This window comes from Astatotilapia calliptera, chromosome 1, assembly GCF_900246225.1.
Source record: "Astatotilapia calliptera chromosome 1, fAstCal1.2, whole genome shotgun sequence".
NCBI classification, from domain to species: Eukaryota; Metazoa; Chordata; class Actinopteri; order Cichliformes; family Cichlidae; genus Astatotilapia; species Astatotilapia calliptera.
In genome coordinates this window covers 34,636,195-34,757,662 of record NC_039302.1, presented here as the reverse complement: position 1 = coordinate 34,757,662, position 121,468 = coordinate 34,636,195, and the positions used below count along the sequence as shown (strand labels likewise).

Below are 121,468 nucleotides of genomic sequence, written 5' to 3'. Positions count from 1 at the left end.
ATGCTATTGTATTTCTGCCAAGTATTATGTTTCCTCTAAGATATTGCAGTTCTGCTAAGTTATTCCATTTTAGCAAACTTCTTTTGCTTCTGCAAAGTTTTTACAATTTCTGCAACTTTTCAGCTTTTTCAGCTACTTTTTGCATACAGCTTCAGCTTTAAGCATCCACACTGCATTTTCGCAGGAAATGCAAATTTTTCTAGTTCTTTATTATTCCGGGTGTTTCCGTACACTTTTCGCCGTGGATCTACTTCCACAATTTTTGTGCTATTTTCACCGTTCAAACTCTAAACTGTTCTGCTCTTTCTGCTTATGCCGGCTATGACTTTTGGTGTTTATTACTATTATACTTTTTAAAATATTACACTTTTTTCCTTTAATTTGTCCCATTGAAATGAATGGGAAACTTCCACAATTCTGCTAAAACTTTCTTGTCTTTGAAACTTAACTACTGCCTCATACTTTCACCTAGAAACTCCATTCAAACTTTAAAATGTTCTCAAATGATTTGGCTATTCCTGTATGATTCAGCTTTTTCAGATCTTCTACCGTTTTAATCTTATCCCTCTTTGAGTTTTCAGTTGCAAAATTGTGATTTTTCAGAAAATACATGCGTTGCTATGGTTGCTATGCAATTAACTCAGAGGGGACAGTGAAACTGTTTGAATTTTCTCTTCATGTCCAAACAACTTCTTGCTACTCGCTCAATTTCCACTCAAGCCCCACAAATTATACATCAAAACGTAGGTATTTTTGCTGGCTTTCAGAAAATGTCACTATCATTGTTGTGGGACTCATAGATATTTTGCAAATCTCCTCAGAGTAACACAAAGTCAGAAAACTCTCCATATAAACTCAATGGAGAGTTTGTTCAAAATCACCGCTGGATTTCTGTAATGAGAGGCATTTTCAAATTGTCATATCTCCTTAACGAAGCGAAGTTAAGACATGAGGCTTGTCCCCGTATATGTTCAGACACTCCTGACGCTCACAATTCAAGAATTTCTTTCTCACCTATTACCGTTCTGAAATGAGTTGGACTTGTTTGAGGGTAGGAAATTTGTCCCTCGCTCAGATTTCATCAGATTTCAATCTCTGGAAATGAACCACTTTTTTCTCTCGTCATATCTTTTTGATGGATTTCCACAGAGCCCTGAAAATTTCCATGACTGTTCACCAAAGCCTGCTGTTTCTTACGGTGAAAGAATGATTTTGATGCTCCATATAGATTTAGAGTTACCAAAGGTTGTTTGAGCGCAAGTCAAGGCAGTTTTTGCTTCGCCTCTACTCAGTTACAGTGTATTACAAGTCATATATCTTTAAGAATTTATGTTTTATCTCTGAATTATGAAGACCTGAAGATTCCCCCATCTCTTCTGAATAAAACGATGCCTGAATGACCGTTCTAGCCTCTACGGTTAGGAAATTATGGCCATTTGTTCGAGGGGAATCCTGAATGTCAGAAATACACTGAAGAAAACTCACACCTCTCTCTGTGTCTGTGTGTGTAAGGGCTGACTACAGCAGGTGCAGCTAATTTAACTGACCTACATATACCAAGCCCAGACTCTCAACAGCTCCTGTTCCCTTTACTGTCTGTGTATGTGTGTCTGTGTATCAATATTTCTCCTATGTTTAGGTATTACTCCTCAATCATAGTATTTCTGCTAAAGCAAAGTACTTCTACTACATCTTAGTACTTCTGCTAAATCATAGTATTTCTGCCAATTCATAGTATTTTTGCAAAATCATGGTATTTGTGCAAAATCATGGTTTTGGGGCCAAATATTTCTGTTATTTTATAATATATGTGCTGAATATAATATGTGCCAAATCATAGTATTTATCCCAAATCATAGTATTTATCCCAAATTATAGTATTTATGCCAAATTACAGTATTTCTGCTAAAACGCAGAAATAGTACCTCTTAGCAGGAATTTCTACCAAAAGATAGTACTTCTGCTAAATCAGAGTATTTCTGCTAAACCAGAGTATTCCTGCCAAAACATAGTATTTGTACTGAAACATGGTACTTCTGCCCAATCATAGTATTTGTACTAAATCATAGTACTTGTGCCAAATCATAGTATTTATACCAAATCATAGTATTTATCCCAAATTATAGTATTTATGCCAAATTACAGTATTTCTGCTAAAAAGCAGAAATAGTCCTTTTTAGCAGGAATTTCTGCCAAAAGACAGTATTTATGTTAAAACATAGTATTTCTGCTAAATCAGAGTATTCCTGCCAAATCATAGTATTTGTACTGAAACATAGTACTTCTGCCCAATCATAGTATTTCTACTGAATGATAGTACTTGTGCCAAATCATAGTATTTGTTCCAAAGCATTGTATTTGTATGGAGTCATAGTATTCCTTCTAAATCATAGTATTTCAATTAAATCTCAGTAGTTTTGTTAAAATGCAGTATTATTGCCAAATCATAGTATTTGTACCCAATCATAGTATTTTTGCCAAATCGTGGTATTTGTGCCCAATTAATAATTCTGATATGTTATAGTATTACTACTAAGTCGTAGAATATCTGTTATGTTATAGTGTATCTGCGAAATATAGTATGTGTGCCAAATCATAGTATTTATACCAAATTACAGTATCTGTGCTAAAACATAGTATTTCTGCCATATTGTGGTATTTGTGCAAGAACATTGAACTGTTATGTTATAGTATTACTACTAAGTCATAGTATTTCTGCGTTGTTATAGTATTTGTGCTAAAACGTAGTATCTCTGCCAAGTCATAGAATTACTGCAATTTCATAGTTTTTTTAGGAAATCTGTTATGTTATAGTATTACTACTAAGTCATAGTATTTCTGCCAAATCATAGTATTTGTGCCAAAGCATCGTATTTGTATGGAGTCATAGTATTTCAATCAAATCTCAGTAGTTGTTGTTAAAACGCAGTATTATTGCCAAATCATAGTATTTGTACCCAATCTTAGTATTTCTGCTAAATCATACCATTTGTTCCAAATCATGGTATTTGTGCAAAAACATAGTATGTCTGCAAAACCATAGTATATCTCTTATGTTATAGTATTACTACTAAGGCATAGTATTTCTGCCAAATCATAGTATTTGTACTAAATCATAGTACTTGTGCCAAATCATAGTATTTGTTGCACATCATAGTATTGGAACCAAAACATAGTATTTCTCCCAAAGCATCGTATTTGTATGGAGTAATAGTATTTCTTCTAAATCATAGTATTTCAATCAAATCTCAGTAGTTGTGTTAAAATGCAGTATTATTGCCAAATCATAGTATTTGTACCCAATCATAGTATTTTTGCCAAATCGTGGTATTTGTGCCCAATTAATAATTCTGTTATGTTATAGTATTACTACTAAGTCGTAGAATATCTGTTATGTTATAGTGTATCTGCGGAATATAGTATGTGTGCCAAATCATAGTATTTATACCAAATCACAGTATTTGTGCTAAAACATAGTATTTCTGCCATATTGTGGTATTTGTGCAAGAACATTGAACTGTTATGTTATAGTATTACTACTCAGTCATAGTATTTCTGCCAAATCATAGTATTCGTGTGAATTTGTATACTGTAATATCACTGTAGTATGTAGTGGCTAAGTAGGGGGTGTTTACAGTGTAAATAGGTCATCTCTTGTGTTGGAGTGCCCTCTTGTGGCGCCTTTTGGGTAGTGCCTTAGTAAACGTGAACCCTGTAAGAAGTGGTATCAGACTGATTTGTAGTGGAGGAATTTGTTGCCAGTGTTCTTAATCATAGAAACCACACCATATCACCTCTCCACATCCTCCTACTGTATGCCATGCCTCCCTGTACCATCCATCTGACCGCCAATAAACTCCACCTGTGGTAATCTAATCCCTGGATGTCAGCCTCTCCTTCTGACCGAGGATAGTTACTATTGCAGCACCACCCAGCATTAAACTGACGTACAGCATTCTGTACAATAGTATTTGTGCTAAAAAGTAGTATTTCTGCCAAATCATAGTATTACTGCTATTTCATACTATTTAAGCGAAATTACAGTGTTTCTGCAAAAACATGTTTGAGGGGTGGAAATCTGTCCTCTCATTTTTCAAACTCCGAAAATTAAGCCATTTCTTCTCTCGTCATGTCTCCGCGACGGAGATACAAAGAGCTATGTAAATCGCAGTCAAAGTACACCAAAGTCCGCTGATTCACCCAGTGCAAGAATTATGCTTCTATCCCACCTAGTTTTTGAGTACAAATTTATACACTATCACAGACCGGTAATTCATATTGATAATTTATTACAATTCTGCAAAGTTTTATGATTTTAGCAGCTTTTCTAATATGGACCTCACATTCTTGTTAACAGTCTATGGTAGAAATACATACAAGTACACAGCCTGATGAAGCAGACAGAAGCAGTACCTCTGATTGGTTCAGCATTTTCACCTCTTATCAGCACAAATCTCAGCCTCTTCTGCTGTTTTCATTAGAATTGTAAGCTTTTCCACCTTTTTTCAGTTACGTGAGAACCAGTTTGGCTCAATGAGTAGCTGAAAAATGTCAGCCTCTTCTGCTGTTTTAGCAGGATTTCAGAGTTCAGCTTTTTCACTTGTTTTAAGCACAAATTTCAGTTTCTTTACCTCATTTCACAACAAAGTTCTTCCTCTTCACCTCTTTTCTGCTAATTTGAGCTTCTGCTCCACAGTGCACATTGTCCCTCTCATCATATCTTTGCTTGTGACCAGAACTCATTTGGCTCAGAGGGTAGGGCATCTGCCGTGAGACCCGGTGGCAGAGGTTTGAATCCTACCTGTGACAGTTGCTACACATGTTCCCTGCTTGCATGCGCTCTGCTTTCTTGTGTGTCACTGCTCTCCAGTGTGTCATTACACATACAGCCATCTTCAGCAAGTACTTCTGCTTCTACACCTCTTTTCAGCTCATCTTTTTGCTTCTTTGCCTCTTTTCAGCAGAAATTCTTCTGATTCACCTCTTTTCTGCCAAATGTTTAGCTTTTTCACCTCTTATCAGCACAATTCTAAGCAGCTTCTGCTAATTTCACCACAATTGTCACTCTCTCCACCTCTTCTTTGTGTGAATGAGTTTGGTGCAGTGAGGTGAATTGCCGCCTTTAGACCAGAAGGGCCAGGTTCGAATCCTGCTCAGGGCAATGTTTTTTGTTTTGTTATTTCAACTTTTTCAGCTTTTTTCAGCAGACATCTTCAGCGTTAAGGCATCCACACAGCATTTTCGTAGGAAATGCAAATTTTTCTAGTTGGTTTTGTTTTCTCGATTGGGGGGCTGAAAAAAATGTAATGCGTATCTGCGTAATACATTTTGATCAATAAACTTTCCCTATTTAAACATGCACTATGGTGTGGCCTTTCTTTGCTCATAACTCCTTGATGTTGGTAAATACAATAAGTGAGCAATATATATAATATACATATGAGAATGCACAGCACATTATGGAGTATGCCCCTGCTGTGAAGTCCTGCCTCCATCTACTTGTCGTTTAATCACTGGACAGCTGGACAGGTTCATACAAAATATTAGATGAGGCCAATTGTCCTATACATATTTTTGACCTAGGGGTGGGATTGATTGTGAACTGGAAAGGGAAAATGCTTAGGGAGCTGAGTACGGCTGCATCGTCACTGATTTGTAGAATCATTTTTGATTCGATACAGGATCCGATTCAATTTGATTGGAATCTGGAAAGTTTTGCCTCAGTCAGAAATATTACAATTCTGATCATTTAACAGTATATATCCATAATTTCGTATCTATTAAAAGAAAGCTGACACATGTGAGACTTAATTAGAGATGTAAACAGAGAGTTATGAAACCTGCAGCTGCAGAAGCCAGCGAAAAAAAAAAGAGGCAAACACAGCGCGGACCCGACGACGCACCAAAATCTGACTCTGACGCGTCGGGTCCGCGCTCTGTGTTCACGTTTGTATGCAGACTCCGTAAACCTGCTCCCAGTTACTGTTTTAGCTGCATGGTGTTTGACGACATGTTGTGAGGTTTAACCTGAGATGCTGGCGTTTCAGGCATAATAACGTTAATTTACAAATCGACACGGGATTTTAATGAATCAATATCACTTTATTCAATTTAGCATGGATTGTAATCAGAAAGGCGATAATCAAAACCCACCCCTAATCAAGAACTTGCAAAGTAAAAACATGCTCTATGTCAGGTAGCCCTTTTGTTATTTACATTTAAAAAGAGGATTAGTGTTACTGTGTGCTGGCTGAGTCTGTTTCTTTTCTTAGAAATAGTTTCTCCTGCCCTGGAGAAAATCCACTTGCATGGAACAGAAGAGGCTGTGGAGTGCAGGAACCACACTGCAAGCTGGTAGATATGCAGGTATTCCTGGGTCCTGCAGACTATCACCTAAAAACAATAAACAAAATGATTTTCTAAACTGTAGCAATGTAATGTACGTATAGTGTCAAATACATTGTTGTAGTCTTCATTAGCTTTAATTCACATGGAAGTGTTCCTAAAGTCATATGCTGTAATGATATTTACATTATGAAAACATGATTTTGGACATTTCAAGTTTTTCACTTCGGCAGATAAAATGAATTGAGCAAAATCAACTCAAAATATTCCCACACGCCAGAATGTCCTCTCTTCCTCGCTGGCTCCATATCTGTCAGTGGAATGATCACCTCTTCGCTCTCTGTCACCATCAACACACTCCACGAATCCCGTGGATGATTCACTTCCTTATATCCGTTTGAATCAGGTACCGAAGCAGTTACGTGCGTAATGAAGCTTCGGACGTCACTGGTCACGTGACTTTTGCCAAACGAAGCAAGCCTCGACACAGTGCTTCTGAACCAGTGTGTTGTTTTTTTCGACACACGCTCCGGAGCGTCAGCTTCAAGCGGGCCATCACTACAACTTGGTTTATTTATCGACAGCATTGTGTTGCAGGCAGTGAAGGCGCAAATGATAAATTTACGTTAGCTTTAGCTAATTTCTAGCATTAGTGTTAGCTACATCAGGCTGAAAAGAGCCTTGCAAAACCAGCAGTGCGCGTTTTGAGACGTGTTTTGGAGACGGGTGTATTAATGGAAACCGTCTAATTAGTATAGCTATATTTGAATGCTTTGTCTAAATGCGGCCTGGATTTTCCCGCCTTGTTTAACATCCGGCTGAAGCTTTAAGTTAGCTAGCCTCGCAGCTGTGTCATATTGACTATGTATTTTTGCAGCATATGTGGAGAATCGGTTCAGTCCGTGAAAGCTTATGTTTTGCATTGCAGACTGCATTGTAATGAACCCCGGTGTATTTTTAAATGTGTTGAAGTAAGTTGTAAGCAGGTGTTTTCTGGATATGCTGCTTTAAAGTCTCACTTCTACCGCCACCACACTGGTACTGCAACTGTTTCTCAGAATGCTACCTTAATGGGTTTGAATTGCACTGTCTCACTTTGTGAACGCCAATGTGAGGGAACTAAAGCTTTGATTGCTCACTTAAAGGAACACATAGAAGAGGGACGGCATGTAACTTGTCCAGTGAGAGGATGCCAAAGTGTGTTCTCTGTAAAATCTACATTTACCTCCCATATGTCTAGAAAACACAAACGTTTGGAAAATGTGATTTGTGGTTTAAACAAAGATACTCAGTCAGAGAGTCCATCTACAAGTGCCACCATACAGGAAGGTGCCAGTGTATCAGATATAGAAGACCCTGGAATGGATGGGTCTAATTTCAGTGACCTGTATCTCAGAAATGTATGTATGTTTTACATTAAACTACAGGGACAACATCTTCTGCCAGCATCTACCATTCAAACCATTGTTGAAGAAATACAAAATATACATGAATTGGGACAGATGTATACACTGAATAGACTAAGGTCACTTCTAAAAGGTATGTCAGTTTCAGATGAAGACATTATAAAAATCTGTGACACAGTAAAACAATCTGACTTGTTCTCAGCTTGTCACACAGGGCCCATGAGAACTGCTTATTCAAGAGTTCAGTGCTTTAAAGATGTGTTCAAGTATGTTGAACCCAGAAAAGTGTTTTTGGGCAGGGACGAGAACAGGATGGAGAGATTTGCCTATTATGTTCCTCTGCTGAATACTTTGAAGGGTATGCTGGAATCAAGTTTTTGGCAAGGTCTCATATCAGTGGATCCTAATAATGTTTCAAGACCAGGGCCCTATTTCAGGAAGCCGGTTTAGAAAACTCAGAGTGAAAAACGATACTCAGGGTTGAGTAACCCCGAACTGTCCAACTCGGAATATCCGGTTTCAGAATAGCTGATAACAAGTAGTTCAATCAACGCGGAGTTGCTTTAACCCTAAGTTAAGCGCGCGCACGAGGATACATAAAGCCCTGATTAGTGGAGCACAGATTAAGCGAGTCACCATGGAGACGGAGGGAAAGAAGGCGCGGTCAATGTATGTTACAGCGCTTGAGGCCGAAATTCTGATGGCAGCATATGCCGATAACATGCAAATTTTGCGGGAAAAAAGTAACACAGCCTCAGTTGCAAAAGAAAGGGAGCATGCATGGCAAAACATAGCCGACAGAGTCAATGCGTGAGTGTTAATCTAAACATTGATCTAGGGATTTCCACCCATTTAACATGTTATTTATTATATTTCATTTTTTATTTTATACATTTTATTTTGTGATGTGATGTGAGCGCAGGTGCAACCCAACAGGCCCCAAACGTTCCTGGCAGCAAGTAAAAATGAAATATAAAAATATAGTCCAAACAGGTAAGGTGTAATTGTATTATGAGCCATAGTGCTTGGTCTGTTTGTCCGATGTAAATCAATTGCAGTTAGAGGCTACATTAATTTTCTTTCTGTAAGCACTTATTGAAATTATCTGAGCACATTACAAGTAAATATTTGCTTACTCTGTATGCTCAAATGTGACCCGTTATGGTCACTAGAAAAAAAGCGGAGGCCCGAAAAACAGGTGGGGGTCCTCCACCACCACCACTCACAGAGCCTGGCCACTTGGCTTCCACATTTGTGATAATGTTGGCAGCATCACATATGATCTTCACAGTGCAGAGAACACAAATTAGCATCCATTACTGTAATGAAATAATTTGTTAGTTTGAAATGCTACAGGGAACTATGTACCTGTACATTAATGCTGTGGAAAGACTTCCTGTTCACATAGTCTCCTTCATTTACTGAAGGAGCAATGATTGGAATGTGAGTGCCATCTATACAGCCAATCACGCCTGGGAACCGTGAAAATAAATGTAAAATTTAAGTAGTAGTTCAAATATCACCACATCATGAATTGAGTTTTGTTCATCCTGATACCTGCAATTTTGTGGAATCCCTCTTTGATAAATCTTGTGGGTCTATGACCGGGGAACACCACAGACGAGTACAGGAGACGTTTCAGTGCAACTGTAACATTCCTGACTGCCCGACAGACGGTAGCCTTGGAAACGTGCTCAGCGTCATCAATATTATACAGAAAGCTCCCGTTTGCAAAAAACCGAAGTGCAATACAAATAATATGTACAGAACTGAGAGAATGTCCACGATGTGTCACATGAGCAATATTAGGCCTGAGGATGTTATTCAAATAAATTATAGATTGTGCTGAAAAACGGTAACGTTCACACAGAAAATCATCAGGAAATGATAAAATGTCCAAACGCGCTCTAATCACTCTCTCCCGGCGGAGAGCTCTGCGGAGAATTTGGGCTTCAACATCTACTGGCTCTTCAAGGAAGGGGCACGCCATGTCTGACACTTCCTACAGTCAGGTTTCTGACAAAGAGGTGGAGAACGTCAGGGTTAGTTGAAGTAAACCTGCTAGGGAGCAGGTTAGCTTCACGGAGTGTGTCGTCATAGTGACTCACTCAGGATTAATCTAAACTCGCTTTGTGAAACCGAAAACCCAGAGTTTTCGTTAACTCAGGGTATACTTAGTCAGACTTTGCACTAAACCGGCTTCCTGAAATAGGGCCCAGATGTTCTCAGCGACTGTTGTGATGGTAACGTGTTTGTGTCAAACAAATTTTTTCAGGAAAATCCACATTGCCTCAAGCTGGTTCTATACCAGGATGCATTTGAAGTAGTGAACCCACTTGGTTCTGCCAAAAAGAAGCACAAGGTTTTGGCTGTGTACTTCTCTCTACTCAACATCCACCCTCCCTACACTTACTGTGTAGGGAGAAGGATTTCAAAGAATTTGGCCATGAAAATGTTTTTTCAGAACTCCTGACTGATTTGAAGGTACTGAAACTCTGATTGTGGGTGACTCTGCCGTAAAGGATGTACAAAGGATGTGCGGTAAGAACACTAAAGTCCTCTGCTTTTCTAAGGATATGGTCAACAACCTGAAGGAGAGAATTCTTCAAATTGCAGATGAATATCCAACTGTGACAAACATTGTTCTGCATACAGGGTCAAACGATGTGTCCAAACAACAGTCGGAGGTTCTGAAGCGGGACTTTACTGGATTATTAAATACTGTAAACTCTCTGAATGCAGCTGTATTCATCAGTGGACCTGTACCGCCGGTCAGAGGAGGAGACGAGAGATTCAGCAGGTTGTTTACACTGAATAAATGGCTTATATCAGCATGTGCCGACCACTCAGTGCATTTTATCGACAACTTTAATATTTTTTGGGAACGCAGGCATCTGTTTAAAGCAAATGGATTTAATTTTAACAAGTCAGGGGTGAAACTGTTCACCTCCAACTTGTTTTATTCCATACGTCATCCATCTGTGCTTGGTGCCAAGGCTGAGATAAACGAGGAGTTATCTCATAAAGAGGAACAAACAGTACTCCAAGAACAGACAAAGCCCAGCAGAAACCTTGAGGAGGAGCTCCATTTGCCCCCACCCGGGAAGAGCCTCAGAAAGGAGAGACACCTAAGGCAAGAAGAGGGGTCCCTATTTGCCTCCAACTCTCTCAACAACACTAACGACCAGGACAAGGGACCAGTCCCCAAAACCCCTGAAGGGCCATCACCCTCCTCCCCCTCCCTTTCTCCCTCCTCCCCACACCTGAAATTCACTGAGGAGATGATGGAGCGGGTCAATGCTGGGCTCAGATCTACCCCCCGTCCCAATCCCTTTTTGTCCCCCATAAACCCCCCACCAGAGCGGCCAAAGGTTCGCCATCGAGCCCCACCCTCAACAGAGCAATCGAAGTCACATTGCCCAGCCTCGCCCCCCTTAGTTCCTCCTTACCACCTTCATGCTCTGTCTCCGCAGTCTGATGCGTGATGTGTGAAGGGTCCGGGCTGTGAGGATTATGGCAGTGATGACTTTTCCCAGGAGAAGCTGGGACCCTGTTTACTAGAAGGTTTTAAAATCTCTGTACTTTTAGGTGACAGAAGGAGACATGTGGCCTGGTCAAAACACAGAGAGCTGCGCTCTAAAAGATCTTTAAATATAGTAAACATACCTTGTGTGCCACAGACTGCTCCCAAACACGAGGGGACAAGTAATACCTCTAAAACACTTAAGTTGGCTTTATTAAACGTTAGATCTTTAGCTGGGAAAACATTTTTAATTAATGATTTAATCACTGAGCACAGCCTTGATTTTATGTTTTTAACTGAAACTTGGTTGGACCAAAGTAACAGTGGAGCTGTTCTCATCGAGACGACCCCTCCTAACTACAGTTTTATCAGTGAGGTCAGGGCGAGCAGGAGAGGAGGAGGGGTTGCTGTCTTATTTAATGAATCATTTCAGTGTAAGCAGCTATCTCCTGGAAGTTTTCAGTCTTTTGAATATGTGGCTTTACAGCTGAAGGCCCCATCCAAAGTTGTGTTTCTTAATGTTTACAGGCCTCCCAAATACTGCACAGACTTTTTTAATGACCTCAGTGAACTGTTGTCTGTGATCTGTGTTGATTTTGACTGTGTAATTATTGCTGGGGATTTTAACATCCATGTGGACAACCCTCAGGACAAAGGGACTAAAGACCTAAGTAACACTCTGGGCAACTTTGGGCTGACTCAGCATGTAACAGAGGCCACACATAATAGAGGACACACTCTTGACCTACTGATCTCCAAAGGCCTGAGCATTTCAAAGGTTACTGTGTCTGATGTGGGCCTGTCTGATCATTACTGTGTTTTCTTTGAAAGTAAAATCTCAGCCCACACAAATATATCAACAACAGTGATCACAAAACGGTGTATAACTGAACACAGTAGTGCAATTTTTAACCAGGTCTTCCCATTAACACTTGACCTGTCCAGAGGGTCAGTCAATGAGCTCGTCAATAGCTTCAATGCTAACATGTTAAAAGTAATGGACACTATTGCTCCCATTAAGGTGAAGGTTATCTCTGGAAGGAAAAAGTCTCCATGGAGAAACTCCACACTGGTGAAAAATGAAAAAAGAGAGTGTAGGAAAGCTGAGCGCAGATGGAGAAAAACAAACCTCCAGGTTCATTATGACATCTATAAAGAGAAACTTCACAATTATAATTTACAACTGAGGAGTGCAAGGAGGTCCTACTTCTCTGACATAATCACTAAAAACAGCCATAATGCTCGGGTCTTATTTTCTACAGTTGACAGGCTAACAAACCCTCCTGTGTCAGTGGCAGCTGAACTTCATTCGACCATGGCCTGCAATGACTTTGCCAAATTCTTCACAGAAAAAATCCGAAAAATTAGACAAGCAATTGGTACATCAACAGCAGATCCAGGATATGTACTGTGTCCACCAAAAAACTGTTTAAACACCATGAAACAGTTTCAACCTATTAACAGCAAAGACCTGGAGGACATCTTAGGTCAACTGAACTCCTCCTCATGCTGTTTAGATGTCCTGCCAACAAGTTTTTTCAAAAAGGTCTCAAAGACTTTAGAGTCAAACCTGTTACAGATCGTCAACTTTTCTTTATTATCAGGTGTGTTTCCAGAATCACTAAAAACTGCTGTAATCAAACCTATACTGAAAAAGGACAATCTTGACAAGACACAAATGAACAACTACAGGCCGATCTCAAATCTCCCGTTTTTAAGTAAGATCATTGAAAAAGCAGTTTCTCAACAGCTCAATTACTTCTTAAAACAGAATAATTGCTACGATGCCTTCCAGTCAGGTTTTAGACAGAACCACAGCACTGAAACCGCTCTGACCAAAGTGTTTAATGACATATGTCTGAATACAGACAGTGGAAAAATGTCAGTCTTAGTTTTACTGGATCTCAGTGCAGCATTTGATACAGTTGACCACAACATATTACTCAAACGACTGGAGAACTGGACAGGTCTTTCAGGAACTGTACTAAACTGGTTCAAAACATACTTAGAAAACAGGAAATACTTTGTATCAATAGGTAACTTCACATCTGCGCAGACAAGTATCACATGTGGAGTTCCCCAAGGTTCCATCTTGGGACCCCTTCTGTTTAACATTTACATGCTCCCACTGGCACAGATTATAAACAACAACAAAATAAACTATCACAGCTATGCAGATGACACACAAATATATATCACAATGTCACCAGGAGACCAAGGCCCTGTACAGGCTCTTGGTAAATGCATTGAGGAAATCAATGACTGGTTGTGCCACAATTTTCTCCAGCTAAACAAAAACAAAACTGAGGTAATAGTCTTTGGCGCCAAAGAAAAACGATTACAGGTCACCAGAGAACTTCAATCTATACATCTAAAAACCACAAACCAGGCGAGAAATTTGGGTGTAGTGATGGATGCAGACCTAAACTTAGAAAAACACATTAAGACAATAACAAAGTCAGCTTACTATCACCTCAAGAATATTTCAAGGATAAAAGATCTGATGTCTCAACAGGACCTGGAAAAACTAGTCCATGCATTCATCTTTAGTAGGCTTGATTACTGTAACAGCATCTTTACAGGTCTACCGAAAAAATCAGTCAGACAACTACAGCTCATTCAGAACTCTCCTGCTCGAGTCCTCACTAAGACCAAAAAAGTGGACCACATCAGTCCAGCTCTGAGGTCTTTACACTGGCTGCCTGTCCGTCAGAGGATAGACTTTAAAGTTCTGATGCTGGTCTATAAAGCTCTGAATGGTTTAGGACCAAAATACATCAATAACCTCCTGACCCAGTATGAACCTTCCAGATCCCTCAGGTCATCTGGATCCGGTCTTTTATCAGTTCCCAGAGTCAGAACCAGACACGGAGAAGCTGCATTCAGCTTTTATGCTCCTTATATCTGGAACAAACTCCCAGAAAGCCTCAGATCAGCTGAAACACTCAGTTTATTTAAATCCAGGTTGAAGACTCACCTGTTCTCAGCTGCATTTGAATAAAGCACCAAATCCACACTTTTAAGCTTAAATTTCAAAACTTACATTTAACTACTGATTTTATCTACTGTTCTGATTTTATCTACTGTTCTGATTTTATCTGTTTTGATTTTATATACTGTTTTGTTTGTTTGTTTGTTTGTTTGTTTGTTTGTTTGTTAATTAGTTAGTTAGTTTATTTGCTTGTTTTAATCAATTTTAAATCATGCTTTTTATTTGTTTTTGTTTCTAATGTCTCTGTAAAGCACTTTGAATCACCTTGTTGTTGAATTGTGCTATACAAATAAACTTGCCTTGCCTTGCCTTGCCTAGAGGAGAATGGGATAACAATGGCAGACAAAACTGTTGTGAAAGGAGCGCTCTACTGCATTGCTGGAGACAACCTGGGCTCTCATTGTATTGGGGGTTTTACAGAAAATTTCAGTTCATCAGTGTACTTATGCAGATATTGTCTGTTAACTCGAACTGAATTTCAGGGTGCTGATCCAGCAGTGTGTGGACCTCAGCGGACCCCAGAAACGTATAGATCTGCCACTGAACAACTGGAAAGAGAAGACGTGTCAGAAGTTCAGGGGATAAAGTTCAGGTCTGTATTTAATTCTTTACGTAGACATTGAGGGCTAGCAGGAGGGACTATGCGCTTACCTGCTGCTCTCTGGCAGGTAGCTCCATGCCCTTCTGGGTTTTAATTGCACCTTAGAACACACATGCATCAACACTACAATGAGCGGGTGGAGGGAGGTTTGGAGTCTTCTCTCACCCCCGTTCTCTGCGGCCTGCTGGAGCTGGGGGGCTAGGAGGAGTTGGCCGTCCGACTGCGGTCTGGGGTGTGGGGCCTCCCTGCTGCTGCGGAGTCGGGGCGGTCTGCCTCTCCCCACTGCAGGGAAAAGTGTAACACCACCTGGGTCCGGGTGCAGTTCCCCCCTCCAGGGGCAAGGGTACCTAGACCCGGTTGGTAGAGTACGCGTGGGGAGTGTGATCGTGTATACAGCGTAGGGCTGGGCGATATGACCCAAAATTCATATCTCGATATTTTTTAGCTGGATGGCGATATAAGATATATATCTCGATTTTTTTTTTTTAAGCCATAAGTTAAGAACAAAAAGAGAGTTCTTAGTCACACTGTGTCCCAGATGTCACACGGGCACTTTTATTTACATACAGCGTAGATATTACTCAAAAATAAATTATCAGCATATATTAAATAATCATGGTCCATAAATAAAAGAAAACAATGTTGTTTTTGTGCATAACAAAAAGCTCACAATTGTGCAGTCAAAATGTAAACTAATAGACGCTGAGCATAATAACAAAGAGACAGATTTCACAGCTGCACCACGTCTCTGAACAGGTGCCATTTGTGGTCCTTATACACACACAGTACGTATCACTCCGCGAGGCTCCTCCTCTGTAGCCGTAATTCTCCGACAATCCATCAAGCGGTGCAGCTCCGTAGCTTAGCAAAGTCATATTAAAACATTTTTTGACAGATTGCTGAGCGCTGTGTACCACATAAAATCGGTTCGCGGTCAGTAAGCACAACCAGAATTCATACATAAGGCGCACTGTCGATTTTTGAGAAAAGGAAAGGATTTTAGCCCGTGCAGCCCCTCTGGGCTGCATGTCGTTAGCGCGGTTAGCTCGCTAACACGTTGACGCCATCCAGCCCCACGCACGGTAACTCGCTAACGGAGATTTTCCGCTTTCATCTTGTCATTGCCTGCAGGTGAAGCTATGGGGGAGTTGTGTTCAGTGCAGGAGAGGCGAGGCCGAGTAACGTTGCGTAGAGACAAAAGTGGACGAAAGAGAGGCAAACCTGCGGCTCCACAAGTATAATTATAACGTAACATAGACTATATCGATATAAACGATATTGTCACATCTTATATCTCGTATGAAAATATATCGATATTTTTTAAAAACTCGATATATCGCCCAGCCCTAATACAGCGTCTCTTTATGTCTGTCTCCACGTCGGTTGAGTGTGGTGTAAGTGCATATGAGAGCATGAGGGTGGGAATGGATGTTTGTGTCTGTGTGTACCTGTATGTCTGTGTCTATATGTCAGGTTGGGTATCAGACGCCACCTCTCTGGGGACATCTCAGGCCTCCAAACCTTGGAGGGCCTATCTCCACCCACCACCACTTCCCCTGCCGGTGGCGGACTCCCTCAGGTGTCGGTGCGTTGGTGGTTCTTTGTGTCTGGGGGTGGGCGTCCGGGTACACACCGGCTCACTCCTTGGCGGCTGCTTATTGGGGCTCGCTCGGGGCATTTCGGAGGTGGGGTGCCCCCGGCCTCTCGGCCTGGGGCTCGGTCACTCAGGCACAGCTGGCTGCCGGCGGAGCTCACGGGCAGGTCACTGCAGCAACTTCAGGCAAGAGTTGAAAATGTCAAGCGACCTGACACACCAAAGGTAAAAAAACGCAAAGCAATATCAGATGACGACAACGACACAGATGAAATACCAGCTGAACAAAAAGCAAGGGTTCAAGACACATATGGCTGTATTAGCTGGGAGCCAAAGCATTTGCCACTCTCTGAGACTGTGGAGTCAGCTTGAAAAAAAAGAAGAAATGAAGAAGCTGTTTAAAAAGAATAACTACAGTACAGATGTTGTGAAAGAACTAGTCAAGTGCACCTATTACACGCAGCGTAAAGACATCAACAAAGGGGCAAGCATCCAGAAACTATGCCAGGAATGGCCCTTTCTCTTCAATGAAGTTGGTATGACCGCACATTTCCAAGAACTGACTGGTGTGAATCTGATGGAGACCTTCCTTGCCAATGTAGACAAAAAGGGTGCACGTCTGTTAAAGTTCCTCAAATATGTTGATGCACAAAAGCACAAGCAAGTCCTGAATGCTGTTCTCAAACTTCAGACTGAAAGAGGGCAGTCCAGTGGTTGCTTGCAAGAAGTCATTGAGATGATGCTTCTTTTACTGGCTCATTTTGACGAGAAGGGAGAGCTTCTGTTTCACTGCGTTGAGATGACAAGCCTTGCAGAAGATGTTCAGATGGAGAAAGTGCCACCAACACCCGTCATCATTGTTTGCGGTAAGCCGAAAGTGCAAAATTCAACTTTTTTTTTCTGTTGTAACTGCCACGTTCTTGTAGTCTTGACTTGTTTAGTTTCATGTTCTGTTGCTTCCACACTAATACACTGGATAACACAACCATATACTGTAAGTTCAACTAGTAACATAACTCATCCTATGATCCATGTAACAAGTATCTCTGTATTTGTATATATGACTGACATTAAAGCTCTTGTTATTTAAGTTTTTGATTTGTTGTTGTTGTTTTAATTCTCAGGTTCCTCCTGCTTCGCTGCTGAGACATTCATGTTGAGCATTGACAAGAAGATTGTCAACGACCGCATCACAACCTTCACCTCTGCTATCTGCCTAATGTTTGGCAGTTACTACTGCTTTAACATACACTACCCTGTGGAACTACGATCAACACTGGAGTTCCTTCAACGGTAAAATTTCTTTTATTATGGATTTATTTTTGTGCTTATCAAACTTGGCCATTTGATATCCCACCTCAGGTTGTTAATTTCCTCAATCTCTCTTGCCCTTTTTTCATGAAGGTGTTTCTTTTCCATAAATCCTGAGAGAGGCACCAAGGTTGAATCCAAGAAGAAAAAAGTGTTCTCAGTCAATCCCAGAGTCCTCACTCTCATCTCAGACATTGCTGACCATGAGTGGATCTAGTCCTACCCCTCTTGTTTGAGACGAAGTGATAAAGGTATACCATGTTACATACTCTACAGATGTTATGTTTTTGAAACGATTGTTACATTTCTGATTGTGAGTGGGAAGTTTTTAACAATGTGAAGTTTTACTAGACACAATTTGTAAAAGTACATGTTCTACTTTTGATTCACTGTTTTATATCTGAAAAATGTATCTGGTGAAAATGTGGTAAACCCGCGATTTTGTTTCTTGGATTTTAATTTCCCCAGTTTTAAAGATATTTGTATTACAATAGTGTAAAAGTATGCTGCATGTACATTGCTGGCATTTTGTAGTTATCCAAAAATTTGCAGTTGACGTTCTCAAAACAAGTGTAAAGTTTTCGTTTGTTACCTGATGCAGTTTTAAGATGTACATTTTCAGCTTTACTACTCAGTTCTGTGTGCAAAATATGTGGGTGTAAACTTGTTCCTGTAATTTCTTCAATTCAGACTTTCTTTCAATTATAGAAAAAAAATTTAATTCTCTATATTTGTATTTGGATAATTTGAAAAGTCAAGATTTTACGTGTACTGATATTTATGTAGTGAGAACAGCACCAACACACTTAATGGCGTCTGAATTGTCTGCAAAAGGTAATGTGAAGTATAATGTGTGCTCAACTTACAGCACTGGTTTTGCACAGTTTGAACAGAACTTGTAAGAATTCTGTGATTCCTCACTGTTACTGTCATGGAGATAACCAGTAACTATTTGTGATTTGTTGAGTAAAAATATAAATGTTTGATGTTCAAAGCATCAAAGATGTTAAATAAAATACTTTTTTCGAAATTTAAGGTGGACATTTTTGTGTTACATTTAGTAATTTGAATAAAATCATGGTTTGTGTATTAAACTTAAAGAGTAGAAGACTTAAAAGCACTCTAGTCTAAAAACGGTTACAGAATAAAATTGTATTTTTTCTATATTTAGATAGTTAATTTTACAGGGAAAGAATGTTGTGTTTTCTGGCACAAACTTTATTTTATATGTTATTTTCATGTTAATTCTAGGGAAAAACATTTGTTCTTCAAGTTAAAACATTTTCTTCTACGGTAAAATATTGACCCTAGCACTATTTTTAACCGTAAAATAAACAATAACAATACCTTCTTACCGTTAAAGAAGAAAATGTTCCACCCGTAATTTTACGGTAGATTTCTGGCAACCACAGCTGCCAGCGTTTTACCGTAAAATCTACAGTTTGTTTTTTTACAGTGCACCTCTGCCTCCACTTTTTGTTAATTGATTTGAATCTTGTTCAGGTGTGTTGTCAGGCAGGCTGGTTTTACTGCTTTTATGTGAGGACTGATTGATTCTGATATAGTGCTTTCCTACTCTCCCAGAGTACTCAAATTCCTCTATACAACTTGCCAAATTCACCCAGTCACACCCATTCTCAAAAGCACTTTCTCTAAACATAGAGACCACATTGACACACACATTCATACTCTGATGGATGCATTGGAGAGCAACTTGGGGTTAATATCTTGCCCAAGGATACTTGGCATGCAGACTGGAGGAGCCAGGGATCGAACCACCAACCTTCCAATTAGTAGGTAGTGTTACGTAGTGATGGGCAGATGAAGCTTCATGAAGCACTGAAGCTTTTCATCCAATTGGTTCACCCCAGCGCCAAGCTTCTTGAAGCTTCATTTGCTCTAGCAGGACACCTACTGGACGTAAAAATATTAGTTGGCAAGAATTTGAAGTGTGACCTTTTGCACACAGCCTGTAAATGTCAACAACAAAAGGAGTGTGTAAAACATGTATATTGTAGCGATGGCAGTCTACTTTGTATATTTATACTGGCAGTATGGAAAATGATTATTTGGAAATGCTTAAAATGGAAATGATCATTTACTGTGAGGTGAGGTGTGGTTGGGGTGTGGACAGTGGTTGTGCTTTTGTAACGTTGAGGTATGGACAGCTACACACTGCCTGTTCACATTTTATTCTGTAAAAACTAAATTTTCACTGCTTTTATGGCCTTTTTAGTGGGGAGAACATAGCTAGGATTTAATGATTTAACAAATCTTTTAAATCCTTTGTCCTCCACAATGCTAAATGGCTGGGAGTCCTCAATCACCATGCTAACCAGGTCTTCATCTATTTGAGATTGTTCTCCTGAGGAAAGACAATAAAGACAAAGCACAAATATAAATGTCATACACGTAACTTATTACAGTTGTATAATATTGTTATATCATTTAGTAACATTACTGCATGCTATATTATCATGGCATTTGATGGCTCACCTGGTCTTGCTCAACAATCGGTGTTCCCCTTATTCTCATGCAAAGCTCTGTAGTGCCTAAGCATGGATGAGGTGTTGTTGTTATATCCCAGCTCCCTGGCACATAGCAAACACTTCACCTTGTACAAAAGTAAAGACAGCTTAACATGAATTGTATTGCACCATCAGTATTATGAAAATACATCTTCTGTAGAAATTTACATACCTTTTTGGGAGATATAAGATCAAAATGTTCCCACACAGGGGAGGACATCCTCCTCTTCTTAGCTGGCTCCATTCTCTCCTGACTTTCTCTCCTCACTCTCATAAACCTCCAAACTCTCACTAACCGCAACTCTCCATCAAAAACCCACATTTTGAATGAAGTCTGAGGGGTTTATATCGCTGTCATATCTCGCGGCAAAGTTCGAACCACTTCATGAACATCATGATCACATCTTTACGCACCCTGTCACTTTTTTACACCATGACATATATTTGGAAACATATTTGTTCTTTTACATTTATATGTATATTTATAACTACAGTATATCTCTATATTTAACTATTTATTCTAATATTTATGAATGAATGAATATTTCTGTACCATGCACTACTGATAGGGTACACTGTTGCTGCTCCTGCTGCTGATAGTGCTGGAGTGCAGGGCTGTGTTGATCTGAAACTGTGGACATTGAAAAGTCCATGGAAGAGATGGCAGCTTATTAACCCCTTAAAGCCGGTCGGAGCGGGCACGCTCCGTTTTGCGTAACTATTTTTAAATCCCTCTAGAACCGGAACCACGTAAGCTAGCACAATATTTTTTTTGCATATGAAACCGGAGGAGTTGTACTTACATCTTATGCCATCAGCTTGTCCTAGGTCACGGTTTCCTTCCACATATAGCTTTGCGAATATTGCATAAAAAGCGCTTGCAGCAACAAAAACATAATATTCAAGAAACACGCTTTGCTGATCCGATCAGCTGTTCGTAACACTTCCCACATTGAAACACATCAGCGCCAACGATCGCATGTCCGCCATTACCTGCCCGAAACCGGAAGTGACGTCATTTTCGCAGAAATGTAGTTTTTTACTTGTAGGCCTTAAAAGTCCATACTGGTGTTTTTATAAGTGATGTTTGACTTTATGCTTTTCTGAATAGTTGCTGGGATGCTTAGAACTCAAATTGCACTGCTTAAAATAGTTTATTTTCATGCACATGCTGTTTTCTTTGCAAATTTGCATCATGCATCAAACAAAAACGATTTTCAATTCTTTTGTAGTTTATTGCACTTTTTTGCAATTTATGTCGTTACTATGGACTTAATGCATACATATTATTAAAATATGGGCTATAACAGTTGTATTGCTGTGTAGCAACTTGAAATGCTCCCAAAAATGGCACTACAGCATGTAAAGATATAAAGTAAGCTCTGGCGGCCTTGGTACTATAGTAGGTCTTAAAGGGTTAAAGTGTTATGAGATAACAATAAAATGCAAAGATTGATGTCAGCACTTGGAAACAGATTAGGCAACAGATTAAAAAAACTGTGAGACATAAACTAGGCTCTACCTGTGACTCACTCTTTGCATCTCTTTCTCCTTCTATCTATCATTCTCCACTTGCTATCCATCTAAGAACAAGGCACAATTTGCTATTGCGTCAATCTATTATTTAATTATCCACACTTAACAACTCTTACACCTAATCCAAAATTAAATAATGATGGAAAAATGACACAGAACCAAAACATTGTGATTAATAGTTAAATGAGATAGGCAGGCACAGGCAGGACTCCTTAAAAAAACACACAGAAAAAAATGCCTCAAGAAAAGGGCACTTGGCGCATCCCAGAGAAAAGTGCTCAAGCCCCTTCTATCTGTTGGTCATAGCAGTGACATACCACAATTTAGCCTCTAATGACAAATTTCTTTAAAATTCAGGATAAACTAGTTTATAAAAGGATAACTTAGTGCTTAATGTGTGAACAGAACAGTGTCTAGAACTCAGTGTAATATTTTTCAGTAGTTTAATGTTAGCCTGTATTTGCTGTACACCCAGTGGAAGATGTTAGAGTTTGTATTGTTGATTGTTATTTATGCTTAGAAATGTTTGACCCTTTGATCAGCAACACACACACACACACACACACACACACACACACACACACACACACACACACACACACACACACACACACAGGCAAGGTACTCTTTGTTTGTATGTAGACGTCGTATGTTAATGAACCTATGCATATTCATGTAACCTCAATAAAAGGACAGTGTATGGGAGGACGGACGAGAGCAACTGGGGTCAAGCGAAGGGACGGCGCTCTGTCCGGTCTCTCCCGTGCACGAGTAACATGAAGAACTTTACCTATTTGTGTCTTGCTTAGCAGCGTAATTATATTGTCTTCAACGTTCCAGCGGATGGGTTCAAGCTACAAACCTATCAGAAGAAGATATATATGTATTTTTAGGTTTATGTCAGCTTATGCTTCCTCTTTTTTATTCAAAATATAATTTACATGTCAACAACTTCCTATAAACCTCTTCAGGGTTACTCATTTGCCTTTTTGTCACATCAGGTGGGCTCCGAATTCTCATTTCGCATAAAATCATTTTAACAGGGACTGAGCAACATGCAAAGGTAGGCTGTTTGGCTGTATTTATGTTAGAGATTTACTTCGTCTCTCTGAATAAATGCTAATATTACAGCTATAATATTGTAGATTTTTGAAACTCTGAATAAAAAATTATTATTCTAATGTGTAAAGATTTAAATTTTGTGAATGCCTATCTCTGTGGTTTTTGGAGGGGTTTAAGCCATGTGTACTTTTTTAAACAAACTGTTCCTTGTGCGTAAATGTTGTGTTATTTATTTTATTACACATATATTGCTGTAAGATAATTAGAATAATATATTTTGAACATGTAAATATAACTCAAATAAGAAGAGAAAACTGTCTACGAAATGTTTATCCTCAAAAAAGAGTAGGATGAAGTATACACTTTTTCTGTTCCTGCCCCCTTATTTCAAATTCCATTATTTACAAGTCAGTATTCAGAATTTGACATAATATAGTCGATACATCAAAATGAGGACAAGTCTTCAATAGAATACAATGAGACAGCTCAATCCCTGAGAGGAAAATTTCTTATATTCTTGCAATTTATTGTTTTTAAATATTCGTGCAAATTTTTGTATTGATGATCATTAACTTCATCTGTACAGGTGTTCCACACACTAAGTCTGTGATATTTTACATTTGTCCTTACCACTGGCTTGCTGAACATAAAGATTCCTCTTGGGTTATTAGTATTTGGCCTTATTTGGAACAAGTTCTGAATATTGTGAGGCAAAGATTTTTTTTCTGCTTTGTACATTGATTGTGCAGTTCTGAGTTTAGCCAAATTCTTAAATTTAAGAATATTACATTTAATAAAAAGTGGATTTGATAGTTTTTTTTTAAGTGGTTTTATTTAAGTGTTACTTCACATCAGGCATCCCATTGCTAATATTATCATTATTAGTGGTGTAGCAGTTGTAGTATAAGGTGTAGAATTAGTATTAATATAATTGGCCTAACGGCCTTTGCCCTAGATGGGTTCAGTCTTGGACACCCCGCCTTTTCTAATCTTTGAAGCTAATATGGCCTCGTGTGTTTCCAATAAAATTAATTTGAACTCTGTTACAATATAGAAATTTGTTTTTGATTACCAATTAATAACAGTAACTTTGATAACTCGTGTCTGCTGTTAAACATGGTCATATAGCAATATGTATATAAAGCAGCAAATAATGTAAATATAAATACAAATATAAATACAATTTAATATGTAAATATTATAACACATCTCACACCTTTGAATGTGACCCATTTCCTCGCTTTTTGTGGAAACGGGAAGTATAGATCAGTGGCGTCAAACTCATTTGATGGGTCAGACCAGTAACACTCCCTTTTCTGTCAGTGTAAGGAAGTTACATACTTAATAATTTGAAATCTGTCAGCATGACTCTACCAGAAAAAGCTCTCGCAGCTCATTGCCCAGACTGTCCCGTTTTTTTGTTGTTGTTTTCTTCCTTTTTTTCACATTCAGGCCTGAGAGATTCAGTTACAATAGAATAGAATAGCATAGAAAACCTTTATTATCCTACTAATGAGAAATATGGGTGTTACACAGCTCTTATAGCAAGAGGAATATGAAATATAGAAGGAAGACACAAAGTGGTCCTATATACATAAACAACCATTCATGCCAGCAACAGCTGCTGGTAAGAATGACCTGCAGTAGCACTCCTTCCTACGCTGTAGGCAGTGTAGGGACTAACGCGTTATTAACGAACGCGTTACAGTAACTACATTATTATTGTGGTAACGAGCACGGTAACTAGTTATTATGCCAAAATCAGCAACGCGTTTACGCTACAATATTAAAATAAAAGTCTATTCAGCATGAAGAGTGGGTATATACGATTATTTGTCTGTTGTCACTGGGTGGTGCTGAGGTCATATTCTGGGGTCAGCTTGTGTAAAGGAAGAAATACATGAGAAGTTTAATTCTCAAAGCTGAAATAAAATCTAATCCTTCCCCTCCTGACCGGTGCTTCAGGTTCTGAAGTTCTGCTTTTACATTTTTTCAGTCAACAGTTCTGCTGATGCCTGACATGCAATATACAAAAAGACAAAGCTGTCTAGACTAACAGGTTATCCAGGATAATATTTCACCTTTGATATTCAAATCAAAATTATAAAGAAGGAGACTCCTTAAATCCAAATCATTGTAATAAAAAGTGGCAGGAAACATCTTTGGGGTGGCTGTAGCTCAGGAGGTAGAGCAGGTCAGCTGCTGGTTGGTTGGCGGTTCTATCCCTGGCTACCCCTGTTTGCATGCCAAATATCCTTGGGCAAGATACTAACCCCAACTTGCTCTCTGATGCATCCATTGGAGTATGAATGCGGATGAATGATAGTTAGAAAGCACTCACCATAAAACAGTGCTTGTGTGAATGGGTGTGTATGGGGTGAATGTGGCGTGTTGTATAGAGCACTTTGAGTACTCCGGGAGAGTAAAAAAGCGCTATACAAGAACCAGTCCAAACTAGTTCACGCATTTTTTACTTCCAGGCTGGACTACTGTTTTTCATTATTATCAGGATGTCCTAAAAACTTTCTGAAAAGCCTTCAGCTAATCCAAAATGCTGCAGTAAGAGTCCTGACAGGGACTAGAAAGAGAGAGCAGATTTCTCCTGTTTTGGCTTCCCTTCATTGGCTTCCTGTTAAATCCAGAATTGAATTCAAAATCCTGCTCCTCACATACAAGGTCTTAAATAATCAGGCCCCATCTTATCTTACTGACCTTGTAGTACCATATCACCCTATTAGAGCACTTCGCTCTCACACTGCAGGCTTACTTGTTGTTCCTTCCTGTTGAGCCTTCAGTTTTCAGGCCCCTCTTCTGTGGAACCAGCTTCCAGTTTGGATTCGGGAGACAGACACTATCTCTACTTTCAAGATTAGGCTTCAAACTTTCCTTTTTGCTAAAGCATATAGTTAGGGCTGGATCAGGTGACCCTGAATCCTCCCTTAGTCATGCTGCAATAGACGTAGGCTGCCGGGGATTCCCATGATGCATTGAGTTTTTCCTTTCCAGTCACCTTTCTCACTCACTATGTATTAACAGACCTCTCTGCATTGAATCATATCTGTTATTAACCTCTGTCTCTCTTTATCCTGTCTTCCTTCTCCGGTCCCAGCAGATGGCCCCGCCCCTCCCTGAGCCTGGTTCTGCCGGAGGTTTCTTCCTGTTAAAAGGGAGTTTTTCCTTCCCACTGTTGCCAAAGTGCTTGCTCATAGGGGGTCATATGATTGTTGGGTTTTTCTCTGTATCTATTATTATAGGACATACTGAACAATATAAAGCGCCTTGAGGCGACTTTTGTTGTGATTTGGCGCTGTATATATATATTTTTTTATTCCTATTTATTCTATTTATCCCCTTCGTATATTTTATTTATATTTGTCTCTGTATTTATATGTGTGTGTGTGTGTGTGTGTGTGTGTGTATATATATATATATATATATATATATATATATATATATATATATATATATATATATATATATAACATTCTGTAACTGTAACTTCTGTCGGTGCAGTGCTTTTGGAAACCGAATTTCCCAGAGGAACCCACCCGAGGGATTAATAAAGTTCTATCTTATCTTATCTCTTATCTCTATAAATAGAATTGAATTGAATTTACCATATCTGGGAAAACTTTATCAAGGGTTAATCTAACAAAGGTTAGTTTGTCAATTTTCTACTACTTTACCCATATTTTGATTTGACTAGTGTATATTTTGGTAATAATTTTTCATTTGAATTATTATGGACAGGCGAAATGTAACCCGCTCTTGAGTAAGTACACCTCACTCTAGGTTCAGTAGTCAAGTATGAGTGCATGTGATGATAACACACATGTTTTGAGTTAACTCTAAACAATCTTAATGCAACAACAGATAACAATTACAAGACAGAAATTACAACTGAGGCCTTCACTAAAAAGAAGAGGAACAAGAGAAAACTGTTCTTAATCTCTTGAAATGATGTTTAAAGGGTATTTGGTTAGTTGCAACTCCACCTTTCACTGGTCCTGCCCACCCACTTAAGATCAATGTAAATTAAGTTTGACACCACTGCTCTCTAGCGTTTATACTCGGGAGTTAAAGTGGGCTGGAAGGAGTTCAGGTGTCCGCAAGTTTTGGTTGTGGTACTTAAGAATCTAGCTGGAGATACAGAAGAAGATTCTGTTACACAGTGTGTTGCTAGATAAAGGTAAAGCTGCTGTATTTCATGGAGAGAGAAAAGAGTGCGAGTTTAATTCATTCAGAGATCCAGAAAGTTGTAGAAAGACAGGACAGGAGAGGGAAAAGACAGGTCAGATTTAAAGATAAGCACTGCTCAGTGACGCTTGATAAACTGCAGGTTGCTGTCAATTGTAAAGACAGTATAAACAGTATAGTGTCAGTGTATAGGGGATGGACATCAACCATGATAGCTTGTGAAACTGCTGACATCCTGCACAAAGAAAAGCTGCTGGCAGATTCTTTGTCCAGGAAAATGCTGTGTAATTATATGACAGATTTTTGGAAAGAGGTGAAAGCTCTCAATAACTGTAAACCATCTCTACCATCAACTGTTGAAGGTGTTTCGGGGGGGGGGGGCAGATAACATTGCAGCATTATGGAGACAGCATTACAGTGCGTTGTTTAACTGTATAAAAAGTGAACCATACGAGGACAATTTTGACATGAGTAATGACACAATAAGTGTAAGGACACATGAAGTATATGAAGCCATTCATAGGTTATCTGATAACAAAGCTTCTGATTTGGATCACATCACTGCAGAACATTTAAAACATGCTAGTTTAAGGCTAGCTCCTCTTCTAGCACTCTGTTTCACTGGGTTTATGATTCATGGCATATTACCAGACTTAATGCTGTGTATTTTACTGGTACCAGTTATGAAGGACAAAGCTGCAAAAGTGAGCTGTTTGGATAATTATAGGCCGATACTTGCCAGTATTTTATCTAAGGTGTTAGAAAGAATCTTGTTTGACAGAATTAGTGTGTTCATCTCTTCTCTGTTTAATCTGTTTGGCTTCAAACCAAAGCACGACACTGACATGTGCATATATGCACTCAAGGAAATAGTCAGTTTGTATAGGGCTAAAAATTCATCTGTCCTCATGTGTTTCATTGATGCCTCTAAGGCTTTTGATCGAGTGAACCACAGAAAACCTTTTGATAAACTGAAGAGATGGGGAGTTCCTCAATACATCGTGAGGATTCTCTCTTACTCGTATGCTCATCAGAACATGCAGGTTAAATGGGGAAGCAGTATTTCTGCCCCCTTTGGTGTCAGCAATGGTGTTAGACAGGGTGGGATTTTATCCCCAATTTATTTATTCTATATGTTGATGATTTGTCCATACAGCTGAGAGCCTGTAACACTGGGTGTATATTAGGTAAAACATTGATAAATCATCTTATGTATGCAGATGACCTGGTTGTTTTTAGTCCAAGCAGTGCTGGGTTACAGGATCTTCTCAATGTCTGTACTGAATATGGTGTGCAATATGACATAAAGTACAATGCTGTTAAAAGTGCTGTTTTGATATGTAGAACTATGTAGTACAGGAGGACATGCAGACGGTTGGTGTGAGAAAGGAGAATGCAGTGTGCCAAACCCTAAAGCAAGCAGTCAAATAATAATAATAATAATAATAATAATAATAATTGTTGGTGATGTTTCTCCATCAGTGCTGTTAAGTATTTTTCCAAAGAAAATTATCTGTGTCCTCGTAGACTTTAGACAGTTGTTAGAACCCACAGATTTCACAAAAATGTGTCTCTTAAATTCAAAAGTCTTATGTTTTAGTGCTTCTTAATAACACCTTAATCTCATCAGGCAGTATTTGCTTTGACGGAGGGTGAACTTCTTCCATAACCTAAGCCTATTATTGTTTGTAAAGCACAGATACTGTTTTAAATTAATTCTCTGCACTTCGCAGCATGAAGTGGTGGCTTCTCTTTTGGCTGGTGTTTTTCCTGTCACACCAACCTCCTGCATGTCGTAGTTCACCACCAGTCTGTAGAAACAGACCAGGTCCACCAGGTCAGTTTTCCTGCAGGGGCCAGTGCAACGGTAAGATGCTTTACTATTAATATTTAAGGCTCATGTTTCCATGTGAAACATTCTGTAGAACCTTTAATTAACTCAATGTTGTAAAAATGTGTATATGATTAATTAATTAATTTATTATTACAGGCAGATGCTGTAAGGAAGTTTTAGCCAACATTTTTAAAACCGGAAGCTGTGATGACGCTGTCAAGTAAACACTTTCCTTCTAAATAACTTTTTTTGAGTTTTCTATTTTGAAAAACTGTTAGATTAAATATGTATATAGGAGCAAAATCAAAAGGGTTGAGATGGTAATGTGTTTCAGATGGTTTATGGCAGGGGTGTCAAACTCAATCAGACAAGGGGCCAAAACCCAAAGCACACTTTAGTTCGCAGGCAAACAGGATTTACTGAAGAGATTAAAACTGAAAGTTTTTTCTAACATAAATATGAACAAAAACAGGACAGGATACAATATTCTTTCTTAGAAAATGACTGAAATAACTAAAAAATACATCCTGTCAAATGTATAAAAATTTAAAATATGAAGGTGCTCCAAAAATGAAAATAAAAACAGGTCACTATTGTCCCGTTATACTGCCACTGTATCAGCTCCATTTGAACCTGTAAAAATGCAGTTCCGTCGTCAGCAGCAAATGGGTTGTGATGCAGCTTGAAATTTATTTTCTTTTTCTGGTTTACTTTCCAAAGCACAGTGTGCACTCATAAGTGCAGCTTTACTTGAAACTCCTTCACTGCATCAGCACATCAGTGATCATGCAAGTCTGCAATTGGAAGATTTCCTCATTCTGCTCACAAACTCTTTTCTCTGACTTAGTTTCTGCACCTTTGTAAAATACACCATGTTGCCAAACTTTAAATCTATTTTCCAGGATTTGACCTGCTGGCCTTGACTTTGACACCTTTGGTCTGTGGTGTGTAATTAATGTAAGATTTTTAATCAGAATGTGGCATTCTGATTTTTTTTCTTATCCTTTTCAACAAGTGCCATTAAGGAGCTGCAAGAGATTCTAGAGGAAGAAGAAATAAGCGGGGCCAGTTCATCAATTATTTCTGACACTGTTGTTGCCCTACAGTATAAACCCAATCGTACCTTTAGAGGCCTCGACATTTATGCCAGCGATAATCAGGTGTTTAAAAAATTATTTCATAGTGTAATGTGACAGTGATATTTTAAGCTGTTCACAGTTTTTAGCAGCAAAACTGGCAATATCTGTTTTGTTTAAAGTTTTGGTCTTGAAAACTGCTGGGAATGGTTGAGATTGTTTATATCCTATTGATGTCCAAATGTGCATGTATTTTTAGTTACTTTTGTCCTTATTTTCCCTAAGCCACAAAACAGCTTGTTTGATATTGCTTTAGCTATGAAATATCTGAACATGTTCTTTATACTGTAGATTAAACTTTCCTGCTGCTTTGCATTTCGGAGTCTGTGAACCTTAATGACTTTCCTCAAGTTCCAGCAATTTGAGATCATTTGGACTAAAATGGCTGAAGAGTAGTTTTGGATTTCCATTAAATTTATAATGCATGTTTAGATATATGCTAAGTTGAGAATAATGTTACTCTTATTCACATCATCTTCCTGTTTTTGGCACGTTGATGCATATGCAGGTACAACCAGGCCAGTCTCCTCCCAGCAGCAGAGTGAGAGTTCAGCTGCCGAGTGAACTGCAAGCTGGACCAAACAACAAGATTGTGTTCTGCATGATTAAGTGGCCAGAAACATACCAGGTCAGAAATTAAACTCTGTTATACAAAATCTTGAATTTTATACAGACATAGATTTTACACTGTAAATTAAACTACAATCGTTTGTTGATTTAGCTTGTTTTAGCCAAGTATCATTACTAAAAAAAATCTTTTTACATAAGCAAACATTTGGTCCATATTTATTTTATCTTCCAGTCATTTAACATTATTTATTATTAAGAAACTTTTGTCTCACTATCTTGATAACAGACCTTCATCTGAGCACTCAAACCTGCCACCATTCAGCTCAAGTCACATTATTTAAAAACAAACAAACAAAAATATAAGCATATATACATAATTGACCCTTGACTTTAGAGAAGTAAAGCAGGAGACAAATAATAGATTTTTTACTTAGTGCAGACCTCTAGGAAACTAGAATAGCTAAAGTAACATCCACATAAAGGCCCCAAGGTCTCATAGTTTTTTGTAGTAAAACACTGCATTGTAATAAAATCAATTCTACACACATTACATGTCAATTGTTTAAAATTAGCTGCTTATACACCAAAAGTGCTTCAGCCTCAGCTTCATTTGGAAATATATGATAATTATCGGATAGAGTTGCTGGCAGAACAGTAAAGTGATTGCTTTTATGTTCATGTCAGGAAGACAGATGTGTAGATTTTATAAAGATTTATTTGGAACCTGCCGTGCCTCTGCACATCAAACTAGTGACAAAAATATAGCAATTTATTTTGAGTTAACTCGCACAGATATCTTCATGTGGAGAAACAGTTTTAAAACTGCAATGATTATTTACCCTGCTGTGTATTCAAAATACCTTTATGCCATATAATAGCATTTCTCCCAAGCTACAAATATTAATTCATATATGCAGTACATGAAAGCTCCAACACATGTAACAATGTACAAATAACTTTGTGTCCAGTACGTTATTGCCTCCATGATTTAATAAATGGATTGGATGTGTCTCATGAAGGAGCAATAAGTTTGGACTTAACATTGTTCTTTATGGTTTAATGTCTTCATATTTTAAACATAAAAGAATGTTTTGCCACAGGAACAATAAGTGAAATATTGTTAGTCATTTATTTATTTACATTAAATTAGTTTAATTTTATACATTAAAAGACAGCTATGGGAACTGCTCTAATCAGTAAGAGTTAATCAATTTGTTCAACTTTCAAACAGGAAGAGGATGAGTTATATATTTAAACGCAAATGTGCTGAAGGTCTTTAGCAATAATGCACAAAATATAAATGTGGTATATATTAAAGACACTTCTATGTATATTTTTATGTAGAAAAGTTGGTACACCAGGGAAAAATCACTACAACCTTTTAATAAAATGTAAATTACATTAAAATTATTTCATAATAGACAACAAATCTTAAATAAATATTTTCTCAAAAAACAAACTGAGGAATGTGTGTTTTATTGTAGACTGACGTTTATGACAGAAGACTGTTTGGCCTGAGTGTGCAGCGCAAGAGGATATCAGGACTACAGCAGCGTGTCAACATCACCATAAACCTAACCAAGGAAATAAATGTACTTAATGTTGTCATTTACTGCAGATGTGCCTTTTACAATATTATATTATTAAATATATTTTATCTTTTGTTTAGCAAAAGTTAATAAAAAAAAAGTTAGGCATATATAGTATTTAAACATGCAATATTTCTGTGTCACAGGACACCCAAAAACCCTCGTGTCAGTTCATTAACTTCTCACCAAACAGTGAGTAACCAAGCATCACATCTGCCAAGAATAATGTAAAACATTAATATTTTTTTAAATAACCTTCAGTCATTGTTGTTTGTGTTTTGTCTTAAGATCACAAAGCTGATCTGATCTGACTTGGATATAAAAACATCTTATGTATCACTGATCTCTATTTTTGATGTATCAGCTTTTAGTGAGGATGGATGCATTACTCTATGGACTCGTGGTCAGAATAATGTCACCTGTTCCTGTGACCATCTCACATACTTTGCTGTGCTTCTGGTAGGACGGACAATTTTTCATTCTAAAAAAGTGGAATTTCAGGACTTACATGTCTTTAGACTTGAGGGAAACTCGATCAACAAAATATAGACAAACACCTCAGTAATAAAATGGGAAATCTCTTTTAGCAGGTGTGTTGCTAACAATCCAACAAGTTCATGCTGAGTTGGACACAGTTTAGCTATCTGGTTCTGATGCTTTGGTAAAAAGTTGTTGTGTGTAATGGCCAACTTCAGCCTTAACTCACATAGTCAAACTTTCTATTGTAATTCCTTTAAGCAGTTGTCAAATTTTTGAAGAATAACTTCTTGAAGGACATTCAAAGCTCTTTTTGGATGTTGTCTGCCTCTTGCTCCACTCTCTGTCAGGATGATTGGATAATAACGCTTCAATAATGTTGTGGTTTTTTCTTCTCTTCTACTCTTTAACTGTAGTAATAGTATCTTTGGAATCATTTTAATGCTGAAACTGTCAACACATAGTATTGCATGGACAAACAAAATCTGACAGTACCTTTACTGTGTTCATAATTACATCAACTTTGATAAGATTTTCAACACCACTGTGTAAACATAACAGAGCCCCCGCTGTGTTCTACAGACAGCTGCAGACACTCACTGTTGTATCTCTCTCCTGACCTACTCCATATAAAAAAATGTGAACCAAAAAATGTCATTCCTCCATCAGGCATGTTACCAGTGATTTTCAGTACAGTTCTTATGTAATTTAATGTGCATCAGCCTTTTCTGAAGAATTAGAAGCTAAATATAAAGACATGAGGTGTGACTCAAGACTTTCATAGTACTTACTTTACAGTATGTTTAATATATGTTAAAACAAAAAAGATTCATTTATACTGTACAACGTACAACACTCATCTCTTGCCAAAATGTTTCCTCAACTATAGTGTGTTATTAAGAGTGTAGCTGCACTGGGTGTGCCCTGCCTACGTCGTGTGATTCCTGATACTATCACTAGATGCCCCAATGTGAACAAAAGTAATCTTTTTCTGTTACAAATGCTCCCTTTACACCATGACTACAATCTTCATTCTTTTGTTAGTGTCATCTGTTCTCACGCACAGTTCATTGGCTCATTGATTTGTCATTGATTATCTTATCTGTGACTTACTTTTCCTCATCTACATCTTTGTTTTACAACACCTAATTTACTGAAAACTTTCTGAAATAAAAACCGTGTTCAGGGTGTTGTGATTTTAATTTGATATAGCCAAAGACTTGAATGATGAAGAAAAGAAATACTAAAACTGGACAAACAAGACTGTATTTCCCCAATCACGTGTCTGTCTCCGGCTTATTTTATTGTATCGAACTGTACTCTTGCATACACCTCCTCTATTCCTGTTGCTTATTTTTTATTGACTTTACTGCTTCACTGTTTGCGTGTCTTATGTTTAATTTCTACTCACTGACTACTTCTCACAATCAAAATGCTGCAAAATAAAGTGAGTGTGTATTTTCTGCACAGCTGCCTGTTTCTGGCTCTGATACAAATGGCACTGGGTCCCTCTCACCTAAAGACCAGGAGATTTTAACATACATCACTCTGATTGGCTGCAGTCTCTCTCTTTTTGCCCTGGTCATCACTGTTTTGCTCTTCATCACAAATAGGTAATTAATTTAATGACATTCTTCATCCTTTCTGTCTCTGCTTTTGTTATTAGACTCCTCCTATCCCATTGACTATTCAGCATGTACTATCGCCTTCCAGTCCTGACTTTTTTAACACCACAGTCAATTAATAACCTTTTTGTCTTTTTTCTTTGTTTTAATCTTTGTTCCTTATCACATCATACATGTAGATTTGGTCTAATTGTATTCCAAACAGAATAATACTAAAAAAGATGTGACTTACCATGAATCACATCTGCATTTGCCAGAAAGGTCAGAGAAGATGTTTCTATGAAGGTCCACATCAACCTCGTGATTGCCCTGATCCTCCTCAACCTGCACTTCCTGCTAAGTTCCAGGGTGGCAGCAGTGTCCTCCACTGGGGTCTGTTTATACATGGCTCTTGCCCTTCACTACTCCCTGCTGACTACTTTCAGCTGGATGGCTTTGGAGGGATTTCATCTCTACCTTCTCTTAGTCAAAGTCTTCAACATCTACATCAAGAGATACCTGCTCAAACTCAGTGTGGTGGGATGGGGTGAGTGGAATAATTTAGGCATGAAGCTGTTTATCATCATCATCATCATCATCTAAATAACAGTTCTTGTTTTTCAGGTGTTCCTGCAGTCATTGTGTCAGTGGTGGTGATCATAGACAGAGGCTTTTACAGTCCTGTCTCTCTGGACGCATCTAAATCCAACAACACTGATATGTAAGGAAAATATCTCCAAGCATCTAAAATTGAATAAAGAAAATTTAAAATAACAATTCATATTTATTTATTAACTGTTGGTGTACGCATGTACAGTGTAGAGGGAAAAGTGTCATACAAAGGATAGGAATCAAACTCAATTTTACCAAACACTTATTTGCCTATATGGAGAAGTCTCTGGTATATTTCACCACATGCATCTAAATTATCCGTTATACCCACCCCCAAAAAAGTTAATTCTGTTCATCTGAATGTAATGTTTTCAGTAGGAGAAACGTTTCATCACTCATTCAAATGTGGGAAAGGCTGGGGAAACCTGCAGTCAGCTGAGACTGAAGAAGTCACTTGGATGAGTGACGAAAAGTTTCTTGCAATGAAAACACTACGTCCATATGAACAGAATCAAGCTTTTGGGGCGATTTCCCATCCTGGATGATTGGGCATGCATCAATACGCCTGCAATAAGATTTCTATTACAGAAAGTACTTCTTAACTGAAACATGGGTCATCTGAACTCCCTTTCTTTTAGATGCTATATAACCAATGACAAGGTCAAGATGGGGACTACACTGGGACCATTCATCTTGGTGTTCCTCTTTAACATGATCATGTTTGCGGTGACAATCAGACGAGTTTGGACTCTACGCAAAACCACAGAGGTACTGGGCAGTTTTGTGTTGCTATTGTCAACATGTCCTATGAAAGCTTACAAATAACAATAATGAATTAGTCTTATAAACAACTGGTAGTTTTATATAACAAGAAAAATAAAGGCTAACTCTAGTCATCACTATTGTTAATTTTTATTTTACATTAGTCGTTCCTTTTAAAGGATGAACTGTGGGATGGGTTGTCTGTTAGCTTTTAAGACCAAGTAAATTCTCAGAAAAAAATAAAGGAACACTTTTTATTCAGAGTGTAGCATTAAGCCAACTTGATGAAGTAAACTTCTGGGATACTGATCTGGTCAGTTAAGTAGCAGAGGGAGTGTTAATCAGCCTCAGCTGATTTGACGTTAATGAAATAAACAGCGAGAGGTATGGATGCCATTAGATATCAGGATATCCTTGATCCATTGTCAGACCCTAAATTGGATCAGTGGTTTCTTGGTTCCTCCTGGTGCATGACAATTCAAAGACTCATTTGGCAGCTCCTGAAGGAAGAAAGACCTGATATCATTAACTGCCCCCACACCTATCTGACCTAAATTCAATAGAACACCTCTGGGACATTATGTTTTGGTCCATCCGATGGTGCCAGGTTACAGCTTAACTGTCCAGAAGCTCAGTGATGCACTGGTCCAGATCTGTGAGGAGATCCTTAAAGACACCATCCAACATCTCATTTTTTTGCAATGAGATCTGTTGTGTTTTTAAAGTGTTCCTTTAAATCTTTTCAGCACTGTATTGTATTTTGTAGTCATTTATCTAAAAACAAACAAACAAAAAAAAAACATACTTTAGTATTGACTATTTAAACACATTTGTCTTACTGTGTGAGATTGTATATAATCTCCTGTGTCATTCTATATTTGGCAAATCAGTTTGGGCAGAGTAACCGTGACAGAGCCAAGAATGACATTTGTACCCTGCTGGGAGTCATGACTCTGCTCGGCATTACCTGGGGCCTGGTCTTCTTCTCTTTTGGATACCTGACCACTCCTGGCATCTACCTCTTCTGCATCCTGAACTCACTGCAAGGTCTGTATAACCATTTTTATGTTAAGGCAAGGCAAGTTTATTTATATAGCACAATTCAACAACAAGGTGATTCAAAGTGCTTTACAGAGACATTAAATATTCTTGAGGTGGTAGTAAGCTGACTTTGTTATTGTCTTAATGTGTTTTTCTAAGTTTAGGTCTGCATCCATCACTACACCTAAATTTCTTGCCTGGTTTGTGGTTTTTAGATGTATAGATTGAAGTTCTCTGGTGACCTGTAATTGTTTTTCTTTGGCACCAAAGATTATTACTTCAGTTTTATTTTTGTTTAGCTGGAGAAAATTGTGGCACAACCAGACATTAATTTCCTCAATGCATTTACCAAGAGCCTGTACAGGGCCTCGGTCTCCTGGTGACATTGTGATATATAGTTGTGTGTCATCTGCATAGCTATGATAGTTTATTTTGTTGTTCTTTATAATCTGTGCCAGTGGGAGCATGTACATGTTAAACAGAAGGGGTCCCAAGATGGAACCTTGGGGAACTCCACATGTGATACTTGTCTGCTCAGATATGAAGTTACCTATTGATACAAAGTATTTCCTGTTTTGCAAGTATATTTTGAACCAGTTTAGTACAGTCCTGAAAGACCTGCCTAGTTCTCCAGTCGTTTGAGTAATATGTTGTGGTCAACAGTATCAAATGCTGCACTGAGATCCAGCAAAACAAAGACTGACATTTTCCCACTGTCTGTATTCAGACATATGTCATTAAACACTTTGGTCAGAGCGGTTTCAGTGCTGTGGTTCTGTCTAAAACATGACTGGAAGGCATCATATCAGTTATTCTGTGTCAAGAAGTAATTGAGCTTTTGAGAAACTCCTTTTTCAATGATCTTACTTAAAAATGGGAGATTTGAGATCGGCCTGTAGTTGTTCATTCATGTCTTGTCAAGATTGTCCGTTTTCAGTTTACCTGACACCTGACATTAAAGAAAGGTGGACGAGCTGTAACAGGTCTGACTCCAAAGCCTTTGAGACCTTTTTGAAAGAAACGTGTTGGCAGGACATCTAAACAGCAAGAGGAGTTCAGTTGACCTAAGATGTCCTCCAGGTCTTTGCTGTTAATAGGGTGAAACTGTTTCATGGTGTTTAAACAGTTTTTCGGTGGGCACAGTACACATCCTGAATCTGCTGTTGATGAACCAATTGCTTGTCTAATCTTTTGGATTTTGTCTGTGAAGAATTTGGCAAGGTCATTGCAGGCCATGGTCGAATGAAATTCAGCTGCCACTCACACAGGAGGGTTTGTTGGCCTGTCAACTGTAGCAGATAAGACCCGCGCATTATGACTGTTTTTGGTAATGATGTCAGAGAAGTAAAATCAATTAAGATCAATTCTGTCATGATTTTAGAGCTATTGTATGTCACAAGTTTCTGTGTGGCCCCCGCATGGGAAATGAAGTAATGCAGGTGGCCAGGTCATTTACAATAATTAAAAAATATATTATTTCATAGTGATTCGAGGTTTTGGAAAGTCACAGAATATTTTCAAATTTTAAAAATAGACTAAAGAATTCATAGGCTTCTAAATGTCTACTGTATAATATTGTTTGCACTGCATTTCTGAGAGAAGCATATTACGTTTAAGGGAAAGCACTTTCTATTATACATGGAAAATAAATCCATTTAGCTCTCTCATGGTGAAAAACCCATGCTTCTGTTTATAGTTGCTAGTGTTGTATTCATCATGGTTATCTTGTGTCCCCTGTGTTTACTGTGTTAATTTCTGCCACCCTCTGTGTACTCATCCTTTTATTTCAGGAACCCTGTATTTAGTTTAGTCATGTTTCTGTATTTTCCATGGTTAGTTATCTCACTTCCTGTTTTATTTTAGAGTTTGTGTTCCTTGTTTGTAGTCATGAGTTTTACTTCCCTTGTGTTGTCTGATCATCCTGTTCAGCCATGTCTTGTTCTCCCCACCTCTCTTCGCTCCTCAAATCAACCTTCGGTATATATATTGTCACTGTCTACATGGATCCTTTTCAAAAAGCACCTGTTTCTGTTACTTGCTTCCCAGTGTTTTTGTTCTTCCTTTCTTTGCTCCTGCATCTCTCCTTGGCTTTATGTTCTAGTTAGTGTGTTTTTAAATCTGTAGACTTCAGTTTCCCTTTGTACTCATGTTAGTCAGCCTGTGGTGTTTTTGCATTGTACATGTACAATGACAATGAAGGTATATTCTATTCTATTCTATTCTATTCTATTCTATTCTACAACAACAACAACAACAATCTTTATTTATAGAGCACATTTAAAAGCCTTGGGCATACCAAAGTGCTTTACATAAAACAATAAAAAGGTTCAAACATTAATAACGAAAAAATAAAAATAACGAGTTATGTTCACAGATAAAAGCCACCAATAAGAATGACTACAGCACATAGGTAATAGCAAGATAAAAGCTGTACCACCATAATAAAAGACACCAATAGAAAGATAGGAGGGAATAAATACATGAGGTCAATAGGTCACAGCAACCAAGCAAACAAACCAAACCAAACCAAACAAACAAACAGACCAGCAATTAAAAGGTGGAGAAGGCAAGTCTAAAAAAATATGTTTTAAGCTGTGATTTAAAAGAATGAATAGAATCAGATGCCCGGATGCCAATCGGGAGATTGTTCCACAGCACAGGTGCGACAAAAGCAAACGATCGATCACCTCTAGTCTTAAGTCGAGATCTGGGCTGAGCCAGCAGTAACTGTGACGATGACCTTAAAGCCCTAGCAGGAGCATAAGGGTTTAAAAGATCTTTAAGATAGCTGGGTGCAGTGTTGTTAGTAATTTTAAAAGTAAACAACAAAATTTTAAATTGAATACAATATTTGACAGGCAACCAGTGCAAATCGGCAAGGACAGGGGTAATGTGGGCAAACTTGCTGGTTTTAGTTAGAATGCGAGCTGCAGCATTCTGAACTGTCTGTAGTCTATGTAAAAGGGAAGAGTGGAGACCACAATAGAGTGAATTACAATAGTCTAGCCTCGACGTTACAAAGGCGTGGATGAGCTTTTCTAGATCTTTATACGGGATATAGCGCCTAGCCTTAGAGATAAGACGAAGCTGGTAAAAACTAGATCTGACAACAGCAGACACTTGTTTGTCAAGTGAAAAAGAGCTGTCAAAAAAGACACCCAGATTCCTGACAGTATCAGAGAGAGAGCTACTAAGAAAACCAAAGGCATCCCGGAGTTTGGCACGAAGGGCATTACTACCAAAAATCATAATCTCAGTTTTCTTATCATTAAGGATAAGAGTATTTGCCAACAACCACTTCCTGACCTCAGACATGCAATCTCTGAGGTTATTCAGAGACAGAGCCAGATCGCCGTTTAGCTCAAAATAGCTGGATATCATCTGCATAATAGTGATAAGCAATATGGTATTTCTCAAAGATGGCACTTAAAGGAAGCATGTATAATGAGAAGAGGGTAGGGCCCAGCACAGATCCCTGGGGGACACCACAGCAAACAGGTACAGCCGAAGAAGAGGATGTAGCCAGATGTACCGTAGAGAGCCGATTGGAGAGATAGGATTTAAACCAGTCCAGGGCAGCGCCCTTAATGCCTACAGTGTGCTCTAGTCTCGCTAATAGGATATTATGATCAACCATGTCATTTATATTATTCTCATCAAGGTAGGTCTGCAGTTGGAGCAGAACCACCTTCTCAAGTATTTTAGCCAGAAAGGGAAGCTTAGAAATTGGTCTAAAATTGGCAAAATCACTAAGCTCAAGGTTACTTTTTTTTAGAACAGGTTGGATTATGGCATGCTTGAGAGCTGAAGGTACATAGCCAGAGAGCAAGGAGAAGTTCAATATGGACAATAAACAAGGTCCAATTACACTGAAACAATCCTTAACAATACGGGATGGGAGAGCATCATGTACACAGTTAGTATTGTTCAACTTATCAATTAGACGCTTCAGAGTGGAGAGAGAAACGGGTTCAAATTGATAAAAAGTGGCCGAACAATCAGGGGTAGACATACAATCAGTCACCAGAGGAAGAGTAGATCTAAGGGATAAAACTTTATCTAAAAAATAGTTTGAGAATTTTCCACAAAGACCCGGGGAAGACAGCAGTGGCATAGAGGGACGGGGGTTCACCACAGAGTTAAAGATTTTAAATAGAATACGTGGATTATCACCATTAGTTGAAATAATTTTAGAGAGAAACGCCGCTTTAGCCGTTCTGGCAGCAGTTTGGAACTTCGAGCGGCTAATACGCAAAATATCATAAGAAGACTGAAGTCTATCACTCCTCCATTTCCTGTCATCACGCCGACATATACGTCGTAGAGCGCGAACAGAATCATTTAACCAACATTGTGAGTAAGTACGAGGGCGTTTCATTTTGATAGGTGCAACAATGTTAAGAATCGAGGAACAGGTGTTTAAAAGAGTATTTGTAGAGTTCTCAAGTGTGAGTGGGGTAGAACAATCCAGCATACTAAGCGGGGAGTTAACAAAAGACGTAGTAAAATTGACCACAGTATCGGCATTAATAGTACGCGTAGGATAAAAAGGAGAGTTTAGGTATTGTCCAGTATCACCCAGGTCTACATCGAAGATGACCGGGGAATGATCAGAGAGACCAGTATTCCTAATTTCCTTAATGCAAATGGTATTTAGGCGGACGATAAACCACGACACACAAAGTGGTCCGAGAGCCAGTCAGTTCCAATAGCTGAACTTCAAAACTGGAATAGGTTGGAGAGGATAGCAGCCGTGCATCATGTTTATTTTTGAAAACCAAGGCTAAGCCACCACCTCTACCAGTTAGCCTAGGTGAGCTAAAGAAGGCACAGTCAGGAGGTAGAAGCTCAGAGAAGGAGATAAACTCACCCGGAGAAGTCCAGGTCTCCGTTAGGAATAGGACATCCAGTCCCGAGGTGAGAAAAAAGTCATTTAGGAGGAAGGCCTTATTTGAAAGAGACCTAACATTAAATAAGGCCAACCGAGTCCGGGGGGCCAGGACCTTAGAAGTAGCCCGTCGCAAGGAACACAGGTTCTTATGTTGAACACCGCGGCCAGACGGTGTTATCCAAGGTCGGGCAGAGTGGTAAGCCACTGGGCGAGCAGAGTAGGTTTGAGAGCCGACTGAGCAAATCCAACGGTGGGTTAGCAATCTAGCCGCAAAGCGGCTGCTGAGATAGTGGAAGAAACGGGATAGCTCACGGCTTGTAGAAGGGTAGTCCACAGCCATGGCTCTGAGATAAGCCTTAACGCGGACACGGACGCCACTCCTCCTACCCCGTTTCCTGAGGCGTTTCCTACGGAGCATGGAGAGAGGAGGATAGGTCACATAGGTAGGGAAGACAGGCATCAGGGGGATAGCGGCACCGGCGGTCCCAGGGCAGTCAGGTCGTTGAGAACAGGAAAACCGAAGATTCAGGAGCGTGTCTCTGTCATAAGTTAATAGTGTACAATCACCTAGAGAACATAAAACCAAAGATAAAACAACGAGAAGTACAACGCCAAGGCGGAGACGTGGTCGAAGACGGTCAGCCATGCACACCGGCGCCATCTTGCTTTTGATGTAATGACGTTTAATAGAATTCTATTCTATTCTATTAAACTATTCTATTAAATGAATGACTTACTTTAAGTTTCAATCAATCTGTCTCCAAGCGTCTGCGTTTTGGTCCTTCACAACTTACAATCTGCACATCCTGCAGATTCTGACACACAGATGAATTACTACTTTCATTTTCAAATGTGCGTACTCATTGCATCTCCTGTACACAGTCTAAACATTTACTTCTCTCCCTCTCTCATGCTTGTTCCATGCAGGTTTCTTCATCTTCCTGTGGTTTATGATGTCACTGAGAAAGGCTAAAACTGCAGTTACTAAGACAAGCAATGAAACACGAAGCACCAGCACCTAGCTTACACACAACTACCAATACCCCGAGAAGTTCCTTTGTGTGTGCTGTTGGAATGTTTAATGCTATATTAACTTGGAAACATTGTTGTATACATGAGTTCAAGAAGAAATTGTATCAGATAAGAGATCAGCTGACACTAAAAAAATGTATGTGAATGTATTAAGTGTGAAGATTTTAACAGTTCAAATTTAGTTTGAAGTTTTCTTTTTATTGCAATAGACAGAGTTTTTGTGGCAAGCAGTTTATCTTATTGTTAGAGGATAGATCACCTGTCTCTTTTTACACTCGCTTTCAGAGATCAGAGGCAAAACAACATAAAATTGATATTTTGTCGCATTTTCACCAGTCTGCACATTAGATCTTAGTTTTAAATGAAACTCACCTGGCATTAGTTTAGTATTTTAAGAGGCTGTTATGTTGATTTATTGCACACACAGTATTTTGCTTTATTGTAATTGAACTGGTCTGAAAATTATTTTATATTAAAGCACATTGTGAATCACTAAAGGCTGTGGTGTTAGTAATAACAGTAATAGCTGTCTTATTACCTTCACCCTATGGACATTTACGAGTTACGGGAATTCTAAAGTGAAAATCTCAGTTTTGTTCAGTATCATTATCATATGGTAACTCATAGTTTAAAAATAAAAAGTGTACTAATTTAATGTTTACAACAAAGAATGTCAGAAAAAAACAGCGGTACCCTGCATATAGGTAGAGAACCCTTTAAAAAGTGTATTTTGGGTAAACAGTGGTCATATCACCACGTGGAACCGGTGGCTGCTCAGAGACACTTACAACATGAAAGGTTTCTTATTTACCCACACTTTGATAGCGTACGGTTACTGTACGTTAGTGAAAGACTATCTCTCCACACCATCACATATTCCATATGTACGGGGTACGACTCCCCTTGGTCGTGGCACAAGGATATTTACTTAAGACACTCCGGCACGCCCGGCTACACCCCACAGCTCATGTATAAAACAGCTGTGCAGACTTGACACCGGTGATAGTTTGATCAGAGGGCGTGTTCGAGCAGCCTGACAGTGGAGAGATAGTTTCTCACTAAAAGAACCAAAGCTACACAGTAATCGTATGTTCTCTAGCATATCAAGACTATCTCTCCACACCGTTACATATGTACGGGGTAACTCTGTAAGACACCCCGCGATGAGACAGTACAACCGAACCGCCGAGAGTGAAGGGTGCAATAAACTATTGACAAAGTACCCATAAGCAGACCACCCCGGTCAGGGATTCGCCAGACGCGAAGGCCAAGCAGGGGGATTGGAGGCAGCAGTCTGCAGATGCTAGACTGGCCCGAACTGGTTGTGCAGGATGCAGGACCTCAAGTGATCAGCCGCTCAAGGTCAGCCCGGGAACCACGAGGCAGACCACCAGGGAGCGCAGCACACCGGGCTGCCAAGTACGATCCTGCAACATGCAGGCAATGCCAGACAAAGAGTTGGCGCTACAGGCTGAAGAACTCTTACTCACCACAGCGAGTGTAAGCCGCAAAGCGGGCAGCAGGCCAGGGGGGCACAGCCTATAGTAGCAGGTCAAGCTAGGGATGAGACCTGTCCATCCACAGAGCCGAAGCCGCCCAGTGCTGTTGACAGACAAGGAGGGGACCTGCTGAAGTGGAGGGCTGAGCAAGGCAATGACCCAAAGGTCCACCCCCAGCACTGTCACTACGTGCTGTCCGCAGACAGATGAGCCTCAAGAGTGAACTCGAACAAGATACTCAAGCTCAGTCACAAAGTCCCAGCTCCCTGAGTGGGCCTGTGCTGGACGGTAAGGCCGTGACACAAAGGCAATGCACCAAACAGGGAGCCAGCGTTGCAGGCTGGAGAGCTCTCACTCACTAGCTGAAGTGTCAGACACAGCGCGGTCTGACAAGCGTGTAAACCCGCAGAATCGGTTAGCATGCCAGAAAACAGGGGCGGTCGGCTAGGACAAGCCCTTGTGCACGCTCTCCAAAGGATCTCAAGCTGGAGCCTGGGGTGCCCAGGGTCCAAACCTTGAATCCCAGGAGCGCAGTGAGGAGGAAGGTAACTCACCGAGCCACTGAGTGGGGACCCTACTGGCTTCGCAACCCTGCAAGAAGCGATCAAATGCTTTCAGGAAACCAAGCACGGTCTCCCCCAGTTCCAAGCGTCAGCTTCTCTAGCCAGCACAGCATGCTCTGGGTATGTGGTACTTTGTTAATAGTCTTTTATTTATTGTCTTAATTTTCCTGTTTTTATTGTAAAGCACTTTGGTGTACCGCTGATCTTTTAAACATGCTATACAAATACAGTTGTAATGTATTGTAAAGTTGTATGCCCCTTTGGACACGTCTAACCCCAACAACACTGCAATGTAAGGAAAGCATTTGCAATCATGTAAAATGTAAAATAATAATTCACATGTATTTATTAACTGTTGGTATATGAATGAGAGGTTCTCTACATTTGCATTTTTCAACTGAAAAAGTATCATAAAAGGGACAAGTAGGAAACCCCATTTCACCAAGCATCTAATTTGCTAAAATTGAGACACTGAGCAGTTTCTGGTATATTTTACTACATGTACCTTAATCATCTGCAATAACATTTCTGTTACAGAATGAACTTTTTAATTTCACAGTGTGAGAGACTGAAACATGTATTATGTGCACTCCCTTTCTTTTAGATGCTATATAACCAATAACAATGGGGACTACAGTGGGACTGTTCAGCTTGGTGTTCCTCTTTAATATGATCATGTTTGGGGTGACAATCAGACGTGTTTGGATTCTACACAAAAGTACAGAGGTACTGAGCAGTTTTGTGTTGCTATTGTCAACATGTCCTATGAAAGCTAAAAAAAAACCCCAAAAAAACCCAATAAGAAATTATTCTTATTAACAGCTGGTAGTTTTATATAACAGGAAATATTAAGACTGTCTCTAGTCACCCTTACTGTTTATTATTATTTAATATTTATAGCTTCTTTTTAAAGAAACGACTGTATGATGGGTTGTCTGTTAGCTTTTCTGACTAAATAAAGGATTAAAGGAACCCTCCTTATCACAATGTAGCATCAAGCCAACTTGATTTAAATGAACCTCTGGGATATCGAGCTGGTCAGTTAACTACTAGAGAGAGTGGTTAACCACTTTCAGCTGCTTTCATGTTAATGAAATTAACAACAAATTGACTGCTATTAGTTATCAGGATGAAATCCTAGTCTCCATTGTCAGACCCTAAACTGGATCAGTGTGTCCTGAGTTCCTTGTGGTGCATGACAATGTCTGGCATCATGTAGGGAGAAAATGCAAGCAGTACCTGAAGGATGCAGAATTTGATACCACTGACTGGCCCATACTTGTCTGACCTAAAAATTAAAGGAACAACAATCTGATGCTCCCAGGAGCTCAGTAATGCCCTGGTCAAGATCTGGGAGGAGATCCCCCCCAGGAAAGTATCCATCATCTGATTAGTATTAGGCCCCAACATTGTCAGGCATACATGCAAGCAGATGGGGGCCTAAAAACTACTAAGAACCATTTAAAGTTAGTGCAATTAAATTTTTGCAAAATGGACTACCCTCTGACATAATTTTTTTGCTTTCATCTTTGGGTTCTCTGTGAATTCAGACTTCGATAGTTTAATCATTTTAATTTCTTTCAAACTATGTCTCATGATTTCATTAATAACACATTAACCATTCCATATCAGTATTGCTTTTTTTTGCCATTGACATCTGTTGTGTTATCAAAGTGTTCCTTTAATTCTTTTGAGCAGTGTATTATATTGTATTGTCATTTACTAAAAGCATATACTTAAATTCATAGACAAACACATTTCTCTAACTGTGCTAGTTTGTATCTAATCATATTTGTTATTTTACATTTGACAAATCAGTTTGGGCAGAGTAACCGTGATAGAGCCAAGAAAGACATTTGTACCCTGCTGGGAGTCATGACTCTGCTCGGTATTACCTGGGGCCTGGTCTTCTTCTCTTTTGGATACCTGAGCACTGCTGGTCTCTACCTCTTCTGCATCCTGAACTCACTGCAAGGTCTGTTGGCCTCTCTGGGTTTTTATTACTGGATTTTTAGTAACACTGTTTATCTGCATCTGAAACTCAGTTTTTAAAGCCTTACGATGTAACTACAGTCCAATGGCTCATGGTTTGCCAGACACAAAATATTTGAACTGGTCAAAAAGGAATCACTCCGAGGCTAACAAACATATGAATGGGTACATGAAGGTGAAAATCATACATTTTTCATAGCAAGTAATCCAAACCATCCAGCAGTGTATTAATGACTAACCTCGTGTTTGAGACGAATCATCTCAGGTGTTCTCCTGACTAATGTTTGGTCTTTTTTCAGCATCTTGTTCCTGCCATTCGATTGTATTTGTCTTTGCCCTCTCTTAGCGTTCTCTTAGTTAGCATTCATCCTCCTGCTTCACTGTGTTTATATTATCCTAACCATAGCTCTGTAGCTAGCCATCACGTAGCACACCATGATATACCAGCTAGCTCAACTTCATTAACCCTACAAATGTTGCTGCTGTTTAGTTTCTTTCCTTCATTTATGTCCAAAGTGACATCAGAGCTGTACGTTTTAATTTTTCAGAAATCTCTCAGTCAGAACAGTCTATATCATCTTTAAATGGAAACTAGAGAGCTAACTTTCTGCTAACTTCCAACTCCATTAAACTTTATAAATCCTGTTTTTTATACACATCTCAGAGTTAAATGACATTGTTAAAACAGCCACACTTATCATTTCATTAAAGATAAATAGACAGTTTTTAACTCTCAGTGATGCTGCAGTGTTTTTTGAGTTTGGAAACTCAAAAGGAGTTTGGACCCGGAAACAGATAATAAAGATTAGATAAGATAACCTTTATTAGTCCCACACGTGGGAAATTTGTTTTGTGACACCAGGAAGTGGACAGTGCAAAAGTTATATAGCAAAAATTAGATTACAATAAAAATAAAATACTGTACACAACTGTACAGAATAGAATAAAATAAAATACTATATGCAGTAGAATAATAGAATAAAATATACAATATGATAAAAATAGAATACAAATGCTGTATACATCCATCCATTCACTTCCACTTATCCTTTTCAGGGTCGCGGGGGGCGCTGGAGCCTATCCCAGCTGTCATAGGGCGAGAGGCAGGGTACACCCCGGACAGGTCGCCAGTCTGTCGCAGGGCCAACACATAGGGACAGACAACCATTCACATTCACTCGCACATTCACACCTAGTGACAATTTGGATTATCCAATTAACCTATCCCCACAAGCTGCATGTCTTTGGACGGTGGGAGGAAGCCGGAGTACCCGGAGAGAACCCACGCAAACACGGGGAGAACATGCAAACTCCATACAGAAAGACCCCGGCCTGATGGTGGCATTGAACTCAGGACCTTCTTGCTGTGCGGCAACAGTGCTAACCACCGTGCCACCGTGCTGTATACAACTGAGTAAAAATATAACTTTTTCAGAAAAAGAGTATTGCACTTAGTGTTATTGCACATGTGTGGATGTGTGTGTTTGATCAGTTGGAGTCTTTGTTGTGGAGTCTGACAGCAGTGAGGAGGAAAGACCTGTGAAATCTCTCTGTCCCACACCGTGGGTGCCGCAGCCACTGAAGGAGCTGCTCAGTGATGTCAGAGTCTCCTGCATGGGGTGGGAGATGTTGTCCATCAGGGATGACAGCTTCCACCATTCTCCTGTCACTCACCACCTCCACTGGGTCCAGAGGGCATCCTAGAACAGAGCTGGCCCTTCTGATCAGCCTCGAACTTAGGAGGGGGATAATATTGTTTCCAATGCATTTCTGTTTAAGGGAAAGAACTTTCTATTATACATGGTGCTTGAGTTTTTTATGAGAGAGAAAACAAATATGCTCAAATGATAAGTTTTCACAATTTATTATTAACCGGTTAGACCGGTTCAAATTAGTTTGACATGGCACCATGGAGTATGTCAAATGTTCCCCACTGTGTACCCTTCCTTCTATTTCAGGCATCTTGTATTTAGTTCATTCATATGTCTCTGTTTTCTCTAGTTAGTTATCTCACTTTCTGTGTTATTTTAGAGTTTGTGTTCCTTGTTTGTTGTCTTGATTCTTCTTCCCTCGTCAAAGTAGATGCTTCTGTTCCTCTCTTCTCAGTGTTTTTTTTGTTTGTTTGCTCCTCCCTAGTCTTGCGTCTCTCTTCAGCTTCATGCTTAGCTAGTGTGTGTTTTTAAATTCTAGATTTTTAGACTTCACTTTCCTTTTGTACTCACTCAAAAAATGACTCACTTTAGGTTTAACGCACTCTGTCTCCACATGCTTGTATTTTGGTCCTTCACAACCTACAATCTGCACATTCTGCAGATTCTGACACACAGATGAATTACTACTTTCATTTTCAAGTGTGCGTACTCATTGCATCTCCTGTATACAGTCTAAACTGTTTTTTCTCTTGCTCTTTCTTGTGCCATGCAGGTTTCTTCATCTTCCTGTGGTTTATGATGTCACTGAAAAAGGCTAAAACTGCAGTTACTAAGACAAGCAATGAAACACGAAGCACCAGCACCTAGCTTACACACAACTATGTGCTTCTGACATATTTTTTGTCCTTGTCTCAGTTCAATATCTCAATATAGGGTGGAGAGCCACCCTATCCCTAACATCACAACAACCCGCTACAAGTCCTCGTTCTCAAGCATCCATGAATCTTGTCTTCCTCTTTTCCTCTTACCTGGCAGCTTCATATTCAGCCTCTTTTTTCCAACATATCCACTACCTCTCCTCTGCACATGTCAAAACCATCTCAACCTTGCCTTTCTAACTTTGTCTCCAAACTGGTTAACCTGAGTTGTCCCTCTGATCTACTTCTTTGTTATACTCATGGTGAAGTCAGTCCACCCTGGTCACTCCCAAAATGGTAATGGTAAATGGCCTGTATTTGTATAGCGCTTTTCTAGTCCCTAAGGACCCCAAAGCGCTTTACACAACCTGTCATCCACCCATTCACACACACATTCACACACTGGTGATGGCAAGCTACATTGTAGCCACAGCCACCCTGGGGCGCACTGACAGAGGCGAGGCTGCCGAACACTGCCGAACACTGGCGCCACCGGGCCCTCTGACCACCACCAGTAGGCAACGGGTGAAGTGTCTTGCCCAAGGACACAACGACCGAGACTGTCCGAGCCGGGGCTCGAACCGGCAACCTTCCGATTACGAGGCGAACTCCCAACTCTTGAGCCACGATCGCCCCCAAAAAAATCTCCCTGTCTACTTCTGGCTACTGTCTTTTTTTCAGAGCTGCTGCATCCAAACCATACATCACAGCAGGTGTCACGACCATCTTGTAACCTTCCCTTTCACCCTTTTCACTCTTGCTGCTGTCCTTATTTCACAAATCACCTGTGACACTCTCCACCCACTTCAGCCTGCCTTCGCACTCCTCTTCAATTTTCTTGTGTGTTGTTTGTTGCTTTGGATGATTGACCAAGTTATTCAAACTCATCTAGTTTTGCTATGTCTGCTCCTTACAGCTTTACTGTAACTGTGTGGGCACATCCACTTGAGATACATGTGGGATAAGTCTGGGTTTGTGCGGCCCACACAGCTTCAGAGTTCATCTGGACCGACCCACTTTGGGCCTGCACAACCTTTTTTGATGGAACATATTATTAAATAGGAAAAGGTCACCTAACTGTGACCAGCTTGTTACTGCATCTGCTTTTAATGAGTCTTAAATGCAAAATATTTCAATGAAATTACCAGGAAACTATTTATTTTTCCTTGTCCCTAGTCATCCTATTTTTACTCTAAATAGATGAAATGACACAAACACACAGTCATTAAAGGCATGCAGAGTAGACACACTTCAGATGTGTCCACTAGCCTTTAGCACGAAGCTTTAATTTAGGGTAATGACAATGTCAAGTTTCATCACTATGACTTTGTTGTTCATGCTTTGCAATGCAAATCAAGGTTTTTATTCAAAATGCAAAACTTTAACATGAAGAGATTAGATACAGCTAGTTTCTCACAGACTTTAACTTTGAATTTCATTCTTGTAACAACGGGAGGAAAATTCCAATATACATAAATTGTTCAGCTTAATCTCTTTTTGAAATCAGAATTTGGATCAGTTTTATTACCAATTTTATACACAAATAAGGTATTTGTCACAATTTCATGGTACTTCATGGTACTTTCTGTTCAATTTGACCTGCTTTAAGGGAAGAAGTAGCTTGAAAAGAATGTGTTTTAGTGCTGAAAATGTGAACAGTGTTCAGTATTATATTTTAATAACGTCATCCTGTATTTGCTGCATGCTCAGTAGTGACAAGGAAGGGAAGACGTGTATTTTTAGCTTTCTAGCAAGTTGATACTTCCGCTTTCTTACTTAGAATGTCATTTACATTTGTTTCATCAACTTCCTTTACACCTCTTCCTATTCAGCTCTTTTCCCCCCCTGCTGTCACTTCTGCTGTGTTCTCGGTCCTGATGAACTGATTTCCACAGCAACATGCAAAGGTAGGCTACGCTTTGGTTCACTTTAAAGTACATTACACTTTTTGTGTTGATGCTAATAACAAGGATTAAAAAAATATACATTTTATTTCAATGTATTTATTAGGATTATTGGTAATATTACTAATAGTAGAAGTAGGAGGAGAAGAAGTTGTATAAGTTTTATTTCTTAATCTGTGTTTTTTTTTTTAAATAAGTTGGTCCAGTCTCTAAAACTGGACATCTTTATATAGAAAACATCTTGTGGAGTAGCACTTTGACTGACGAGTCTTCAGGGTGATGGTGTGAGAGCTTTGGTGGCTGTCTCAATATCTCTACATTGACTAAAGGTCTTACTTTGTCAAATAGACCACAATGATAATTTAGCTTTAAATATCTTTGTAGTATTTGAATTTCAAATTGTTTAACAGTATAACATTAAATCGATTAGTGTGCTACAGTACAATGAAAGATGCTATGACATGGAACCCATACCATCTCACATGTGTCCAGTTAGAGGAATTTGAACATCTGAACCTGTTACTCATTTACAATCAGTTTGCTGAATGGTTATAAACAGTGTTGATACTGATAACATGTAATAAGTTCTGGTCTGTTACATTACCACTGCATTCATTACTCATGCTGCATTCCAATCTGCAGTAATAGGTGGTTTGCCCCTGTCTTTTGAATATAAGATGTGGGAACATTCCTTGAATTATTACACCTACTTTTAGTGGAAATGCAAAAGTATTACTAATATTTAAGAATGAAAACAATAAAGAATTAAGAATAAACATGTAGTTAAGGGTATGGGATGGCCATACATCAAAGGAACATTGACTTTCAGTTTGAAACAGGAGCGAGGGCAGTTTCCAAAGGTTTGATGACCCCTCCATCCACCGAGACCTCCTCTTGTGGCTCAGTTATATGGTTATATGGCTCAGTACCAACTTAAATCCCTTTATCCAATCATACATTCTGTAAGACAGTAAAACATAACACTTTTTCATTCCCCGTACTGTACAATCAAATTACCGTTTTTAATCAATTAGAAACCTTAACTGCAGTGGGAATGATTTTCTGTCTACCTTCATCATAATGGCAACAAAATAAAAAAAGACAAATAACATAATGCTTGAATAGCTTTGTAAAATAATGCTAATCTAAATGAATCAACTAATTTAAATCTGAAAGGAACTTTGACAACATTTGACGGAAAAGCATAGATTTTATTTTTCATTCTAAATGTGAGTCTCTTCACAGGAAGAAGAGCTGGATATTCTGGTGGCTGATGTCTTTTGTGTCTTATGAAATGCTTTATGAGAATTGGGTGTCAGGACAGGGTTCCTGTGAGACTATGTGCAATATAACATCTAACATAGGTAAGTTGTTAACTGCTGTAATAAAATAATTACTTAAATCTGGGGACAGCAGACAATTCAGCTTCTAACCCAAGAAACAAGGGGTGTGAGTTATTTACTTTTCCTTTTGCCTTTTATGAGTTTATATAAACTCGGCTTGTTTTCTGTCAGTCTTTTAGCTACATGTGTTTATTTCTCTCCTACTCCTACTCCTCCTCTTCTATTCTACCACAGCCCTAAAATGTCAGACATAAAATGCTATGTCCCTTTAAATCACTTTACTACACTTTAGAAGAAAGGATTCAATCCTCATTTAAATGTTCTTTAAATTTCTTTAAGTTTAAATTTCTTTAAGTGTTTTAGTTTAATAAATAAACTAAAACACTTTCAAATCACATGAGCCAATATTTTATTCAGAACAGAACAGAAATAACACAATAGATGTTTAAAATGAGACATTTTTCAGTTTTAAGCACAAAATTAGCTCATTTTAAATTTGATGATTGCTACAGGACATGTTTACAATAGTGTAGCATCTGCTCTTCTTTTCAAAACATTTTGAAGACGTCTGGGCATCAAGGTTTTGAGTTTCTAGGGTTTTGGTGTGGGAATTTGTTTGATGTAGTTTTCATTTAATGATGCACCTCTATAGGTGAAAGATTTGGAAAGCAAGCATAGCAATTCAGCACCCAGACTCTTCTCCGATGAAGCAATGCTGTTGTAATAGTGGCAGTATGTGGTTTTGCAATTTCCTGCTGAAATACAAAAGGCCTTCCCTGAAACAGATGTACTCTGGAAGGGATCATATGTTGCTCTAAAACCTTTATGTATTTTAGTTTATAAATCTTTTTATGAGGATTTTGTTTATATACAGAAAAAAGAACATATTGCAGATGACAGTTCCAGTGTCACTGGTGATGCCCTCCACTCCCGCCACCCAACAAGTGGCTCCAAAGCTAACCCGAATAGAAGGTGGTCCAAAACCTTTCAACATTCACTGTTTCTTCCAAAACACGCAAGTTGCCCATACTGAATGCATTTATTCCAACACATATCATCAAAGATGCTGACTTTTGAATTGAAAGCTGATAACACGCTGGAATGTCTCCCACTCTTTAGGCTGGAGGATGAGACGTCTGTGATTACCAACTATGTCAAATCTGGACTCGTCTGGCCATAGAAAATGTTTCCATTTTGAAACAGTACATTTCACAGATATGACGCCGCCTCTCGATCATGTTCAAACATGGCTTCCTTTTTGCATGACAGAGCTTTAGTTAGTATCTGCAGATATCATATCAGATTGTGCTCATCGACAGTGGTTTCCTGGGCCCCTTAGTAATGTCAGTGACACAATCATGCCGATGAATGATGCAGTGTTGTCTGAGGGCCCGAAGACCATGGGCATTTAATAAAAATTTTCAGCCTTGTCCTTTATGCACAGAGACTGTAGCACCTTCAGTGTAAATGGTTACAGACGCATCTCCAGTTTCTCTGAATCTTTTGATGATGTCATGCATTGCAGATGATGATGTTGAGGAACATTTGAAGTATTCCACAATCTTTTAAGGTACTCTTTCACAGACTGAAGAGCCGCTGCCCATCTTTTCTTCTGAGAGACTCTGGCTCTCTGTAAGACATCCGTTTTATAGCTTATCGTGTTACTTGCTAGATGTTCTCCCAGCTGAAACGTTTTGATCTTTCTTGCTATTTCAGCCATTGTTTGTGACCTGTATCAAGCATCAAGTTTGAAATGTAAAATTTCTCAGTTCAGACATCTATTATTTATGTTTTGTTGTAAATAAAATATTAGCTTGTGTGATTTGAAAGTCTTTTGGTTCTCATCTTTGTCAAAATTTAACGAACATCCCTACTTTTCTGGAATTCATGTTTTATATACTATAACTGGTTTTGAACAGCCATTTTTCTTACATGGTGATATTGCATTTAAAAATGAACCTTTCAACTCTGCTTCTCACATCTCCATTCCCCTATAAATGTCTTCATAACGAAATATGAAATTGTATAATGTTTTAAGATTAAACTTTCATACATTCTGGGGACATGTGGGTGGTTTAATTGTACAAGGGTAAAATGTGTGTTCTTACATTTTCTCTACAGGTCGTAATCATACAGAGTGTTGTATGGATTATACAGACAAGGTTTTGAGAACTGGAAACCGCACTGACGCTATGACGTAAACATTTTAATTATTACACAAAATTTTCAGTATTTAAAACAAGATTTCAAATTTGTGTGTTTTTTTGTGTTTATTAATTATTTTGAAAAAAATTACATTAATTAAAGGATGTAAATCATTAATATTGTTAATATTTTCCTATCCTCCTCCCCAAGAGCCATTAGGACTCTAGAAAGTGTTCTAGAGAGAACAGAGGTGAATGTGAGCATGCAAGTGTGTGTCAAAACTTTTGTGGCGCTTCTGCACAAACCCAATGATACCTTTGGAGGCCTTAAAATTTATGCTGATGACACACAGGTAAAAAAAAAAGAACATCACATGATCCTATTGAACAATGGTTTGTAGTCAGACTCAAAGTGTAGCCAGAAATACCTACCAACTACTGAGCTGATATTTGGATCCAATTTTGAGGTTGGGTCAGATATTGGTTAGGACCTGCTTTTTTAAGGTCTGATACATTGTAATAAGTCTAATGTTCTGTTCAAGGTAATTATGGGGAACTTAATTACATCGAACAGGTAATTAACTCTTTGTAAAAAAGGAAATAATGGAAATAAACGTCAAACTAGGAAAGCTTTTATTAAATTTATGACAACGTCTTGGCATTACCTTGAGTGTTTTACTCCATTTCTATTTGTCAGCTCAAATCTGTGTGCAAGGAAGTGAAGAAAAATTCAGCCCACTTTTCTTTACACATTGTTTATTTCACTGAAGTCTGTGGGCATTAGTTTATGTGCAGATTAAGGTCTGGATAGTTATCAACATTATATTTTTATATTATAATTATTATATTTCTTATAAAATATTATATTTTACATTTTATTATACTTTTTGTGAAAAAGTTGGGAAAGTGAACTTTTAAATTCAGTTCACTTTCCAAACAGCAACACCATGACATCAATGTATTTTATTTACAATGTCAGTAGCAAGGGTTGCATTATGTTACTGCTATTCACATGCAGTTTTTTTCTTTCTGTTCTTGGCATGTTGATGCTGATACAGGTAACACCAGATGTGCCTCTTCTCAACAGTAAAGTCCTTGTCCAGCTGCCAAGAGAACTGGATGCTGGACCGAATAACAAGATTGTGTTCTGCATGTTTAAATGGCCTAAAATGAACGAGGTCATAAACTACATTTTCTTATATAACAATATGTAGGAAAAGGATTTGGTGAGCTATAGAACAATAGGATTTTTTTGCCAATTTTGTATTTACACATTAAATTTAAACTACCGCGAGGTTTTGCTTGTTTTAGTCTAATGAAATAACATTTGGATTTCAGGTTATATTTTTTTCTTATTTTTACCACTTGTTAGGAAATATGTATTTCTAGCTAATTTAGTAATTCTTTAGTGTTTTTGGTGATTTTAGTCTTTAGGTTTTGTTACTGTGCCTCCTTTGTCTCCCTTGTGTGTGTCTAGTCATCCTTGTTTCTATTTTTGTGTATTTCCTGGTTTATTTTGACAGTCCTGTGTCCCGGGTTAGAGTATTCTGTTTTGCTTCCTCCCCGTCTTGTTTGTCAGATTAGGTTCAACTGTTTCTCCCTTCTGTTATGTATTCCCTTTTTAGCCTCTGTATTTATTGTGTGTTGACCTTTTATTGATTAATAAAATGTAAATTAGTACACATATTTTTGAAGGAAGCTGGGTACACAAGGAAAGAAAAATCTCATTTTTAACTAAATGTAAATTATTTGAATATCAAACAGTGCATCTAGATCATTGAGTAGTGTGTTTTTCCCCCCCGAAACTAATATTAAAACTGTCTTTGCAAAATTGTTAAACCAGCTGACAAATTTGCATTTTATTGTAGAGCATTTTTGAAAGCCCACATGAAGTATATGATCAAAGACTGGTTGGTCTGAGTGTGCAGAACAAGGAGATATCAGGACTGCAGGAGCGCATCAACATCACGATGGAGTTTACCAAGAAAATCGACGTAACTATGCTTTTTTTGATCATTTATTTCATTTCTACCTCTTGTTACTTTATTGCATAATTAATTGATACATATAATATGCTGTACATTTTGTACAAACATGAAATATGTTTGTGTCATAGGAAACTCAAAAACCCTCGTGTCATTTCCTTAATTATTCAACATGCAGTAAGTAACAAGCATCACATCTGTCATGAACAGTAATGTACACTGCTCAAAAAATAAGTAAAGGAACACTTTTTAATCAGAGTACAGCATCAAGTCAGTTAAACCTATGGGCTATAGGTGTGGTCAGCTAAGTAGCAGAGGGGGTAGATAATTTGGCGTTAATAAAATTAATACCAGGTGTACTAGATGGATAATAATGAGACAAACTCCCAAAAAAGAATGGTTTTACAGTTGGTGGACACCGATATCTTTCCATCTTCATCTATTCTGTTTTTTCACTAGTTTTGCATTTGACTGGGATCATTCTCATTACTGTTAACATGAGGACATACATGAACCCTACAAAGGTTGCAGAGGCAGTCAAACTCCTTCAAGATGGCGCATCAAGACATGTCATTGCCAGAAAATCTGCTATGTCTCCCATCACACTTTGCAAGAGCATAGAAGAGATTCTAGGAGGCAGGAGGTTACTTTAAGAGAGCTGGACAAGACTGTTAAAGGTCCTTAATCCATAAGTACCACATGTGCCCTTTGTGTAAGGAAGAACAGGAAGAGCACAGATAGAGGCCTACAAAACGACTTCCAGCAGACCCGACATCCTCAAGTAGGCTCATTGATGCCTTTGTCCAAATCTGGGAGGAGATCGCCAGGGACACCATCCAGTCTCATTAGGAGCATGCCCCAGCTTTGTCAGGCAAGCACAGAAGCATGTGGGGGACATATGAACTACCAGTGATGGAAATAACGGCGTTACAAGTAACGGCGTTACAAGTAACGGCGTTACTAACGGCGTTACTTTTTTCAGTAACGAGTAATCAAACTAATTACTATTCCTATCGTTACAATGCTGTTACAGTTACTAACAAGAAAATGCGGTCCGTTACTATTTTTCAACAAACAGACGGTTGAAGCTGTGTTCAGCTTACCACATCTTGTATCAGTTGCATGGAAGTAGCTGACTACATAAGTAATCTGGACGCTACAGCTTTAAGCAGCTGCGCGCGCTCCCGCGGACGGTGATCACGATCACTGTCTAGCACAACACCTGGAGCTAAGGGGGCAAAACAATCGCATGAGTGCTGCTGTTTGACTGAGGAAGAGTAAAGTAGCTGTGGTAAGCCAATCACATGACCACTTAAAGACAAAGCAACAAGGTGATTCATACCAGTTTATAAATTGCGTTGATAGGCCACATAAAACCAGAGTCATGATAAACAATAGATACGCGGTGTTTTTCCTCAATAGTTTCGCAGCGAGACCTCTGAGCAACCCCCCCCCCCCCCCCCAAAAAAAACCAAAAAAAAAACCAGGATAAGTTTTAGGAGTGACAGTGAGAGAGAGAGTAAGACAGCAGAAAAAGAGGGAGAGAGAGTTTTGAGATGTGAGAGAATTGTGACGTTTAGCGTCTTTGGAGTGTGTAGTTAATATGTTGTCTTGTGTAGTTAGTGTGTAGTGATGTGGATAGTTTTGTGTTGTGTGTCAGAACAATGAGGCGACTGCTGTCTCCAAATAGAAAAAGGAGTGATACACCTGCTGCTGTCAGGCCTGCAGGTATCAGGCTGTGATGTTCTCCTTTATAGTGGACATAAATTGTGTTTTTGGAGTGGAACAAATAACTTGTGTGGCATCTTATTGAATGCAGAACAGCTGGTTGTTCTGTAATTGAAATGGTTATTTAAAAAAAATCAAGGTAAAAGGTAAATTGATGAATTTGTTGTTTGCAAAACTTTTGCATAGGATTTTAAAATTGATCATTTATATTTGCATTTAAAGTTCTGAAATATGATTCATTAAACATGTTTGTGGTTGTTAAAATATAACTTTTTCTACTCTGATTTTACATTTTTTGTCTGATTTTAGATCAATTGTGTTAATACAGTATGTCAAAATGAAAAGATAACTGTAAATTCAGACACGTGAGGTTGTGCTTAAAAGGATGATACCAAACAAGGCAAAGTAAATAGTTTTTAAAGGTGAAATGTGGAGGGAAAATCAAAAGTAGTTTGAGTAGTTAAAAATGTTAACTAACTAACAGTTACTAACTTTTTTGGAGAAGTAACTAGTAACTATAATTAATTACTTTTTCAAAGTAACTTCCCCAACACTGCGAACTACTGAGTACCATTTTGAATTGGTATTCAACCCACTGTAGGTTTATATTTCCCTTTCTATCAAAAAATGTGGGATCTGTTCATTCTTAACACATTACCCAGTTGATATCATTATAGATAACCAGCGTGATTCTTTTCCCCCTCAAAATCTGATGTGTTTTTAAAGTGTTCCTTTAATCTTTTTCTGAGCAGCAAGACGCCTATTTCTTTCATAAGTTGGACTCATTGGGGTTTGTGTTTTCACTCAGGGCCCCGACACTGAGTTGATGTTCAGAAATTTAATCTTTTGCATAATGGATCTGTTTGTTTTGTTTACCAGATTTTAGTGAGGATGGCTGCCTCACACACTGGACACGTGGTCAGACTAACATCACCTGTTCCTGTAACCACCTCACATACTTTGGCGTCCTCATAGTAAGATTGGACTCATTCATTATATAAAGAGGGATTCAGTGAACTGCAAAACAAAGTATAAATACAACATCTTGTAAAGAATTTGAGAGCTCTCTTGTCCTTCTGTCTGTCCATCTCTTCTCACCTATGTCACCAAACATTTATCTGAACTGCTTCAAACTTTGCAGCTGAATTTCTTGGGTCTCAAGTTAATGTGTTACTGAGTTGATGTTCATCAGATGAGTGGTTCTCATATAAGTCTGTTAAAAAAAAAGAAGAAGCCATTCTCCGTCAATTGGTTTTCCCCATGTATTTCTGGCACAGCATGCTTGGGAGGGGCACATTAACATATAGACATGTTTGTTTGGCTAGCTTCACAAGGACATGCCAGACCATTAATCAATCTACCTTAATTTTACCTCAAACCTTCAAACAGGCTTGTCAAGTGATGTGGGGCAAAAGACAGCAAGCTTAAAAAAAACCCCAGCAAAATTTAGTCATAGTGGTGACTGAAAGACGCACAGCTTCTCAGAAAGATAAGTGTTTTAGATTTCTTCTTTAGATCTTCGGTTTCCTCAGTTTCCTTTATCAGAATTGGTGATGAAGTATTAATAAACCCATAAACTTGCACAGCTACACACACATACAAACACCCACCCACACACACACCCACACACACAACAATTCAGGAAATCCGCATGTGATATAAATTTATAAATTAAAGTGACTAAAACATGGGTAACTGTGCGCTCATTGTATTAGTACAACTAATGAAAGAAAAAGCCAAAAGCATCTTTTATATGTTAGCAAATCTCTTTATCCGGTGTGTGAAAGTAAACAATGTAGTTTGCTCTCTGCATGCAAAGAAAAGAAACATTTTGCCATGTTACTGCACATGTATGTAATAAATGTGCAGTTTATATAACCTACACATTCATTGAATGTAAAAATTATGCATGAAAATACAGTAACAAATATGATTTGTTATAAATGTAGATACGTTAGTTGTGCATTTCCTTCTTTTCTTCTTTTCAGTTTGGTTTCATTTTTGATGGTGCCACCAGATGACACCAAACTGAAATGATTTCTTGTACAGAATGTGTTCTCCCTTCACCTGCTCTGCTCAACTTGTTTTCAATCAAATTACTATCCTGCCCTGGTCAGAGCATGGCAATGTTACATGCAACTGCTAAGGGCACAGTCTGGCTTGCGGCATAGCCCATCATTGCACCTTTATTCCTCTGACCGTACTTGAAAACACTGCAGCCAAAACTATCCACACTCACACAGAGAAAGTGTTTGCACTGTAATCACACACACAGGAAGTGTGCAGTGCTGTCTGTTATTGCATGCCGTTCCTGTATTGCTGCTATGTTGTATTGCTTTTCATGTTAATTGTTTGTGTGTGTTGCTCGTGCTTGCTTACCTATCGTTTGCCTCCGTTTGCCTCTGTTGTTATGATTGTATGTAGCATATTTATTTAATGCTTTATTTTATTTTTCAGATGTATTCAGCTGTTCTTTTAACTTTCTTTTTAGCCCTGCCCCCATTGTCTTCAAGGGACTTGTACCATTAGGAATAACAAGCATACTTATTAACTTAATGGGTTAAAGTTAAAGTTACAGTGTAAAAATAATAAGTAAGAAAGTATTTGCTTCTGGAATGTGACTAATTGTTATAATTAGGGTTGCACCGATACCCATACCGGTATCGGGTATCGGCCTCGATACCCCATTTTCTAAAGTACTCGTACTCGTTAAAAGTCCCCCGATATTGGGGACCGATACCACGGTCTGAGACCTGTCTATGTTTGAGCGGCATGTAAGGGGTTAATCACAGGCGCCGAGTAAATACCGAGTAAATACCTCTCAGCCCCATGTAGGAGTGTGGAAAGTGAAAGTCTTTGTAGCTCAGTGTCACACATTATAGATGAAAACAGAAACAGTCTGACTGAGATAATGCAGAAAAGCTACTTTTCTTAAAAAAAAAACTGCCACTCACTTATTCTCTCCATTAAGTGAGTTATCTTAGACATGATGTTAATACCTACCTCAGTTGCACTGACTGCCACAGTTCTATGTTGGTGGATGTTGTTAGTTTATTCAAATATTGTGCACTAAATAGCAAAGATGTTTATTAATGCCCCTTGTGTTGTCCAAAGCGGCAGAGTTTACAATAAACTGAAAACAATACTTGAGTTGCACTGTCACTGTTTAATTTTTTTTTCATAATTATTTATTCTGTAATATGCTGCATACAACATGCTTTTCATTTTAAATAAATGCTCTTAATTCCAAACCAGTCCCTTGTTTGTTTGTTTTTGTTTGTTTTGGTTTTTTTTGTTAAATTATAGGACTAAAGCTGTTACCTGTAAATTTAAATCATGTTTTTATTAAGTACTCTGTATCGGTATCGGCGAGTACTGAAATGCAAGTACTCGTACTCGTTTCCAAAAAGTGGTATCGGTGCATCCCTAGTTATAATACAAATAGTGAAAGATGATATAAACGTGTTTTCTCCACAGATACCTGATCCTTCCATCACAAAGAAAGACCAAGAGATTTTAACACACATTACTGTGATCGGCTGTAGTATTTCCCTTTTTGCTTTGGTCATAGCCATTTTGCTCTTTATTACAAACAGGTAATAAATTCATTTTTCATATTCTTCCCATCTTCATCAGTTCTTCCACTCGATTTTAGTACCTCCTGTAATCTCATTTGCTTCAGTTCCTGTCCTCTTTTTCTGAATCATCTCTTACAGCAAATGCTCTCTTTATTCTGTACTTATCACTTCATCTTTTCTTTCTTCTCTTTTTACGGCCTACTATTTCTCCAGTTGTGATACAGTATGTTTCTGTTTGACAGAAAACTCAGACAAGATGTCTCTATGAAGGTCCACATCAACCTTGTAATTGCTCTGATGCTCCTCAACCTGCACTTCCTGCCCAGTCAGGCAGCGGCAGCAGGGTCTTCCTCTGGACTTTGCTTATACATGGCTCTTTTACTTCATTATTCCCTGCTGGCCACTTTCAGCTGGATGGCCTTGGAAGGTTTCCACTTATATCTTCTCCTGGTCAAAGTCTTCAACATCTATGTCAAGAAATACCTGCTCAAACTCAGCGTGGTGGGATGGGGTGAGTGGAATAATTTTAATCAGGAACCTGTCATTATCAATCTGGAAATGGTATGGTGAATAATCTTTTTTTTTTTTTTTGGCTCCAGGCGTCCCTGCAGTGATTGTGTCAGTGGTGGTGATCATAGACAGAAAGTTTTATGGTCAGGTTGCTCTGGAAACATCTAACTCTACAATGTAAGATTTGCTAGCATGTAAATTCAGGAATAGTAGTTTACATTTACTTATTTACTTATTAATTGTTTTACACATGGGTTTTTGTATACATGCATGTTTATTTTTTTAAGGGAGAATCAGAAAGCTTCATTTCACCAAGCATCTAACTTGCTAAAATTGAAACATTATTTCCTTTGTAGCCCTGGGGATGCTTTTACTACATAGATCTGCATTAATGTGTCTTTTACAGAGCACATTGTTAATTTTTCAGTTTGTGAGGTTAAAACATGATCTGCTCTTTTTTTAATAGATGCTATATAACCAATTCCTACGTGAAAATATGGACTACAGTGGTACTGTTCAGCTTGGTGTTCCTTTTTAATGTAATCATGTTTGGGGTGACAATCAGACGTGTTTTGATTCTCCACCACACCAGAGAGGTAATTCTGTAGTCTTAAAAGAAATATTTAATCCATCAGTGTATCCATTTGAAACCCAAAACCAGCAATGAATGAAGTATTTTTTTTATGACAATTCAAGGTCTCAAACTTAAGATTGTGTGTAACCTGGTATGTCATTTTATATTTGGCAAATCAGTTTGGGCAGAATAACCTTGAGAAAGCAAAGAAAGACATTTGCTCCCTGGCTGGAGTCATGACTCTCCTCGGCATTACCTGGGGCCTGGTCTTTTTCTCATTTGGCCTCCTGACCACTCCTGTCCTCTACCTCTTCTGCATCTTGAACTCACTGCAAGGTCTGTAAACACACACAATCATAGTGGCAGAGTTGACAATGTGGATTGCGCCCACAGAAAAACTGTGATTAAAGTTTCTAGAAACTAGACATATTGCCATTTTCACAGTTTATTAATTCAACAAACAGGGTTCTCAGTCATATGTGCTAAATCTCGCTTTGTGGAAGTGCATGTTGGAGGATAGAGTTCTGGCCCAGACTGTGGAGATATGGGACTGCCACTGGTTGCAGAATCTCATCTCAATATCTCTGTTCCTTGACATGGATGAAACTGATGACAAGGCTTGCTTTTCTAGTAAGGGAGCTGCTGCCTCACAACATCACACTGATTCCACCAAACGCTGTCACCCATGGTGCAGCAATCAGCACATCATTCTCTGTGTTTGCTCCACACTTTCACTCCATGCCTTAGGCAGATTCAGGACACATTGCTGAACATAACATTCCTCTACATGATTACTGCCCAGTAGCACTCACCCCCCATCATCACTAAGTGCTTAGAGCGACTGGTCCTAGCACACTTCAAATCCTGTCTCCCCCCCACCCTGGACCCCCACCAATTCGCATACCGCCGGAACAGGAGCACAGAGGATGCAGTCTCCATCACAATGCACTCTGTCCTCTCACACGTGTACAACAACAACACCTACGCCAGAATGCTGTTTATAGACTTCAGTTCAGCATTCAATACAATCCACCCCTCACAACTCATCAGGAAACTGACAGACCTGGGCATCAGTTCCCTCATCTGCAAATGGTTACTGGACTCCCTGACCAACCGCCCCCAACATGTCCGGCTGGATAACCGCTGCTCATCTACCATCACAATGAACACCGGTGTACCACAAGGCTGTGTGATGAGCCCTTTCCTCTACTCCCTCTTCACCCACGACTGCAGACCTGCTGATGGTTCCAACACCATCATTAAGTTTGCAGATGACACCACGGTGATTGGCCTCATCAGTGACAACGATGAGGCCGCCTACAGGGAGGAGGTGGATCGTCTGGCTGAGTGGTGCGACAGAAACAACCTGCTGCTTAACACCGAGAAGACCAAGGAGCTCATCGTGGACTACAGGAGGAATGCTGACCCACATCCACCCATCCACATTAAGGGGACGGCTGTGGAGCGTGTGAGCAGCTTCAAGTTCCTGGGAGTCCACATCTCCGAGGATCTCACCTGGACGACCAACTGCTCCAAGCTGGTCAAGAAGGCTCACCAGCGCCTCTTCTTCTTGAGGACTCTGAGGAAGAACCACCTGTCCTCAGACATCCTGGTGAACTTCTATCGCTGCACCATCGAGAGCATCCTGACCAACTGTATAACAGTCTGGTACGGGAACTGCTCTGCCTCAGACCGGAAGGCGTTGCAGAGGGTCGTGAAAACTGCCCAGCGCATCGCCGGAGCACCACTTCCTGCCATAAAAGACATCTACAGGAAGCGGTGTCTGAAAAGGGCTGGGAAAATCATCAAAGACCCCAGTCACCCATCACATGGACTCTTCACCCTCCTGCCCTCTGGGAGGCGCCACAGGAGCCTCCGGACTAAGACCACCAGGTACCGGAACAGCTTCTTCCCCACAGCTGTCAGACTCCTGAACTCTGCCTCCTGACATCTGACCCACGTTAAACTCATGGACTGAACATACACACACCCACAATGGAGAACTGTACCCTCAAACACAATAATAACATGGACTGAACCACCACTCACAACCACTAGCACTTTATATAGCCTCTGTAGAAACTATCTACACCCTCACTTATCTTAACTGCACTACTGTATAGCTCTGTGTAAATAATCATTCTGTACATTCGATAATCTTTAATCCTACAACTGTTTACAACTTGCATAGTTCCCATTTCTGTATAGCTGTATATCCCAGATTCTGTAAAGTTATTTATTTCATATTCTGTATAGTTTTTCATATTTATATCCTGTTCATAGCCTGTACATAGCTTGTACTCACTACAGCCTGTACATACTTATAGTTATAGAATATTCACAACATACATCATACCGTGTACATTATAACATACCATAATAGACCCATTTCTGTAATATACTCACATATCTATATTATTGCTAATATATATTGTAATATATCTATATCACTAAAGCACTTCTGGATGGATGCAAACTGCATTTCGTTGCCCTGTACCTGTGCATGTGCAATGACAATAAAGTTGAATTCTATTCTATTCTATTCTATTCTATTCTATTCTATTCCAGTGCAGATGTTGCTGACACCAGCTTAAACAGGCTGGACTGTGAAGTTCAGTCATGTTAAGCCCTGTGAGTCTGGGATAGGCGGCTTTCAGCCTATTCAGGATTGTCTGAGGACAGAGTTGTCAGCCATATTGTCCTGCAAACTTTGCCTTGAAAGTCTGTCTGCAGTTCCCAAGTGCTGACAGAATGAGGACACAGTCTTTTTGTGGTGTCGTCTTCTTTGGACGCCCACTTTGTTGGTATTGACAAGTTTTTTTATGGGTGGACACACATACTCAACTCTGCTGCTTAATACACAAATGCATTTTCCTTATAGATACCATTTAAGGGGAAGTAATAGTATAAGACTTGTGAAGTTTAGGGCGCACATAGCTCAGTAGGTAGAGTGGCCGCCCCCATGATCGGAAGGGCGGGGGTTCGAATCCACTGAGGTATGCTTGCTCAGAGGTATGCATTTGACCCATACCTCTGGGCAAGGTATGGGTCAAATGGAGAGAGAGTGCTTTCCCCATGGGAATCAATAAAATCCACATTATTATTAAACGTTTGCCATGTAATAATAGACTGTAAATGTGATGTTACTTTCCATTATAGGGGAGACATGAACTCTCTCTTCTGCCTAATGAGGACCAATGAACTATTTAAGATTTTTGTTAAAAATCTGTTTATGTTGACTAAAAGATAGGTAAGATTTTGTGTTGGATATGGATACACAGTGACTTGACAGAGATTTGACACAGATGCATTATTAGAGCCAATTTCATGAACTCATCCTTTTCCCATCTAAACCTGAACATCTCTCTCTCTCTCTCTCTCTCTCTCTCTCTCTCTCTCCTTTGTGACTGCAGGTTTCTTCATCTTCCTTTGGTTTGTGATGTCACTGAGAAAGGCTAAAACCTTGGCTACTAAGATGAGCAGTGAAACACGCAGCACTAATAGCTAGTAGCAACACCTCCATAAGAATCTGTGTGTGTTGGTATAATTCATATTGTGATACAGTGTCAACATGATCATTTCTTTTTTAAATCATGATGTTTATTTATAGAACAGCACAGCAGAAAAGGCAGCTGAGCAAGTGTGAACATTAATGTTATGTTTGAAGTTTTATTGATGAAATACATGGAGTAAAACATTTGTGGTAAGGAATTAATCTCTCGTAAGAGCAACTTAGAGGATGGTTTCCCTATGCATTGTAAGCTTTTCCATATTTGAGCAGTTTTCTGCCTAAAGTCAGTCATTTACATACATGCATTTATAGAATGTTTTATAATTATCTCAGTTATAATTTCTTATTATTTTAATGTATATTAAACAGCAAATTTGTATCTGAACATATATTCTTGCATACCTTGAGTGCCAGTATTAAAAGCATAATCATGTTACTGCATGCTTGTTTAGCCCTTGACAGGAAAACAATTATGGTTTACCGAGTTTATGACTAAAACTGTAGATATCAATCCACGTTAAACCAATCAGATCTGAAAAGTTCCAACTTGACTCCTTAAGAATCAACTGATATTTATTAATTTGTAGAATACAATTCTAACGTAATGCAATATGGTCAGAAAGATTTTTACGTTCATCAACTGATAAAATTTAGAGTTAAAGCCATCTAATGCCAAAATCTTGTTTTATTGTCAGTGGCTGGGTCTGTGACCCAGCATTCTCAGTTTATGTTTTTAATTTCTTTTGTTATATTTTGAGATAATGTTGAGTTCTAGGGTTATTATTAGTTTGCCTTGAGTTTTAGTCTAGGTTATGTTTCACCTAGTTCTTCTTTGTTAGTCAGTCATGTATTTCTTGTCTGCGTGTTTCATATCGTCAAACCTGTGTTATCATGTCTACGTCTCTCCATGTTTGGTTTTTTATTTTGACAGTCTTGTGTTTCCATGTTCAATGTATATGCTTATTTTTACTTTTGTCCTGTGGTGTCATTATGTTCATTCCAGTCAGCTGCTTCCCCATATGTGTATTTCCACCTCCTCTGATCACCTCCTGTGTGTATTTAGTCTGTTTTTTAATTCAGTCTTTGTCATGTCGTCTGTGTTCCTTCCTCCCATGTGACGTCAGGTTAAAGATTTCATGATTCTGTTCATGTCACTTTTTTAATAGTTAGTTTTCTCAGTCTAGGTTTCAGTTTAGCTTTTCCCTCGCTTTGCCTTTTTTTGTATTTCATGTTTAATCAGCCATAATAAACGGCGCTCCTTTTGTCTAAACTCAGGTCCGTCTCCTTCCATGTCTGCACTTGAGTCCCCCTTCTCACTTCCTCTTCTCACTTTGTCCAAAAGACAAAACTCCTAAACACAAACTTAACAATGTAGTGTATGCTGTACAGCAGGGGTGCTCAATACGTCGATCGCGATCGACCAGTCGATCGCAAAGGTAGTATTGGTAGATCGCATGGCATTAAAAAAAAATAGATGCCAGCCTATCATCCATCCCGTCCCTTGATTGATACAGGGAAGCCAGTCAGATGACATCGGATTTTTTCTGACGCTTAGGTCGCTGCGCATGCGCAAACAGCGGCGCGAAGTGTAGTAAAACTGACAAACTAGCCAGCGAGTTAACTCCAATTTTTAGCTCTCGGTTTTTTCTCTTAAACCTAAGAAAAAGTTAAAAATGAGTGAGGGAGCTGGACCAAGTAAGAAGACAAAAACGTATCACTTTCATACGGAATGGGAGGAGGACTTTTTTTCACAATGTCATTTTCGAAGTGCGTTTGCCTCATCTGCCAGGCTGCCATCGCAATGCCAAAGAAGGGAAATGTGGAGCGCCATTTTCGAACTGTTCACGGAAAATACGACACTACATTCCCGCCGAAAAGCGAGCTAAGAAAGAAAAAGGTGAAGGAACTAAAATCCCAGTTGTCCGGACAGCAGTCATTTTTCACACAACAAACTTCAAAAGCAAAAGCCGCCACCGAAGCATCGTTCCGGGTGAGTCACATCATCGTTAAAAACAAGAAGTCTTTTCAAGATGGAGAGATGGTAAAAGAGGCATTCGTTGAAGCAGCTGACTCATTGTTCCGAGACTTTAAAAATAAGGCAGAAATAACATCTTCGATCAAAGCTCTCCAGCTGTCAAGAAGTACAGTTACACGGCGCTGTGAAGCCATGGCGGAGGATTTAACCCAGCAACTTTGGAAGGACATCGGAGATTGCCAGTGTTTCTCACTGCAGTTGGACGAATCTACGGACGTGAGTGACACAGCCCAGGTGTGCATTTTCATTCGTATGGTGTTTACTGATATCACTGCAAAAGAAGAGCTATTAACAGTCCTGCCCATGAAAGAACAGACGCGAGGAGAGGACATATTTCAGTCGTTCAAAAACTTTATCGAGAAAACCCAGCTCCCAGTGTACAAATTGGTGTCTATTACCACAGATGGAGCACCCGCAATGGTTGGCCGCGTGAATGGATTTATTGCCAAGTGCAGGCAGGACGATGCTTTCCCGGACTTCCTAAATTACCATTGCATAATCCACCAACAAGCGTTATGCGCTAAAATGCTCAACATGAAGGAGATCATGAATGTTGCAACGAAGATCGCCTGTTCTATTCGCGCCAGATCTCTTCAAAGACGGTTATTTCGTGCACATCTGGAGAAGGCTGACTGCGACCACTCTGAGTTGTTGCTACACACTGACGTGAGGTGGCTTAGTCGAGGGAAATTCCTGCAAAGATTTTGAGAGCTCTGTCCGGAGATTAAGGAGTTTTTCCGTGTAGCTGGACAAGCAGAATACATGCAACTTAATGACGGTCAGTGGCTGTTAGACTTGGCATTTTTAACCGATCTGACAAACATGTTGAATGACCTTAATCTACAGCTGCAAGGAAAAGACAAAACAGTGATCAACATGATCAGCTCAGTTAATGCTTTCAAACGAAAGATGCAACATCTCTCTTTAAAGCTGCAGCACCATGATTTGATTAACTTTCAAAACCTGGCGTCAGAGCTGGAGATGCAAGGGATGGCCTGTTTGCAACTTGACAGTGCACGCTACACAGAGCAGATTGACAATTGTCTGTCAGAGTTTGACAAACGCTTTCAAGACTTTTCTTTGCTCGAGCCAGTCGCTACCTTCATGTGCTATCCTTTTCGGGAACATGCTGATGTCGATTCACTCGCATCAAAAATTGCAAAACTATTTCACCTGAACTCTTCTGGAGTGGAAGATGAGATTTTGACACTACAAGCCGACATTGAGCTGAAGTCCAGAGATCATGGACAGTTCTGGAACTTACTCACAGAAGTAAAGTACCCCAACATGAGGAAATGTGCTGCCTCTTTGACTGCATTATTCAGCTCCACTTATTTATGTGAGTCTTCATTTTCCCACATGAACATCATTAAGTCCAAATACCGTTCCACCATGACTGATGAACATTTGGAAGTGTGTTTGAGGCTGGCCGTCAGCAGCTACTGTCCGGACTATGCATCCCTGGCTGATTCAATTCAGTGCAAGTCATCAGAGTAAACTCAGGTAATGACAAAAAATTTACATTGTTAATTGTGTTGTGAAATATTGGATATTGCGGTTATGCATGTATATACATTGTAGATATAAAGAATCCTCAATATATTTATAAATAAGTATATGTTTTGGATTTTTGTAGTGGGTAGATCATTTTGACTTGGTCATTTTATAAGTAGCTCACATGCGGAAAAAGTGTGAGCACCCCTGCTGTACAGTGTAGCGAGGAATGCCCAGGCCTCTACATTAGAGAGACCAAACAGCATAAATGTTTAACTATATACAAGTGTACACTCATACAATACACACATAAAACAATTTAAACCAAAACAACTGCAAGCACCCTATGGTTAAGACCTGATAAATGATAGTATAAGCTAAATGCTCAGCTTATATTATATCTGTGTGACAAATACCTTAACAGCGGCCTCCCATGGACGAACATGACAGAGCCTGCCTGAAACTAGGAGGAAAAACTGAAACGGGAGTGGCATTCAGGGAGGGAAACGTGGGTGTACGGGGCGCGGGAGCCAACCCTGATGCGCGGCCTGTGAAATGCTACCCAAGGGTACTCTGGGACACCCGGGGTCCGGAGCTGCCCCGACGGGGAGCACGAGGGTTAATACCTTACTCTTGCCTTAATCTATAAAAATGAGAACAAGGCTTCAATGTTCATGTTGTGCATTTTCCATTGTTATACCCCTCCGACTTGTCTTCCCCATGTGATGTTTGTGTAATGTATGTATGGTTGGAAGGGTAAGATGGCGCTGGCACGGCTGGCTGCCTTAACCCAATTTCCCTCGGGATGAATAAAGTATTATCAATTAATCAATCAATAGAACACAATGAGATAGTTCAATCACTGAGAGGAACATTTACTATATTCATGCAATTAATTGTTTTTAAAAAATTGTGTTAATTTTTGTATTGATGTATTTTTCTTAACTTCATCTGTAAAGGTGTTCCACTTAGGGCTGGGGATCAATTTTGATTCCTATAATCGATTTGATTCCGATTCACAAGGTCCCGATTAAATTCAATTCACTTTTGAATCAGACAGTCAGAAATATTATAATTCTAATCATTTATCAGTACATGTTCATATTTTTATATCTATGTATAAAAACAAAGCTGACACTTTGATTCAAAGTAACTGAGGATAAAACACAGAAAAACATGAAGGAGACCTCGCCTGGCTTTTTATAGATGCCAGTCAGGCTTGAAAAACACCATTTTCAAGCCTGACTGGCATCGTGTTCAGTAGCATGGATTGAATCCATCGCCATCTAAGTATATTTGGTAAGGACAACAATTTAAGGATGATAATATCAATCAATCAATCAGTCTTTATTTATAAAGCACTTTTCATACAAAAAATGTAGCACAAAGTGCTTTACATAGTTAAAAGCAGCCCACCCCACCCTCCAACTCACTCCCCACACTCTCATTAACATAAATGATAAATGATGTGAATACACACATATCCCCCCTCCCCCCCACACACACACAATAAATCAAATATATAGTACAAACAAGAAAAACTTAAATTGCATTGTTGTTCAGTGTAATTCTGTGACTTCAACCTTTAGCTAATGTATAATGTTTGACATTTTATATAAATGTGACTATAAAATATAGTCAATAATATTAAAAAGGTGCTGTTACTGAGTGAAACTTCCAAAGATTTCAGGTCTGGATTTAGCCCCAGTGCTATGCTGGACATAAGCAACTGTGTTAGTGTGACGCCCTGCATATTTAAAGGATTGGAATAAACTTCTGTTCTTACTGAATCTGTAACATTGCCTTGATCTGCCTACATCATTTTTTAAATAGTTTATGTTGTTAAATGAGTTTTGTGTCACTGTGCACAGAGAAAAACTCACCTGATGTAGTGGTAATGCGTTATTCACCACTAGATGGAGACAACCTGGCACAGGTATTTTCCCTACACAATAAATTTCACACTGAAAAGCATTGGTGGGAATTTTTGTTTACATAGTAAGCAAAAGAAAAAAATGTCTTGAGGTCTTTCCAGTGTTTTCAAAATGGTGTTTTTCAGATGCACGTCAAAATTTCATACAGACAAACGCACACACAAAACAACAAAATATGTCAAATTACATGCACGTCTCATTCATTTTTTGAGAATTTCACCACTTTTCGATTTCATGGAAAATAACTTGTGTTATTCATGACATGATATCATTTAAAATAACTTTGTCAGGCCAGTGAATAGCTGCCACATAAGTATAAATCTAAATCATGCAAGTGTAATATAGAAAAAAACACAAACAGTTTTGCTGTTTGTTCATAATAAATGGGTAGGGGTTAGTGAGTCTTGCGCAAAGAGCTCTTCCACTGATGTAGTAATGTCAAATTCTTCAAGCGTTACATCAATATCACTGTACATGCACAGAGCACCTGTAGATGTTTTTGTGCAAACACTCACAATTGTTTATGACGTGACTATTGCAGCATTAAGTATGCATTATAACTGTGCTGTCATGTGCAGCTATTAAAAAAAGTAGAAACTAATCAATATCCTTCACTCTAAATTGTTTTTTAAAACCCAATAAATGGGTTACAGTATCTACCCCGTTTTCGAGGAAGCCTCTCACTTACGGCCACATCAGCCTGTTCTCATCTGATCTCTGAAGCTAAGCAGCCCCCTGCAGGTCCTGCATAGTCGCGTCACCTTCACCTCGCTCCATGTTAGAAACTCCATGATATCGTGTTCCCTGCTCAGGGTAGCACACTGATGCGCATTTATTCAGTATTCCTCGGGACCGCAGTCGGCAGCCAATAAGAGTTAAAACTCGTTGCACAAGAGTGTCAGGTTGACACTGTGCCCGGTGCACACTACAAGGTTAACAAGTTCCTCTCTACTGAGCCCAGACGGACTAGCCACAGACATTTTCTACATTTACAGAATAAATAAGTTTGTGTATTTCCTAAATATTTCGTTCTTGTTGTTTTTTTGTTTTGTTTTGCACAAAAGCGAAATGCAATCAGGAGCGTTGTCATGAAGCTTTTCCTGAATCTGCCTCCACTGAGTGAGCAGCGGCGCCCTCTGCAGTTTGTGTGTGGAAGTGCAAAAGCTTGCAGCACCTGGTATTCCCAGGCGGTCTCCCATCCAAGTACTGACCAGGCCCGACCCAGCTTAGCTTCTGAGATCAGATGATCAGATGTTCAGGGTGGTATGGCCGTAAGCGAGGGAAGCCCGCTATAAAAGACCATTTATAGGGCGTGTTCAGGGTCAAAATGTCAGGTTTGCGGATACCGGACACACCAGCGCATACTGGGGATGGCATAGGCACCAATCGGTTTTCTATCGCCCATTTGCTGGGAGTAAGGGCGCCCTCCGTTTGCGAGGTGCGCAAGAAGAAAATAAATATACAATTTAGGACTCGGGGTAAAGGGATCAATAAAAATTTATATTTTATAGTTTGATGATTTAAAGTCTCACACACAACACGTCGAAAGGGGAGGGAGACCTGCTGCTTCCAAATAGATCACATTTCATTTATAATGTTGTAAATCCAAGCCCATTATGTATTCATGATTTGAGTCCTGGGTTGTGCAAAATCCCAGAAATAAACCCTAGACAAAGTGAATCTGTGAACTAAGGTGTAGGTCTATTAGGTTATGTTGTGGTGATTTTCGAGTTGGGGAATGGGTGTTCATACTGGAGTGCAAAATTAAAACCAAGATGGACAAGAAAAGTTCAAATCCATCAGGTGCTCAGTTTAGAAAAAAGAGAAAAGAAGAGGAGAAGCGAGCAAAAGATGCAGGTAAGCAGATGTGTCATTGGATAATGGCAGGTCATCCTGAAACAATCAGAGTCAGAACACTTTATTAATCCCAAAGGAAATAATGTGGGTTACAGTTGCTCCAAGAAGAAATGGTAAAAATAGTAACAGTAATAGACTAAACTACAAACAATACAGTATGTTACAGATTTTAATATTAATTAGTCATTGTCAATTATTGATGTGTCCTCTTCTCACTGTATGACAAATTATGATGGCTGTTTGGTAGCCGTTTTCATACTATGCATACTCTCTCTTCATATGTGTGTGTGTGTCTTTTCTCTACTTGCCTACTTGCCTACTGGTGTTGGCCAGAGGGGCCGATGGCGCGATATGGCAGCCTCGCTTCTGTCAGTCTGCCCCAGGGCAGCTGTGGCTACAACCGTAGCTTGCCTCCACCAGTGTGTGAATGTGAGAGTGACTGAATAGTGGCATTGTAAAGCGCTTTGGGTGCCTTGAAAAGCGCTATATAAATCCAATCCATTATTATAGGACCGCCACTGGATAAATGTATGGATCAGAGTCTCTGGGTGGCATCCAGGCAAGATGGGCTTAATTTTTTAGAGCCACGTCAACTGAAAGAAAGAGGACTTGACTACAGTATTCCTTAAAGCTTTACTGTGACTCTTTGGGCACATGCATTTGAGACTAATGTGGGATAAGTCTGGGTTTTCCCTGCCCATACAGCTTTAGAGTTCATCCCACCCACTTTGGGCCTGTGCAGCCATTTTTGATAAAACATATTTATTAAATAGGAAATGGTCACCTAACTGCGACCACCTTGTTGCTGCATTTGCTTTTAATCAGTCTCCAACAGCAAAATAATTTGATACAATTACCAGAAAACCATTTATTTTTCCTAGTCACAAGGACATGTCATCCTATTTTAACTCAAAATAGATGAAACAACACAAACACACACAGTCATTAAATGCAGATAAACCTCAGATAGTATCAGGTTCCATCGCCTTACAGCACCAACTTTTTTGTTCATAATTTGCAATGCAAATCAAGGGGTTTTTTTTATGCAAATGAAAAACTTTAACACCAAGCTGTAAGATTAGATATAGCTGTTTTCCCATTGGCTTTAACTTTTGACTTTTAACAACTGGAGGAAAATCACACTGTGCATAAACTGGAAATTTGTGTTCATTTTAATTTTGTTTCTCAAAATCAGAATCAGTTTTATTTTCAATTTTATACACACAAAACTTAATATAGTACTGTGTTCTGCTGTCCATAGTCATAATGCAATTTTCCTGATATTGATCAATGACTTGCTTTGAGGGGAAAAAAAGTAGCTTTAGTAGTTTTATTGCTGAACATGTGAACAGGGTAAAGCATGGCGATTCAACTACGAAGTTAGTTGGGCCAGATTTTCAAACCGAGGAATTTATCTGGGCCAGATATTTTTTTTTGAAGCCAGTAAGCAGCAGATCATGATCAATTTCAAACCCACACAACTGTATTGAAAAACAAGTAATTTTTTTATTCCTATTCCCCTGTAAATCTGGTGACCTCTCACAAATGCACACCAAAAGGTCCATTTTAAAAAAGGGGAGCTATAACTAAACTATTTTTTGCACATTTGAAATAATAATAATATTAACAAAAAAAACATTTTGATAATTCCCTTTCAAATTAAAATAAATATTTCGCTGACCACTCACTTTTCCTGCCATGGATGGAGCCCCATCCGTCACAAGTATACAGACACGCTTCATATCCAGACCATTTTCCTCAAAAAGAGCTGAAATCTTCTCAAATATTATTTCGCCAGCTGTGTGTCCCTCTAATGGTAGCAAGCCGAGCAATTTCCCATCCAAAAAACGGACATATACGCAAAACTGTGCATTATCAGTTCTGTCTGTGATCTCCTGCTATAGACATTACATCAGTTTTCTTCAAGTCATCTAACAGCATTTCAAACTCGTCTGACGCCAGAACTTCAACTCTACGAATATTTGAACTGTCTGACAGGGGTACGTTTTTAATAGCAGATGTCACACTTACTTTCATTTTTTCATCACTTTTCACCGCATCCACCACAGCCAGCATGCAGTATTTCACTGTTTCAGAATCTGTGAAAGGCCTTTTCTTCTTCGCCAAGAAGCAAACATGAAGGAAAGCTGCTGCAGCTCTCTCTTGGGCTGTACAGGACCCTCACCATGGTAGCACAACTCCGGTTGTAAGATTATTAAACTCGGTAAAATGAATAAGTATTTGTCAGTCCAGGCAGGGTTAAACCGACAGTTTTCATTGTCAATTTTGCGCTTTTGGACTGAGAAAGCATCATATATTACGATGATTGTTTAATATGTTTACATCACGGTGCATTGTGGGTTAAATATTGCTAGGCTACTAGGAGTGTTGCATTCACAGTCTACACTACGCTGTAGGAATTTTTAATTTTTTTTTAAAATTAATTATATTTTTGCGTTTTCTCTGTGTTTCTGCCAGGACCACAGGCAGGGCCACTCGCAGGTTGCTTCTGGGCCGCATTTGGCCCGCGGGCCGCCATTTGAATAGGCTTGGGGTAAAGTATAATATCTCAATGACGTCATCCTGTATTTGATGCATACGGAGTAGTAACAAGGAAGATTAGAAATGTATTTTTTGTCAGTGATACTTCCTCTTTTTTACTTGCTCAGAATAGCATTTACATTTGTTTCATCAACTTCCTTTGCAGCTCGTCAAATTCACCCCCCCCCCCACCCCCGCTGTCACTTCTGCTTTGCTCTGTGTCCTCTATTAACTTAGTTCCACAGCAACATGGAAAGGTAGGGTATGCTTTGGTTCACTTTAAAATACATTTTAATTTCTGTGTTGATGCTAATAACAAGGGTTGTTAGTGTTATTAGTGTCATTCGACTTCATACTTTTTTTGTGATTTGTGATTTTGTTTCAGTGTATTTCTTAGGATTACTGGTAGTAGAAATAGGAGGAGTAGAAGTTGAATTCGTTTTATTTTTATACCTGTGTTTTTTATAACTTGGTACAGTCTCTAAAACTCAAAATCTTTATGTAGAAAACATATTTTGCATTGTTCTGATGATGAGTCTTCAGGGTGATGATGATCTACCTTCAGCATAATAGCAACAAAATAAATTTTGTGCTAATCTAAAAAATTAAGACATTTTAATCAGAAAAGAGCTTTGACTGAAAAGCATTGCCTTTTTTCCATTCTAAATGAGAGTCTCTTCACAGGAAGAAGAGCTGGATATTCTGGTGGTTGATGCCTTTTATGTCTTATTACATGCTTTATCAGAATTGTCTGTCGGAACAGTATTTCTGTAGGACTGCATGCAATATATCAGCTACAATAAGTAAGTTGTTATATTAACTACTGTAACAAAAGAATGACTTTATTACTGGAACAGCCAGACAATTTAGATTCTAACCTAAGAAACAAGGCTTATTCACTTTTTCTTTTTGCCTTTTATGAGTTTGAATAAAGTAAACTCAGCTTGTTTTCTGTCAATTTTAGCTACATGTGTTTCTTTCTTTTATACTATATAAAAAGTCTGTACACACTATATTCTACCACAGCCCTAAAATGTCACGTCCCTTTAAATTACATTAAATTACGTTACTACACTTTAGAAGAACACATCCTATCCTCAGTGTACTGCCTGCAACTACTGTAGACACTACGTCATCCTTTAAATTTGAAAAACATTATTACTGAAAGACTCATGTGAAGTCACATGAGCAAATATTTTATTTACCACAGAACATAAATAACATAAAAGATGCTTAAACTGAGAAATTTTACAATTTTAAGCACAAAATTAGCTCATTTTAAAATTGATGTTTGCTACAGGTGCATGTTTACCATGGTCTTCTTTTCAAAGCAGTTTGAAGACCTCTGGGAATGGAGGTTCTGAGTTTTTGTAGTTTTGGTGTTTGAATTTGGTCTCCTTTTTGCCTGCTGAAGAGTTTGTAGTCATCTTTGACATTGTTTTCATTTAATGAGGCAGCAAATGTTCTGTATAGGTGAAAGATCTGGACTGCAGGAGAGGCAATTCAGTACCCGGAGTCTTCTCTGACAAAGCCGTGTTGTTGTAGCATTATGCAGTTTTGCAATGTCCTGCTTTTTATTAGGATTTTTTTCATATACAGAAAACGGAACATTGCAGATGACAGTTCAGATTAGAAGTCCATTGACAATGGTAATACAATTTCTGGTGATGCCCTTCACTCCCACCACCCAATGAAAACAGACAACCAGTGGCTCCACTGCTAACCTGAACAGGAGAGGGTCTAAATCTTTATATATACCTTTATATGTTTTCCAAAACATGCAAGTTGCCCAGACTTAACACATTTGTTCAACACCATAATAAGACCAGCAGTCTTAACTAAGTATAGGTCAAACTCCAACCTTCCTTTCATATCAGAAATTCTTGAAAGAGTAGTTGTCAAACAGCTAACAGATCATCTGCAGAGGAATAGGTTATTTGAAGAGTTTCAGTCAGTTTTCAGAGCTCATCGCAACACAGAAACAGCTTTAGTGAAGGTTACAAGTGATCATGTTGTGGCCTCTGACAGTGGACTCATCTCTGTGGTTATCCTGCCAGACCTCAGTGTGGTGTTCGATACTTTTTTTTCCCCTGCCTGTCCTGTTTGGTTCTTTTGCCATCAGAATTATTGTCTAAAGGTAAAGAAAGCTTTTTATTTTCACTTGCTTAACACGGGACAGACTTGACTGGGGGAAAGAAAGAGGGAAAGAAAAACAGCAGGGAGGAGGAACAGTGATAAAGGGCAAAAAACAAAAACCAACAAAACAAACAGACAAAAAAATACATCTATCAATCACCCAGATCTCCTGTTGAGAGAAAAAAGAGAACACAAGCAAAAAAAGAGAGCAATATAATAAACAACATTTATGTGAATATAACAGTAAATACTAAATATTTAATATTATTGTACAGCACGTGACATTGAAATCGCACAGTGTGCTTTGAGGTAGGAGCCAAAAAGGGTGTAGTTTGTGTGTGTGAGCACCCGTGTGTACACCTGTGAGCATGAGCGCGCTTGTTTTTAAAAGGTTCCTTCATGTAATGATCTGCTAGAGGGTGAAGGGAGCCACAGCCCCGTCCTCCAGGCCATGAAGCAGGTATGGAGGAGATCCTGTGGTGTTCGATACTGCAGACCATAATATCCTATTAGACCATTTACAGCATGCTCTAGGTATTACAGGTACTGCTTTGCAGTGCTTTTTGTATCATATCTATTTAATAGACTCCAATTTGTTCATGTAAATGGAGAGTCCTCTTCACACACTGAGGTTAATTATGGAGTTCCACAGGGTTCAGTGCTAGGACCAATTCTGTTTACATTGTACATGCTTCCCTTAGGCAGTATCATCAGAAGACATAGCATACATTTACACTGCTATGCAGATGACACTCAACTTTGTCTATGATCCATGAAGCCAAAGAACACACACCAATTAGTTAAACTTTTTGTGTCTTAAACACAAAAAGACCTGGATGGCCGCTAACTTTCTGCTTCTAAATTCGGATAACACTGAGGTTATTGTAGTCTGCCTTGAAAATATAGTATCTAACCAATATGTAGGACTGCTTTCTTCCTTTTGTGCATTATCTCTAAAATTAGAAATAGCCTGTCTCAGAGTGACACTGAAAAACTAGTTCACGTACTTTTCACTTCTAGGCTGGACTACTGTCAATATTATCGGGATGTCCTAAAAACTCCCTGAAAATATGAAAATTGTCATGACCTTTGATCAAAGGCCATGACAATTTGCATATTATTGATGAAGGAACTGCCCACACAGCCCATTGTTCATTCAGGTGGCTCGTTTCAATCACTGTGCAAATATACACAGGTTGGAGAAACTTGCAGTCAGCTAAGACTGAAGAAGTCACTTGAATGAGTGATGAAACGCTTCTCCCACTGAAAACATCCAGATAAACAGAACCATCCTTTTGGGGTAGTTCATGAATTTATTACTTCTAGCCTGGACTACTGTAATTCGTCATTATCAGGATGTCCTAAAAACCCCTGAAAAGCCATTAGTTAATCCAAAATGCTGCAGCAAGAGTACTGAGAAGGACTAGAAAGAGAGACCAGATTTCTCATACATTGGCTTCCCTTCATTGGCTTCCTGTTAAATCCAGGTATTTAATTTTGATTTCAATCCATAATTGAATTCAAAATGCTGTTCCTCACATACAAGGTCTTGAATAATCTCTCCCCATCTTAGAGCATTTCGCTCTCGCACTCCAGGCATACTTGCTGTTCCTAGAGTATTTAAAAGTAGAATGGGAGGCAAAGCCTTCAGTTTTCGGTTCCCGCTTTTATGGAACCAGTTTCCAGTTTGGATTCAAGAGACAGACACTTTCTCTTCTTTTAAGATTAGGCTTAAAACTTTCCTTTTTGCTAAAGCATATAGTTAGGGCTGGATCAGGTGACCCTGAATCTTCCCATAGTTATGCTGTAATAGGTGTAGCTGCTGGGAGATTCCCATGATGCACCGAGTAGTTCTTCTTCAGTCACCTTTCTCACTCACTATGTGTTAATAGACCTCTCTGTGTTAAATCATACGTGTTATTAATCTCTGGCTCTTCCACAGTATGTCTTTTATCCTGTCTTCCTTCTCTCACCCCAACCGGTCACAGCAGATGGCCCTGCCCCTCTCTGAACCTGTTTCTCCTGGAGGTTTCTTCCTGTTAAAAGGGAGACTTTCCTTCCGACTGTTAATTGCTAGGGGTGATATGACAGTTGGGTTTTACTCTATTTGTATTATTGTAGGGCCTACCTACAATATAAAGTGCCTTGAGGCAACTCTCTTTGTACTTTGGCGCTGTATAAATAAAATTGGATTGAACTGAACACTTTCCCACTTTGAGACAATCAATTTCAAATGAGTTTTGGCCATGACATCGCTTCTGAAACATGTTTAAATGTGGCTTCTTTGTTGCATGATAGAGGTTTAGTTGGCATCTGCAGATGGCAGATTGGACTGTGTTAATCGACAGTGGTTCCTGCAAACATTCCTTGGCCCACTAAGTAATGTCAGTGACACAATCATGCCAGTGAGTGATTAATAAACATTTTCAGCCTCGTCCTTTATGCACAAAGACATCTTCAGTTTCTCTGAATCTTTTGATTATGTTATGCACTGAAGATGATGAGATTTGCAAACCCTTTGCAATTTGATGTTGAGGAACATTTGAAGTATTGTACGATATTTTTACACACTCTTCCATAGATTAGAGAGCCTCAGCCCATTTTTACTTCTGAGAGACTGCCTCTCTAAGACATCTCTTTTATAGCTAATTATATTAAAGACCTGATATCAGTCAACTTAATTACTTGCTAAATGTTCTCTCAGATGAAACTTTTTCATCTTTCTTGCTTTTTCAGCCATTTGCTGCATCATGACATTTTTTGCTGAACTGTAGCAAACATCAGGTTTGATTTCATTTGAAAGTCTTTTGGTTTTCTTTTCTTTTCATTTTTTTTTTTTTTTTTACCAAATTTAACAAACATTCCAACTCTTCTGGAATTCAGGTTTTATATATTACAACTTGTTTTAAACAGTCATTATTCTAACATGGTAAAATAGCATTTAAAACTGAACCTCTAATGCCTTCCTCTCACATCTCCATTTCCCAATAAATGTCTTCATAAAGAAATGTGAAATTGGTGTTTTGGGATTAAACCTTCATATATTCTGTGGACATGTGGGGTGCTTTAATTAAACTGTACAAGGGTTCAATGTGTGTTCTTACATTTTGTCTACAGGTCGTAATCAGACCGAGTGTTGTATGAATTATACAGATAATGTTATGAAAATGGGAAACCTCAATGACACTTTGAGGTAAACATTTATAATACATTGTGTGTGTGTGTGTGTGTGTGTGTGTGTGGGGGGGGGGGGTTAACACTTGACTGTTTTCTACATTAATAAAAGGATGTAAATTGTTAATATTGTGTTAATATTTTTGCATTCTACTCCCCAAGAGCCATTTGGACTCTAGAGAAGGTTCTAGAGGGAACAGAGGTGAATGGGAGCATGCAATTGTATGTAAAGACTTTTGTCGCTCTTCTGCACAAACCCAGTGGTCCCTTCGGAGGCCTTGAAATTTATGCCAATGACACAAAGGTAAAAAAATAAAAAATATTCACACAATCTTATTGAACAGTAGTTTGTAGTCAGACTCCACATGTAGTCAGAAATACCTTCCAAGTAGTGATGTACAGAGCTGATATTTAGATCCAATGTTGAGCATGAGTCAGGTATTGATAACGACCGGCTTATTTAAGATCTGATCCACTGTATTCAATCTAATGTTGTTCTGTTCGAGGTAATTTTAGTGAACGTAATCTAAACTAAATCTTTTTCTATTCTTGGCATGTTGATGCTGATACAGGTAACACCAGATGTGCCTCTTCTCAACAGTAAAGTCATTGTCCAGCTGCCAAGAGAACTGGGTGCTGGACCGAATAACACGTTTGTGTTCTGCATGTTTAAATGGCCTCAAACAAATCAGGTCATAAACTACACTTCTTATTTAAAAACATGTAGAAAAAGGATGTGGTGAGCTATAGAATAATACGATCTTTGTATTTACACATTAAATTTAAACTACTGCTCATGGAGCTTGTGGGTTTTGCTTGTTTTAGTCTAATAAAATAACATTTGGGTTTTTTTCTTTTTCTTTGTCAGGTTATATATTTCTTTTGTTTACCACTTGTTAGGAAATGTACTCCTGTTTATTTTCACATCATTATAAAGGTGTTTTAATCAAATTTACATGTCCTTAACAAAGGAGGGATGTACACACATGGCATACAGAAAAAACAATCAGATTTTAAAATCCCAGCTTAACAAGCCTATCAAGCTTACTTTCACCAGCTACACCTAACAGCCAATAAAATTAAACCCTGAATTTGAAGCTTCTGAATTTGCTGGATGCTTGAATTATTTGTCCAGCGGGGAATTTGTACTCTTTAGCATAGTGACATTATTTTATTAACACATGAAATGTAAAATTAGTACACATATTTTTGAAGGAAGTTGGGTACATCAGGAAAGAATCATCACCTTTTTTTCTTTTTTTCTTTTTTTTTTTTTTTAAGTCACCTTTTTTTCTAACAAAATGTAAATGAGTTGCATATCAAACAGTGTAAGTAGATCACTTAGTAGTGTTTTTCCATTTAACACAGAAGATTCAGAAAATAATATTAAAACTGTCTTTGCAAAACTGTTAAACCAGCTGACAAATTTGCATTTTATTGTAGAGCATTTTTGAAAGCCCACATGAAGTATATGATCAAAGACTGGTTGGTCTGAGTGTGCAGGGCAAGAAGATATCAGGACTGCAGGAGCGCATCAACATCACGATGGAGTTTACCAAGGAAATCGACGTAACTATGCTTTTTTGAACATTTATTTCAGTCTTACCTCCTGTAATTTAATTGCACAATTAGTTGACACATATAATATTCTGTACGTTTTGTACAAACATGAAATATGTTTGTGTCATAGGAAACTCAAAAACCCTCGTGTCAGTTCTTTAATTATTCAACATACAGTAAGTATCACATCTGTCATGAACAGTAATGTACACTGCTCAAACATTAAATAACGGAACACCTTTTAATCAGAGTACAGCAACAAGTCAGTTAATCTTATTGGACACATTACCCATTCCACTTGATTATAGATATCCATCACAATTTATTCCCCCCTGAAAATCTAATGTTTCCAAAGTGTTCCTTTAATCTTTTTTGAGCAGTATAGCGCAACAATATTTTCACAAGTTAGACTCATTGTGGTTTGTGTTTTCACTCATGGCCACCTAACTGAGCTGATGTTCAGAAATGTGATCTTTTGCGTAATGGATCTGTTTGGTTTGCTTACCAGCTTTTAGTGAGGATGGCTGCGTCACACACTGGACACATCATCAGAATAACATCACCTGTTCCTGCAACCACCTCACATACTTTGGTATCCTCATAGTAAGACTGGGCTCATTTAAAGAGGCCATTGTTTGTCCATTGTTCTTCACTTCTATCAACAAACACTTATCTGAACTGCCTCAAACTTTGCAGCTTCACAAGGACATGCCAGACCATTACTCACTTTACCTTAATTCTGCCTTCAAACAGGCTTTTCAAGTGGTGTTAGGAAAGAGACCGCAAGCTAAAAATAAACTGCAAAGTTTAGTCATACCAATGGGTTTAAAAGTCACACAGCTTCTCAGAAAGATAACTTTTTACAATATCTTATTTAGATCTTCAGTATCCTTTAACCTCTCATCACCATTTAGAAATGGTGATGAAAGGTTGAGACCACAAACCACAAAATTGCACAGCTGCATTTGGTAGCCGTGCACGCTACCACACACACACACACACACACACACACACACACACACACACACACACACACACACACACACACACACACACACACACACACACACATGTGTGGACACAGAGTAACTGACTGCTTGCATGTGAGGTCTTTAGAAGTAATAGTTATAGTAACTAATACACAGGTTACTTTGCATTCATTGAATTAGTACAACTAAAGTAGGAAAAAAGAAAAAGCATCTTTTATATGTTAACAAATCTCTTTTCTAAAAAAAACCATCTAAATAGAGACATTCACTTAATTTCAACATTTTCCCTTTCTTTATAGTTCAAGAAGATCATTTCTTTATAACTCTTTTTGAACTGTTTTATCTTTGGTCATTGCTTTAATTCCATATTCAAACTGTTCTACAGTTTCACTCCATGAACAGAAACAAAAAGCTTTTTCTTGCAGTACATACCTTTCCTATATTGAAGTTACAAAAACCCCTTAAATTATAACTTCTTTCCAAAAAAACATACTCTGAATATTATTGCAAAAATAGTGAGTTTGTATGATCTCCCTAAGCTGCATTGTGGATGATTCGAACTACTCTTTTTTGAAGAGTACAAAGTGAATGTAATGTTTTTTAAGTTTTTCATCCATTATTTTCCCCAGTAATCAATTTTCACTGACTCTTTCAATATCAACACCAGTACTATTTCCAAATAATATAATTTTAGTTTTATTCAAATTTAATGATAATTTGTTTTTATCCAGCCAGAACTTTACCTTACTTATTTCATTAGTCATATGATCCATTAAATTCTGCTTCCATAGTGTTTCTGTTTTTTTATTTTGTTTTTTAAGTGCTTGACGCGCTCCGATGGCACATGCATGTGGGTTTGGTATACAGCCTTTTGAATCTTTCTCCTTTCATAAAATCACATCTGATTCCTCAGTAATCTGCAGTTTAATGTATTTTTAATTTTTCTGGAGGGAGTAGTGAATATCTATGTATCTATCAGAATCATTTATCATTTAGAATCATTTATTTGGCCAAGTTTGTGCGCGCAAACAAGGACGGTTCACTTTGCTCTCTGCATGCAAAGGAAAAACAACATTTTTGCCATGTTACGGCTCTTCTATATAATAAATACACCGTTTAACCTACACATTCACTGAGTGTCAAAATTATGCATACAAATAAAATAACAAATATAATTTGTTATAATTGTAGATACATTTGTTGTGCATTTTCTTCTTTTCCTTCTTTTCAGTTTGGTGTCATTCTTGATGGTGCCACTAGAAGACACCAAAATAAAAAGATTTCTTGTACAGAATTCTACCTTCACCTGCTCTGCTCAACTTGTTTTCATTCAAATTACTATCCTGCCATCCTTGAAAACAGTGCCAAACTGTAACAGTGCTGTCGGTTATTGTATGCCTTTCCTGTATTGCAGCTATGTTGTATTGGTTGCTCGTGCTTGATTACCTACACTTTGCCTACCTTAATTCTGTGTATTTCATTGCATGTTATTGTCTGTTGTTATGTTATGCTTGTTATGATTGTATAAAGCATATTTAGTTAATGCTTTATTTTATTTTTCAGATTTATTCAGCTGTTCTTTTAACTTTCTTTTTAGCCCTGCCCCCATTTTCTTCAAGGGACTTGTACCATCAGAAATAAGAAAGCATACTTAATAACTTAGCAGGTTAAATAAAGTTACATTTGCAGTGTAAAAAAATAATAAGTAAGACAAGTATTTGCTTCCAACATGTTGTACCTGTTGGTCTGTTGACCTGTCATCGAGCAGAAGGTGAAAAGGCTTCTGACTAATTGTTCTAATACAAATAGTACAAGATGATATAAACATGTGTTTTCTCCACAGATACCTGATCCTTCCATCACAAAGAAAGACCAAGAGATTTTAACACACATTACTGTGATTGGCTGTAGTATTTCCCTTTTTACTTTGGTCATAGCCATTTTGCTCTTTATTACAAACAGGTAATAAATTCATTTTTTCATATTCTTCCCATCTTCATCAGTCCTTCCTCTTTCACACTTTTAGTACCTCCTGTAATCTGATTTGCCTCTGCTGTTGTCCCCTTTTCTCAAACATCCTCATACCTTTGACATATGAGTAGCCTGTTTTTATCTTTCAGTTGCCTTAAAACATACTGAAATCTTCCTCCATTCACTGGCATTCACTGATCTTCTTACATCAAATGCTATTCTTACTCTATAAATAACTCTTCATCATTTCTTTCTTCTCTTGTTATGGTCTACCATTCCTCCAGTTGTGATACAGTATGTTACTTAACACAGATCAATTCTCTGTGTGACAGAAAACTCAGACAAGATGTCTCTATGAAGGTCCACATCAACCTTGTAATTGCCCTGATGCTCCTCAACCTGCACTTCCTGCCCAGTCAGGCAGTGGCAGCAGGGTCTTCCTCTGGACTTTGCTTATACATGGCTCTTTTACTTCATTATTCTCTGCTAGCCACTTTCAGCTGGATGGCCTTGGAAGGTTTCCACTTATATCTTCTCTTAGTCAAAGTCTTCAACATCTATGTCAAGAAATACCTGCTCAAACTCGGCGTGGTGGGATGGGGTGAGTGGAATCAATTAGGGAGGGAGCTGTCATTATCAATGTGGATGTAGATATTAATTAATTAATTTTGATCAAGGTGTCCCTGCCATGATTGTGTCAGTGGTGGTGATCATAGACAGAACGTTTTATGGCCTTACCCCTCTGGACGCATCTAACTCCTCCAGTACTGCAATGTAAGATTTGCCAGCATGTAAAATCAAGAATAATGATTCACATTTTCACATTTACTTATTAACTGTTTTGCCAATCAGAGTTTCTGTAAACATGCATGTTGGAGAAGCAGAAAGCTCCTTTTCACCAAGCATCTAATTTGCTAAAATTGAAACATTAATTCCTTTTTAGCTCTGGTGATGCTTTTACTGCACTACCTGCATTAATGTTTCTTTTACAGAACGCATCATTGATTTTTCAATTTTGGAGGTTAAAACATGATCTGTTCTTTCTTTTTAGATGTTATATAACCAATGACAAGGTAAAGTGGACTACAGCGGGATTGTTCAGCTTGGTGTTCCTCTTTAATGTAATCATGTTTGGGGTGACAGTCAGACAAGTTTTTATTCTCCACCACACCAGAGAGGTAATTATCTAGTCTTAAAAATAATATATGAGTAGTAATCCATCAGTGTATTCATTGGAAACTATAAACTAGCAATGAAGTGTTTGTTGTTTTTTTAAATGACAATTTAAGGTCTCAAGTCAAATTTAAAACTGTCTGTAACCTGCTTCTATTCTATATTTGGCAAATCAGTTTGGGCAGAATAACCATGACAAATTCAAGAAAGACATTTGCTCCCTGGCTGGAGTCATGACTCTGCTCGGTATTACCTGGGGCCTGGTCCTTTTTTCATTCGGTCCCCTGACCACTCCTGCCCTCTACCTCTTCTGCATCTTGAACTCCCTGCAAGGTCTGTAAACTCTCACACACACACACACACACACACACACACACACACACACACACACACACACACACACACACACACACACACACACACACACACACTTGACACGGATGAAACTGATGACAAGGCTTGCTTTTCTAGTAAGGGAGCTGCTGCCTCACAGCATCACACTGATTCCACCAAACGTTGTCACCCATGGTGCAGCAATCAGCACATCATGCTCTGTGTTTGCTCCACACCATGCCTTAGGCAGAATCAGGAGACATTGCTGAACATAATGTTCAGGATCCATTGCAGATGTTGCTGACTCCAGCTTAAACAGGCCTGACTGTGAAGTTCAGTCATGTTAAGCCCTGTGAGACTGGAGATTGACTGTTTGCAGCCTATTCAGGATTGCCTGGGTAGAGTTTTGTCAGCCATATTGTCCTGCAAACCTTGACTTCAAATCTGTGGAAGGCAGTGTTGGGTAAGTTACTTTAAATTAGTAACTTAGTTACATTACTAGTTACTTCTATCAAAAGTAACTCAGTTACTTCAAGTTACTCGTTACTTTCAGAGTAACTAGTTACTAGGGAAAGTAACTTTGGTTTTACTCAGAATTCTCTTGTTAATGTGTTGCTTCCGTAACTGGATACCCAGCAAGATTGCCAGTCTTCTAGCTTGCTTACTTGCCACAAGTGCACTGTGCCACCTACCAACAGAAAGGAAAACAATAATGTGCACATTTCCACGAGAGAAATCCCACGCCTGATTCTATCCTAGCCTGCTTTTTACATCCAACACAAAAACCGCAGTCGTGGTGCTTTCGATTGTACTCAGAACTCGGAAATGCTGCCTTCTGAATAGGAAGATGTAGGTAACACCAGACTGCAGATGAGCTGCATACAGGGCTGGACTGGGACAAAAAAATCATCCCGGGCATTTTGACTAGAGACCGGCCCACCATTATAGGAAAAATCATAAAGCCTTTGAATGAAAACAAACACTGTTGTGACAGTGATGTACACTGTTCTGATGGTATATATGTATCAATTTATCAATCGTTTGTTGTAAGATTCAGATAATTATTTTTTAAAAGCGAGACATTTTAAATGGGAATAAGAAAGAAAAGTATTTCTTTGTGCCCCCCTTTCCCTTTTAATGCCCTACATGGATCCCTGGCAACACTTTGCTAGACCCGCCCCTGCACAGTTACCAGCTGTCAGCTACTTAGAAAAGGATCTTGGTGTTATTTGTCTCTCAGAAACAGTTCATAACTTCCCTTCAACTCATTCATGTCACCTAAAAGGTAAACCTGTTTCTCCATCACAGCTCTGATGATTCAGTAAGGACATCTCCTGGTTTCATCTTCATGTTTCCCTCTCATCACATATCCAAACCGACATCATGACCAGCAGGTTTACAGCTGAGGCTCCAGCAAACATCAACTGATACTAGAAATTAATATTAAATAAATTCTAACAACAGCTGATCAAGCTTAAACGTGCTGCTGTTGTTTAGCGCGAAATCCGCTGGTTTCCTCTTTCTGGCGCAAAGTGGGCGATAAACAAACGAGAGAAAAGCCGATCAGCTGATCACTGATCAGTTTCATGACTGAAGTAGGGGAGGGTGAGAGGATGAGAGAAGAAGAGGCAGCTGTGCAGCGTAAACACAGAATAACTCCAGCTTTGTGTCTTTTTCATTGTAGCTGAAGTCCGGGACAAACTGTGTTTCTTTTCACCTCAATACGAAACGCATGACATTTTCTTTGAATACGAGACGATTCTGTTTTTTACTGGACGGTTGGCAACTCTAATAATTAACCTTATGAACAAAATAAAGTTCAACATCAGTAACATAGCACCACCCAGCTGTATAGAAACTCTGTCATGCTAGCTAGCACGCAGTACGAAAAAGTCAGCATAACGAAAATAAACTCCACATAAACTTGGTTCATATCTGACCCAGAGAGACTGCAGGTTATAACTTCTTACCTGAAGTTCAGTTCACCTGATACTCTCGGACCAGCGGCCGAGAGTATCAGGTGTCTCTCCTCTTGCCTCCCTTTTCTTTCATCCACCTGCTGGCCTCCACCACTTGCTAATGTTATTGAATCTGTGGAAGCTCCGCGATAGCCACCACACGAAGTAACGAATAACGAGCCTATCTAAATCCCAGTAACGAGTAACGCGTTCCCGGTTTTGGCATAATAACTAGTTACTCGCTCGTTACCACAATAATAACGTAGTTACTGTAACGCGTTACTTAATAACGAGTTAGTCCCAACACTGGTGGAAGGCTGCCTGCGGGTCCCAAGTGCTGACAGGGAGAGGAAACAGTCCTTTTGTGGTGTCCTCTTCTTTGGATGCCCACTTTGTTTGGTGTTTTTTTATGGGTGGACACACATACTCAACTCTGCTGCTTAATACAAAAATCCATTTTCATTATAGTTACCATTTAAGAGGAAACAGTAGTATAAGATTTTTTTTATTACATTTTACATAACATTAAAAAGGAAATCTCACTAGAGTTAAATTTGACACAGATGCATGATTTCATGAACTCATCCATTTCCCATCTGAACCTGTACATCTCTCTCTCTCTCTCTCTCTCCTTTGTGACTGCAGGTTTCTTCATCTTCCTTTGGTTTGTGATGTCACTGAGAAAGGCTAAAACCTCGACTACTAAGATGAGCAGTGAAACACGCAGCACTAACGGCTAGTTTAAACACTAGTAGCAACAACTTAATAAGAGTCTGTGTGTGTCGGTATAATTCATATTGTAATACAGTGACAACATGATTATGTCCTCTTTAAATCATGATGTTTATTTATACAACACCACATACAACAGTTTATTTATACAAGGCAGGTGAGCGAGAGTGAATATTAATGTTATGTTTGAAACTTTATTGATGAAATACCTAAAATCTTTGTGGTGAGGAATTAATCTCTCCTAAGAGCAACTTAGAGGATGTGTTCCCTTTGCATTGTAAGCTTTTCTATATAGCTTATAACTATATGGTTTATAATTTATGTCTCCCATATTTCCAACAACCATATCCATAGTCACATTCTGTGTATGCTACCATTGTATATAGTGTATTATCTTACTCATTTTATATTTTTTTATATTTTATTTGTATTTTTTATATTTTCCTTCAGCTATCTGTACCTGATAAAGCAAAAATTTTGCCACCGTGGGATCAATAAAGTCTTATCTTATATATATATGTACATTATAAGTTTGTATCTGAACATATATTCTTGTATAACTGTGTTCCCAATATTAAAAGCATAATGCTTGTTTTGCTGTTAGGAAAACTATTCCGTTTTACTGAGTTTATTACTAAACCAGAAGTAACATTAAATCTATCAGATCTAAAAACAGTTCCAACTTGATTCCTTAAAATCAGCTGATTTTTATTTATTTGTAGAATACGTTTGTAATGTAATGTAGCCAGACAGAAGTTTCCTTTCATAAACTAGTAAAATTTAGAGTTGTAGCCATCTAAAGCCAAAATCTTGTTTCATTCCCTCACATCCTTTTTGTCTAAACAACTTTGAGCATCAACATGGGATGTATCACAGTTTTAGTATAAAAACTGCACCATTTTAATGCCTGTAATACCATTAGTTAATATAAACAAACAAATATGTACGCTATTTGAACTTTAAGATAATTTATTGGAGAACCCTTCAAAAGGTACATTTTGGGTGCAGTCCCAAGAGTCACATCACCAATATCGTGACCGAAATTAATTATGACATTTTTTTTATTTTTTTACCTACTTTTGATATCATGCCAATATTTTCATTCTCTCTGTATCTAAACAGTTTTCTAATATACTTTTATATGTGAGTCCGTAGTGGCTGTCCAGCCTTCTGATACTGCCATTTCTTGATGAATTTTAAACAAATGGCAGAATTTTTCTTTTTGAAAAAAAAAAGAGAGAAAGAAAAGAGAAAGAAAAACACCTCGCTCCCTAACCTTTCTGTATTATTAGCTAACAATTCACAGTGTATTGATTCGACTAATTATCCACATCTGAGACATTCTGTTCAGACTCACTTGGCCCAGAAAAATTGTCCCCCTGACTTAATAACCAATTATGATGTGTAAGCATGTTTTCAAATTCCTCTGCCCCCAACATGTCAGTCTCAATAATTCAATTCAATCATAGTGCTGAATTGATGCTTTTGACCCTTTTTACATAAAGTGCCACTCTTTAATGAGCACAATTGAAAAGTGTACGTAAAAAAATAAAATAAAAAATAAAGACTTTTATTTAATCATTTTGTTCCTAACAATGTATACATCCTGGACAGGGAGGAGTGCTGGTTGGGAGGAAGGTGCCTTCATTTTGCTTCTTACAGTCCTGTGAACTATCTGTGAATGGCAGACAGAGGAGGAAAAAGGCTTATAGTGGGTTGTATGTGAGGCTGGACACTGGTCACAGACAGAGTGATTAAGCTGGAGAAGATGTACAGCAGATTAAGGTCGTTAAGGATAGAGATGGAAATATTTTAATGAACGAAAGAAGTGGAAATGTGGAAGAGAGCCCGGAGAGGTGGAATTATTCCTTGGAGACAGGAGGTATGCTCAGAGGTGGGAAGAGGAATATCAGTAGAAGAAAGATTAATTATTATACTGCACCGTTGTTATTATTAGGGATATATTAGAACTTAAGTAGCAAATCTGTGTTTAAAAATTCAATAGTCAAGATCACTGAATATAAATATTTTGGGATTTGATTAGATAATCATTCATCCTTCTCCTCTCCACTAACCTTTGCACCTTTATCAAAGGTCACCACTGTAAATAAAAATATATTCTCAATGTCTGGTTAAATGAATAAGATATACTTATGTAATAAATAAGTATATAAAGGGTATAGAAAATTTGTATTTGTAGTTTTTAAAGATTACAGTTAGTAATGAAAAACAAACCATAAATTAGAACCTGTGGGTTTTAAACTAATGTAACACCATTGTGAAGATTTATTCACCCTTTATATAGGACACAATTTCGATTCGAAATATATAAACATATCAGATAAGTATGGCATGACAATATAAGTGCTACAAGTCATTGTGAATGTGTATTTTCTCTACAGGTGAGTGCTTCCCTCTCAGAAAACGACCTGAAGATATTAACAGACATTACTCTGATTGGCTGCAGTCTTTCGCTTTTTGCTCTGGCTGTCACCCTTTTGCTCTTCATTACAAATAGTTAAATTACTCGTCTTTCAATGATTTATTTCCAAGATAAATACTGTCCACTTACCATGTTGTCCTTGCTCCCAACAACTCTTCAGACTTTTTTACTGCTCTTTTCTAATGCCTTTGTCTTTCTCTCCTTCAATTCATTACTAAAAGGCAATGCAGGAGTGCTCTTCTGCTATTTTCCTCCTCTTTTTGCAGAAAATATAATGCCTTCATCTTTAATACTGTCATCTAGGCTTTCTTTCCTTACTTGATGATTGGCCTAATGTTCTTCAAACAATGACATCACCTGACAGGAAACTCAGACAAGATGTTTCTGTGAAAGTCCACATCAACCTTTTAATTGCTCTGGTGCTCCTCAACCTGCACTTCCTGCCTGATCAGGCAGGAAGAATGTTCAAGAATGTAGGTAAATATGTGTGATTTGACATTTTAATAAAAAACAAAAATCCATTTGTTTTACAGCTTTTTTGTGAAACAGTAAGAAAATTAATGGATAGTAATTATAATTATAAGTTTTACTATTTTTTCTGAATTTTTGTAAAAATGGTAAATTAGAACATTCAACAATAATTTAATTTTAACATTAAAAATATTATTTTGATTAAAGAAATAGTGGTGGCTGTAGCTCAGGAGGTAAAACAGGTCAGTCTTCAAATCAGAAGGTTGGTGGTTGGTGGCTGCTCAAGTCTGGATGTCAAAAATCCTTGGGCAAGATACTGAACCCCAAGTTGCTCTGCAATGCATCCATCAGAGTGTGAATGTGTGTGGATGTTGGGTAGAAAGCATTTAGCATACAAAAAAAGTGCCTGCATGAATGAGTGTGAATGAACGAGGAATGTTGTATAAAGCACTTTGAGTACTCGGATAGAGTAGAAACAACAATAATTATATCATAGCATTAAAATATAGCTTCAATCAAAAAGCTTGCATCCACCTGGCTTAATAGTGGATTAAACACTATAGAAATAAAAAAAAAGATTTTGGTAATTACCAGTTCTGTTAATTTAGACCAGCTGTAGCATAAACCCTGCACTGGGTGTGGTCTGAATATGTTAAACACTGTTAAACAAACCAAATAAGAAATGTGATTTCCCTCATTTGGCAAGAATGTTGTCTCTGAATTTAAAATCACTTTTCAAAGTCTCCTTCTACCAGTTTCAGATGTTCTGTAATCTCCTGTGTCACTGTATATTTGATAAATCAGTTTGGACAGGTCGACCTTGACAGAGCCAGAAAAGACCTGTGTACCCTGCTGGGAGTCATCACTTTGCTCTGCCTTACCTGGGGGGCCTGGTCTTCTTCTCTTTTGGCTATCTGACTACTCCTGACCTCTTCTGCATCCTGAACTCCCTCTGCAATGTCTGCAAAACCTGCTTCTTTGTTCAATTGGTGTTCTGATAGTAACTGAAATGACTGATGATGAGTCCACCTAATGGGACATGAGGGTACTGCAGATGCATAATGAATGCTTATTCACAATTAATCAAAAAACATTTTGTCTTCACATTTTTTGCTCATTTTAAAAAGGGAAAATGTTAAAATTTTCGTTTGCCATAAAAAAAGAACAACAACTACAAAACCAAAAATCTATTTCACTCCAATGTGTTGATCAGAGATACAACCCATATGGAAAAGATATATATAAATCTTATAAAGTTTGTATCTGTCTTGTGTGAAACTTGTATGAAAAGCATACAATAGAGAAAACAGATATAAGATCCCTTGAAAAATTATGTAATGAAACTTGTATGTTTTGGATACTTACTCAAACAATATATGAAAGTGGCCACTTTCATGAGTAAATCATGTAGGTTTTTACTATTTCTTTTCCATATGGGAAGGTTTTGGTGTAAATCAAAAATAAAAATAAAATAACTGTTTTTGCCAGAGTATTTAAAAGTTGTAACTACTGAGGTATACTAATGTCTGCACTTCACCTATTGTGTATAGTGACATTAATGAATGAAGTTCATGAGTGTTGCTTGTAAATAAACAACCTACCTTCCTAGGTGGGAAATTAATCCTCTCCTTGTCACAGTGGAATTTATCCAAATTGTATGTTGTGTGTAGAAGGCAGTTAGGGTACTATTGTCCTTTGTTCTTACCCACATAGCAAGGAGGTCTGGCCCAGATCTGGTATCAAGCCGACACTGCTGGTTGACTTCTGGCATGATAAGACTTTTACCTTCTTGCTTTTTCTTTGCCCCCCAAAAAAGGAATGTACAAAACGAAGGAGAACAATGCCGGTCCGTACAAAGACAGACTTGATGAAAAGTCAAAGAAAAGATGCGAGGAAAAAATCAAAGGAGTGAAAGGGTTAGACCCTTACGAGCACACAGAGTGGACAAAAGACATTAGCGTGCTGCCCAACTTTCACCACGCTCATATTTATAATTATATGGTTCTTGGAGTGAGTGCATGCATTCATGAAGTTTTTAGTAACTTCAGGTCACAGCAACAAGCCCAGATACAGTTTACTGACGGATGGGTACAGGACCTCGAAATGTATCTAGTAGAACAAAAGACCATCGTACGAACAAAGGTAAGTTTACCAGTCTCACAAATCGTCTTCATAAATACACATTCGTTAACCGTTTATTAATAGGACCTTTGAGCTCAACGGTAATTAATTAGTAGTGGAAATAATTTCTGGTATGCGTTACAGAAATGTAGCAGTGACAACAATATTGTATGCTGTAATCATACTGGGCAATTAGTGATACAAAAAAACTATTTTATCCTGTGAATAAAAGTATATGTTTTTGTCAATGTACCATGGTAATAACAGAATCGAAACGCAATATTCTGTCAGGACAATTCACTATTTATGCACAATAAACAAAGGAGCATAGCGCGACAATTTCTGTTCAGCGCCAGACAGAGCCCTTCAGTAATAGTAATAAATCACATTCATGTAGTTGTAAAAAGCATGAAAATATATTAAGTAATCCAAAGTATTCAGAATACGTTACTCTCATTGAGTAATGTAACAGAACACGTTACAAAATACATTTTGGGGCATGTATTCTGTAATCTGTAGTGGAATACATTTTAAAAGTAACCTTCCCACTTCCCACTGTTTGTACTTACTCCTACTACTGTATATCAACTCTTATCTCCACTCCTCACTCATGTGTCCACTCTTATCTTCCTTTCTTGCTTGAATTTTTTCGCTGCATATTCCTGATTGATTTGTGGATTTATGCATTTAGTAATTTTTTTAATTTTATTTCAATGCTTTAACTCTTTCTTCATTTTCTCATTTTTACTTCTTATCAAAAATGTAAAACTTCTTCCCAAGAACGATATGACCCTCGACAACAACCCAGAACTTGTCACTTGCCAAAGACAGCTTCTGCCCATTCTGAGTGGACACACAGAGAAGATATACCCGTGAAGATTGACATCAATTTTGTAATCACCCTGACCTTGCTTAACCTGCATCTCCTGTTCAGGCACACAGTGGCAGCACTGTCCTCCAATTGGGCTTTTTGTTTTGCAAGGCTCTTGGCTGTCACTGCTCCCTGCTGGCCAATTTAAGTTGGATGGCCTTGTAGGGGTTCCACCTCTGCCTTCTCTTTATTAAAGTGTTCAACAAGTTTGTCAAACGATTCCGGCTCAAACTTAGAGTGGTGGTATGAGGTGAGTGGAACAATTTCGGCAGGACGGTGTTTGTAAACATCTGAATGACTGCTCAGTTCTTGTGTTTCAGCTGTCTCTGCAGTGATTGCATCAGTTTCAGTGACTGATAGAGAGGTTTTTATGGCTCTGTACAGTTCTATAAAAACAAAGCAATGCAAGGAATACATTTGCAAGCATGTAAAATCTTATACCTGTTTGCTGTTTTGCATTTACATCAGAGTTACATCAACACCTACGCCAGAATGCTGTTTATAGACTTCAGTTCAGCATTCAATACAATCCACCCCTCACAACTGATCAGGAAACTGACAGACCTGGGTATCAGTTCCCTCATCTGCAAATGGTTACTGGACTTCCTGACCAACCGCCCCCAACATGTCCGGCTGGATAACCGCTGCTCATCTACCATCACAATGAACACCGGTATACCACAAGGCTGTGTGATGAGCCCTTTCCTCTACTCCCTCTTCACCCACGACTGCAGACCTGCTGATGGTTCCAACACCATCATTAAGTTTGCAGATGACACCACGGTGATTGGCCTCATCAGTGGCAACGATGAGGCCGCCTACAGGGAGGAGGTGGATCGTCTGGCTGAGTGGTGCGACAGAAACAACCTGCTGCTTAACACCGAGAAGACCAAGGAGCTCATCGTGGACTACAGGAGGAATGCTGACCCACATCCACCCATCCACATTAAGGGGACGGCTGTGGAGCGTGTGAGCAGCTTCAAGTTCCTGGGAGTCCACATCTCCGAGGATCTCACCTGGACGACCAACTGCTCCAAGCTGGTCAAGAAGGCTCACCAGCGCCTCTTCTTCTTGAGGACTCTGAGGAAGAACCACCTGTCCTCAGACATCCTGGTGAACTTCTATCGTTGCACCATCGAGAGCATCCTGACCAACTGTATAACAGTCTGGTACGGGAACTGCTCTGCCTCGGACCGGAAGGCGTTGCAGAGGGTCGTGAAAACTACCCAGCGCATCGCCAGAGCACCACTTCCTGCCATAAAAGACATCTACAGGAAGCGGTGTCTGAAAAGGGCTGGGAAAATCATCAAAGACCCCAGTCACCCATCACATGGACTCTTCACCCTCCTGCCCTCTGGGAGGCGCCACAGGAGCCTCCGGACTAAGACCACCAGGTACCGGAACAGCTTCTTCCCCACAGCTGTCAGACTCCTGAACTCTGCCTCCTGACATCTGACCCACGTTAAACTCATGGACTGAACATACACACACCCACAATGGACAACTGTACCCTCAAACACAATAATAACATGGACTGAACCACCACTCACAACCACTAGCACTTTATATAGCCTCTGTAGAAACTATCTACACCCTCACTTATCTTAACTGCACTACTGTATAGCTCTGTGTAAATAATCATTCTGTACATTCGATAATCTTTAATCCTACAACTGTTTACAACTTGCATAGTTCCCATTTCTGTATAGCTGTATATCCCAGATTCTGTAAAGTTATTTATTTCATTTCATATTCTGTATAGTTTTTCATATTTATATCCTGTTCATATCCTGTACATAGCTTGTACTCACTACAGCCTGTACATACTTATAGTTATAGAATATTCACAACATACTTCATACCATGTACATTATAACATACCATAATAGACCCATTTCTGTAATATACTCACATATCTATATTATTGCTAATATATATTGTAATATATCTATATCACTAAAGCACTTCTGGATGGATGCAAACTGCATTTCGTTGCCCTGTACCTGTGCATGTGCAATGACAATAAAGTTGAATTCTATTCTATTCTATTCTATTCTATTCTGGATCTTTGCATGTTTAAATAAGGATGGTGCATGCACGCATGCATGAGTCACATGCATAATTAACATTTTCTATTAAGAATTCATTTTTCATTGTTTCAGTGTGAGGGATTATATCATCAGTCATCATTCCCTCTATTTCTTTGTAGATGCTAGATGCCTGTCATGAGGCTCAGATGGTGACTAAGGTAGTGTTCAGGTGGGTTGTTCTAGGTTGTTCTCTGTTTTGTGATCATCCTTGAGATGACACTTACATGGTACATGCTAATGTTGTCATCTTTATGTATTGAAAAGTATAGTTATATGTAACGTTTTCTCCATCAGTATACCCCTTTTTGCTCATTTTTATTATTGACCACATCTTCCAGGATACACACACTTGATGATAGGTTGTCGAATCTGTCAAAACAAAAAGTACCAAGAGCATCAAGCAGCAAGTTAAAAAGAACCGCTAAAAAATGTGACACTATTGATGTATTGTGATGTGCAGACAACAATATTTTCCTTGAATGGCAGTTTTAGCAGTCACTCTTGAAACACAATTTAATGTCTGTTAGTTTCATGTTGTAATCTGCTGTGGCATTTTCTGTTTGACAAATCAGTTTTTGTATGGAGCCAAGAAAGACATTTTTACCCCACTGGGGGTAGGGATGGGTATCGAAACCCGGTTCTTGTTGAGAACCGGTTCCCACTGTTTCAATTCCTTGGAATTGTTTGCTATTTTTGCAAACGATTCCCTTATCGATTCCAGTCGCCCCGAATGATGTCACCACATTGCGGAGCGTCGCTTACCTGGCAGGAAACATGGCTCAAATGCTCAAAAGTTTGGCTATACTTTACGAGAACGGATGACAACAGGGCAACTTGCAATACTTGCAAAGTAGATATTTCATTTATCTATCTATTTCATATTTCCACGAATATGCAAAAGTATTTGCTCACAAAACACACGATGACCTTAAATGAATGTCGTGTTTTTAATTCCGCTCCGGATTCGTGAATCTCAACCCAGCAGCAGCGCCAACGTTTGCACGTGCTCTCCCGTTAATGCGGCAGGTAAATAATCAACTAACAGTGCATATTATGTTAGCGCGATCTGCCTTATTACAAAATCTGCCATTACTGTGCATTTAGGTGACCATGATGAGAGAGACAGACAGAGTCTGGCTCAGATGCTGGCAGTTGTCGCTGCAGTCTACCAGTAGCGTCTCCTTTCAGGCCAGGATAGATGAATGTCACCGAGCAGTGACTCAGTTTGTGGTCAAAGATTTGGACCTATTTGCCACAGCAGATGCCCCCGATTTTCAGTAAGTGAATGTGTTTAATTGTAGGCAGGGACATTACTGGATATTCTTGTGTAGTTGCTACTGAATAATTTATGTTATACTTTGTTATTGCTACAGAAGAATATTTATTTTATTATTTTACATTTACAATTTTTTTCCCGGGGACCCTGTGACACCCCATTGAAGAGCCGTAGGCTGGATCTCTTAAGATCTCACTGCTGGGTTTGTAAGGCCATGTTACTCCTAAATTTCTATCTTGTTCAAAGAGAAGACATAAAACAAAGTTCTAAGCTATTCGACCTTAGTATTCTCCTTTTTTAAAAATAAGAATTGATAAGAGAATCGATAAAGAATTGAATCGTTAAACAAAATCGAAAATGGAATTGGAATCGTGAAAATCTTATCAATACCCATCCCTAACTGGGGGTCATCACTCTGCTTGGCATTACCTGGGGTCTGATCGTCTTCGCTTTTGGCTACCTGACAGCTCCTGACCGATAAATCTTCAGCATCCTGAACTCTTTGCAAGGTCTGAAAAATGTTTGTCTTAGTGTTCAGCTCAGTTGTATGTAAATAATATTGCAAACTAAGCAAGTGCTGTGTGTGTGTGTGTGTGTGTGTGTGTGTGTGTGTATGTATAAAAAAAAAAAACACCCAGCACGCCCCTGCGGGCAGTTTATCCTTCAAGCTCGGGTCCTCTACCAGAGGCCTGGGAGCTTGAGGGTCCTGCGCAGTATCTTAGCTGTTCCCAGGACAGAGATTTCCGATGTTGTTCCCGGGATCTGCTGGAGCCACTCGCCTAGCTTGGGAGTCACCGCACCTAGTGCTCCGATTACCACGGGGACCACCGTTACCTTCACCCTCCACATCCTCTCGAGCTCTTCTCTGAGCCCTTGGTATTGGCCTCTATATATATATATATATATATATATATATATATATCTGAATCCATCCTGTGGATGTGAATATATTGCAGATATATGATATATTGCAAACATAATTCAGAATAGATGAATGAGAGAAAAACATGTCATGAAAAAACTACATCATATATAACATAAGAATGGGAAAAAATTTAGACATTCATAATTTGTGAATGTTTACTGTTTATAGTTCATTACAAGCAATGCTTGTCAAGTAAAAAGTATAAGAAATTTATCAGGAACTTTTAGAATTGCAAAACATGTTTATGCAGTGGAATTTTGCTAAAAGCAGGCTCCTCTGTCTACAGAGTATGGAAATCATTCTATGAGGAAAGAACATGACAGAGGCTAATGCGCAATATTATAATGGATGGTTCCACATGCAGATTTTGCTTTGTTTAGGGATAAACAGAAAACTGCCACTGTTGTTGTATCAGTTTGTAGCAACTACCTCTAATAATAATGGTTTTCGCTTAAAAATAAAATAGCAAGATGGAGACAGAAAACCTTTGTGGCAGCAACTTTACTCTTCCCACACTCAGCACCTCCACTTAACACTTTGTTCTGACCTCTCATGTGACTAAATTGAGAATGTAGAATATGGAAAAGAATACGGAAATCTGAAAAACATGCAAACACCAAATGCAAATGCAAATGTGCAAATCGTTAGCTCTGTAAACACTGCAAAGACACGGCAGTTTCAGTGTTATTCTGTAGCTAATGCGGGAGACCTCAGTTCCCAAGTCGCCACCTCGGCTAACCAGACGCCGCTGGACCGGCCTGTGCGTCCACAGACAGGAGGGTTGCCACAACATGAACAAAATTAATTTCCACAGGTCCACTAGGTGTCAACCTTTGATCCTAAAATGTGTCTTCGCTCTAGTGCCCTTCAATTCACACATTAACCGTCACTGTCACCATGTTCCTATTTCACACAATGAAACACACAGAGAGCGCGTCTCACACGCAGAAACACACACAGAAACCTCTGAGCTCAACTTACAGTTTCTTGCCACAAAAGCCAGTCATAGAAAAAGTTAAATGTGGAAGGTAACATGGGCTGCAACTCTAGTCTCAACGTAGAATGTTTTTAGTATCTTGCTAGAGCCAGTTCGTATGACACTGGAATTCAGCCTCAACTTATGATGTTAGTATCTCGTGCCGAAAACCAGACACCGACAATTTAATGTGAAAATACGTGTAACTCAGCGAACAGATTAATTTAGAATTTCCAATATGAACATTTGGTATTTTTGATACAACAGGCTGTGCTTACCTTTTTATATTTGGACCGGTCCTCTGCTCGCCTCGCCTCACGATCTCACCACAGGCCAAATCGTCCTTCCTCAGCACACCAAAGATCCGGGTCGCGCAGCACCAAATTGTTAAAACCTCCCAATTGTTTTGATCTTTGGGCTGAAGGAAGGACAATACTGTATATAAATGGTGTATAAATGCTCAATCAACAATCTTTTATTCCATACTCAACACTTTATGAGCATAAACCATCCGGAGGAGAGATGAGCACGGGAGGGTGTCTGCCTGATCCCGAAGTGTCTCAGCGTTCCTCAGATTCTTATAGCTTCCGCCTCCCCTCCACCTAGTCATAAAACCTAAACATCTACATTCTTTCTCTCTCTCAGTGAGCCTGAGTTATGACCTTGGCTCCCTGTTTTTCTGCTTCCAACAAAGGTGGGGGTGAAGCTCCTGTGGAATGTGTTCTGTGCTCTCTGCACACAATATTCTCTTCTTAACTCAGCAGTATGAAATGTCATGAAACAGTGTAACTCATTCACAGTAAATCAACAGTATAGGATAATACAAACCTATCTAATAAATCTAATGATTTTCACATTCTTTTTAATTCAGAAATATAATGCAAACTATACTACATACTGATTATACTCTCTATAATAAGAAGTATAATGCGTCTTACAGCAATATAATGATTCACTGTTTGATACTTGAGACGGGCGATTGTGGCTCAAGAGTTGGGAGGTTGCCTTGTAATCGGAAGGTTGCCGGTTTGAGCCCCGGCTTGGACAGTCTCAGAGGGCCCGTGGCGCCAGTGTCCGGCAGCCTCGCCTCTGTCAGTGCGCCCCAGGGTGGCTGTGGCTACAATGTAGCTTGCTGTGTGTGTGAATGGGTGGATGACTGGTTGTGTAAAGCGCTTTGGGGTCCTTAGGGACTAGTAAAGCGCTATACAAATACAGGCCAATTAACCATACTTGGTGTTTTCGCTGCATTATTGTAGATTCTTAACCTTACAATATAAAGCATGTCTAAACATAACATATACAAATAAGGTTGGAGAAACCTGAGTGGTGAAACGTTTCTTTCTCCCACTGAAAACACTGTGTCTAGAAGAACAGAATCAACCTTTTGGGATATACATATTATATGACATATATAAATAAAACTGAATTTAAATAATGACCATTTTCATTCATCCATCCTTCCTGTTGTTATACAGTGAGAGGCAGGGACGGGTCTGCTACAGGGATAACATATAGGTAGAAAAATATTCATGCCCATACTCACATATATGTTCAAATTAAAATTGCCACTTAACCTTCATGCATGAAGCCACAGGACGCACAGAGACAGCTGGAGACCCATGGTCCTAAGTGCATATGAGAGCATGAGGGTGGGGATGGATGTTTGTGTCTGTAAAATAAATTCATAATTATAATAAAGGTCAATCAAATGGACCAATATGGCAAGGCCATGATGATCCACTTGGTAAAATAAATTCGCTTGGCATCTTTCTTGGCCTTAAGACAACAATTCTGATGGCTAAAGATCCAAACGGGACACAAAAAAAAAAAGAACTGCTTTGAAATTCATATGAGCTGTTCGCACTAAAGTAAAAATCACCATCACTTCATACGGATACCCTTTCGGCGCCAGCTGCGGTCGCAAGGCTGGAGCCGAACAAAAACACCCTGATACCGACTGTGTTTAGTCTGTTCCTTCCCATTCCATGCAAGGCCACCTGGGTTGGCTGGAAGACTGTTTACTTAGCCTGGCAGGGCGAAGGACACTGTCTCAGCTGAACTCTGGACACGCACACACATACATATACACTGATATGCACACACTCCTCCCCCCTCCCTTTCCAAACGCCTTCGACGCTTATTCCCTTCCGATGCTGACGGAGACCAGCGCACGCAGGCCCGGATGTACTGTCTAATTAGGCTGTCTCTCACCCTTTACCCACCCCTGTTGCTTGTCATGTGTTTCTTTGGTGTATTAAGAGTTTTTTTTTTTCATGTGCTATGTGCAGATGTGTTTTTTTCTGCCTGGGGTTAGCTTCTGTTTCTGGGGATGAGAGTTGGGCATTCCCCCTTACCTTCTCAAGGTAAGCTATGTTAGCCTCCCATAAACCTTAAAGTGCACTTGAAAAGCTTGTGCGAGCTTTTCAAGTGCACTTTAAGGTTTATGGGATTTTTTTCCCTTTAGAAATGTCCTGCATAATTTGTCTCTTTCCACTGCAAGACACTTGCTTTATCTAAAACATAATCATATTCAAAGTAATCCAAAATTGGACTCTGGCGATTTCTCCCAACTTTTACTGACATGATTCTACGTGGGACGGAGCAGCAACACAGACGACTCGACTAACGTACTTGCCACCTGCTGGCATAATGAGACACAGCATAAAAAAAACCTGGAAACTACACTTCATTTTCACCCTAGACACACACACATCAATGAAAACTAAAATGGTAAATGGCCTGTATTTGTATAGCGCTTTACTCAGTCCCTAAAGACCCCAAAGCGCTTTACACTACATTCAGTCATTCACACACTGGTGATGGCAAGCTACATTGTACCCACAGCTGCCCTGGGGCGCACTGACAGAGGCGAGGCTACCAGACACTGGCGCCACGGGCCCTCCAACCACCACCAGTAGGCAACGGGTGAAGTGTCTTGCCCAAGGACACAACGACTGAGACTGTTGGAGCCGGGGCTCGAACCGGCAACCTTCCAATTACAAAACAAACTGCCAACTCTTGAGCCATGATTGCCCCAAACTAAACACATTTTCGCTCTAAATTCCGTTAAATTTAGTTAGTTTTGTTAACACTCATTACAGTTTTAGTTAGTTTTCCTTTTTTTGCAAAGTCTTGTTTTTATTTTTATTTCCGTTAACGAAAAAAAATTCACTTCTAGTTTTCGTTATTTCGTTAGTTTTCATTAACGATAATAACCTTGTGCATTTCTACAAGATGTTTGATATCATCTCTGTCAGGTTGATTCTGGCATTTTATAGATGTAGAAAGCCAAGCCAGTGTGCAAACTGAGGGCCCTTTTCCCTCAATCAAACTTGGATTAAGATACTGATGTTTTGCAGAGAACTTGTTTCAGCTTCTTTTTCTTCCAGATTGAATATATCTTTATGTAACTTGTTCTCTTATTGGCTTATTTCAACAACTGTACAAAAACATATGACCAGTGAATTGCTTTCAAAATTGAGATAAACTAACTTCTAAAAAACATAACCTGTTGCTGAATGTGTGGGAACAGAATTTACAGCATATGCAGTTTCCAGTTTGCTTCAGTTATTTGACATCAGCCTGTATTTAGTTTAGGATCAGTGCCAACAGAGGGAATATTTTACTCTCCTGTCTGTTAACACTTCCTCTTTCTCTCTCAGACAGTAATTTACATCTTATTTCATTTCCCATTACCCTGCTCACTTTCAGCATGTTTAACTCATTTGCTTTTTTCCTACCATCATATCACCTGTGTTCTCTATTCATTTCAGAAGTATAAATAATATTATTTAAGAGACCCAGCAACATGCAAAGGTAGGATATGGTTTGGTACTCTTTGCATAAAAAGATGTTTAGCTTCATTATCAATATTGGGACTGCAAAATATATATTAGCTATTTAACTAAGCACACAAAATTGTTTTGTGCGAACACATAAAGCTGTAGATGAGTGTTTGCTCTTTGCTGTGTCTCTTTTAAAGACTTAGATTCGCCATTGCTAAAATATATCTGTCTATCACTAATGTTCCGCATGAAATGGAATGAGATAGATTAATAACACCATGTGGTTTTGTCAGATTGTTTTATGCACTGCTATGTAATAAGACCTCATCTGCAGCCACTGGCTTTTGGTTGAAAAAAGGAAACCCATAGTTGTCATTTGTTATCATAATTACAATAATAAACGTCCACTTAAGTATATGGGGTCACCTTATATGAAAGCTATAAACACTGTCTGCTTGAAATGAGAGACAACACAATCTCTTGTCTTGTCTTCATCCTAGACCTCCTTTTGGCTTGTAAATTGCTTTCATGACAAACATCCTTTTTTTGTTAAGCAGAGACTTTTTTTAAAAATAGATTAATTTTCTCAATTTCACAGGATTAAGTGGGGGATACTTTGGTGGCTGGTGTCTTGTGTGTCTCATGACATGGTCTCTGTAAACTGTGCATCAGAAACGTTTATCTGTGGAAACCCTAGTTCTTTTTGTGATCCACATAAAAACATTACCATGAGTAAGTATTTCCATGTATTTATTGAAATTCCTATTGCTAACAGTATAGGAACATCCCCTTACTTTAATACTGTTGTTTTTTGGCATAAAGCAGGTCTAAATGCTAGCCTATAAATTCTCTGAAACTGTCAAACTGCTGCAATACATGTAAACTCACCATTAAAACATCTTAAAATATGAAAGACCTCCTCACAGATGAAAAGGAAGTACAGGCAAAAACATACCATACACTTCTTGTGACTAGCATAAATAATCAAAACACAATGAATCATGGTCTGTAAATTCTAACAAGCATACTAATGGAGCTAAACAGGAAACAATACAAAATCAAGAAATAATGAGAAAAAAACTGAAGTGGAAGAAAATAACTAACAATCTAAACAAAAACCAGATAATCACAAAATGCAAAAATCAAAGCAATTAACAGTTTCACCTCCAAGCAAAATATGCGAGATGCTCAGCTATTGTCTGAAAGACTGAAAACAAGAGGCCTTATACACTGTAAACATAGGAACTGATGATACAGTTACTTATATGTCCCACCAGGCCTCCTCTCGGTGGGACATGCCTCCACCTCAGCAGGAGGCATCCTTGTCAGATGCCCGCAGCACCTCAACTGGCTCCTTTCGATGTGGTGGAGCAGCGGCTGTACTCGGATGACTTCTCGCCCTAAGGGAGAGGCCAGCCACCCTTCAGTGGAAGCCCATTTCCACCGCTTGTATTCGCAGTCTCGTTCTTTTGGTCACTACCATGACCATAGGTGAGGGTAGGGTTGTAGATCGACTGGTAAATTGAGAGCTTCGCTTTTACACTCAGCTCCCTGATTGCAGACTGCATCACTGCAGCCGCAGCACCAATCTGTCTGTCAATCTCCTGCTCTCTTCTCCAATCACTCGTGAACAAGACCCCGAGATACTTAAACTCTTCCACTTGGGGCAGGAACTCGTCCCAAACCCAGAGTGGGCTCTGCACCCTTTTCCGCCCACTCCGGGTCAGGGACGAGCTCCTGCCCCAAGTGGGGCATAATTATAGAGCTAATGTGAATTCAGCTAAGGTATGCTGAATCTTTAAGCTGGATGATTGTTTGCTTTTCTCCGACCTTTTGTGCTCACATTCTAATACATTTTTATAATTCTACATTGTCGATTTCTACATTCTAATATAACCCAAGTACAGCCGGATTCCTAGTAATGTCTTTTTTTAAAAAAAATTTGACAGGCAATAGAAAGAGTATATGATAACAATTCAAATACCACACAATAACGACATTAACCCTTTAACTAACTGTTGAGATCACCATTCTTCATCATCATCATCATAATCGTTTATTTGTATAGCACTTTAAGAACACACCAGGCAGACCAAAGTGCTGAACAACACAGATCAAAACAACTACCAAATTAAAAATACCATAGAATCATTAAAAAATAGACGCTTGTCTAATATGGAGGGGAGGGTTATTCCAGAGCATTGGAGCCGCGATTGAAAACGCTCGGTCTCCTCTGCATTTCAGCCATGACTTAGGGCCCGACAGCAACAGCCACTCAGCTGAATGGAGCGAGCGAGGAAGAACGTGCTTCAGCAAATCAGATAAGTAGACAGGAGCCAAACCATTTAAAGATTTAAAAACCAATAAAAGGACTTTAAAACGAACCCTAAATTCAATGGGAGGCCAATGCAAGGAGGCCAGAACCGGAGTGATGTGATCGAATTTCCTACTACCGGATAAAAATTGTGCCGCCGCATTTTGCACTAACTGCAGGCGTGACAAGGTGTCCGACCCAACCCCTATTAAAAGGGAATTACAATAGTCTAGACGTGAGGTGATAAAAGCATGAATAAGAGTTTCCAAATTTGTCACGGTTTGCCGGGGCAAGCCGTGTGGAGTAGTAGAAAGGACCCAAAAGGCGGCAGCTCTGGTGCAGGTGAATATTTATTTACAAGGGTGGGTACAAACAGCAATGGTGGGAAAACATGAAACCGGAAACCTAAACTGGGTAAACTAACAACACAAACCAGAAATGAAGATGCAGGGAGGTCCGGGGAAATACATACGGAGAGACGTAGGGAGACCGAGGGGAAACAACACAGACGAACCAGCAACTACCATGACAGAAGACACAACTTAAATACACTCAGAGAACACAGGGAGATTACACACAGGTGGGGAACACAGCTGGGAGTGATTACGTGACGAGACTAGGGAGGCAAACTGAAAACACTAACATAAGACGCAGACCTTCACAATAAAACAGGAAACACATACACACAATGACACAACACACCAACTTAACACAGACTGGGGGACACAGAACATAGGAACATGAACCACGAAACAGAAGAGTACAAACACCCAAGGCAACCAAAACCACAGAATACTAATAAACTAAACATAAACACGGAGTCGCAGACTCCAGACCATGACAAAATTGGGTTTGGAAAGGAAAAGCTTAACCTTTGATAGGCGTCTGAGGTGATAAAAAGCTGATTTTACCACCCCATTTACATGACCTTCAAAAGTAAGCGCAGACTCAAGTTTACCACCAAGATTAGTGATTGAACTTTTCAGATGGGAGGTCAAATCACCAAAATCAACATCTGGAGAATCAGTAGAACGATGCGGGCCATATAAAATTGCTTCCGTTTTGCGATCATTAAAATTCAGAAAATTATTTGCCATCCATAATTTAATATCGCTAAGACAGTCAAGCAGTGATTGACATGGGGAGGTATCCAAATGACTAAAAGGCAAATAAAGCTGACAGTCATCGGCATACAAATGAAATGACACTCCGTGTTTACGAAAAATCGCACCAAGAGGGAGTAAATACTGCGAGAAAAATAATGGCTCAAAGATAGATCCCTGGGGCACACCCCAAAGCAGAGGGGCAACAGAGGAAGTGGGCAGCCCCAGCTTAACACAAAAACTCCTTTTGGAAAGATGTGATTTTATCCATGACAATGCCAAATCAGAAATTCCCACACAGTGGTGTAAGCGGGAAATCAGCAGGTCGAGGTCCACTGTGTCAAATGTAGCTGTTATGTCCAATAACACAAGCACAGCATATTTACCACGATCAGTAGCAAAAAGAATGTCAGTCATAACTTTAACAAGAGCTGTCTCCGCACTGTGAAAGGGCTTAAAACCAGATTGGAAGATTTCAGACAGTTGCGAGTCATTCAAGTAATCCAACAGCTGGGTATGTACAATCCTCTCCAAGATCTTGCTTAAAAAGGGAAACTTGGAGATAGGTCTAAAATTTGACATAACAGAACTACCAAGGCCAGGTTTCTTAAGTAAGGGGTGTATGACTGCATGTTTAAATCCACTAGGAACTTGACTGGTTAACAGACTAGTATTGATAATTTTCAGGATATAAGTCTGCACTTTAAGGTTTATGGGATTCATAAACCTTAAAGTGCACATCCATACAACTGACAAAAGTCAGTTGTATGGATGTGATGTAATGAAATGAGTGTCTACCGCTCACATGGACTGTTTCTGTCTGTTACTCTCTGAACTCTTTGTAAATGCAAGGTAAACAGCAGTATGCTGTTGAATATAAAGCTACAGATGCATATACAGTCTAGAACAGAAGTGAAAACACCACAGACTGTACATTAGCTACAACACTAAAAAGTCTGTTTCAAAAACAAAGAAAAAAAACCCTGAATCAAGTGCCCTTGAACTCTGTTGGAGTGGCTATAGCTCAGGAGGTAGAGCAGATCATGTGCTAGTTGGAAGGTTGGTAGTTTAATTCCTGCCTCCATGTTGCTGGGCCAGATGCTAATCCTGATTTGCTTTCCGATGAATTGATTGGCATATGAAGTGTGTGACTGTTATATAGAAAGCACTTAAGCATAGAAAAGGAACTCTAAAAAGTACTCTCATATATATGAGGGTATATGATATGTATCCTTTTTTTTCCTTAACAGCTGAATTCTGTTTGATGAATACATGCAACTTTTCAAGGGGCCCTGAGGACACCATCACGTAAACATTTACATTTTTATGATTAATTTTTTGTCTGTGTTCCTTTCTGTTTTTGAGTTTAAAAAAAACCTCTTAGATCTAACATTTATATGAGAGTAAAGTATAAAGAATTAGTAGAGTTGAGATTTAAATCATATTCAAGAACAACACATTCTATGACATGAAATCACTGAATAGTTATAAATCAAAATGATTCATATTATCTTTTCCGTTTTTCTCTAAGGTCCTTAAAAAACATGGAAGAGGTTCTTAAGAAAACAGGCTTAAATGGAAAAACATTGATCGCAAATCCTTTCTGCAATTTAGTGGTCCTCGTGTTCCAGCCAGAGGCCAGGAAACGCATTGAAATGTATGCCAGTGACACGGAGGTACAAAAAAAGAAAGAAAATATTCTTAGTGGCAAACATGAAGTCAAACTACATCCCCCGTTGGCATTTTTTTCATTTTTCTGTCTTGACTGAAATTCACTACATTACCAAAAGTATTTGCATCACTCAAGTGATGCAAAATATTTACATACAGTGTTTTGCTCTGTTTCTGATGATATAGGCGGACGTGGCTCCTCTCCCCAACAGCACAGTGAGTGTTCAACTACCAGCAAAACTGGATGCTGGACCAAACAACAAGATTGTGTTTTCCATGTTTACATTTCCTGAAACTAACAGGGTAAGACATTACACTTGGTTATATAAATGTATAGAAAAGGATGTGAATAGCTGTTGTTTAAGATGTGTTAAAATGGGGTGGCTGTAGCTCAGGTCAACTACTGATTGGAAGGTTGGTGGTTCGATGAACGTGTGTCAATGGTAGTTAGTAAGTACTTAGAAGCATAGAAGACCTTTGTTGCGTGAATCGGGTGAATGTGGCATGTTGTATAGAGGGCTTTGAATACTCCGGGAGATTAGAAAAGCACTATATAAGAATCATTCCATTCCATTCCATTTTAAGAGCATCTATACCAGGGGTTGGCAACCCTTAACCCTTTTACGCAAGATGAAGATGACTTTGTAGTGGAAAGCACAGTTCTTCATTTCCTACCATAGAAGAAAGTGGTCAGTCAGAAACTCCACATCCTTTGCAGAGGTCATTTTCACACCTTCAGGGACCTTAATTAGAGGGGTCGACCAGCTCTCTCCCTGTGACTTGGGCCCAAAACATGACTCCATCACCTCCTTGCTGACGTTGCAGCCTTGTTGGGACATGGTGGCCGTCCACCAACCATCCACCTGGACCATCCAGGGTTGCATGCATCAGTGAACAAAACTATTTAAAGATTAGTCTTTATATACTTCTGGGTCCACTGCAGCTGTTTCTGCTTGTGAACATTGGTTAGGGGTGGCCAAATAGAAGGTTTATGCACAACTGCAAGTTTCTGGAGGATCCTACACCTTGACGTACGTGGGGTTCCAGAGACACGAGCGGCTTCAAATATCTGTTTGCTGCTTTGTAATGGCCTTTCCGCAGGTGCTGTCTTAATCTGATGTATTTGTCTGGTAGAAACCTTCCTCGTTGTGCCTATATCTGCACAAACCTGTGTGTGCTCTGACTCAGCTACAAATCTCCTAACATTATGGTGATCACGCTTTAGTTTCCATGAATTATTTAAGGTTTTCATTACATGTCCAAGGCATTTAACTATTTCACGCTTATCAGCAGCAGACAGATCCTTTTTCTTTCCCATATTGCTTGAAAATGGTGATCTGTTTAATAATGTGGAATATCCTTCTTTTGTAGTTTTTCCTTTAATTGGGCTCACCTAGCAAACAAAGTCACTTTCATCAACGCAGGACTGTAAGCTGTCATCTGTAAGGCATGAGCGGTGTTTGGTTTTAACATAGCTCATAGTGGAAAATAGCAGTTCACATACATATGTGTATCCGAAGATCGTCATGAATCTGAATGCATATTTCTTCATGTTTATGTGTTGAGGATGGCATTCCATGTTTCAAACACAAGTTAATAATTTTATGTTAATATTTCAAGATCACACTAATCTTCCAATTTAGAACTACAATTTTAAAAAAAGAACTAATGCAAATAAATTTAACTTTAATTAAATTATTATAATTTATTTTGTAAAGTCATGCGGAGCCACAGTATAAGGACGAAAAAGGCTGTGGAGCCGTGGGTTGCCGACCACTGATCTATACTAATTCTGTCTATTGTTTACACTGTATTATTTAACTACCATGGTTGGTTAGTTTTGTTTGTTGTATCCCAAAGAGATTAAAGAAATATTGCCTCTAAATAGCACTTTGGCTTGAAATCAGTTTGTCGCTGCCATTAATTCCATTATTCACATTAATACCAGGCCTCAGTTTTTTATGTCTGTGCAGTTCTGCCAATAACCACAAATACACATAAGCTTTGAATAAAAGACACTAGAAACACATACATATATTTTTTATTGTTTTAGAAAAACAAAAATTGGTCACTATACTCTTTGGTCCTTCACGCCAATATGCTAGAGGAATATGCCAGATGTGCAAAGTGAATGCTCTTCTGCAGTTACTGTTTACAACAATACACCAAATGTAAATCAATATAAATTTAAATTAACTTGTAGGAATTTAAGTACACCGGTAAGAAATAACCATCACTGGGGGTCTTTTTCCTTTGGATACTGTAAAAGCCCTTCAGAATAGTGAAAAAATCTTACATGATGCATGTTTTAAACAAACCTTCCCATTAATATCAATGTGTCTTGTATTTTAGAAAATGTCTGAAGTGGCACGTGACCTATATAATCTAAAACTAGTTGGCCTGTTGGTACAAAATAAAAATATATCAGGACTAAGTGAACGTGTCAACATAACCATGGAGGTTACCAAAAATATAAATGTAAGTGCAACTTCATTTCATCATTTATTCCATTCATACTTTACATATTATAGTATTAAATAACATGGAATGCATTGTGTATGTGACTAACATAACATGCAGTATAATTGTGTTACAGGAAAACCAGACTCTCTCCTGTCAATTCTTAAATTTGTCAACAGGAAGTGAGTAACCAGTAATCACATTTGTGATGAATAGTAACATGTGACACAAATATGTTATTTTATGAATAGGAATGATTGAGGTTCATGGTTTCAATAGGGACCTACAGTGGGGCAAAAAAGTATTTAGTCAGCCACCGATTGTGCAAGTTCCCCCACTTAAAATGATGACAGAGGTCAGTAATTTGCACCAGAGGTACACTTCAACTGTGAGAGACAGAATGTGAAAAAAAAATCCATGAATTCACATGGTAGGATTTGTAAAGAATTTATTCGTAAATCAGGGTGGAAAATAAGTATTTGGTCACCTCAAACAAGGAAAATCTCTGGTTCTCACAGACCTGTAACGTCTTCTGTAAGAAGCTTTTCTGTCCCCCACTCGTTACCTGTATGAATGGCACCTGTTTGAACTCATCATCTGTATAAAAGACACCTGTCCACAGCCTCAAACAGTCAGACTCCAAACTCCGCCATGGCCAAGACCAAAGAGCTTTCGAAGGACACCAGGAAAAGTATTGTAGACCTGCACCAGACTGGGAAGAGTGAATCTAAAATAGGCAAGCAGCTTGGTGTGAAAAAATCAACTGTGGGAGCAATCATCAGAAAATGGAAGACATACAAGACCACTGATAATCTCCCTCGATCTGGGGCTCCACGCAAGATCTCATCCCGTGGGGTCAAAATGATCATGAGAACGGTGAGCAAAGATCCCAGAACCACACGGGGGGACCTGGTGAATGACCTGCAGAGAGCTGGGACCAAAGTAACAAAGGTCACCATCAGTAACACACTACAACGGCAGGGAATCAAATCCCGCAGTGCCAGACGTGTTCCGCTGCTGAAGCCAGTGCATGTCCAGGCCCGTCTGAAGTTTGCCAGAGAGCACATGGATGATACAGCAGAGGATTGGGAGAATGTCATGTGGTCAGATGAAACCAAAGTAGAACTTTTTGGTATAAACTCAACTCGCCGTGTTTGGAGGAAGAAGAATACTGAGTTGCATCCCAAGAACACCATACCTACTGTGAAGCAAGGGGGTGGAAACATCATGCTATGGGGCTGTTTTTCTGCCAAGGGGACAGGACGACTGATCCGCGTTAAGGACAGAATGAATGGGGCCATGTATCGTGAGATTTTGAGCCAAAACCTCCTTCCATCAGTGAGAACTTTGAAGATGAAACGAGGCTGGGTCTTCCAACATGACAATGATCCAAAACACACCGCCCCGGCAACAAAGGAGTGGCTCCGTAAGAAGCATTTGAAAGTCGTGGAGTGGCCTAGCCAGTCTCCAGACCTCAACCCCATAGAAAATCTGTGGCGGGAGTTGAAAGTCCGTGTTGCTCGGCGACAGCCCCAAAACATCACTGCTCTCGAGAAGATCTGCATGGAGGAATGGGCCAAAATACCAGCTACTGTGTGTGCAAACCTGGTAAAGACCTATAGTAAACGTTTGACCTCTGTTATTGCCAACAAAGGTTATGTTACAAAGTATTGAGTTGTATTTTTGTTATTGACCAAATACTTATTTTCCACCCTGATTTACGAATAAATTCTTTACAAATCCTACCATGTGGATTCATGGATTTTTTTTTTCACATTCTGTCTCTCACAGTTGAAGTGTACCTCTGGTGCAAATTACTGACCTCTGTCATCATTTTAGGTGGGGGAACTTGCACAATCGGTGGCTGACTAAATACTTTTTTGCCCCACTGTAAAAGTTGAACTGTAATTCATTGGTGGCATCTTAACTATAATGGATCTCTTTGTTTTGCTTACCAGGTTATAGTGAGGATGGCTGTGAAACACTTTGGACACGTAACCAGAGTAATGTCACCTGTTCCTGTAACCATCTCACGTACTTTGGTGTACTCCTGGTAAGACTGGACTTGTGCATTATATAAAGAGGAATTCAGGATATACAAAAACAAATATTAATACAAGAGCCATTCATTTATAGCAAAACAAACAATCATTTAAAAAAAAAACATCTACTATCTACTAGAGATGGACCGATCTGATATTACGTATCGGTCCGATACTGACCTAAATTTCTGGATCGGACATCGGAGAGAAATAAAAAATGTAATCCGATCCATTAAATATCACGAAAGCACTCCTCAAAACGTACGACATGGCGTAACTCTGCTCATAACCATAGCACGTCGGAGCAGTATGCGTCACGTGATAGAGCAGCTGTGGCGTGCGAGACCTGTCGGTGGTCTGGTTGAGCATTTGGAGCCTCGCTACCAAACCGGCATTTCATCTCCTAGAAAGTTATCCCAGAGAGAAGTAAAGCAAGTGTGTAAGTTCATCTCTGAATGTTTGTAAAGCATTCCCACCTTAAGCTTAACAACCGATATATGGAGCGACTGCCTCTTTCTCTCCCTCCCTCTCCTGTTGCTGCTTCAATCATGAAACTGATCAATGATCGGCTGATCGGCTTTTCTGTCGCGAGTCCGTCTCTCTTGTTTGTTTTTGGCCCACTTTGCACGAGAAAGAGGAAACCAGCGGCTGAACAACAGCAGCATGTTTACGCTTGATAAGCTGTTGTTAGAATTTATTTAATATTACTTTCTACACCAGGATACTTTTCTACGTAGCTGACGGCTGGTAACTGTGCAGGGGCGGATCTAGCAAAGTTTAGCCAGGGGGGCAGGTAAGAAAGGGGGTAAATCAACAAAAACATTGATAACTTTATGTAAATATGTATTTTCTCCACAGGTTTCTCCACATGTGTCAGAAAAGGACACAATAATATTGACGTATATTTCCCAAATTGGTTGTAGTGTCTCTCTTTTTGCCCTTTCCGTTGCAGTTTTGCTGTTCATCACAAATAGGTAACTTTTTTGATGATATTCTTTCAACATTCGTCAGTCATCTCCCGTCTCACATATTTAGTATCAGGCTCTTCTCACCAAACCTCTGCTCATTTCTTTCTGTCTTGTTTGTTGTTTGTTTTTGTGAATTTACATATTTATTCATTACTTTAATAAAAGGAAATACATTCTTTTCGCAACAAATGCAATTCTTTCTGGTTTATTATGTTAGTAATTCTGTCAACCATCCCATCCTTCTTCTTGATATGGCTTTCTTCAATGACATGACCACTAAATTTGCCACTTACTCTGTCTCCATTGTCTAACAGAACACTCAGACTAGATGTTTCTATGAAGGTCCACATCAATCTTGCAATTTCTCTCATCATCCTCAACCTGCACTTCCTGCTAAGTTCCACAGTGGCAGCAGTGCCCCCCACTGGGGTCTGTTTATACATGGCTCTTGTCCTTCACTACTCCCTGCTGACCACTTTTAGCTGGATGGCTGTGGAAGGATTCCACCTCTACCTTCTCTTAGTCAAAGTCTTCAACATCTATATCAAGAGATACCTGCTCAAACTCAGTGTGGTGGGATGGGGTGAGTGGAGCCATTTAAGCAGGAAGCTGTTATTATCAGTCACATAACATTTAAGTGACTGCTCGGTTCTTGTGTTTCAGGAGTTCCTGCGATCATTGTGTCAGTGGTGGTGATCATAGACAGAGGTTTTTATGGTCCTGCTGTTGTGGACAACTATAACTCCAACAGCACTGCAATGTAAGGAACAAATGTGATTGCATGTAACACCTCAACATAATTAAACTGTTTTGTATGTGCATTGGAGTTTCTGATAATACAATACAATAAAAGCTTAAAAAGGGAAAGGCATACAATCCTATTTAACCTAACATGTAATCTCACAATTTGACTCTGAATCTCAGTAGTTCCACCTACATGCACTCTTACTATGTGACTCTAAATCACCTGGGCAGGTGAGAGATTAAAATATGAACTGTAATCACTTTCTTTGTAGATGTTATATAACTAATGACACGGTGAAGGTGTTGACTACAGTTGTGCTGTTCGGCTTGGTGTTCCTCTTTAACGTGATCCTATTTGTGACAACTCTCTGGCATATTTTGATTCTCCGCCGTGTCAAAGAGGTATGGGTTAATCTTTAAATCTTTATAATGCATCTTGAAAAGTTTATGAATCTCCACATTTTTCTCATCGGCAATCCCTTTGAAAAGGCCACAAGGAACACGTGTTAAACATTCAGTAGCATCTTTATTTTAAAGGTAAATAAAGTGAAAGTGGGTTACCAGTCATTTAGTTTTTCTGATAAACATTTATCCATCTTCTAGTACATTTCTAAATTGTGTAATGGGTTAGGTATAAACTATTCCTGAGTGTAAATGCTCATCCTTGTGTATTCCTATCGATTTTCTGTCCTTAGTAATATTGCCTGATTACTGTAACCTGTGTTTAATGTGTCAGCTAATCACACATGTTGTTTTCCTAGTGTTTAGTGTTGATTTTCCCACGTTTGACTTTTTTGGAACAGTTTGGAATATGTTTTTTCCCTGCTTCTCACTGAGAATATTTGCCTCAAAGGATACCTTCCAGTGTAATGGCCACTGCCTATCTTGTGCCTAAATTAGTTTTTTACTCCTTAGCCATAAAAGGCTGATGGGGTACTGACATCACCCTGTTGGGCACATAGCCAGAGAGGTGGATGGCATGGACACCCAAGTTTGTGAATGCCAAAATTCAATAATGGGGTGACATTGGGTTTTGAAATTGGCACTGTAGGTGTAGCTACTAAAAATCTTGGACAAGTTCAAACCCTGGTGACACTGACCTCAATGTCAGAGCTCAGCCTTTCTAAAAATCACTTAGGATTTACAACTTTATACCATAGGTGTATCTACCAGGAGGCTGATGGGTAGCACTGGAATCGTATAGTATTTGTATAATTTTACTGTTTTTTACTTACTACCGCTGTGTGCGAGATACCTCTTCCTTGTGTCAAAGTGCTTGCTTGTATGTTATCAACTTCCATTTAGCATGCTGTATGAGCGAATGAAAGAGTCTAAAGATAATACACAAACTGAAAGAGATGTGATCTCATTCACTAGACAGGAGGCAGTTTTAGTGGTTACTGTTCAAACACATTTAAAAGTCATGTTAGCTTCAAGAGCACAATTTTACATAAGCTGAATAAGAGACATGCTTTCCCTGATGAGATAAGAATAGTGACAACGAGTTATAAAACAGATTTCAAGTTCTCATGCTGCTTGTCAGATGTTCTATAATGGGATGTTTCATTTTATGCTTGGCAAATCAGTTTGGACAGCGCAACCGTGACCGTGCCAAGAAAGATATTTGTACCCTGCTGGGAGTCATCACTCTGCTCGGCATTACCTGGGGCCTGGTCTTCTTCTCTTTTGGCCATCTGACCACTCCTGGCCTCTACCTCTTCTGCATCCTGAACTCATTGCAAGGTCTGCATAACCTGCTGAAAGATGAAATACTTGCTTTCAATTTTGCCATGAATGTTTGTAAAGTGTATGAACGAACTGTAACCAGGCACAGTCTTTACTACTTTCTCTCCTTTGTGTGATGCAGGTTTCTTTATATTCCTGTGGTTTGCGATGTCACTGAGAAAGACTAAAAATCCCCGTGCTATGCCAACCAGTGAAATGGCTACAACAAGCAAGTAGTTTGAACAACTACCAACTCATCAAGAAGCTCCCATGTTTGTGTAGTTTATAGGTAATACTGTAAGATGTTCCTACTAACATGTGCTTTCATTATTAATAATATGTCATGAAAAGAAGTGTAGCAAATCCAAATGCAGACTCCAGAAGCAGACGTAATGAAATGAAAAACAAGCCTTATGTGGCTGATTTAAAGCCAAAAGAATGAATCAAAACACTCAGGTCAACAATGAACATCATGCTGTTGTAAGAAAGTTGTAAAGTTTTTGCCTTGCAGGACGAATATAAGCTTACATAAGTGATATTAATCAAGGTTCTATATGATGTGATTTACATTAGTAATACTGTTAATAGGCTACATGTATAAATATATATCAGTGTAGGGTTTCTTTTCTCAGCTGTCACAAATTGGAAGATTCAGGAATTTATTTTACACTAACTGATTCCATATGTTCCTTAGTAATGAAGTGATGATTTTTACTGGTTGTTCTCATTCATATGACTTGCACGAATTACCACAACAAGAGCATTCTGGAGTAAACCAATATATCCCATATGGAAAAGAAATAGTAAAAACTTATATGATTTACTCATGAAAGTGGCCACTTTCTCATTACTTTCATATATTGTTTTAGTAAGTATCCAAAACATACAAGTTTCATTATATAATTTTTCAAGGGATCTTATATCTGTTTTCACTCTTGTATGCTTTTCATACAAGTTTCACACAAGACAGATACAAACTTTATAAGATTTATATATATCTTTTCCAAGGAGTCTAGAATAAGTGTCGCCAGATGTATCAATTTTCTTCTCCTAATTATTATTATTATAAACCTTTCCTTGATATGATGACGTTTTCCACTGAGGTCAAGAAAAATGCACCTTCTGCATTGCCTACTGATGTGATTTGGTTTTGGAAAGTACCTCACCTGGTGCTGGTTTAGTCCTTTGTAGTGTCCTTTGTACATCTGAACGAGCATTGTTAATTCACTAAATGCTGTGACATTAATATCAACAATAAAAGAAAATTAAAATTGTTTATGTAACATGTTTGTCAAGGGTGTAAGTGTGTGGCAGGCAGAGGTGTGGATCCAAAACACATGACTCTGCAACACAGAACAATGGCTTTAAAGCTGGTGAAAAGGGCAACAAAAACAAAAGGCAAAAATACCAAAGTAAACTGTACCAGACGTAAAATAAACTCACTCACTATAAGCTGAACTGAAGGGAAACAATGAGGATCTTCAAGGTTCAAAACACTCAGTAAACTACAAAATCTGAAGTTTTGTTTCATTTCATTCCAGTTTCAACAGGTGGCGTACCTGCTGCTTCTAGGCACTCCGAGGTGTCAGGAAATCTATTTTTGTTAACCAGAGTAAATTGTAATTAATGAATTAATGTTTTATTGACATTACCACTTCTATATATTTAACCTTTATTTATACAGGTTGTCCCAGTAACATTCACGATTTACAAGAGGGCTCTGTTTCAGACATACAGATTGTAATTACACCCATGTGTAAAAGAAAACAGTACCCTATATCTCATTATTTTTGCTGCAGATTGTGAAGCCCAATACAACACTGGAATCAAAAGTGTAATCAAGTAAATATGATATAGAAATTTGAATAGTATTTAAATACATTATTCAAATGATTAGAAGCATATAGATGAAAGAAAGAGAGATACTGCTGGGTGAGCTCCATTCACTCACATCATCAGAGAGTGTTATTTATGTATTACTCACATTATTTATTGTATATTGCCTTGGTGCCACTGGGTTTTAGCATGTCTCAATGTCTCACACATTGATGCCATTGAACAGCCGGATTATTTTATCTCAGGAAGTTGGGGGGAAGCAGACAATTCAACAGGAACAGTCTTTTGTCTCTTCAACCACTGTAAGAGGTAGCAAGGAAGTGTGAACTTTTCTTTGGGAGAAGACCAAAGGTGTAAAAACTGCCTTTTGTTTATCTCAGGATGGCTAAAACATACCCTCTTAGATGAACCTTGGCTAGATGTAGAACAAGCACTTTGCAATAATCTAGAGATCTCAGACCTACCATTTATCAGCTCAAACATCCAACGACATGAATGCTTTAAAAGCATCAACATCAGCTCTTCTCTGACAGCATGGTGGGAGTTTCTAAAATTTCTAAAAAGCGTCTTCATTAATCCCATGCAAACGTACACCTATCTGGAACAACCCTGACATATTACAAAACAATAATATGATAAACTTTTCAGATTGGAGTGGTAAAGGAATCAAATATTTAGAACATATACTAAAAGGAACAGAATTTATTTCATTTGACGGACTAGTTACACAATATGGGATCAACAAGAAAAGATTTTTAGAATATCAACAAATTAAATCCATAGTAAAAAAGAAATTTAAACCGGGTCAAGTTGAACTACAAACACCACCAAGTGTGGTTCAATTTCTTACTCTTAAACCCCCCAAATTACTATCCAAAATATACAGAATGCTTTCTAAAACAGATGAATCAATATCACTTCCTATTGCAAAATGGGAAGCGGATTTATCAGTTAACTTAGACCTAAACTTCTGGTCTCAGATTTGCTTAAAAACCTTTCATCTAATTAGAAATCCCAGTCTTCAATTAATTCAATACAAAATATTACATAGAGTGCACTATACAGGTCATCGGATGTTCAAGATGGGCTTTACGTCTACCAACAACTGCTCACACTGCCAAACCAATTCACCGGACAATTACATCCACGCTCTTTGGTTCTGTCCACCAGTTCAGAAGTTTTGGCGCGAGATATGTGAAGACTTATCGAAGTGTCTG

General features: G+C 38.9%; 6 protein-coding genes and 1 pseudogene across 6 annotated transcripts; 6 read left to right on the top strand and 1 right to left on the bottom strand.

The window, feature by feature from the left end:
* The first annotated feature begins 16,639 nt into the window (after positions 1–16,639).
* On the top strand, positions 16,640–18,183 carry LOC113025196 (uncharacterized). Its single transcript, XM_026172743.1, has 3 exons — positions 16,640–17,327; positions 17,586–17,754; positions 17,866–18,183. The coding sequence occupies exons 1-3, from the start codon at positions 16,712–16,714 to the stop codon at positions 17,987–17,989; spliced, it is 909 nt and encodes a 302-aa protein (XP_026028528.1). The 5' UTR covers positions 16,640–16,711; the 3' UTR covers positions 17,990–18,183.
* Positions 18,184–30,561: 12,378 nt separating this feature from the next.
* On the top strand, positions 30,562–32,773 carry LOC113018660 (adhesion G protein-coupled receptor G3-like). Its single transcript, XM_026162326.1, has 4 exons — positions 30,562–30,693; positions 32,120–32,227; positions 32,371–32,416; positions 32,589–32,773. The coding sequence occupies exons 1-4, from the start codon at positions 30,562–30,564 to the stop codon at positions 32,771–32,773; spliced, it is 471 nt and encodes a 156-aa protein (XP_026018111.1).
* Positions 32,774–33,352: 579 nt separating this feature from the next.
* Positions 33,353–42,782, top strand: LOC113013167 (adhesion G-protein coupled receptor G5-like). The gene is made up of 7 exons (XM_026157558.1): positions 33,353–33,370; positions 34,172–34,314; positions 34,584–34,852; positions 34,930–35,026; positions 35,556–35,685; positions 36,570–36,726; positions 42,539–42,782. Exons 1-7 carry the CDS (start codon positions 33,353–33,355, stop codon positions 42,631–42,633), a joined length of 909 nt encoding a protein of 302 aa, XP_026013343.1. The 3' UTR covers positions 42,634–42,782.
* Positions 42,783–51,125: 8,343 nt separating this feature from the next.
* LOC113025130 (adhesion G-protein coupled receptor G1-like) lies at positions 51,126–66,840 on the top strand. Its single transcript, XM_026172619.1, has 14 exons — positions 51,126–51,173; positions 52,416–52,534; positions 54,635–54,710; positions 54,869–55,010; positions 55,716–55,835; positions 56,526–56,651; positions 56,774–56,819; positions 59,250–59,344; positions 61,848–61,966; positions 62,191–62,459; positions 62,548–62,635; positions 62,925–63,054; positions 63,212–63,368; positions 66,446–66,840. Exons 1-14 carry the CDS (start codon positions 51,166–51,168, stop codon positions 66,538–66,540), a joined length of 1,590 nt encoding a protein of 529 aa, XP_026028404.1. The 5' UTR covers positions 51,126–51,165; the 3' UTR covers positions 66,541–66,840.
* Positions 66,841–73,168: 6,328 nt separating this feature from the next.
* Positions 73,169–73,283, bottom strand: LOC113028040 (uncharacterized; annotated as a pseudogene).
* Positions 73,284–83,121: 9,838 nt separating this feature from the next.
* LOC113025067 (adhesion G-protein coupled receptor G2-like) lies at positions 83,122–90,780 on the top strand. Its single transcript, XM_026172494.1, has 9 exons — positions 83,122–83,283; positions 83,405–83,450; positions 83,783–83,877; positions 86,107–86,225; positions 86,567–86,835; positions 86,912–87,008; positions 87,286–87,412; positions 87,584–87,740; positions 90,344–90,780. Exons 1-9 carry the CDS (start codon positions 83,260–83,262, stop codon positions 90,436–90,438), a joined length of 1,029 nt encoding a protein of 342 aa, XP_026028279.1. The 5' UTR covers positions 83,122–83,259; the 3' UTR covers positions 90,439–90,780.
* A 15,306-nt stretch (positions 90,781–106,086) lies between these two features.
* On the top strand, positions 106,087–119,246 carry LOC113025004 (adhesion G-protein coupled receptor G5-like). The gene is made up of 13 exons (XM_026172368.1): positions 106,087–106,120; positions 110,056–110,113; positions 110,337–110,481; positions 110,663–110,779; positions 112,829–112,954; positions 113,073–113,118; positions 114,895–114,989; positions 115,837–115,952; positions 116,261–116,529; positions 116,610–116,706; positions 116,963–117,092; positions 118,277–118,433; positions 118,558–119,246. The coding sequence occupies exons 1-13, from the start codon at positions 106,117–106,119 to the stop codon at positions 118,650–118,652; spliced, it is 1,455 nt and encodes a 484-aa protein (XP_026028153.1). The 5' UTR covers positions 106,087–106,116; the 3' UTR covers positions 118,653–119,246.
* Positions 119,247–121,468: the final 2,222 nt, after the last annotated feature.

Bases quoted from the DNA above. Each gene is read 5' to 3' on its own strand.
- LOC113025067 (XM_026172494.1), top strand. From the start codon at position 83,260: ATGGAGTTTACCAAGGAAATCGAC. The intron at 83,878-86,106 runs GTAAGACTGGGC...TTTTCTCCACAG, and splicing joins CATACTTTGGTATCCTCATA to ATACCTGATCCTTCCATCAC. The intron at 86,836-86,911 runs GTGAGTGGAATC...ATTTTGATCAAG, and splicing joins ACTCGGCGTGGTGGGATGGG to GTGTCCCTGCCATGATTGTG.
- LOC113025130 (XM_026172619.1), top strand. The intron at 56,652-56,773 runs GTAACTATGCTT...TTTGTGTCATAG, and splicing joins AGTTTACCAAGAAAATCGAC to GAAACTCAAAAACCCTCGTG. The intron at 56,820-59,249 runs GTAAGTAACAAG...TTTGTTTACCAG, and splicing joins CCTTAATTATTCAACATGCA to ATTTTAGTGAGGATGGCTGC.
- LOC113025004 (XM_026172368.1), top strand. The intron at 110,114-110,336 runs GTAAACATTTAC...TTTTTCTCTAAG, and splicing joins GGCCCTGAGGACACCATCAC to GTCCTTAAAAAACATGGAAG. The intron at 118,434-118,557 runs GTCTGCATAACC...TGTGTGATGCAG, and splicing joins CATCCTGAACTCATTGCAAG to GTTTCTTTATATTCCTGTGG.
- LOC113013167 (XM_026157558.1), top strand. The intron at 34,853-34,929 runs GTGAGTGGAATA...CTTGTTTTTCAG, and splicing joins ACTCAGTGTGGTGGGATGGG to GTGTTCCTGCAGTCATTGTG. The intron at 35,027-35,555 runs GTAAGGAAAATA...CCTTTCTTTTAG, and splicing joins AAATCCAACAACACTGATAT to ATGCTATATAACCAATGACA.
- LOC113018660 (XM_026162326.1), top strand. From the start codon at position 30,562: ATGCATATGCAGGTACAACCAGGCCAGTCTCCTCCCAGCAGCAGAGTG. The intron at 32,228-32,370 runs GTACTTAATGTT...TCTGTGTCACAG, and splicing joins ACCTAACCAAGGAAATAAAT to GACACCCAAAAACCCTCGTG. The intron at 32,417-32,588 runs GTGAGTAACCAA...TTGATGTATCAG, and splicing joins CATTAACTTCTCACCAAACA to CTTTTAGTGAGGATGGATGC.
- LOC113025196 (XM_026172743.1), top strand. From the start codon at position 16,712: ATGACGACAACGACACAGATGAAATACCAGCTGAACAAAAAGCAAGGG. The intron at 17,328-17,585 runs GTAAGCCGAAAG...TTTAATTCTCAG, and splicing joins ACCCGTCATCATTGTTTGCG to GTTCCTCCTGCTTCGCTGCT. The intron at 17,755-17,865 runs GTAAAATTTCTT...TTTTTCATGAAG, and splicing joins ACACTGGAGTTCCTTCAACG to GTGTTTCTTTTCCATAAATC.